This window comes from Grampus griseus (genome assembly GCF_964374135.1).
Source record: "Grampus griseus genome assembly, chromosome: 3".
Taxonomy (NCBI): Eukaryota; Metazoa; Chordata; class Mammalia; order Artiodactyla; family Delphinidae; genus Grampus; species Grampus griseus.
In genome coordinates, this window is record NC_139019.1 from 60,191,083 (window position 1) to 60,303,859 (window position 112,777).

A 112,777-nucleotide genomic window follows, 5' to 3' on the forward strand; every position below is an offset into this window, starting at 1 on the left:
GATTCTGTTTGCCAGTATTTTGTTGAGGATTTTTGCCTCTATGTTCATCAGTGATATTGGCCTGTAGTTTTCCTTTTTTGTGACAAATTTGTCTGGTTTTGGTATCAGGGTGATGGTGGCCTTGTTGAATGAGTTTGGGAATATTCCTCCCTCTGCAGTATTTTGGAGGAGTTTGAGAAGGATGGGTGTTAGCTCTTCTCTAAATTTTTGATAGAAATCACCTATGAAGCCATCTGGTCCTGGGCTTTTGTTTGCTGGAAGATTTTTAATCACAGTTTCAATTTCAGTGCTTGTGATTGGTCTGTTTATATTTTCTGTTTCTTCCTGGTTCGGTCTCAGAAGGTTGTGCTTTTCTAAGAATTTGTCCATTTCTTTCAGGTTGTCCATTTTATTGGCATATAGTTGCCTGTAGTAATCTCTGCTAATCCTTTGTATTTCTGCAGTGTCAGTTGTTACTTCTCCTTTTTCATTTCTAATTATGTTGATTTGAGTCTTCTCAAATCAGTGGTTTGAGAAGAGTCTTGATTTGAGTCTTCTCCCTTTTTTTCTTGATGAGTCTGGCTAATGGTTTATCAATTTTATCTTCTCAAAGAACCAGCTTTTAGTTTTTTTGATCTTGCTATTGTTTCCTTCATTTCTTTTTCACTTATTTCTTTCTTCTTTACAACTTAAAAATATTTATTGATTCATTTATAATAACAGTAATCAACCTATTACGTGTCAGCATAAATCACGTTTTTAACAGAAAATATCTATATTTTCCAAAACAAGAGAAAATATGTGAGAAGAGTGGCATTGTTTTATACTAAGTTCTTTTTAAATAAATTTACATCACATTTTTTTATTCAAACAGAAAGTCACAAAATTTATAATCATCCTCATCAGTTCACTCAGCCCCATGTAATTAATTTTTTTTTCATTTTGATCTTTTGTTAGCACTTTTATGAATTCATCAGTTTTCCATTAGAGTTCTGAAAATGCTTATTCATTCAGTTCAGCAGTATAGTCAGTTACCAGAAACCTGTACTTGTCAGAGTCTTTTCCATGAATTCCTTGAAGATGAAACCCTTTTATGGGAACATTTTTGCAAAAGCATCATAGTACACCCAGAACTGTCTGTAAATGACAAAAGGCATAAAAATGACCATGGTTAAAGATTTGATGAAAGTCCATAATAATGCAATTGATAAGGAAATTTAGTTATTTCTGAGATATACATTTTAAAGTAATAACTAGAATTATGACTTATAACATTATACCAGAACATATAAGATTTTTAGGAATTTCATGTAATGTCTGAAACATTCATATTAACATATTTCCATACAAATAACCCAAAGAAAGTTTAGTTTTATTTTTAATTTTTTAATTTTATTTTTTATACAGCAGATTCTTATTAGTCATCAACTTTATACACATCAGTGTATACATGTCAATCCCAATCACCCAATTCAACACACCACCATCCCCACCCCCTGCAGCTTTCCCCCCTTGGTGTCCATACGTTTGTTCTCTACATCTGTGTCTCAACTTCTGCCCTGCAAACCAGTTCATCTGTACCGTTTCTCTAGGTTCCACATACATGTGTTAATATACGATATTTGTTTTTCTCTTTCTGACTTACTTCACTCTGTATGACAGTCTCTAGATCCATCCACATCTCAAAAAATGACTCAGTTTCGTTCCTTTATATGGCTTAGTAATATTCCATTGTATACATGTACCACAACTTCTTTATCCATTCGTCTGTCAATGGGCATTTAGGTTGCTTCCATGACCTGACTATTGTAAATAATGCTGCAATGAACATTGGGGTGCATGTGTCTTCTGAGATATGGTTTTCTCTGGGTATATGCCCAGCAGTGGGATTGCTGGATCATATGGTAATTCTATTTTTAGTTTTTTAAGGAACGCCGATACTGTTCTCTATAGTGGCTGTATCAATTTACATTCCCACCAACAGTGCAAGAGGGTTCCCTTTTCCCCACACCCTCTCCAGCATTTGTTGTTTGTAGATTTTCTGATGAAGCCCATTCTAACTGGTGTGAGGTGATACCTCATTGTAGTTTTGATTTGTATTTCTCTCATAATTAGTGATGTTGAGCAGCTTTTCATGTGCTTCTTAGCCATCTGTATGTCTTCTTTGGAGAACTGTCTATTTAGGTCTTCTGCCCATTGTTGGATTAGGTTGTTTGTTTCTTTAATATTGAGCTGCATATATATTTTGGAGATTAATCCTTTGTCTGTTGATTCGTTTGCAAATATTTTCTCCCATTCTGAGGGTTGTCTTTTCGTCTTGTTTCTGGTTTTGTTTGCTGTGCCAAAGGTTTGAAGTTTCATTAGGTCCCATTTGTTTATTTTTGTTTTTATTTCCATTACTCTAGGAGGTGGATCAAAAAAGATCTTGCTGTGATTTATGTCAGAGAGTGTTCTTCCTATGTTTTCCTCTAAGAGTTTTATAGTGTCCGGTCTTACATTTAGGTCTCGAATCCATTTTGAGTTTCTTTTTGTGTATGGTGTTAGGGAGTGTTCTAATTTCATTCTTTTACATGTAGCTGTCCAGTTTTCCCAGCACCACTTATTGAATAGACTGTCTTTTCTCCATTGTATATCTTTGCCTCCTTTTTCATAGATTAGTTGACCATAGGTGCGTGGGTTTAGCTCTGGGCTTTCTATCTTGTTCCATTGACCTATGTTTCTGTTTCTGTGCCAGTACCATATTGTCTTGATTACTGTAGCTTTGTAGTATAGTCTGAAGTCAGGGAGTCTGATTCCTCCAGCTCCGTTTTTTCCCCTCAAGACTACTTTGGCTATTCGGGGTCTTTTGTGTCTCCATACAAATTTTAAGATTTTTTGTTCTAGTTCCGTAAACAATGCCATTGGTAATTTGATAGGGATTGCATTGAATCTGTAGATTGCTTTGGGTAGTAGAGTCATTTTCACAATATTGATTCTTCCAATCCAAGAACATGGTATATATCTCTCCATCTGTTGGTATCATCTTTAATTTCTTTCATCAGTGTCTTATAGTTTTCTGCATACAGGTCTTTTGTCTCCTAAGGTAGGTTTATTTCTAGGTATTTAATTCTTTTTGTTGCAATGGTAAATGGGAGTGTTTCCTTAATTTCTCGTTCAGATTTTTAATCATTAGTGTACAGGAATGCAAGAGATTTCTTTGCATTAATTTTGTATCCTGCAACTTTACCAAATTCATTGATTAGCTCTAGTAGTTTTTTGGTGGCATCGATAGGATTCTCTATGTATAGTATCATGTCATCAGCAAACAGTGACAGTTTTACTTCTTCTTTTCCAATTTGTATTCCTTTTATTTCTTTTTCTTCTCTGATTGCCGTGGCTGGGACTTCCAAAACTATGTTGAATAATAGTGGTGGGAATGGGCAACCTTGTGTTTTTCCTAATCTTAGAGGAAATGCTTTCAGTTTTTCACCATTAAAATGATGTTTGCTGTGGGTTTGTCATATATGGCCTTTATTAAGTTGAGGTAGGTTCCCTGTATGCCCACTTTCTGGATAGTTTTTATCATAAATGAGTGTTGAATTTTGTCAAAAGCTTTTTCTGCTTCTATTGAGATGATCATATGGTTTTTATTCTTCAATTTGTCAATATGGTGTATCACATTGATTGATTTGTGTACATTGAAGAATCCTTGCATCCCTGGGATAAATCCCACTCGCTCATGGTGTATGATCCTTTTAATGTGCTGTTGGATTCTGTTTGCCAGTATTTTGTTGAGGACTTTTGCATCTATATTCATCAGTGATATTGGTCTGCAATTTTCTTTTTTTGTAGTATCTTTGTCTGGTTTGGGTATCACGGTGATGGTGGCCTCATAGAATGAGTTTGGGAATGCTTCGTCCTCTGCAATTTTTTGGAAGAGTTTGAGAAGGATGGGTGTTACCTCTTCTCTACTTGCTTGATAGAATCCACCTGTGAAGCCATCTGGTCCTGGGCTTTTGTTTGTTGGAAGATTTTTAATCACAGTTTCAATTTCATTACGTGTGATTAGTCTGTTCATATTTTCTATTTCTTCCTGCTTCAGTCTTTGAAGGTTATACCTTTCTAAGAATTTGTCCATTTCTTCCAGGTTGTCCATTTTGTTGGCATAGAGTTGCTTGTAGTAGTCTCTTAGGATGCTTTGTATTTCTGTGGTGTCTGTTGTAACTTCTCCTTTTTCATTTCTAATTTTATTTGAGTCCTCTCCCTCTTTTTCTTGAAGAGTCTGGCTAATGGTCTATCAATTTTTTTTATCTTCTCAGAGAACCAGCTTTCAGTTTTATTCATCTTTGCTATTGTTTTCTTTGTTTCTATTTCATTTATTTCTGCTCTGATCTTTATGATTTCTTTCCTTCTGGTAACTTTGGGTTTTGTTTGTTCTTCTTTCTCTAGTTCCTTTAGGTGTAAGGTTAGATTCTTCATTTGAGATTTTTTTTTGTTTCTTGAGGTAGGCTGGTATCGCTATAAACTTCCCTCTTAGAACTGCTTTTGCTGCATCCCATAGGTTTTGGATCGTTGTGTTTTCATTGTCATTCGTCTCTAGGTAATTTTTGATTTCCTCTATGATTTCTTCAGTGATCTGTTGGTTATTTAGTAATGTATTGTTTAGGCTCCATGTGTTTCTGTTTTTTACGTATTTTCCCCTGTATCTAATTTCTAATCTCATAACGTTGTGGTCAGAAAAGATGCTTGATATGATTTCAAGTTACTTAAATTTACTGAGGCTTGATTTGAGACCCAAGATGTAATCTATCCTAGAGAATGTTCTGTGCGCACTTGAGAAGAAAGTGTAATCTGCTGTTTTTGGATGGAATGTCCTATAAATATCAATTAAATCTACCTGGTCTCTTGTGTCATTTAAAGGTTGTGTTTTCTTCTTTATTTTCATTTTGGATGATCTGTCCATTCGTGTAAGTGAGGTGTTAAATTCCCCCACTATTATCGTGTTGCTGTCGATTTCCTCCTTTATAGCTGTTAGCAGTTGCCTTATGTATTGAGGTGCTCCTCTGTTGGGTGCATATATATTTATATTTGTTATATCTGCTTCTTGCATTGATCCCTTGATCATTATGTAGTGTCCTTCCTTGTCTCTTGTAACATTCTTTATTTTAAAGTCTATTTTATCTGATATGAGTATAGCTACTCCAGCTTTCTTTTGATTTCCATTTGCATGAAATACCTTTTTCCATCCCCTCACTTTCTGTCTGTATGTGTCCTTAGGTCTGTAGTGGGTCTCTTGTAGACAGCATATAGGTGGGTCTTGTTTTTGTATCTATTCAGCAAGCCTGTGTTGTTTGGTTGGGGCATTTAATCCATTGATGTTTAAGGTAATTATCTATATGTATGTTCCTATGACCATTTTCCTATTTGTTTTGGGTTTGTTTTGTAGGTCCTTTTCTTCTCTAGTGTTTCCCACTTAGAGAATTTCCTTTAGCATTTGTTGTAGAGCTGGTTTGGTGGTGCTGAATTCTCTTAGCTTTTGCTTGTCTGGAAAGCTTTTGATTTCTCCATTGAATCTGAATGAGATCCTTTCTGGGTAGAGTAATCTTGATTGTAGGTTCTTCCCTTTCATCACTTTAAGTGCATCATGCCACTCACTTCTGGCTTGTAGAGTTTCTGCTGAGAAATCAGCTGTTAACCTTATGCGAGTTCCCTTGTATATTATTTGTCATTTTTCCCTTGATGCTTTCAATAATTTTTCTTTGTCTTTAATTTTTGCCAATTTGATTACTATGTGTCTTGGCGTGTTTCTCCTTGGGTTTATCCTGTATGGGACTTGCTGCACTTCCTGAACTTGGATGGCTATTTCCATTCCCATGTTAGGGAATTTTTCGACTATAATCTCTTCAAATATTTTCTTGGGTCCTTTCTCTCTCTCTTCCCCTTCTGGGACCAGTATAATGTGAATGTTGTTGCATTTAATGTTGTCCCAGAAGTCTCCTAGGTTGTCTTCATTTCTTTTCATCCTTTTTTCTTTATTCTGTTTTGCAGCAGTGAATTCCACCATCTGTCTTCCAAGTCACTTATCCGTTCTTCTGCCTCAGTTATTCTGCTATTGATTCCTTCTAGTGTATTTTTCATTTTAGTTATTGTATTGTTCATCTCTGTTTGTTCGTTCTTTAATTCTTCTAGGTTTTTGTTAAACATTTCTTGCATCTTCTCGATCTTTGCCTCCATTCTTTTTCCGAGGTCCTGGATCATCTTCACTACCATTATTCTGAATTCTTTTTCTGGAATGTTGCCTATCTCCGCTTCATTTTGTTGTTTTTCTGGGGTTTTATCTTGTTCCTTCATCTGGTACATAGCTCTCTGCCTTTTCATCTTGTCTATCTTTCTGTGAATGTGGTTTTTGTTCCACAGGCTGTAGGATTATAGTTCTTCTTGGTTGTGCCCTCTGCTGGATGAGGCTCTTTTAGAGGCTTGTGTAAGTTTCCTGACGGGAGGGACTGGTGGTGGGTAGAGCAGACTGTTGCTCTGGTGGGCAGAGCTCAGTAAAAGTTTAATCCATTGACTGTTGATGGGTGGGGCTGGGTTCGCTCCTTGTTGGTTGTTTGGCATGAGGCAACCCAACACTGGAGCCTACCCGGGCTCTTTGGTGGGGCTAATGACAGACTCTGGGAGGGCTCTCGCCAAGGAGTACTTCCCAGAACTTCTGCTGCCAGTGTCCTTGTCCCCACGGTGAGCCACAGCCACCCCCCACCTCTGCAGGAGACCCTCGATCACCAGCAGGTAGGTCTGGCTCAGTCTCCCCCCGGGGTCACTGCTCCTTCCCCTGGGTCCTAATGCACACACTACTTTGTGTGTGCCCTCCAAGAGTGGAGTCTCTTTTTCCCCCAGTCCTGTCGAAGTCCTGCAATCAAATCCCACTAGGGTTGAAAGTCTGATCCTCTATGAATTCCTCCTCCCGTTGCCAGACCCCCAGGTTGGGAAGCCTGACGTGGGGCTCAGAACCTTCACTCCAGTGGGTGGACTTCTGTGGTATAAGTGTTCTCCAGTTTGTTAGTCACCCACACAGCAGTTATGGGATTTGATTTTACTGTGATTGCACCCCTCCTACCATCTCATTGTCGCTTCTCCTTTGTCTTTGGATGTAGGGTATCTTTTTTGGTGAGTTCCAGTGTCTTCCTATCGATGACTATCCAGCAGGTAGTTGTGATTCTGGTGTTCTCACAAGATGGAGTGAGAGCACGTCCTTCTACTCTGCCATCTTCTTTTTCATTTATTTCTGATTTGATCTTTATGATTTCTTTCTTCTGCTAACTTTGGGTTTTTTTCTTCCTCTTTCTCCAATTGCTTTAGGTGTAAGCTTAGGTTGTTTATTTGAGATGTTTCTGGTTTCTTGAGGTAGTATTATATTGCTATAAACTTCCCTCCTAGCACTGCTCTTGCTACATCCCATAGGTTTTGGGTCATCGTATTTTCATTGTCATTTGTTTCTAGGTATTTTTTAATTTCCTCTTTGATCTCTTCAGTGATCTCTTGGTTATTTAATGTGTATCATTTAGCCTCCATATGTTTGTATTTTTTATAGTTTTTTTCCTGTAATTGATATCTAGTCTCATAGCACTGTTGTTGGAAAAGATACTTGATACAATTTCAATTTTCTTAAATTTACCAGGGCTTGATTTGTGACCCAAGATATGATCCATCCTGGGGAATGTTACATGAGCTCTTGAGAAGAAAGTGTATTGTTGTTTTTGGATGGAATGTCCTATAAATATCAATTAAGTCCATCTTGTCTAATGTGTGCTTTAAAGCTTGTGTTTCCTTATTTATTTTCATTTTGGATGATCTGTCCATTGGTGAAAGTGGGGTGTTAAAATCCCCTAGTATGATTGTGTTACTGTCGATTTCCCCTTTTATGGCTGTTAACATTGGCATTATGTATTGAGGTGCTCCTAAGTTGGGTACATAAATATTTACAATTGTTATATCTTCTTCTTAGATTGATCTCTTGATCATTATGTAGTGTCCTTCTTTATCTCTTGTAGTAGACTTTAAAGTCTATTTTGTCTGATATGAGAATTGCTACTCCAGCTTTATTTTGATTTCCATTTGCATGGAATATCTTTTTCCATCCCCTTACTTTCAGTCTGTATGTGTCCCTAGGTCTGAAGTGGGTCTCTTGTAGACAGCATATATATGGGTCTTGCTTTTGTATCCTTTCAGCCAGTCTGTGTCTTTTGGTTGGAGCATTTAATCCATTTACATTTAAGGTAATTATATGTGTGTTCCTATTACCATTTTCTCAATTGTTTTGGGTTTGTTTTTGTAAGTCTTTTCCTTCTGTTGTGTTTTCTGCCTAGAGAAGTTCCTTTAGCATTTGTTGTAAAGCTGGTTGGGTGGTACTGAATTCTCTTAACTTTTTCTTGTCTGTAAAGGTTTTAATTTCTCCATCAAATCTGAATTAGATCCTTGCTGGGTAGAGTAATCTTGTTTGTAGATTTTCCCCTTTCATCAGTTTAAATATGTCCTGCCACTCCCATCTGGCTTTCAGAGTTTCTTCTGAAAGGTCAGCTGTTAACCTTATTGGGATTCCCTTGTATGTTATTTGTTGCTTTTCCCTTGCTGCTTTTAATATTTTTTCTTTGTATTTAATTTTTGATAGTTTGATTAATATGTGTTTTGCCATGTTTCTCTTTGGGATTATCCTGTATGGGGCTCTCTGTGCTTCCTGGACTTATTTCCTTTCCCATGTTAGGGAAGTTTTGACTATAATCTCTTCAAATATTTTCTCAGATCCTTTCTTTTTGTCTTCTTCTTTTGGGACCCCTATAGTTCGATTGTTCGTGTGCCTAATGTCCCAGAGGTCTCTGAGACTGTCCTCAATTCTTTTCATTCTTTTTTCTTTATTATGCTCTGCAGTAGTTATTTCCACTATTTTATCTTCCAGGTCACTTATCCGTTCTACTGCCTCAGTTATTCTGCTATTGATTCCTTCTAGAGAATTTTTAATTTCATTTATTGTGTTGTTCATCATTGTTTGTTTCCTCTTTAGTTCTTCTAGGTCCTTGTTAAACGTTTCTTGTACTTCCTCCATTCTATTTCCAAGATTCTGGATCATCTTTACTATCATTATCTGAATTCTTTTTCAGGTAGACTGACTGTTTCCTCTTCATTTGTTTGTTCTGGTGGGTTTTTACCTTGCTACTTCATCTGCTGCATATTTCTCTGTCTTCTCATTTTGTTTAGCTTACTGTGTTTGGGGTCTCCTTTTCACAGGCTGTAGGTTTGTAGTTCCCATTGTTTTTGGTGTCTGCCCCAGTGGGTGAGGTTGGTACAGTGGCTTGTGTGGGCTTCCTGGTGGAGGGGACTGGTGCCTGTGTTCTGGTGGATGAGGCTGGATCTTTTCTTTCTGCTGGGCAGGACTGCATCCCGTGGTGTGTTTTGGGGTGTCTGTGAACTTAGTATGATATTAGGCAGCCTCTCTGCTAATGGGTGGGGTTGTGTTCCTGTCTTGCTAGTTGTTTGGCGTGGGGCATCCAGCACTGGAGCTCGCTGGCCTTTGGGTGGAGCTGGGTCTTAGCATTGAGACGGAGATCTCCAGGAGAGCTCTGGCCAATTGATATTACGTGGGGCCGGGAGGTCTCTGGTGGGCCATAGTCCTGAACTCGGCTCTCCCCTCTCAGAGGCTCAGGCCTGACACCAGGCCAGAGCACCAAGACCCTGTCATCCACCCAGCAGACATCTGCCCTGGAGGATGCCACACAAGCTGCTCACAGGAGGTATCTCACCACAGGCACCGCCCCCCCCCACCCCCCCCACCAACAAAACTGCCTTTAAAAGGGTGCTGGGGGAGCTGCTGGGTGCTACTGACTACTGTTTACTGCAGGAGCCAGGCACTGGAAAGGCTGCATGTGCTGCAGGAGGCTGCCTGTGTCTCCTGTACTAACTTTTTAGTGTGCTGCCATTTAACTCTCAAGCACTGCAGCGTAATTGGATTTATTTACATTTTTTCAGACCATATTGGGACCTAGAAAATTCTATGGATAAGAGGAATCACCATTTTTTCTAAAGATTATCTCTGTTGAAGGGAGGTTGATAGTGCATTGGCTGTGGGTCAGAATCACACACTCTGTCCCTTACTAACTGAATGACCTTAGAAAGGTTAGTTAACCTCTCCAAGTCTCTGTTTCCTCATGTATAAAATGGACGTAATAGTAGTATTGGCCTCACAGGACTTGTAACATTTTAATTGAAATAATTGTAGGTTCACAAAAAGTTGCAAGAATAGTACTGTGAGGTCTCTTGTATATATCACCTAGCTTACCCCAGTGTTGACATCTTATTTAAATAGTGCATTATCATAACCAGGAAATTGATTGGCACAATACAATTAACTAGCCATTCTTACTCAAGTTTCACAAGTTTTCGCATGCATTCTTTTTGTTGTTGTTGCTAGGGCTTTGTGTATAAATCTATGGTATTTTATCACATGTACAGATTTGTATAATTACCACTATAATCAATATACAAATGTGTGGATTAAATACAATTACACATTTTAAGTGCTTAGCACGAGACGTAGCATATAGAAGGAACTAATTAAATGTTATTATGATTATTAGAGGAAATCAGATGATCTTGCTGATCAATGCTTTCTCATTTGATGAGGTAATTGGGTGGTTGACATAAATGGTATTTTAGAAGCTAGAAGCAAGGCACTTTCCATTAATCATGCTTTAAATTTTTTTCTGTATTTTATAATGCTTTGACATCTTAGGGCCTTGAGGACCTAGGGATGTGGTGCTTTTCCCAGGATTAGCTAATTCCTAGAGATAGCAAACAACTTGCCTGTGAGGTTGTTTTTGAATAAAAGCCATCCACCCATCTGCCTCTTTTCACTGGACTTCTGATGTAATTTTCCATCCATTCCCCCCGCCCCCAACTCCAACACCTATTCCTTGGCTATAAATCCCTCCTTGTTCTTGTATTTGGAGTTGACTCCCATTTCTTGCCCCTACTGCAATAGTCTTGACAGCTACACCTATAGCAATAGTCCTGAGTAAAGTCTTTCTTACAAGTGTCAGAATAATTTTTTCTTTAACAACCCCCAGCCTCAGACTATTCTAGACAACACTAATGTGCACTTTCCAGAATTAAGGGACCCTCGTCAGGGTCTACTTCATTGCCTGGGGTAAACAATGAGGGGACCAAATTAAAGGGTATCCAATTTCTCCTAGTTTATCTTTGCTGTTCCTTAGATGAAGAAGAGAAAAAAACACATTCTTAGAGGCAGTAATATTGGTACATGGAAAAACTTCATCAAAGAGTTAAAATAATGACCATAATACCCCAGTAATCATTTTCACTTATGCAATAAAGTTAACTTAAATGAGGATTCTAAGATGGGGTCATACTTTTTAGATAGATGACCTGCCCCCAGAGCCCTGTGCTTTTCCAATGGTAGCACTGAGTCTGGGATCCTCCAGGGCAGGGACGGGGTGGTGAGGAGGAGCCCATAGAATCTGGATGATCAGAACCTAAATATTTTGGCTCCTTGGATATACAACACCTACCAGAAGTTAGTTCTTGCTCCTGGAACCTTTTGAAAGTATCAATGCTTGATTGCCACCTTCTGGTCAAAATGTGTCATATTATTTCTGCAAGTCATTAGGTTTCAGTAAAAAGGATTTGACAGAAGTTAAGTCCCTGTCAGACCAGCAATCCCACGGTGGCAACCGATATGGACAGAATATCATATAACTGTTGAGAAACTTTCCAAGGATGTGCATGCATATATATGTTTATTTATATCACACACACAAATGAATACTATTCTGAATCTGTAAGGATATAAAGGCAAATAATTATAACTTAAATTTCTACAAGTGTTTTTTTGTTTGTTTGTTTGTTTAAGTTTAAAGGTGCTTTTGCATTTGGTCATTCTATTAACTTGAGAAGCAAGTAGGAATGGAATGATTTTTAAAGCAATCCCATAAGAAGATAGGGAATTATCAATGCGTCCTTAAATTTCCTTGCAAATGTTTGTCTTACTAATCTTTTTAACTTTTCTAGAATGATTCCATGTATACTTTTTTAATGTAATTTTTAAAAAATTAATTAATTAATTTTTGTCTGTGTTGGGTCTTCGTTGCTGCGCATGAGCTTTCTCTAGTTGCGGCAAGCGGCGGGCTACTCTTTGTTGCGGTGCGCGGTCTTCTCACTGTGGTGGCTCCTCTTGTTGCGGAGCACAGGCTCTAGGCTTGTGAGCTTCAGTAGCTGTGGCACACAGGCTCAGTAGTTGTGGTTTGTGGGCTCAGAGTGCAGGCTCTGTACTTGTGGCACACTGGCTTAGTTGCTCCACGGCATGTGGGTCCTGGACCAGGGCTTGAACCTGTGTCCCCTGCATTGTCAGGTGGATTCTTAACCACTGATCCACCAGGGAAGTCCCTCCATGTGTACTTTTTCATTACCAAGCTCACTTTTGCACTTAAAATATAATTCTGTTTTTTAAAGTGACATGAATTTTATGAAAACATCTGTTGGATAGAAAAGAACTTTAATAATCAACTAACAAATGTATATATGTTAATGTCTTATGTGTCACCTTCAATTGACGATGATGCAAACATGTGGAGAACAGATGGCATACGGTTAAGAGCACTGCCTCTAAAAGCAGATGGTCTGAATTTGAATCCTGGCTCTGACTGTTACTGGCTGTTATCTTTAAACAAGTTACTTAATCTCTGGCCTTTGATTTCCTTATCTGTAAAATGGAGGTGATGTCATCCATAATAGTACCTATCCCACAGGATTGTGATGACAATTAAACTAGTTAGTATCTGCACAGTGCTTAAAATAGTGCCTAGTACATAAATGAATTGTTTGTGTAAAGCAATTAGAACAGTGTCTGGTACATAGCAAGCACTATGTAAGTATTAACTAAATAAAACAATAATAGAAAATGATTAATATTCACTCCAAACTTACCATGTGCCAGGTTCTAAATTTAGCACTTGGCACACATTATTGTTTTTCATCCTCCTACCATCCTATGTGAAGGATTCTATTATTTAGTTTCCGTTCTACATGGAAACTGAAACACAGAGTGCTTAAGAAACTTGCTGAAAGTCATCCAGCAAGTATGTAGCAGAGCTGAGATTTAGTTAACCTGTTTCCATCTAAACATTGTTATTTTACTACCCCACTTATGTCTCCATTGCATTTAAACCTTTTCACTAATTTATCAAGTTAATTCTGTACTATTTGTCCTCTGGAACCCAAATGAGCTCCTTAAGCACCCAATTTTGTCTTTCTCTTCTAGGTTTTTGGCATATATTCAAATGAGCCTTAATTAGTTCATAACTTTTATATCTAGATATAATTAATGCCAAACAGAATACCATGGCTATGTTTAATAAAATCTGATGATAGTAACAAGATTGTTAGGCTCACAAACATTCTGTCTTTTCTCTTCAGGAGACTGTTTCAACAAATTAATACAGTTACTTTGGTGATTAAATATTCATTCATTGTGGTCTCACATTAAATCCTCATGAACTAAAGCAAGGTGAGAAGTAGATCTATTTCAATAAAACGATAGGATCGTGGACAGGCCCTTCTTTGAAACAGCAAGAGGGCAAATATGTATTCCTGTCATTCTAATGTTTCCTTCGGTTAATTTTAATTTCCTTTTTTATACTCTTAAATAGTTTTAATTATTACAAGAGAATTGTCAATAACTATTACTCTATCTTGGGGAAAAAAAGGCAGGGAGAGAAGGTGAAGGCTCCTCCGGCATCAAGATGGATTCATTCAAACCCCCACCCCAAGAATAAGTGTAAGATGTTCCCCATACTCACTCCACTGGGGGTCTAGTCCAGACCCCATCAGTCCTCTTCTTCTTCTTTGTGTTCATGAGTTCAATGGTGTTTCGGAGGTGTGGTATGCATTGGGCAGCAAATAGGGGAGAAGGGGTTGTTTGCAAGTCTTCCTAGGCAATCAGTAGGGGAGGTTGCTGGAGGAATGAAGTCCTCATGGACCCCAAAGGAGGACAGTTGTCAGAGTCCCCTAGTGCAGGTAGTAGAGACATTCCCTTGAATGAAAGCAAGGCAAACCACAGGTGATGGCTCAGTTCCAAGCAGGTCCCAGGCTCTGAATCAACAGCCCTCACGGAGGACCTATCTCAGATGCATCGGCCCAGCTCTTCCAGGGTAATCCCCTCTCTTTCTCCTTGAGCAACTTCTCCTGGCTCCCAACCCAGCCCCCAGCCCCCTGGTTCCTCTTTCCTCCATCCTCTTGTTTCCTTCTGGTTTTAGGAAAAACCTGTCCTCTCGTTAGCTCCTTACCTTCTCTAAGGACACTTCTTTCTTTCCTTCCCCCAGCTCCAGTCTTGTGCTCCTTTATGATGGACTGATGTGCAGTAGACTCAGAACCCACTCCTTTCCCTTATCCTGGACTGATCTTCAGACTTTTCTAAGAATCTAGGGGAAAAATCATACTATATTATTATATCACTTATAATTGTGACAACATTTTAACATTAAAAATATTAAAACATAAATTAATAAAAATAAGCAAATATAAACTATTAATTTTATATATTGCTATATAATGATGAGGATATTAAAATGGTCTGAATATTCCTATCTTTTCACACTTTTTATTCAATTTAATTTTTTTTAATGAAGTATAGTTGATTTACAATGCTGTGCCAATCTCGAGCGAACTTGCCTGCTCCAGGGAGAATGCCTGAGCGTGGAAGAATTGGGAGAAAGGTTTTGAGTATGTTTTGGTTCCCTAACAAGGAAAGAGTGTTTATTCTGTCCCAGTTGTCTGTTTTGATTCTCTAGAAGAGAATCTCCTTTGCTATTTTCTTAAATCTAATTAGTGGAACCGAAGACCTTGTTGCAAGACTTCCCTTACTCTACTTTCTTTGACAATCTTTAGTGCTTCTTTTAAATATAACTTCCATTACATTTTAAGACTTGTAGTTCTACAAAGTAATTTGCATTCAGTGGACGATATGGTTCTATGCTGGCCATCTCATGTTATGAGAAACGTGTTAAACCATGCCTTCTGAAAGTTTTCAAGTCCATTCGCCTTAAGTACATTTAGTTAACCTAAACATCACATAGGAATTTAGAAATGCTAGAATTGCAAGTGATTTCTTGACTAATGCCTGTCTCCCCTACTAGACTGTAAATGACAATGAACTGAATCTATTTTCACTCACCATCGTATGCCCAGAGCCCACCACCGTGCCTCGCACATAGCTGGTGTTCCATACATATTGGTCGAACAAATAGACGTTACCCTATTTTGCCTTTAAAGCCTGTCTTGAAGATTTTATGCACATTTTAGAAATAAGGATGAAGAAGAATATTGGCAGAACCATATTAAAGACTGGAACAGTTGTGTTGAGGATTATGAAGGATAGGGAGAATAAGAAGAAAGTGAAGAGTTGGGGATTACGAGGTCAAGCTTGGGCTCAGTGGAAAGGGCCAAGTGCAAAGTGCTGCATCCTTGTATGCTGCATCAGCACACAGAGTGGCTGTATGCTGATCACATCTCACGCTGGGAGGCAGTGGCACCATGGAAAAAATCACGTATCGCCAATGTTTCACATAACTTTCTTCAGTTCGTAAACTCTGTAAGTTCCACAGTTCTGCACCACTCCAGCCATTGGTATATAAATTACTTGCGTTTTCTCATGCACTTAATGCTCTTACTGTTCAATTCAGCAAGCATATACTGAACACTTGCTATCTTGGGGGTGTACTGGTGGTGCTCAGTACACAGGTATTCTGCTTACTACTCACTTTTAATAGATTTTATTATTTTAGAGAGTTTTACGTTCACAGAAAAATCTGCTACTCATTTGTAAAAGCCTGAATCAAAGTTACCTACAAATGTAACAAATTCTAATTTCCAAATGAACCCAGGTAGCAAACAAATGCTACACACACACACACACACACACACACACACGCACACACAACCAGTCAGCCTCCTCTTTCTACCATGGATACAACTTCTATACACCACTTCTCGGTTAATATTTACCAAAGTGAAAGGAGAAAAGTCAGAAACTTCAAAACACACCAGGAACATTTTTCTGTCACACTGGTTGGAAAAGAATCCACAATTTCTTTGCCAAATTCCTAGTAAGTTTTAAGATATTAATTGCTGGATACTTGTCAATTAATTAATCCTTGACTTCTGGAGAAAAGGTTGGAGGGTATAAAACTTTCATCTCTGAGCCAATTGAACTGTTTTAACTGGAAATTTTCCCAGGCCAGTCACAGAGAGGAAAAACAAAATGTGGTCAAGAAAAAAACTACATATCCTCAAATCTTCCATTGCTAACCAAAACAGCACCAAGAATTAATTTCTTAGCTTTAGTGCCATTTTATTAGCAATCATTTCTTGAGTTGAAACTCTTACAAAGTATGTCTAGAAACTAGTGTAGTAAGTGTTTTACTCATTAAAAGTTAGGTTATTAAAACTTATTAAGACATCTAGCAAAGTAGACGAGCTACTCTACATAAAAATAACTGTCATTTAGAAATTACATTTGGCTCAATGAACTAGAAATCCAACCATGGTGACTTAATCAAAAGGGGTTTATTTTTCTCCCCAAAGAGGAAGTCCAGAGATAGGCAATTCACAGTGTCAGTCGTTAACATCCCAGGATCCTCCTATCCTTCTGGTTTGTTTTCCTTCGAATGTGGTGTTCATTTTCATGATTGCCTCATGGTTACAATATGGCTGCTCCACGTCCAGCATAATACCAACTTTCTGAGTAGGGAGAATAAGAATAAAGAGAAAGGCAAAGGCAAAAGCCTGAATTTGTCCTTGTCTATTGGAAAGCAAGGGCTTTCCCAGGAGACTTGCCTCTCCTCTAGACTTCTACTTACACTTCTTTGGCCATAACTGCGTCACATGGTCACCCAGCTATAAGGAAGGGTAAGAAATACAGACTTTTAGTTAGGTGTATTGATACGCTGAACAAAATTTGGGTTCCCTTGTAAGGAAGAAGGGAGAATGGCTGTTGGATTGACAACCAGCAGTGTCTGCCACAAAAACATTTTTAAAAATTGAAGGCAGAAAGGGTTTGAGTCCCAGGAACTTTGGAGGCAGTGAGAAAATGAATGTATTTAACATTGTGAATAAAAGTTTCTTAAAAACTCAAGCTCAGGACAAGGATATTACCTATGTTTCCACCAATGGGCAGTTAGACATAGTTCAGCATAAGCTGGCTTGAGTGATGTTTTTAAAGAACTATCTAGTCACCTTCCCACTTATGCTGTAGGATGCCTGAAAGGCACCAACTAGCAATGAACACCCTCAAAAGAATTTAGCAATGATGCATAATTGCAAATTTTTGTATTTGTATCCAATTTTAATGCCAACAACCTAATGATGGTCAGTTGCATTCAAAGTACAATTCAAATAGCCAAGTAATTTTTTACACATCCAAACTTTAACTTGTATCTCTGAAGCTATTGAAGGGTAATCATTTCCTACTACCCAGAAACATCTTGCATCCCTTAATCTCTCCTCTTCCTATTCACCCACACACTTTGTTATATTTTACAAAAGTATCAATCCACAATAGCTTGGAACTTCTTTTAATGGTCCATCACCACTGAGTTTGATAAAGTACTGCCCTAGTCTAAAGGGTTGATTTTTGCATATTAAAGGTCTAGAATGGGTCTAGTGGAGAGAGACTCTCCTTGGAGAGTCAGAATTGTCCACATTAGGCATGTGTGATGGGTGGGGGCAGCATGGGGAAACTTACAATATAGTAATCTTTTTACTCATTACACAATTGTACAATGAAGGTGCAAATTGTAAGTATTTCAGTTGGGGGTGGAGAAGATGGGCTGCCTAGTTTCCTTTGGCTTCCTTCCTTTAATATCACTCCAGGGTTTTAGTGTTACACCCACCCATTCTTTCCTTGGGTCTCCAGGGGGAGGAAACAGTTAATGGGCAATTGACCAGAAGTAATACAGAGCAATAAATCAGAACTACTGAAAAGCTATGGCTCCCTAGATATTCTTGTGTGATATCAAATAGCAGGATCAGACAGGAGAGTGTTAGCTACCAGATTCAACATAAATTATGACAGGTGAGTGTTCATTAAATGTAGAATTGATGATACGCTAAAAGAAATTGGATATAAATCAGGTTTTAGTTCATTGATAGTATTCTTCGGTTGTGGAATACAGGTTTCCCTCACTATCCGAAAGTAGAGCAAGCCTACGTAAACTTTCGTAAGCCAAGACTGCGCAAAGCAAAGAAGCAATTACCGTTAATTTAAATGGAAAAATGTGTGAGTGTTCCCAGACCCAAAAATAACCTACCAAATCATACCAAATATATATAATATATAAAATATAATAATATATAAAACCTAAAATATATTATATAATAATATATAAAACCTAAAATAACACGAACATAGGGTAAAAGCAGGAGTGATATGATAAATGCATAGGCTGGATAAAGTAGAAATAATGTATGGTACAGTGTAGTTTCGCTTATCAGAACCGGGAAGACAGTAAGCACACTGGAAGGCAGAGAGGTAGCGATGATGGTGTGTCAGGCTGAGGCATGGGAGGCTGGGGAGTTGGGAGTAGAGGACAGGTAGGAGGGAGAGGAAGACAGTCACCTATTAAGATCTCATCACCATCTAAATCCATCAGGGCAGACAAGTCACTAACATCTACACCTTCTGTGTCTGCCTGCCGTGATGTCTGCTCTGGCTGATGTGGAAGACCTGAAATATGACAATGTGCTTGACTGCTCAGCCTCGTGCAATATGCTGTCACAGAATTCTTTGTAGGTACTCAAAACATCCTGCAAAACTGCCCTAAACCTACGTGCCCTTTCAAAATTAAAGTCATGCTTTTCTGCAATCACTGCAGCTCTGCCAGTCAGGGTGAAAGCTCACACAAGTGCTTCATGGTCGGTTCCTGGATGACCCTCTTCACCTGTCAGCTGTGGGTCATGGAATGCCAAAACCTCTTCAACATCATCTTTGCCAACTTCCACAAACACAGTCACTTTTGCTGTATTTATTGTTGCTGGTTCAAAGTCTTAAAATACTTCACTGCTTCAGGATAGTGTCCTCCAAATGCCATTTCTCATCGAGACGGTTAGCCTATCAAGAGCATCTCCAAGGTTGTTGATTACCAGTTTTATATTGTAGCCTTTCCAAATCTCTCATAAAGATGCTTCAGAGTTGCCCTTTCTGTCAATGGCACTTACAATAAAACACATCACATTTTTTTCTTTTTTATTTGCAGTACGCGGGCCTCTTACTGTTGTGGCCTCTCCCATTGCGGAGCACAGGCTCCGGACGCGCAGGCTCAGCGGCCATGGCTCACGGGCCCAGATGCTCCGCGGCACGCGGGACCCTCCTGGTCCTGGGCACAAACCCATGTCCCCTGCATCGGCAGGCGGACTCTCAACCACTGCGCCACCAGGGAAGCTCAACATTTTGTATAGAGTAAGCCTTAATTGTGGCTATCAGGCCTGGGTCACACGGTTGCAGCAATGACGTTGTATTCAGTGGTAAGAACGCAACACAAATGTTACTGCCATACTCGGTAATGCCAGGTGGATAAGCAGCACAATTATTGACAATCAAAAGACACCTATTATCGTGGTTATTTTCTTTACAGTATTTTTCAACAAAAGGACTAACATATTCACTCATGTACTCAGAAAAAATCACTTGGGTATTCCAAACACTTGAATGTGAATGAAACACAACAGGAAGTATATTCTTATCAATGCCTTTAAGTGCCCTCGGGTTTTCTGAATGGTACCCTAGTAGAGGCCTAAGGACAGCATCACCAGTGGTGTTAATAATAGGCATTAGCATTAACCTGTCCTTCAATGCTTTGTGTCCCTTAGCCTGCTTTTCTTGTATTGAAATTAATGATTTGCTTGGCAACTTTTTCCAATAAACTGCTGTTTCCTTGCAGTTAAACACTTGCTTACACAAATAACCACCTTCTGTAATTATTTCCTTCAGTTCTTCTGGGACCTTTTTAGGCAGCTTCAGTATCAGCTGAAGCAGTCTCTCCAGTAAACTTTAAGCTATGAAACTCCCCTCGCCTCAAAAACTGATCAAATCACCCATGGCTACCTTTAAATTCCACTTTTGCAACATTTTCACCACCATCAACCAGTGCTTTCTGTTTCAGCTTATTGAAAAGACTGACTGATTACTCCTTAGGTGTAGGATAACTTAACTGAACGCTGCACTTTGTATACTTTGTACACTTTGCTCCTAGCAGAACCAATAGTGACTTCAGCAGCTTTGAAGAATCTCTCTTTCTGGGTGCAATTAGTACAAGTGGTGGACGCAGTCAAGTTCGATGCATGCACAGTGTCTATTTTCTTCACCACGATCAAAATAATTACATCCAGTTTTATGCTAAGCACAACATCCTACGAGCTCTCTTAGGCTTTTCTGATACCTTAGGACACATCTTTCTAATGGGTGCACAAAATAAATGGAGATAAAGAACAGACGTTCACAGACACGGTTCAAATCTGCGGAGGTTGATGCTGAGATGCTGAGGGTAGTTCTCAGGAAGGAGCTTGGTGGTGCCAAGCTCACTGCTCTGAGTGCTGCAAAACAAATGCTGAACACTATTTTCAGCTTTCGCCTTTTTAAATCAAAGTGGAAATCCTCTCCAGATTTCTTTTGTTAGCAAAAACAGGTATCCGTAGAAGCAAAGTGGTAAAACTCAAACTGTAGAAAAACGGGGGATACCTGTATCCTAATAACTCAGTGCTTGGGCTCCAGCCTGCTGAAACTCACAGGCTCCTGGAATGGCTTTAGATCAGGTTAATATCTGTTATTGCTGCATGCAAAATGTCCCCAGCTCAGTGGCTTCAAACAACCACCATTTATTATTCCTCACAAATCTGGGGTGGTGTGGGGCTGGCTGATCTCTGCTGGGATTGCAAAGGGTCTGCAGTTTTCCTGGGGCCTCTGTCGGGCTTAGCTAGAGTATCTTAGCTGGAACAGATCTGTTCTATGTGTTATTTATCCTCCTTCTGAGACCAGCATATATGCCTAGGTGTGTCCTTCTCATGGCAAGGCCAGGAATCCAAGAAAGCAAGCAGAAATACTAAGGCCTTCTGAGACATGGGCTGGGAACTGGTCCACTGTTCTGGCACATCCCCTCATTCAACCTGCCAAAGCAAATTACACAGCCAAACCCAGATTCAAAAATGGAAGGGAGGGCCTCTATAGTGAAGGAAACCACAAAGTCACATGGCAAAGGATGTGACTCCAGGATAGATAAAGAAGTGGGGCCATTAATGTGATTTCCACAGCATCTACTACAAGTGATAATCAAAGGGCTGAAGATTAAATTAGACGTAGGGTTTACTTGAATCACTGCATAGATAAGAACAGCTCTATTATTGACTAGTGATACATATATAGAGAGAGAGTTAAACTTTTTCAAACAGAATCATAAAATCAAGGGGAAAGAGAAAGGAAAAGAAAGACAAATTAGAAAACAATGAAAGGGGAAGGAGAGGAGCAAAGATGGCAGTGGCAGTGATGGTAAAAATAGGACTCCAGGGCAGCACCTGAAGCACACATGTACAGTGAAGAGGATGTAATCATGAAACCATAGAAATGATTTTTCTAATCTGAACCATTGTTTTTAAACAGATGTCCCATAAGAATCCAAATTTCTGGCTTTCCTTGAAAAGTCAGAAGCTCTGTAACACTGGGTTCACATTCCCACGTGGGTTCACAGTTCTCCAGAACTGAGTAGTTGCTGCCCTATGCCCTGTGCATTTATTTGCTTTATCTCCTTAGCCCTTGGAGCCATCTGTGTTTGCTTTACACACTACTTCTACAGCCATATCTGTTTCTTAAGCTTCAGACGGGCTTCTAGAATGCTCATTACTTACTGAGCATCTGTACTGGATGTCCTGAAGGAACCTAAGACTCCATATGGTCAACAAAATCAAAACTAAAGCAACCCTCCCCTGTGTAACATACTCTTCTCCAATGGTCCCTACCTTCTTTCTCCAAGCTAGAAAATTATCCATCACTTTGACTTTCCTTTCTCTAAAATACTAGAAAAAAAATTTTCATTCGCAATAAAACACCAGAGTGCCTAGGAAATACCTTAGAAAGAATGCCCAAGACCTTTTACAGGAAAATTATTAAAACTCTATTAAAGGACAAAAGAGAATGAATAATTTGAACAACAACAACAAAAAGAATGTATGTGGATGGGATATCTTAACAATGTAAAGTTTTATGCTATTTCTTCCTGAATAAATCTATATATTCAATGCAATCTTAATAAAAATTCCTTAGTATTTTTTGAGGATCTCAACAAACTCATTCTAAAATTTACATGGAAAAATAGAGGTTCATGAGTAGGTCAATTTTGAAAAATAAAAGCAGAGTGGGAACTTGCCCTAGCAGATATTAAGATATACTACAAAATCAAAGTGTTGAATGTAGAATAGTTCTGGCTAACAGACAAACAGAAGAGAATAGAGAGCTCAGAAATGGACTCAGATATATATGGGAACTTGATAGATGATAAATGTGTGTGGAAAAAATACACCTGAATCCCTCCAGTTAAAGTAGAGAACTATAAGTGAAGGTTAAAATTATAAACTTACAGAAGAAAATATGCCTCAGGGGTGGAGAAAGACTTCACGAATAAGATTCAAAAGCCCAAATCATAAAACATATGAAATAAAATGAAGTTGAATAAAGACTGATTTGACTCATAAAAGTTAAGGATTTCTGTCCAATAAAAGACACCATAGATGAATTTAACAGATATATGACAGACTGGGAAAAGATCTCTGCAATATCTAAAACTGTAAAGGATTAATATCTAGATTGTAGAAAGAACTGCAAAAGAACAGGAAAGAAATAGGCAAAAAAATTATGAATAGGCAGTTCACAGAGGGGAAAGTCCAAATAGCCATTTCAATAAATATACGAAATTCTCTGATAATCAGAGAATTGCAAATTAAAACAACAGTGAAATACCTCATTACACTCATAAAAATGGCAAAAAAATGTACAAGAGGGACTAATATTATGTATTGGAGAGAATGTGGAGGACAAAGAACTCCTTGTGCACTGTTGGTGCCATTCTGAGAAGCAACATAGCGGAACGTAATGAAATTAAATGTTTGCCCTATGAGCCAGAGATCATACGCCTTGCTATATATCCCAAAGAAATGAATGCACAGGTCAATAAAGTGGCATGAACAAGGATTTTCATTGTGGCATCAATTGTATTAATAGAGAATTGGAAATAACTTAGATGTTGACAACTAGGGTAATAGGTAAATAAAATGTGGTATATGTAAACCTTGGAATACTATGCAGCACTTAGATGTACGATAGCAATATATATGAATTTTAAAAACATCTTTAGTGTGGAAAATATAAGAAACAGCATAAGATTTAAAACCAAATACTACTTATGTAAAAGAAATACACAGGAAACATAAGGATAGGATAGATTTATATTTAAGGTCATATATCAAACATGCGAGGCTGGGCGCCCATATTGGCAGAAAGGAGGTAATGGGACTGGGGACTGGGGTTACAGAGAAATTTTAAAACAAAAACAAAAACCAAAATAACAAAAAGAAGCCCAAAAACAGAAAAAGAGAAGAGCCATCCATGGGCTAATGTTGATAATGTGTTGTAAACTAAGGGTATCATTACAGTCTGAGGTACCAAATATCAATAATAACTTAGGAAAAACACTATAAAAACAAAGTCAAACTGTGAAGGGTGCCGGCCGAGTAGTATGTTTCTCTAGGGCACTGGCCCTGTCCACTCTACTTAGTACCTTTTGATTTGAAAACTAGGTGTGGCAGACTGCTATTTACCTACTCAACAAGTATTTTCTCTTTCTTCCATATTTATAGAATGCTTTATTGTTAGAGGAAATAATGTGTCCAGCTCAGAAAGACACACGCACACACAATTCCCAGCCCCACTTGCAGCAAGGGGTGAGATATAAACAGAAATCACTGGGTGGGGCCTTGGGAAAGTCCTTTTGTCCCTTGCCATATTGTAAAATGAATTGACCTGGAGGCTGGGAATATGCTCTACGAATAGAAGAGCAGAAAGACAGACGGAGCCTGAGTCTCTAAAGAGCTGGTAGAGCCACCTTACCAGCTCTGGACAGTCCATCTCCAGACTTCTTTAATGTAATAGAGTAACCTCCTAATTTGTTTAATAAGCCACTATAAACTAAGTTCTTTTACTAGAACCTTAATGCAATTCCCATCTGATACACAAAGCTTTTATTTTTGCTCAAAAATATATTGTGACTCTTTTCTTCCAGACTGATGGTCAGAGGTAAGTTATAAACTAGTGGCATGATAGGTCAGAATTTAGGATTAAATGGATTACGTTTAAGACAAATCATTGCTTCAGGTAGCAGCTAATAAGCTTATTTATTCCTTCTACAATGAATGGTTAAAACTTGAAATTTCTCATCTATAAAATGATAAACTGGAAGTCCCTTTACCTTAAAGTTACCTTACAGGTGGTGTTTATGGAATTCCTTATTCTCCCCCCCCCCCCCCAGAGGTGAAGAAAGTGGGAAATATAGCTTTTATTTTAAAAGATTTGGGTAAATTCTTGATTAGAGTCATAATGCATTAAGGTAAGTCAGATTTCAGGGGGCAGTACATCTCTATTTTACATCGGGGAGTACATATTCTGCCTTCTCACTAAATATCCTTTGATGGCTAGAAGATCACTGTGGTGCCATTTTGGACTCTTAAAGCCTAAGGAATAATGTGTGCAGGACCTAGAGAGGGTAGGTCCCCGCTGGAGAACTCACCGCCTGTGACTTAACTAGTGGGCAGTGCACGGGACAAAAAGCACACAGAGCGGCCACTGAACTAGGACATCAAACAGGATTCTTATGTTCAGCAAATATTTAAGGATACCGCTCTGTGACAGGCACTGAGCTGGGCCCTGGGAGACGACAGACAAGACGTAGTCGCTGACCTCCATAGGTCTCAAGCCCGGCATTCCGAACTCAAGCTCTAATTCTAAATGACGTTGGTTAAGAAGGAAAAGTGTGTTCCAAGAAGCCCTCATCAGTTTAAAGGCTGCTGAACAAACGCCTGTTTCACATAGACGAAACACGAAATAGATGCACTGAAACAGAAAAAATTTCTCTCCCACTTCCGTAGAATCTTGCTGCTTACTTTCCCACTAGGGATGCTTCTCTCTGCAAGCCAGACCTATAGGAATTTGCTTTCTTTTCCTGGGGGGCCTAACCTCACGGAATCCGCAGAAGCACTAAGTGAGCAGAGCGTCAGAACACTACGTTCACAGTCCTGGTTTAGCATCAATTCTATGAACCCTGGCAAAACATTTCTTGGAGATTCACTGTTCTTATCTGTAAAACGAGGAACTAGGAAGTGCACTCTGTGCAAAAAGTTTGAAAACGTTTTGAAAGTGTGCAAGGGTAAAACCCCGCGACCAGAGGATGCGCGATCTTCTGTTTATCCCTTCCGGGCTACTGTAGCACCTTTTCCGCCAGCTCTCCACGCCCTCACGTCCCGCCCCGCCCCGCCCCGCCCAATCCCGTCCCACCCCGCCCCGCCCCGCCCCGCCCAGTCCCGTCCCGCCCAGTCCCGTCCCGCCCCGTCCCGTTCCTTGCACCCCGCAGCCGGCGGAAAGCGCGCCTGTGCGCTGTGAGGCCCTTCTCGCCTTCCGTCGCTTCCTTTTCCGTCTCGGCCCCGCCCACTGCCGGCGCCGTCGTTTCCGGTTCAGCCCAGAAACGGCCCAATCGCTTCTGGTCCCTGCTTCGCTGGCCAGCCCATTTCTCCAACGTTTCGGTGGCTTACTCGGACTCCGGGCAGGTGGTTACCAATAAAGTTTTACTGTTTCAAAGCCGGGAGGACTGGGCCCATTCTCGGTCCCCTTGCTCGCTGCCCACAGTTCGCCTCGGCTACGGGTAACCAGCTTTAGGGCCTCATGGCCGCGGGCCGCCGCGGCCGTGCGGGGATGAGGCCGCCTTTCGCTGTCCGCGTGCTCCCGTGGCTTCTGGGTCCGTCGGCGACCGTCTCAGCTTGAGCGCAGTCCCTCCACTCCCGCGGGCCGCTTCGCGCCGGACCCCATGGCCTCTGAGGCGCCGCCGCCTTCGTTGTCGCCATCGCCACCTCCCTCCCCCGAGCCTGAGCTGGCCCAGCTGAGGCGGAAGGTGGAAAAGTTGGAACGCGAGCTGCGGAGCTGCAAGCGGCAAGTGCGGGAGATCGAGAAGCTGCTGCATCACACAGAGCGGCTGTACCAGAGCGCCGAGAGCAACAACCAGGAGCTCCGCACCCAGGTGCGCGGTCCGCCTCCAGCCCCACGCCCCATCCAGCCCGAGATGAGGCCTTCGAAGTCTAAGATAGTCTCAGAAGGTCTCCCTGGTAGGGCCCAGGACTGCTTTATAGAGTACCTGAAAGAGTTAAAAGTTCAGTGCGATGATAATTCCAGGTACATTTGAAACAAACCTAAGCGTTGGGGTACTCGATTTAGATAAGTGCGTGAGCTGCAGTTGTGGCCGGCGTGGAGTGCACTTAAGTACTTCAGTCTTCGTTCTCACTTGTGAAGTCCCATTGGCAGTAGGCACATTTCTAATATTTTGTTCTAGATCACTTTTGAGTTTGTTAAAGTGCCGGATTTCAATCAGAATCCCATTTATCATACCCTAGATGTGTGAACTGATATTGAGCCTCAGTGGCCCATAAAATGAGAATGCTAGGACCACACTGGTGGAGGTTAAATCAAAGTAAATGTCAACAGACTGTTTTACAGTTTTGTAAATTGCTGAACGCTAGCTATGTGTGAGGTTGTTCTGGGCATTCATCTTGAGTAGTCTAGTGGAAGTAGGGAAGATAGAACTGTCTTCGTTAGAGACACTAAGCAGCTAACTTTGTTCTTATAACATGCAGTAAGGACAAATATTTAAACTCGCATTTTAAAAAAACTTTTAAACAGCATAATCTTTTCAGCTTGATTGTTTTGGGCAGTCGCGCTCTTTCCCAACAAGTTATTTCCGCGTAATTATTAATTTCAGTTAAACTGTTGTCTAGTCTTTTGGCATATACTGATACATTTCCTAAAACCACAAATGTAGGCTGAACGTTAAAGTATCATCAAACTTCGTTACGCTTTGCTATCAAATAATCTATGAAAATAACCGCTGAGTTGCAGTGACTTTCTGTGCCCATTGTATAGAGTTGTTAACGTTATGACATTACCGAAAATTTGTGTTTTGTTACTCAACAACTATTTATTGGACAACTACAATGCACAGCGACTGTGCTAGGAGACTACAGATATTGTTAAAATATTGTGGGGAAAGGGGAGTAAAATATGATGAGCTGTGAAAAAAACCCTTTTATAATTCTAAATTGTAAAAGTACCGCTTGCTATAGAGAACCTAAAAGAAAACGTTTTTGCTAATCTTTGAAGAGCCAGCGTTTTGGTTATTAGTGTTAATTTGCTGGCAGTCTAATATGAAAAATTGAAAAGCATAGAAAGCTGTAACTTTACTAGTGATAGTAATTATTCTTCTTTATTATCTTTCTAGTCAGCCTCCCCTGGTGGTGGGTGGAGTTTGTTAACTGTCATTCCTAATTACTAGATAGTGTTTTATCTGGAGCAGTGAAAATTTGGCTTGAGAATTGAGGGTGAACTAGCAGGAAAGTACAATATGTACAGGCTTTGGAGTCAAAGAAACCTTGTGCAAATTACTTTCTTTAGATTTCTCACATGTAAAATGGGGATTAGGACAACTAATTTGTAAGGTGGTTGTAAGAATGAATGAGATGTTACCCACAGTACCAAGTGCAGTGCCTAGCATGTAGCAGATTCCATATGAATGGTCTTGTTCATAGTAATAGTGGTAGTAGCCAGAGCCAGGATTAGAGCAAGGCAATCAGTAGCCTAGGGCGAAAAATTCAAGGGGGCACTCATTCTCAGGTATGACTCTATACTTGCATGAAGCTGAGAGTGAACGTCTCCTTAAATTTTGTGCCTTAGGTGCCTTGCTCGCTTCACTCTAGTTCCTGCCCTGGTGGTAGCAGCAGATCTGATAATCTGTGAAGTGCACAGATAATCAGTATATAATCAGTCTTATCACCTTTCTCTTTTTAAGCTTTATGTATCATTAAAGAAGCTTGTTTTTTGGTTTTGTGCTTATAATGGGTGTAATCTCACACTGAGTTCCTGTCTGACTGAGCTGTATTGATGAGGCTGCTCTTCATCTGCTTATGGGTATTTTTCACACTCAGTTGTTATGGCCTTGGTATTCAGTGAGACACAGGGAGGCAAGATGCATCTCTGAGGCAGTCACCTCTCTTTCCTTCTGCTCCAGTTACTTAATTATAAGATTACTATTTCAAGGAAAAAGTATGTTAAAGTATATGAGTGGCATTATTTAAGTGAATGGTTAATTCCAGGTGGAGAACACTGAATGATACTAGATAATTTAATTCAATGATTTAATTCTACTTAGGGAGAACTGCTGACTGATTAAAATAGTAGTATAAAAACGTTCTTATTTGTTAGAAATAAAGGATCCTGTTCACTAAGTCTTATTAATTTAGTCAGTCTGATTTTTGGAGGTAATAATTTGAGGTTAGATAGAGAATATAAGAATAAAAACATTTCCTTCTGCAGATGTAAAAGGTGAAAGCCAATTATATTGTAGTATTTTCAGTTTTTCTGAAAAGGAAACTAGCTGATATTGGTACTTCTCCAAACTTTTACCAGGAAAAATAATTATTGTAATTTCAGGAGAATAGTGTGTATATTATTAGATTGCTGTATGGTTTATTTTTCCTAAAGCCTTGCTTTCTTTTAGGTAGAAGAGCTCAGTAAAATACTCCGTTGTGGGAGAAACGAAGATAATAAAAAGTCTGATGTAGAAGTACAAACAGAGAACCACCCTCCTTGGTCAATCTCAGGTATTCTGCTTATAGTGAAGATATCCTAATACTACCACATTCAAATCATGCTAACATGGAGTTTTCTTTAAATTTAGAATCTGTATACATCTAGATAAATAGGAGAGCTGTTACAAAGTTGACTTTTCTCCATATGATTTGGTATTTTCAGATAATCTATTTGCTCTTTTGGTGGGAAAGTAGTAATTTATTGTTATTCCTGTAAATACGTAATATTGCTAATATGCTTTCAGTGGCACATTCACTGAGTAATATGTGCTATGCTCTAAGCCATCTCCTCTCATTTGACCTTACTTGTGACCAGGGGCATGTGTTTTCTTGTTGATGTGTTCCACCTAGCATCAATTCAGTGTCAGTCTCTAGGCCCTCCTGGGAATGGGGTGAGCCTACAACCCAGGCCTTGTTAGTGGCATTATGTTGTGAGGCAACATAACTGAGAAACCAAGTTTTAATAAATAGGGATAACAAGAAATGATCTTTCCCATTAAATTTTGCCTTGTTTTATTCAGATGCAACTTAGCAAATTGCTAAACACAGCAATGGTATGAACATTACATATCTGTATAATATTATGTTTTTTAAAAAGTAAGCACCATGAGCAAAATTTGACAGAAAAAGTCAGCCCTTGACATGTTGTCATTTGATATTGAAGTATACTGTGGTATGTAGTTAGACTTTAAGAGTTGCTAATTTTTTTTTTTTTTTTGACAGAACACAACCTATCTACCTGTTTTCTCTTTTAACTCTTGCTATGGAAAATCCAAATCTGCTTACCTTTTTTTCCTTTTTAGCTTGACAGCTAGGGAACTGAAGGTGACATTAGAATCAAAGATATATATCTCTGCAGATTTATTTGGACCATTACTTTTAATCTGTTAAAATGTGTATAATTATAAAAATATGGTTTGTTTGCAACGTGTGCTCTTTTGTGTTCAGTGCCAGTGTTTTGGAATTAAGTCCTTTTTATATACACTATTCTAATATGATATCACTTAATTTGTTTTTGCAATAGATTATTATTATCAGACATACTATAATGATGTTAATCTTCCAAATAAAGCATCTGAACTCCCAGTTCAGGAAGATCAGGATATCAAAGCTTCTACTTCTAATTCTAAAGACCAGTCACACATAGAAAATGATGCTTATGCTGGTACTGATATAACAGAAAATGTTAATTGTGGACAAGAGGACCATTTTGCCTCAAATTCACAGGTAATAAAACGCTTCACTTGAAACTGTTGATACTCAAGAACTTGTTCTTTGTTGTTATTGCGTAGAAAAATAGACTTCTTTGGTTTATTACAACATATACAAGGGTTGTAAATGTTCTGCATGTAATTATGCAGTGAATAATACAGTTTTTGAGAAACAAAAATTAGAACTTGTTCGTATGTGTAACTATTTTCCTACTCTGTTGTGTTGCAAAAATGTATGCTGTACATAAACTAAACAAAATTTGTCAGTACGTTTGACTCAACCAAAAAATTTTGAGCAACCACAATACCATGTTCACACCAAATTTTTTTTAATACTTCCTTTATGTCAAATATCTTGCCACTGTTCAAATATCCCAGAATGTTTTATAAATTTGTTTTTACCATTTGTTTGAATCAGGATCCCAGTAAGGTTCATACAGGGCAACTGCTTGATGTGTGATGTATAATTTATACCTTTCTTCTCTATCTCTTTTTTAAAATTATTTTTCCCCTTGAGCCTGTAATTATTGAAGAAGCCACATCATTTGTCTTAAAGAATATTTCAGTCTGGATTTTGTGGATTGCTTCCATATGGTATTAGGCATTTAGTTTTGAGTAATGGTCACTCACTTACTTCTAGTGTCTTCAAAACTGGGTCAGAGTTGAATTAACTGATACACTAGTTCATATTTTTTAAAGTGGGTCAAATTGTAATTGATAGCCATCCCTTTCCATTGCAGAAATTGAGGTCTTATTATTCAGAATAGTTTTTAGGTCTGTTTATTGTTTCAAGTTCTGCTAACTTTTATATTGATATGAGGATGTTTTTGTCCTGTTTGACATGATTGTATCATACATAGGAGCCAGCATCTGTGTTAGCAACAGAAGATACATCCTTAGAAGGTTCATCACTAGCTGAAAGTTTGAGAGCTGCAGCAGAAGCTGCTGTATCACAGACTGGATTTAGTTATGATGAGAATACTGGATTGTATTTTGATCACAGCACTGGATTCTATTACGATTCTGTAAGTATCTCAGACCTTTTAATACTGTATAGTTGTGTTCTTAGCTGCTTGAATACCAAATATTAAACCCTAGGTTGAATTAAGATAAGCAGGGAGCTGCATGTAAAAATTTATTTAAAGCTATTTGGCAAGAGTAAAGATTTATAAAGTAGCTTATGATACTATATTTCTATGTTTATTTAATTAAATAAGTTCATTGTGTTATTATAGATTAATATTTTAGAGAGATCTAATAACCTTTTATATGTAAAGTAACATACAAAAATGTTAGCATATTTATTAATAAAAGGAGACAACTACATTTTGTAAAACGTTTAAGAACTTAAACTAAAAGGAAGTAATGTTGTTAATTCTAGGCTTGGGGTAAGATTTTCTAAAAATTGTTTCAAATACTTATATCTTTATGAATCCATTTTAGACCACAGAGGAGTCTTTTTCTTAAATTCTTTATAGCATGTTTATTATGAGTCATTGTTTTATATTTTGTGACTTTTAAGCATTTCACTTAAAAAAAATCAATTTGTTAACAGTGAGAACTAGTTAACTAGTGAGAACTAGGGAATCAATTTGTTAACAGTGAGAACTAGTTAACTAGTTAACAGTGAGAACTAGGGAATTAGTATGGAATCAGAAATATAATGGACCACGGACTAGGACAAAACCAGAAAAGAAAGTTCTTGATTTATAATATAGTGTTATGACTGTTGAAGGTCTGGTATTTAATTGGATTTTTTCAGGTTTGGTGACAATGATCCTGGAAGTTATATACCCACATACCTCAACCTCAGTGGTCTACACATATGATCTGGTCCTCAGGAATTACAGAATGTAGTGCCCCAAAGTGGAGCAGATATTCACCATTCCAGTTATTGGAACTATTATTAACTACTCTAGGGAACGTAATGATAATAGTAAATATTTTAGTTAGATAAGGGATTTCATTAGCTTGTCAGTTTGTACTTGGTATAGTACTTTGTAAATACTTTGTAAAAGAGGGTTTTATTTCACAGGAGTATGCTAATTGACAGTGCTAATTAATACCTAGAAAATTAATGTTTAAACTCTTATTACCAAAGAAAATAGCTATTAATTACTTGGTTTCTAGAAAAATATGGAATTTCCAAGTATATGACGTTAGTCTTTGTCATTCTTCTACCTTCTTTTCTGTAACTTTCTTCCTGACATCTGTTCCGTAAATGCTTAATTACATTCTGCAGGTTGTGTCTCAGTGGAGTAGGGACTTCAGTGCTTTGCCATTTTTAATGTGCTAGTTTTCATTTTAATTAATTTTCTTACATATTTGAAAATGTCTATATTTTGGACTGAAAGACATAGCAGATTAAAAAGATTTGAGTTGTAGAAGTTCTGTTATCACTGGAAATAAAGATCAGAAAGCTTCCATTCAGTTTTTAGCTGAAGGAAAGATAGTGAGAATTCTAAATATTTTTGTAAGAGATCTACAGAATGAATTAAAGACAATAAATTGCAATAGTATCAACAGTTAGAAAAATAAATTATTCTTTTTCAGGAAGCTTTACTTGCTTAATCTCAGTATATATCTTTGCAAGATGTTTCCAAGTCTGATCTGCATGGATTTATGATGTAAATAAGATACAGATTGTTCAAGTAAATCTTGGTTATAGAGTACTGGCCAGTATCTAATAAATGCAGATGATTACATAATTTTATCTTTCTAGTTTTTATCCATAATTTATCAAAACTCTATATTGCATGGCTGCATTACTCTAAATCTTATGTAGTTACTTAGTGTAGAATTAATTGATTAGTGAAGACAATTGTTTATTGATTTCTTTGTACAGAATGTTATGTTGTAGTGTTCATGAGCTTAATTTTATTTTCAGGTTTTTCTCCAGGATTTTGAATCATGAACATTGAAAGGCAACTCTTTGTTTTACGTCATTGAGAGGAGGGTTTAGGGGTTTATACTACCAAACCATTATCATGTAATTATATGGAGAATGAGTCTGCAATTGCTTTTATATGGTTGGCTTTTTCTGATGCATACCTTAGTTTTCATGACTTCTAAAAGGTTTCTGTTGAACCATATGAAGTTGCTGTTTCTATAAGTAAAAAAATGGTCAAATATTGGCAATTTCATGAGCTTTAATATAATATGTATTCATTTTCCACATCAGGAAAATTAGAGCAGATATTCAATGGTAAAGTACTTTGGAAAATTACAAGCATTTTTCATTCTGTTACCTTTATTCATTTTTTCCAAAAAATACTATAGTTCTTAAAAGAAAATTTACTGTATTTGAATATATTTGTCATTTCTATTGTCTATTTTTCTATTTTATTTCATCTTACTTGAATAGAACTTATTGTTTTCTTAACTTTGAAAGGAAAATCAACTATATTATGATCCTTCCACTGGAATTTATTACTACTGTGATGTGGAAAGTGGTCGATATCAATTTCATTCTCGAGTAGATTTGCAGCCTTATCAGACTTCTGGCACAAAACAAAGTAAAGATAAAAAATTGAAGAAGAAAAGAAAGGATCTTGATTCTTCTACAACAAATGAGGAAAAGGTAATGTCATAATTTTTAAAATTTACATAATGGTGATATCATAGTTAAGCCAAAATTTTTGATGCAACTGAAAATCATTTAGTAACTGTATTTTAAACATACTCATTACAATAACAAGATATCACAATCTATCAACCAAGAAGCTTTCACATGGAGCAAACATGGACTTTTCACAAATTCTCAATCACTAGAAGTAGAAAAAATTTCTTAAAGTTTGAAGCAGGTAGATTTAGGGCAGATAAAATACTCTTGTGTTACATAATTTGGAAGAAGAACATTCATACCAGCTATTGATAATTTATGTCAGTGCACAATTCACAATAAAAGAAAAACACAGTTTGTAAATAGGTGTAGGTAAAAGTTCAACATTCTTAGTTTTGTTGAGCAATTTCTTCTTATATTAGCAAACATTAAAAAAATCCATTGCTAGCAAATTTAGGATACGTATATATTCATTAGTTTCAATTGGTATCTTTTGGGAAAATGGATTATTTGTATCAATAACCATAAAAACGTTCATATGCTTTAACTGGAAAAGTCTCATTTCTAGTTTGTAATTTAAAAAAAAATTCCAAAGAAAGAAACATTCCTTTGTATAGCTATACAGCAATATTTATAAGAACAAAAAAATAGATTTAAACGGCTGACAGTTATCGGTTAAGAAGATGATGGTACATTTAAACTTCCAGTTACAAAGTAAATGAGTCACAGGGATGAAATGTACAGTGTGGGGAATATAGTCAATAATAATGTAATATCTTTGTGTGGAAACATGGTAACTAGACTTGACATTGTGATCATTTTGTAATGTATAGAAATATTGAATTACTATATTGTGCACCAAGAACTGAGGTAGTGTTATAAGTCAGTTACATTTGAAAAACAAATAAATGTTCTCATAGAAGATGATACCAGATCTGTGGTTACCAGAAGCAGGGGGTGGGGAGAGGGGGATAGTTAGATGAAGGTAGTCAAAAGGTACAAACTTCCAGTTATAGGGTTAATAAGTACTAGGGCTGTAATGTACAACATGATAAATACAATTAACACTGCTGTAAGATATATGGAAGTTGTTAAGAGAGTAAATTCTGAGAGTTCTTATCATAAGGAAAAAAATTTTTTTATTTTGTATGAAAATGAGATGATGGATGTTCATTAAACTTAGCCATGGTAGTCATTTATGATGTGTGTAAGTCAGATTATTATGCTGTAAACCTTATACTTCTGCAGTGCTATATGCCAATTATATCTTAATAAAAATGGAAGAAAAAAGGAAGAAAATGGTAGTACATTTAATTGAAAAAACATTATTTAGTCATTCAGATGGTAGTTTATACAGGCTGAGGGGAATTTTTAAAATACTTATGATACAATGTTAAATTGAAAGAAGGGAAGTAAAAAAATGTTATCAGTGCTCTTATTTCTATTCCCTAAATAGAATTAGGTTGGTGGTTTACAGGCAGGAAAGGAGGCTTATTTGTTATATTGGTGTTTTGTAAATTGTGGCAACTATTCAATACTTTACTCTTGATTTCTTTTTTTTTTTTTTGAAATACAGTTGAAGTACAATATTATGTTAGGTTCAGGTGTACTAAATAGTGATTTGACATTTGCATACGTTATGAAGTGATCACAACCTTAAGTCTAGTAACCATCATCTTCCACATAAAAAGTTGTTATATTATTATTGACCATATTCCTTATGCTGTAAATTGTATTCCCGTGGCTTATTTATTTTATAACTGGAAAGTTATACCTCTTAATCCCCTTCACTTCGTTTGCCCCCACTCCCAACTCCCTCCCCTCTGGCAACCATCCAATTGTTCTCTGTATCTGTGAATCTGTTTTCCTTTTGTTTGTTTGTTTTGTTTTTTAGATTCCACATGTAAGTGAGATCATAAGATATTTGCCTTTCTCTGTCTGACTTATTTCACTTAGCATAATACCCTCTAGAGTCATTAATGTCTTTGCAAATGACAAGATTTCGTTTTTTAAATAGCTGAGTAATATTCCTGTGTGTGTGTGTGTGTGCGCGCGCGCGCATGTGCACGCCACATCTTTGTCTATTTATCTACCAATGGACACTTCGGTTGCTTTCATGTTGGCTGTTGTAAATAATCCTGTGATGAACATTGGGGTGCATGTATATTTTTGAGTTCATGTTTTTGTTTTCTGGTAAATACGGAGAAGTGAAATTTCTGGATCATATGGCAGTTCTCTTTTGAATTTTTTGAGGGACCTTCATACTATTTTCCATAGCGACTGCACCAATTTACAATACCACAAACAGTGCAAAAGGGTTCTCTTTTCTCCACATCCTTGGCAACACTTGTTATTTGTTGTCTTTTTGATAATAGCCTCTAGAACAGGTGTGAGGTGGTAATCTCATTGTGGTTTTGATTTGCATGTTCCTCATGATTAGCAGTGTTGAGCATCTTTTCGTGTGCCTGTTGGCCATCTGCATTTCCTCTTTGCAAAAATGTCTATTTGTTCTTCTGCGCATTTTTTAACCTGGTTTTTTTTTTGATGCAAAGTTGTGTAAGCTGTTTATATATTTTGGATATTAACCCATTATTGGTCATATCATTTGCGAATACCTTCTCCCTTTCACTAGGCAGCCTTTTTGTTTTGTTTATAGTTTCCTTTGCTGTGCAAAAGCTTTTTAGTTTGATGTAGTCCCATTTGTTTATCTTTGCTTTTGTTTTCCTTGACTGAGGAGACATATCCAAAAAAATATTCCTAAGACTAATGTCAAAGAGCATACTGCCTATGTTTTCTTCTAGGAGGTTTGTGGTTTCAGGTCATACATGCCTTTTTTTTTTTTTTTGCGGTACATGGGCCTCTCACTGTTGTGGCCTCTCCCGTTGCGGAACACAGGCTCCGGATGCGCAGGCTCAGCGGCCATGGCTCACGGGCTGAGCCGCTCCACGGCATGTGGGATCCTCCCAGACCAGGGCACAAACCCGGTGTCCCCTGCATCAGCAGGCGGACTCTCAACCACTGCGCCACCAGGGAAGCCCCATACATGTCTTTTTATACGTATATATTCATATTTTTTATTGAAGTATAGTTGATTTATAATGCGTTAGTTTCTGGTGTACAGCAAAGTGATTCAGTAATATGTATATATATTCTTTTTCATATTTTCCATTATGGTTTATTACAAGATACTGAATATAGTTTCCGGTGCTATACAGTAGGGCCTTGTTGATCATCTGTTTTATATATAGTAGTTTGTATCTGCTAATCCCAAGCTCCTAATTTATTCCCTCACCCCCACCTCTTTGGTAACCATAAGTTTGTTTTCTATGTCTGTGAGTCTGTTTCTGTTTTGTAAATAAGTTTGGGTCATGTTTTAGATTCCACATGTAAGTGATATATGATATTTGTCTTTCTCTTTCTGACTTACTTAGGATGACAATCTCTAGGTGCATCCATGTGCTGCAAATGGCATGATTTCATTCTTTTTTTTATAGCTGAGTAGTATTCCACTGTGTATATATACCACATCGTCTTTATCCATTCATCTGTCGATGGACATTTAGGTTGCTTCCATGTCTTGGCTGTTGTAAATATCGCTGCAAAGAACATTGGGGTGCATGTATCTTTTTGAATTATAGTTTTCTCCAGGTATGTGCCCAGGTGTGGGATTGATGGATCATATGGTAACTCTATTTTTAGCTTTTTAAGGAACTTCCATACTGTTTTCCATAGTGGCTGCACCAACTTATACTTCCATCAACACTGTAGGAGGGTTCCCTTTTCTCCACACCCTCTCCAGCATTTATTATTTGTAGACTTTTTAATGATGGCCATTCTGACCAGTGTGAGGGGTTACCTCATTGTAGTTTTGATTTGCATTTCTCTAATAATTAATGAAGTTGAGTATTCTTTCATGTGCTTCTTGGCCATCTGTATGTCTTCTTTGGAGAAATGTCTCTTTAGGTCTTCTGCCCATTTTTTGTTTTGGGTTGGTTGTTTTCTTGTTATTGAGTTGTATGACCTGTTTGTATATTTTGGAAATTAAGCCCTTGTCAGTTACATTGTATGCAAAGGTTTTCTCCCAGTCTGTGGGTTGTCTTTTTGTTTGTTTATAGTTTCCTTTGCTGTGCAGAAGCTTTTAAGTTTGATTAGATCTTGTTTATTAATATTTCTGTTGCCTTGGGAGACTGACCTAAGAAAACATTGCTACAATTTATGTCAGAGAATGTTTCTCCCATGTTCTTCTCCAGGAGTTTTATGGTGTCATGTCTTGTATTTAAGTCTTTAAACCGTTTTGAGTTTATTTTTGTGTAGGGTGTGAGAGAGTGTTCTGAATCCATTGATTTTATATGTGGCTGTCAGCTTCCCCAACACCACTTGCTGAAAAGACTGTTGTTTCTCCATTGTATATTCTTTCCTCCTTTGTTACATTTAAGTCTTTAATCTATTTTGAGTTTATTTTTTGTGTATGGTGTGAGAAAATGGTCCAGTTTCATTCTTTTGCACATAGCCATCCAATTTTCCCATCACCATTTAGAGGTGATGGGAAAAGGCAATCTTTTCTCATTGTGTATTCTTGCCTCCTTTGTCATAGATTAACTTCCCATATAAGTGTGGGTTTATTTCTGGGCTCTCTATTCTGTTCCATTGATCTATGTGTCTTTTTTTGTGCCGGTGCCATACTGTTTTGATTACTGTAGCTTTGTAGTATATTTTGAAATCAGGGAGCATGGTACCTCCAGCTTTGTTCTTCTTTCTTAAGATTGTTTTGTCTATTTGGGGTCTTTTGTGTTTCCTTACAAATTATAGAATTATTCTAGTTCTGCGAAAAGCACCATTTGTATTTTAATAGGGATTGCATTGAGTCTTTAGATTGTCTTGGATATAGTATGGCCATTTTAACAATGTTAATTCTCCCAATCCATGAGCACAGTATATCTTTCCATTTGTTCCTCTTCTTTCCTCAATATTTTATAGTTTTTAGAGTATGAGTCATTTTCCTCTTTGGTTAGATTTTTTTTTTTTTTAATTCATCAATCCCTGAGCCTTATTTATTTATTTATTTTATTTATTTATTTTTGGCTGTGTTGGGTCTTTGTTACTGAGCGTGGGCAGTTGCGGCAAGCAGGGGCTACTCTTCGTTGCGGTGCACGGGCTTCTCGTTGCGGTGACTTCTCTTGTTGCAGAGCACATGCTCTAGGCACACAGTCTCAGTAGTTGTAGCACATGGCCTCAGTAGTTGTGGCGTGTGGGCTGTAGAGCGCAGGCTCAGTAGTTGTGGCGCCCAGGCTTAGTTGCTCTGCAGCATGTGGGATATTCCCGGACCAGGGCTCGAACCTGTGTCCCCTGCATTGGCCACTGAACCACAAGGGGAGTCCCTCCTTGGTTAGATTTATTCCTAGGTATTTTATTCTTTTTGATGCAGTTGTAAATGGGATTGTTTTCTTTTTTTAAAAAAATATTTATTTGGTTGCACTGGGTCTTAGTTGTGACAGGCACGGTCCTTAGTTGCGGCTGGCAAGCTCCTTAGTTACGGCTCGCAGGCTTCTTCGTTACGGCTCGTGGGCTCCTTCGTTGTGGCACATGGGCTCCTTAGTTGTGGCAGGCGGGCTCCTTAGTTGCGGCTCAAGGGCTCCTTAGTTGTGGCATGCAGACTCTTAGCTGCGGCATGCATGTGGAATCTAGTTCCCTGACCAGGGATCGAACCTGGGCCCCCTGCATTGAAAGTGTGGAGTCTTAACGACTGTGCCACCAGGGAAGTCCCTGGGATTGTTCTCTTAATTTCTCATGTAGTTTGTTGTTAAATGTATAAAAATACAACAGGCTTCTGTATATTAATTTTGTATCCTGCAGCTTTACTGAATTCATTTGTTAGTTCTCACAGTTTTTTTGGTGGTGTCTTTAGGATTTTCTATATGTTGTATAATGTCACCAGCAAACAGTGACAGTTTTACTTCTTCCTTTCTAGTTTGGATTCTTTTCTTTTTCTTGTCTGGTTGCTGTGGTGAGGACTTCAATACTGAGTTGAATAAATGTGGCAAGAGTGAGCATCCTTGTCTTGTTCCTGATCTTAGAGGAAATGCTTTCAGCTTTTCACCATTGAGTATGATGTTGACTGTGGGTTTGAAATATATGGCCTTTATTATGTTGAAGTACATTTCCTTTGTACCCACTTTGTTTAGAGCTTATCATAAATGGATGTTGAATTTTGTCAAAAGCTTTTTCTGCATCTATTGAGATCATCATGGTTTTTACTCTTGAGTTTGTTAGTGTGGTGTATTGTATTGATTGATTTGTGGGTATTGAACCATCCTTGCATTCCTGGGATAAATCCCACTTGATCATGGTGTATGGTCCTTTTAATGTATTATTGAATTTGGTTTGCTAATATTTTCTTGAGGATTTTTGCATCTGTGTTCATCAGTGATATTGGCCTGAAATTTTCTTTTTTGTCGTGTCTTTGTCTGGTTTTGGTATCAGGCTGATGCTGACCTTGTAGAGAGTTTGGAAGTGTTCCTTCCTCTCCAACTTTTTGGAATAGTTTGAGAAAGATAGATGTTAACTTTTCTCTAAATGTTTGGTGGAAATAACCTGTGAGGCCATCTGATCCTGGACTTTTATTTCTTTTGAGTTTTTTTGATTACTGAATCAATTTCATTTGCAGTAAATGGTTTGTTCATATTTTCTATTTTTTCCTGATTCAGTATTGGGAGACTGTGTTTCTCAGGGTTTATCCATTTTTTTCTGGGTTGTCTGTTTTACTGGCATATAATTGTTCATAGTAATCTCTTATTTTTTGTATTTCTGCAATATCAATTGTAACTTCTCTTTCTGATTTTATTTATTTGGGCCCTCTCTTTTGGTGATAAGTCTTGCTAAAGGTTTAGCAATTTTGTTTATTTTTTCAAAGAACCAGTTCTTAGTTTCATTGATCTTTATTCTTTTTTTAGTCTCTACCATTTCTTTCTTTCTTTCTTTTTTTGCCACTCTGTGCAGCTTGCAGAATCTTAGTTTCCCGACCAGTGATCGAACCCATGCCCTCTGCAGTGGAAGTGCAGAGTCCTAACCACTGGACCACCAGGGAATTCCCTGTATCATTTATTTCTGTTCTGACCTTTATTATTTCTTCTCTTAACTTTGGTTTTTTCCCTTCTTTTTCTAGTTCCTTCAGCTGTAAGTTTAGATAGTTTATTTAAGATTTTTCTTGTTTTCTGAGGTAAGCTTGTATTTCTGTAAACTTCTTAGAACTGCTTTTGCTGCATCCTGTGGATTTGGGATCATTGTTTTTCCATTTTCATTTGTCTGCAGGTATTTTTCAGATTTCTTTTTTGAGTTCATTAGTGACCCATTGCTTGTATAGTAGCATATTGTTTAGACTCCATGTGTCTGTGGTTTTTGCAGTTTTTTTCTTGTAGTGGATTTCTAGTTTCATACTGTTGTGGTTGAAAATGCTGCTTAATATTTCAGTCTTTTTTAATTTTAATTGAAGTATAGTTGATTTACAGTGTTGTACTAATTTCTGCTTAGTTATACACATCTATACATTCTTTTTTTTTTCTTTTCCATTATGGTTTATCCCAGGAGACTGGATATAATTCCCTGTGCTATACAGTAGGACCTTGTTATTTATCCATTCTAATTGTAATAGGTTGCATCTACTAACCCCAGACTCCCAGTCCATCCCTCTCCCTCCCTTCCTCCCCCTTGGCAATCACAGGTTTTTCTCTATGTCTGTGAGTCTGTTTTGTAGATAGGTTCATTTGTGTCATTATTTAGATTATACATGTAAGTGATATTATATGGTGTTTGTTTTTCTGACTTACTTCATGTTGTATGATAATCTCTAGTTGCACCTCAGTCTTAAATTTCTTGAGACTTGTTTTGTGGCCTAGCATGTCATCATCATACAAAATGTTCCATGTTCACTTGAAACAAATGTGTATCCTGCTGCTTTTGGATGAAATGTTCTCTATGTATCTGTTAGGTTCATTTAGTCACGTGTCATTTAAGACCAGTGTTTCCTTACTGTTTTTCTGTCTAGATGATATCCATTGATGTAAGTGGAGTGTTAAATTCCCCTACTATTATTGTGTTACTGTCAATTTCTCCCTTTATGTTTGTTAGTATTTTCTTTATGTATTTAGGTGCTCCTGTGTTGGGTACATAGATATTTACAATTGTTACATCTTCTTATTGGCTTGATCCCTTTAGCATATAACGTTCTTGTTTGTCTCTTTTGACAGTCTTTGTTTTACAGTCTGTTTTGTCTGATATAAGTGTTGCTACCCCAGTTTTCTTTTTATTTCATTTGCATGGAATACCTTTTTCTGTCCATCACTTTCAGTCTGTGTGTGTCTTTAGATCTGAAGTGAGTCTCTTGTAGGCAGCATATTTTTTTTTCAATCCATTCAGCCACTTTGTGTCTTTTAATTGGAGCTTTTAATCCATTTACATTTGAAGTAATTACTGATAGGTATGTACTTACTGCCATTTTGTTCATTGTTTTTTTGGGGGGTTCTGTAGTACTTTTTTGTTCCTTTTTTCTTTTGCTCTCTTCCCTTGTGATTTGATGACTACCTTTAAGTGGTATGTTTGGATTCCTTTCTCTTTTCTGTGTATGTGTTGTTGGTTTTTGGTAACCATGAGGTTCATATTTGACAACCTATATATATGTGATTATTTTAAGACAGTTTCTTAAGTTCGAATGCATTCTAACTGCTTTACATTTTTACTTTTGTTTCCCCCCACATCTGATGTTTTTGAGGTCATATTTTACGTTTTCGTTTTGTTTATCCCTTAACTGCTTATGTAAATATACATGATTTTACTACTTTCATCTTTTAGCCTTTCTACTAGCTTTATCAGTGGTTGATTTGCTACCTTTACTGTATGTTTACCTCTACCAATGAGATTTTTCCTTTCATAAGTTCCATATTTCTAGTTGTGGCCCTTTCTTTTCTATTTAGAGATGTCCCTTTAACGTTTCTTGTAAAGCTGTTTTAATGGTGCTGAACTCTTTTAGCTTTTGCTTGTCTGTAAATCTCTTTATCTCTCCTTCCAATCTGAAGGATAACCTTTCTGGGTAGAGTGTTCTTGGTTGTAGGTTTTTTCCTTTCATCACCTTGAATATATGGTGCCACTCCCTTCTGGCCTGCAAAGTTCCGCTGAAAAGTCAGTGATAGCCTTATGGTAGCTCCCTTGTGGATAACTAGTTGCCTGTCCCTTGTTGCTTTTAGAATTCTCTGTTTTTCTTTAATTTTTGCCATTTTAATTGTAATTAACCTCTTTACATTCATCTTGTTTGGGACTCTGTGCTTCCTGGACCTGGATATCTGTTTCCTTCCCCAGGTTAGGGAAGTTTTCAGCTATGATTTCTTCAGATAAGCCTTCTGCCCCTTTCTCTTCTCCTCCTGGGACTCCTGTATTGTGACTGTTAATATGCTTGATAGTGTCCCAGAGGTCTCTTAAATTATACTCATTTTTTTAAATTCTGTTTTTTCTTCAGCTTGAGCGATTTCTGCTATTGTTTTCCAGGTTGCTGATGTATTCCTCCGTATCATCTAATTTGTTGTCCCTTCTATTTATATTTTTAATTTCAGTTATTGTATTCTTCAGCTCTGTTTGGTTCTTCATATTTTCTAACTACTGAAATTTTATGTTCATTGATTCTTCTCCTGAGTTTGGTGAGCATCTTTATGATCATTATCTTGAACTCTTTATCTGTAGATTGCTTATCTCCACTTTGTTTGTTCTTTTTCTGAGGTTATGTCTTGTACCTTCATTTGGAACATATTCCTCTGTCTCCTCACTTTACCCAATTCTTTGTGTTTATTTCCATGTGTTAGGTAGGTTGTTTTATGTTTCCCATCTTGGAGAAGTGGCCTTATTTAGGAGACCTCTTCTGGGGCCCCAGCAGCACACTCCTTTTTGGTCTCCAGAACCAGATGCTTTAGGGGTGTCCCCTATGTGGGCTGCATATACATCCTTCTGTTGTGGTGGGGCTGATTACTGTGGGAGCACTGGTAGGCAGGGCTGGCCCCTGGCCTGGTTGGCTGTGAGGCCATGCCTTGTATGGTGGCTGTAGGCCTACTAGAGGGTAGGGTAGTCTTCCTGTGAAGTTGGCTGCATGGTCTGGGGGCTCAATGGTTCACTGGAGGGTGAAGCTGGGTCCCCACATGGCTGTCTTTCTGGCAGGCCAGGGGTGGGGTTTGGGGCTTGTGCCAGCCTGCTGGTGGGCAGGGCTGGGGCGCCAGCACTAACAGACTAGAGGAAAATTCCAAAGTGGTGTGTTCCAGTACCAGTGTTATTGAGGTAGAACAGACTCCCAAAAATAGCTGACCCAGGCTCCTTTCAAACTACTGCCTCAGTGTTGGGACTTAGAGCATGTGACATTTTGCATGTGCCCTTGAGAGCAGAATCTTATTCCTGTATCCCTCGAGTTCTCCTGAACATAAACTCTGCTGGTTTTTCAAAGCCAGACATTCTGAGGGCTCATCTTTCCAGTGCAGGACCCCTGGGCTGGTGACCCCATTTGGGGCTCAGACTCCTTGCTCCTTGTAGAGGACCTCTGTGCTTGTGATATTCCTTCCATTTGTGGGTTGCCAGCATGGGGTGTGGGTCACCACCTGTCCTACCCATCTCATGTGGTTATTTTTGTTTCTTTTAATTTTTTAAAAAAGTTTTTATTGGTGTATAGTTCCTTTACAATTTTGTGTTAGTTTCCACTGTACAGCGAAATGAATCAGTAGTATGTATACATATATCCCCTCTTTTTTGGATTTCCTTCCCATTTAGGTCACCACAGAGCATTGAGTAGAGTTCCCCGTGCTATACAATAGGTTTTCATTAGTTATCTATTTTATACATAGTTTCAATAGTGTATGTATGTCAATCCCAATCTCCCAATTCATCCCACACCCCCCCGCTTTCTGCCTTGGTATCCATAGGTTTGTTTTCTACGTCTGTGTCTCTATTTCTGCTTTGTAAATAAGATCGCCTATACCAGTTTTTTCAGATTCCACATATATGCGATAATGAACGATATTTGTTTTTCTCTTTTTGACCTACTTCACTTTCTATGACAGTCTCTAGGTCCATCCATGTCTCTACAAATGACCCAATTTTCTTCCTTTTTATGGCTGAGTAATATTCCATTGTATATATGTATCGTGTGTTTACTTCTTTATGTCTTTAGTTGTGGAAAATCTTTTCTGCTAGTGTTCAGGTTATTCTCATAGATAGTTGCTCTGTAACTAGTTGTAATTTTGCTGTGTCTGTGGGAGGAGGTGAGTTCAGTGTCTTCCTACTTCACCACCTTGGCCATCTCCCCTACTCTTGAAATTTTATCTCAATTCTCTATTTGATTTGTCTTTATTTTTCTTTTATTTTCACTGGCAATACCTAGGAATTGAAGATTATGTAACTAAAATAGCAAAAATGATTTTTCTTTTTTTTTTAAGATCTATTTTTTAGTGACGTCTACCTATTACTAGTGGTTGAACTGTTTGAAAGGATGCATTATGAATACTTCTCCCTAGCAAAGCAAAGAACATGTAGGGGTCCTCAGATGACCTTTCCTGACAAACTAGAGAATGAAATTTGAAAGCATTCTGTGAGATTTTGGTCCAGCTTAGCTCCCATATCTGTTCATCTTTACCATCCTTCAAAAATATGTTAACTTCAGGACAGTGACTTAAGAAAAATCCTGATGAAATTCTGAGAATTCCCCAAGGATTCTAAAAGGTAATTGTGAAGCATGGGAGGAAAGCAGTTAGGACATCCTCATCTTTTTCTTGAGTTTTAAGATGTTCTTGAGCCTTACTTTTTGGAAGTGTAGAGTATACAGAAGGAAGGAAGTAGGGTGAAGAGATTGGAGTAATAACTTGAAATATGCATATATGCTTAATGCCCACATGTAGGCACCAGGCCTTTCTTATATTTTAATGAATATTTATCTAACATTCTAGACTGACAAATAGTTTTTAAAAAGCAGTACCTCTTGCAATTTCACTCATTTTTCCTCTGCATGTATTGTCCTATAAGCAGTAGTAATAATAAAATATGTAAGATTGGAAACTTTTTTTTTAAAGCATATATGGATAGGGAAATTTTTTGGCCATAATTCACAGTGGCCTTTAAAGTTCCTCATAGTTTTTTTTTTTTTTTCTGATTTTTTTTTTTTTTTTTTTTTTTGCGGTACGTGGGCCTCTCACTGTTGTGACCTCTCCCGCTGCGGAGCACAGGCTCCGGACACGCAGGCTCAGCGGCCATGGCTCACGGGACCAGCCGCTCTGCGGCATGTGGGATCCTCCCGGACCGGGGCACGAACCCGTGTCCCCTGCATCTGCAGGTGGACTCTCAACCACTGCACCACCAGGGAAGCCCCCTCATAGTTTTTCAGCTCCTTGCCCTTGTTCTTGTTCTTGGTGAGTTTATGTTGCCGGAAATATGTATAGTTTATCTATCACACTGTGAGTGTTTAGCCAGTCTTCAAACTGAATTTATGCTGCTATTAAAAATGCGTGTTTAGGGACTTCCCTGGTGGTGCAGTGGTTAAGAGTCTGCCTGCCAGTGCAGGGGACACAGGTTCCATCCCTGGTCTGGGAAGATCCCAAATGCCACAGAGCAGCTAAGCTTGTGCATGACAACTACTGAGCCTGCGATCTAGAGCCCGTGAGCCACAAATACTGAGCCTACGTGCCACAGCTACTGAAGCCCGCACGCCTAGAGCCCATGCTCCGCAACAAGAGAAGCCACTGCAATGAGAAGCCCGCACACCACAACGAAGAGTAGCCCCCACCCACTGCAACTAGAGAAAGCCCGTGCACAGCAACAAAGACCAACACAGCCAAAAATAAATAAATTAATTAATTTAAAAGACAAACAAAAGTGTGTTTAAGATGGTCTCATATTTTATAAAGTAACAGCGGACCATATGAATTCACTTCATCATGTTGCTCTAATATAGAAAGAAAATTCAGACTGTGTTACAAACCAAAGGAAAATAACTCTCTGTTTCTTCTAAAGTTAAAATAATAGATTTATTCGTTTGTCCTAGGGTATGCCCAGTATGCATGTGTAATAAATAATAAAAGGCTTATGCCAGGTAAGTTGGAATTTTGGAACAAAAGAGATGCAACTGATTCATCTGTACTTTTTTTGTATTATCAAACCAACTCTCCATTAAATTTTAGCAAAACTTCAGTTCTGCTACATTAGGTATATTTGGACCTTTAAATCCCTGCTGTAATTAAAGCTAATTCTTTATGTTATGTATGTTGACTTGATAATTGGCTCAATGTTCAGAAAGAAAATTTAGGTTTAGTTGTATTCTCTAGGCCTGCACAGTTCAGCCAGCTCCATCTGGCTACTGAATACTTGAAATGTAGCTAATCCTAATTAAGATGCTTTGTAAGTGTAAACTACACTCAGTTTTGAAGACTTAGTACAGAAAGTCCATGTAAAATATTTTGGTAATTTTTATAGTGATTAAATGTTAATTTTATATATAATTAGTAATATTTTGTAAGTACTGGGTTAGATAAAATGAATTTCACTGGTTTCTTTTTACCTTTTTAATGGCCCTACTAGGTAATTTTAAGGTATAAAATATAACTTGCATTTTATTTTTGACAGCATTGTTCTAGGCTGTCACATGTCCAAGCAATATGTGATGAGGGCCTGGACTGGGACAGTTAAGACACTGAAAATCGATAATGAGAGAAAATTGGGATAAATTTCAAACAGTCTATAGCACTTGGTAATTGATTTCAAGTGGTGGTTAAGGAGATGTCAAAGACTTATGATTTGGATAAGTGGATGGTCATATCATTAACCAGGAAAAGGAACATGAGAGGAAGAGGCACTAGAGATAATAGCTATTTCACTGTGTGTATATATCTTCACTAATTCATTGAAACATTTAGCATTAAATATAAGATGGTCATGTTTAAGAGTCTTCTCTCCTGTTTCCACCTCTTTCCAGAATTTGAATTCAGAAGATCAAAAAACATCAAGTATTGAACATATAAGCTGCAGTGAGGGAGAAGATTTTGCAAGTGTGAAAAAGAAGGCCAAAATAGACATTCATTACAAAAAGAGTCCCCCCAAATATACTGTTCCAGTTAGCGCAAAGACTGTAGAATCTCCTCTTGATGAAAACATTTATAATTCGGCTTCATTTAAAGATGAGAAAGTCATAGACACTGATAGTGAGCCTGAAGAAGGTGAAATTACAGACTCTCAGACCGAGGACAGTTATGATGAAGACATTACCAGTGAAGACAATGTAACTGCAGAAGATTCTGAAGATGAAGGTGAGTAAATGGCCATTACTTAATTTTATATAAATAACCAAGTATGGTCATTGTAAAAGTGCAAAATGGTTAAAAGTGTTATTAACCCATATAATATATCTGCCGAAAAGTGAGCTGATTGTTTTAAAGAGATTAATAACATTATTAAAAATTATAACTGCTTGGTTATTTTTCAACAGTAGGATGTGAATAAATGACTAGTACTTGGATCCTGAAGTTTCATTGCATTGAATGGCTTAGTCAGTAAAAACACAAAACCAAGTTACCTACTTTCTAATCCTAAAGTAGGTACAAAGTCTATTTTAGTGGATTAGATATTTGTCCTCTTTTGTAATTGAGGGAGGGAAAGCAGTTGCCTTTAAAAAGAGTAGTCCATGAATTCAGCTTACATAGGTATTATGGTAAATCTAGTATTTATTTTACTTGAGGATATAAAGATATACTTTTAAAACTCAGGAATTCATATTGGTGTATATGAGCTTATTTTGTTCTTAATGGAATTTCCTCTCATTTTTTCTTAAAAAGGGCAGACTCAGTTTTTCTCACTTAATGTAAAAATGCTTTTTTGGGATACTTTCAAATTCCAAGACCTTAAAAAAGAGAGAGTTGATTATTTTATAATTGTGATAGGTGCTGAATATCTTTAGGTTGATCTTTTTATAAATTTATTTATTTTTGGCCGCATTGCACGGCATGTGGGATCTTAGTTCCCTGACTGGGGATCAAGCCTGTGCCCCCTGCAGTGGAAGTGTGGAGTCTTAACCACTGGACCTCCAGGGAAGTCCCACAGGTTGACCATTTTAAATTGGTAACATTGTTAAACCTTACTTACTGTGTATGTGATATAGCAGAATTTAAGAATGTTGTTTTAAACAGAATGAAGATTTTTATCAATATATTTGTACTTTATGTATGCCTCCTACTCATCCCTATGCATTTCTGATTTTTTCCCATAGCATTTGAATTAATATTTACACATTTCTTTCTTTGGCAGATGAAGAAAAAATTTGGCCCCCATGTATTAGAGTAATTGTAATTAGATCACCTGTGTTGCAGACAGGATCACTTTTTATCATTACAGCTGTAAATCCTGCTACAATTGGAAGGTAAAAATGTTTAGTGTTATTATATTTGTGTATTTGTCTTATTCCAGTGGACTGTACTTTTCCTGAGCAGTTAATCATTAAATATGCATGGTACTGGTTGAATAGGAAAAAAGTGACATCCATGTCCCTCCCTTTTCCACTCAAAAAATATTCTGACACCTACCTTTTGTCACCTGCTTTTGGAAGACAATTGGAGATATAACCTCTTTATCCCTAAAGGGGACTGCCTATGTAAAGAGATAAAATCTTGGTGATATGATACCTTCCACAGAGGTTTTGTCATTTTCTTACCTTTTGTATTGCTTTTTTTAGGTTTAAATTACTTAAACCCACTGTTGACCTCCTCTGATTGTTTTCCTTTACCCCTTTATAATTCAGCCAGCTTGGTAGAGAGGTAGGTTTTAATCATGAGTAGGATAATTTCCTTTCTTCCCAACTGGAAAGGTAATGTATGGAACAGATTCCATACGATATCTTAATTTTAAATTCTTAGAAATATTATACTTTTTTTACATTTAGTAATAGAAGTGGAAACAGTCAACAGGTCTGGAAAAAGTGATTGACATGAGTACAAAGGACATTTTGTCTCACTGGATGTTTATTAGCCTGTGACACATGTACCAAAGAGTAAAAGTAATTCTGGAACCTTCTTTCAAAAAGGAAATTAGAGTAGCATTATAGAAACCAGATTTAGTGTGATAGACTTGCATTTTAACATTATCTTTTAAAACAAAAAAACTTATCTTTAAAAAAATTCTTTAAGTGCTACATTTATGTATGCTTCAAAAATAATTAAAGGCATTTTACTTAACTCTGCAGAGAAAAAGATATGGAGCATACTCTCCGAATCCCTGAAGTTGGTGTCAGTAAGGTAAGCTCTTTGATTTTTCGGTTACAACCCCCTAGATGTGATTTTGTAAATCATCCTTTTTTTTTAACATCTTTATTGGGGTATAATTGCTTTACAATGGTGTGTTAGTTTCTGCTTTATAACAAAGTGAATCAGTTATACATATGTTCCCATATCTCTTCCCTCTTGCGTCTCCCTCCCTCCCACCCTCCCTATCCCACCCCTCCAGGGGGTCACAAAGCACTGAGTCGATATCCCTGTGCCATGCGGCTGCTTCCCACTAGCTATCTACCTTACGTTTGTTAGTGTATATATGTCCATGCCTCTCTCTCGCTTTGTCACAGCTTACCCTTCCCCTTCCCCATATCCTCAAGTCCATTCTCTAGTAGGTCTGTGTCTTTATTCCTGTCTTACTGCTAGGTTCTTCATGACATTTTTTTTTCTTAAATTCCATATATATGTGTTAGCATACGGTATTTGTCTTTCTCTTTCTGATGTAATTCACTCTGTATGACAGATTCTAGGTCTATCCACCTCATTACAAATAGCTCAATTTTGTTTCTTTTTATGGCTGAGTAATATTCCATCGTATATATGTGCCACATCTTCTTTATCCATTCATCTGATGATGGACATTTAGGTTGTTTCCATCTCTGGGCTATTGTAAATAGAGCTGCAATGAACATTTTGGTACATGATTCTTTTTGAGTTATGGTTTTCTTAGGGTATATGCCTGGGAGTGGGATTGCTGGGTCATATGGTAGTTCTATTTGTAGTTTTTTAAGGAATCTCCATACTGTTCTCAATAGTGGCTGTACCAATTCACATTCCCACCAGCAGTGCAGAGTGTTCCCTTTTCTCCACACCCTCTCCAGCATTTATTGTTTCTAGATTTTTTGATGATGGCCATTCTGACTGGTGTGAGATGATATCTCATTGTAGTTTTGATTTGCATTTCTCTAATGATTAATAATGTTGAGCATTCTTTCATGTGTTTGTTGGCAGTCTGTATATCTTCTTTGGAGTAATGTGTATTTAGGTCTTCTGCCCATTTTTGGATTGGGTTGTTTGTTTTTTTGATATTGAGCTGCATGAGCTGCTTGTAAATTTTGGAGATTAATCCTTTGTCAGTTGCTTCATTTGCAAATATTTTCTCCCATTCTGAGGGTTGTCTTTTTGTCTTGTTTATGGTTTCCTTTGCTGTGCAAAAGCTTTGAAGTTTCATTAGGTCCCATTTGTTTATTTTTGTTTTTATTTCCATTTCTCTAGGAGGTGGGTCAGAAAGGATCTTGCTGTGATTTATGTCATAGAGTGTTCTGCCTATGTTTTCCTCTAAGAGTTTGATAGTTTCTGGCCTTATATTTAGGTCTTTAATCCATTTTGAGCTTATTTCTGTGTATGGTGTTAGGGAGTGATCTAATCTCGTACTTTTAAATGTAGCTGTCCAGTTTTCCCAGCATCACTTATTGAAGAGGCTGTCCTTTCTCCACTGTACATTCCTGCCTCCTTTATCAAAGATAAGGTGTCCATATGTGCGTGGGTATATCTCTGGGCTTTCTATCCTGTTCCATTGATCTATCTTTCTGTTTTTGTGCCAGTACCATACTGACTTGACTACTGTAGCTTTGTAGTATAGTCTGAAGTCAGGGAGCCTGGTTCCTCCAGTTCCGTTTTCCGTTCTCAAGATTGCTTTGGCTATTCGGGGTCTTTTGTGTTTCCATACAAATTGTGAAAGTTTTTGTTCTAGTTCTGTGAAAAATGCCAGTGGTAGTTTGATAGGGATTGCATTGAATCTATAGATTGCTTTGGGTAGTAGAGTCATTTTCACAATGTTGATTCTTCCAATCCATGAACACGGTATATCTCTCCATCTGTTTGTATCATCTTTAGTTTCTTTTATCGGTGTCTTATAATTTTCTTCATACAGGTCTTTTGTCTCCTTAGGTAGGTTTATTCCTAGATATTTTATTCTTTTTGTTGCAATGGTAAATGGGAGTGTTTTCTTGATTTCACTTTCAGATTTTTCATCATTAGTACATAGTAATGCCAGAGATTTCTGTGCCTTAATTTTGTATCCTGCTACTTTACCAAATTCATTGATTAGCTCTGGTAGTTTTCTGGTAGCATCTTTAGGATTCTCTATGTATAGTATCATGTCATCTGCAAACAGTGACAGCTTTACTTCTTCTTTTCTGATTTGGATTCCTTTTATTTCCTTTTCTTCTCTGATTGCTGTGGCTAAAACTTCCAAAACTATGTTGAATAAGAGTGGTGAGAGTGGGCAACCTTGTCTTGTTCCTGATATTTGTGGAAATGCTTTCAGTTTTTCACCATAGAGGATGATGTTGGTTGTGGGTTTGTTATATACGGCCTTTATTATGCTGAGGAAAGTTCCCTCTATGCCTACTTTCTGGAGGGTTTTTATCATAAATGGGTGTTGAATTTTGTTGAAAGCTTTTTCTGCATCTATTGAGATGATCATATGGTTTTTCTCCTTCAGTTTGTTAATATGGTGTATCACGTTCATTGATTTGCGTATATTGAAGAATCCTTGCATTCCTGGAATAAACCGCACTTGATCATGGTGTATGATCCGTTTAATGTGCTGTTAGATTCTTCTGCTAGTTTGAGGATTTTTGCATCTATGTTCATCAGTGATATTGGCCTGTAGTTTTCTTTCTTTGTGACATCCTTGTCTGGTTTTGGTATCAGGGTGATGATGGCCTCGTAGAATGAGTTTGGGAGTATTCCTCCCTCTGCTATATTTTGGAAGACTTTGAGAAGGATAGGTGTTAGCTCTTCCCTAAATGTTTGATAGAATTCGCCTGTGAACCCATCTGGTCCTGGGCTTTTGTTTGTTGGAAGATTTTTAATCACAGTTTCAATTTCAGTGCTTGTGATTGGTCTGTTTATATTTTCTATTTCTTCCTGATTCAGTCTTGGCAGGTTGTGCATTTCTAAGAATTTGTCCATTTCTTCCAGGTTGTCCATTTTATTGGCATAGAGTTGCTTGTAGTAATCTCTCATGATCTTTTGTATTTCTGCAGTGTCAGTTGTTACTTCTCCTTTTTCATTTCTAATTCTATTGATTTGAGTCTTCTCCTTTTTTCTTGATGAGTCTGGCTAATGGTTTATCTATTTTGTTTATCTTCTCAAAGAACCAGCTTTTAATTTTATTGATCTTTGCTATCGTTTCCTTCATTTATTTTTGATTTATTTCTGATCTGATTTTCATGATTTCTTTCCTTCTGCTAACTTTGGGGCTATTTGTTCTTCTTTCTCTAATTGCTCTAGGTGTAAGATTAGGTTGTTTATTCGAGATGTTTCCTGTTTCTTAAGGCAGGATTGTATTGCTGTAAACTTACCTCTTAGAACTGCTTTTGCTGCATCCCATAGATTTTCGGTCATCGAGTCTCCATTGTCATTTGTTTCTAGGTATTTTTTTATTTCCTCTTTGATTTTTTCAGTGATCACTTAGTTATTAAGTATTGTATTGTTTAGCCTCCATGTGTTTTTATTTTTTACAGATCTTTTCCTGTAATTGATATCGAGTCTCATGGCGTTGTGGTCGGAAAAGATACTTGATACAATTTCAAATTTCTTAAATTTACCAAGGCTTGATTTGTGACCCAAGATATGATCTATCCTGGGGAGTGTTCCATGAGCACTTGAAAAAAATGTGTATTCTGTTGTTTTTGGATGGAGTGTCCTATAAATATCGATTAAGTCCATCTTGTTTAATGTATCATTTAAAGCTTGTGTTTCCTTATTTATTTTCATTTTGGATGATCTGTCCATTGGTGAAAGTGGGGTGTTAAAGTCCCCTACTATGAATGTGTTACTGTCGATTTCCATTTTTATGGCTGTTAGTATTTGCCTTATGTATTGAGGTGCTTCTATGTTGGGTGCATAATTATTTACAATTGTTATATCTTCTTCTTGGATCGATCCCTTGATCATTATGTAGTGTCCTTCTGTGTCTCTTCTAATAGTCTTTATTTTAAAGTCTATTTTGTCTGATATGAGAATTGCTACTCCAGCTTTCTTTTAGTTTCCATTTGCATGGAATATCTTTTTCCATCCGCTTACTTTCAGTCTGTATGTCTCTAGGTCTGAAGTGGGTCTCTTGTAGACATCATATATATGGGTCTTGTTTTTGTGTCCATTCAGCCAATCTGTGTCTTTTGGTGGGAGCATTTAGTCCATTTACATTTAAGGTAATTATCGATATGTATGTTCCTATTCCCATTTTCTTAATTGTTTTGGGTTCGTTATTGTAGGTCTTTTCCTTCTCTTGTGTTTCTTGCCTAGAGAAGTTCCTTTAGCATTTGTTGTAAAGCTGGTTTGGTGGTGCTGAACTCTCTCAGCTTTTGCTTGTCTGTAAAGGTTTTAATTTCTCCATCAAATCTGAGTGAGATCCTTGCTGGGTAGAGTAATCTTGGTTGCAGGTTTTTCTCCTTCATCACTTTAAATATGTCCTGCCACTCCCTTCTGGCTTGCAGAGTTTCTGCTGAAAGATCAGCTGTTAACCTTATTGGGATTCCCTTGTGTGTTATTTGTTGTTTTTCCCTTGCTGCTTTTAATATGTTTTCTTTGTATTTAATATTTTACAGTTTGCTTAATATGTGTCTTGGTGTGTTTCTCCTTGGATTTATCCTGTATGGGACTCTCTGTGCTTCCTGGACTTGATTAACTATTTCCTTTTCTATATTAGGGAAGTTTTCAACTATCGTCTCTTCAAATATTTTCTCAGTCCCTTTCTTTTTCTCTTCTTCTTTGGGAACCCCTATAATTCGAATGTTGGTGCATTTAATGTTGTCCCAGAGGTCTCTGAGACTGTCCTCAGTTCTTTTCATTCTTTTTTCTTTATTCTGCTCTGCAGTAGTTATTTCCACTATTTTATCTTCCAGGTCACTTATCCGTTATTCTGCCTCAGTTATTCTGCTATTGATCCCATCTAGAGTATTTTTAATTTCTTTTATTGAATTGTTCATCGTTGCTTGTTTCATCTTTAGTTCTTCTAGGTCCTTGTTAAATGTTTTTTGCAGTTTGTGTATTTCCAAGATTTTGGATCAACTTTAGTATCATTATTCTGAATTCTTTTTCAGGTAGACTGCCTATTTCCTCTTCATTTGTTAGGTCTGGTGGGTTTTTATCTTGCTCCTTCATCTGCGGTGTGTTTTTCTGTCTTCTCATTTTGCTTATCTTACTGTGTTTGGGGTCTCCTTTTTGCAGGCTGTAGGTTCGTAGTTCCCATTGTTTTTGGTGTCTGTCCCCAGTGGCTAAGGTTGGTTCAGTGGGTTGTGTAGGCTTCCTAGTGGAGGGGACTAGGGCCTGTGTTCTGGTGGATGAGGCTGGATCTTGTCTCTCTGGTGGGCAGGTCCACGTATGTTGGTGTGTTTTGGGGTGTCTGTGGACTTATTATGATTTTAGGCAGCCTCTCTGCTAATAGGTGGGGTTGTGTTCCTGTCTTGCTAGTTGTTTGGCATAGGATGTCCAACACTGTAGCTTGCTGGTTGTTGAGTGAAGCTGGGTGCTGGTGTTGAGATTGAGATACCTGGGAGATTTTTTTTTTTTTTTTTTTTGCGTTACGCGGGCCTCTCACCGTTGTGGCCTCCCCCATTGCGGAGCACGGGCTCAGGACGCGCAGGCTCAGCGGCCATGGCTCACGGGCCCAGCTGCTCCGCGGCATGTGGGATCTTCCCGGACCGGGGCACGAACCCGTGTCCCCTGCATCGGCAGGCGGACTCTCAACCACTGCGCCACCAGGGAAGCCCTCCTGGGAGATTTTTACCATTTGATATTATGTGGAGCTGGGATGTCTCTTGTTGACCAGTGTCCTGAAGTTGGCTCTCTCACCTCAGAGGCACAGCACTGACGCCTGGCTGCAGCACCAAGAGCCTTTCATCCACACGGCTCAGAATAAAAGGGAGAAAAAGTAGAAAGAAAGAATTAGTAGAAGAAAGAAAGAAAGAAACAAAGAAAGAGAGAAAGAAAGAAAAACAAAGAAAGAAAGAACGAAAGGAGGGAGGGAGGGAGGAAAAACAGAAAGAAGATAAAGTAAAGTAAACTAAGAGAAAATATAATAAAGTTATTAAAATAAAAAATAATTATTAAGCGAAAAATAAAAGAAAACAAATTAAAAACAGACGGATAGAACCCTAGGACAAATGGTGGAAGCAAAGCTATACAGACAAAATCTCACACAGAAGCATACACATATACACTCACAAAAAGAGGAAAAGGGGAAGAAATCCTAAATCTTGCTCTCAAAGTCCATCTCCTTAATTTGGGATGATTTGTTGTCTATTCATGTATTCCACAGATGCAGGGTACATCCAGTTGATTGTGGAGCTTTAATCCACTGCTTCTGAGGCTGCTGTGAGAGATTTCCCTTTTTCTTCTTTGTTCTCACAGCTCCTAGGGGCTCAGCTTTGGATTTGGCCCCGCCTCTGCGTGTAGGTCGCTGGAGGGCGTCTGTTCGTCGCTCAGACAGGACAGGGGTTAAAGGAGCCGCTGATTATGGGGCTCTGGCTCACTCATGCCGGGGGGAGGGAGGGGCACGGAGTGCGGGGTGAGCCTGCGGCGGCAGAGGCCAGCGTGACGTTGCAGCAACCTGAGGCGCTCCGTGCGTTCTTCCCAGGGGAGTTGTCCCTGGATCCTGGGAACCTGGCAGTGGCGGGCTGCACAGGCTCCCTGGAAGGGGGGTGTGGATAGTGACCTGTGCTTGCACACGGGCTTCTTGGTGGCAGCAGCAGCAGCCTTAGCGTCTCATGCCTGTCTCTGTGGTCCGCGCTTGTAGCCACGTCTGGCGCCCGTCTCTGGAGCTCCTTTAAGCAGCGCTCTTAATTCCCTCTCCTCGCGCACCAGGAAACAGAGGGAAGGAAAAGTTTCTTGCCTCTTCGGCAGGTCCAGACTTTTCCCTGGACTCCCTCCTGGCTAGCCGTGGCGCACTAACCCCCTCCAGGCTGTGTTCACGCCGCCAACCCCAGCCCTCTCCTGGTGCTCCGACCGAAGCCCGAGCCTCAGCTCCCAGCCCTGCCCGCCCCGGCGGGTGTGCAGACAAGCCTCTTGGGCTGGTGAGTGCCAGTCGGCCCTGATTCTCTGTGCGGGAAATCTCTCCGCTTTGCTTTCCACACCCCTGTTGCTGTGCTCTCCTCCGCGGCTCCGAAGCTTCCCCCTCCGCCACCCACAGTCTCCGCCCACGAAGGGGCTTCCTAGTGTGTGGAAACCTTTCCTCCTTCACAGCTTCCTCCCACTGGTGCAGGTCCCATCCCTATTCTTTGTCTCTGTTTTCTCTTTTTTCTTTTGCCCTACCCAGGTACATGGGGAGTTTCTTGCCTTTTGGGAGGTCTGAGGTCTTCTGCCAGTGTTCAGTAGGTGTTCTGTAGGAGTTGTTCCCCGTGTAGATGTATTTCTGGTGTATCTGTGGGGAGGAAGGTGATCTCCGCGTCTCACGCTTCCACCATCTTCCCCCAATCTGTCATATGGTTTTTATCATTCAGTTTGTTAATATGGTGTATCAAACTGATTGATTTGCCTAAACTGAGGAATCCTTGCATTCCTGGAATAAACTCCACTTGATCATGGTCTATGATCCTTTTAATATGCTGTTGGATTCTGTTTGCTAGTATTTTGTTGAGTAATTTTTACACCTATGTTCTTCAGTGATATTGGCCTGTAGTTTTCTTTTTTTGTGACATCTTTGGTTTTGGTATCAGGGTGATGGTGGCCTTGTCGAATGAGTTTGGGATTGTCCCTCCCTCTGCTATATTTTGGAAGAGTTTGAGAAGGATAGGTGTTAGCTGTTCTCTAAATGTTTGATAGAATTCGCCTGAGAAGCCGTCTAGTCCTGGGCTTTTGTTTGTTTATCACAGTTTCAATATCAGTGCTTGTGATTGATCTGTTTATATTTTATGTTTCTTCCTGGTTCAGTCTCGGGAGGTTGTGCTTTTCTAAGAATTTGGCCATTTCTTCCTTGTTGTCCACTTAATTGGCATATAGTTGTTTGTAGTAATCTCTCATGATCCTTTGTATTTCTGCAGTGTCAGTTGTTACTTCTCCTTTTTCATTTCTAATTCTGTTGATTTGAGTCTTCTCCCTTTTTTTCTTGATGAGTGTGGCTAATGGTTTATCAATTTTGCCTATCTTCTCAAAGAACCAACTTTTAGTTTTTTTGATCTCTGCTATCATTTCCTTCATTTCTTTTTCATTTATTTCTGATCTGATCTTTATGATTTCTTTCCTTCTGCTAACTTTGGGGATATTTTGTTCTTCTTTCTTTAATTGCTTTAGGTGTAAGGTTAGGTTGTTTATTTGAGATGTTTCTTGTTTCTTGAAGTAGGATTGTATTGCTATAAACTTCCCTCTTAGAACTGCTTTTGCTGCATCCTATAGGTTTTGGATTGTCGTGTTTTCATTGTCATTTGTTTCTAGGTATTTTTCTATTTCCTCTTTGATTTCTTCAGTGATCTCTTGGTTATTTAGTAGCGTATTGTTTCGCCTCCATATGTCTGTATTTTTTACAGTATTTTTCCTGTTATTGATATCTAGTCTCATAGTGTTGTGGTCGGAACAGATACTTGATACGATTTCAATTTTCTTAAATTTACCAAGGGTTCATTTGTGACCCAAGATGTGGTCTGTCCTGGAGAATGTTCCATGAGCCCTTGAGAAGAAAGTGTATTCTGTTGTTTTTGGATGGAATGTCCTATAAATATCAATTAAGTCCATCTTGTCTAATGTGTCATTTAAAGCTTGTGTTTCATTATTTATTTTCATTTTGGATTATCTGTCCATTGGTGAAGGTGGGGTGTTAAAATCCCCTATTATTGTGTTACTCTCAATTTCCCCTTTTATGGCTGTTAGCATTTGTTTTATGTATTGAGGTGCTCTTGTGTTGGGGCATAAATATTTACAGTTGTTATATATTCTTGGATTGGTATTTTGATCATTATGTAGTGTCCTCTTTTGTGTCTTGTAATAGTCTTTATTTTAGAGTCTATTTTGTCTGATATGAGAATTGCTACTCCACCTTTCTTTTGATTTCCATTTGCATGGAATATCTTCTTCCATCCCCTCGCTTTCAGTCTGTATGTGTCCCTAGGTCTGAAGTGGGTCTCTTGTAGACTGCATATGTCCGAGTCTTGTTTTTGTATCCATTCAGCCAGTCTATGTCTTTTGGTTGAAGCATTTAATCCATTTACATTTAAGGTAATTATTGATATGTATGTTCCTATTACCATTTTCTTAATTGTTTTCAGTTTGTTTTTGTAGGTCTTTTCCTTCTCTTGTGTTTCCTTCCTAGAGAAGTTCCTTTAGCATTTGTTGTAAAGCTGGTTTGGTGGTGCTGAATACTGTTATCTTTTCCTTGTCTGTAAACATTTTAACTTCTGCATCAAATCTGAATGAGGTCCTTGCTGGGTAGAGTAATCTTGTTTGTAGATTTTTTCTTTTCATCACTTTAAATATGTCCTGCTACTCCCTTCAGGCTTGCAGAGTTTCTGCTGAAAGATCACCTGTTAACCTTATGGTGATTCTCTTGTATGTTATTTGTTGCTCTTCCCTTGCTGCTTTTAATACTTTTTCTTTGTATTTATTTTTTAATAGTTTGATTAATATGCGTCTCTATGTGTTTCTCTTTGGGTTTATCCTGTATGGGGCTCTCTGTGCTTTCTGGACTTGATTGACTATTTCCTTTCCCATGTTAGGGAAGTTTTCAACTATAATCTCTTCCAATATTTTTTCAGACCCTTTCTTTTTCTCTTCTTCTTCTGGGACCCCTGTAATTTGGATGTTGGTGCGTTTAATGTTGTACCAGATGTCTCTGAGACTGTCCTCAATTCTTTTTTTTCTTTTTTCTGCTCCCTGGCAGTTTTTTCCACCATTTTATCTTCCAGCTCACATATCTGTTATTTTGTTATTGATTCCTTCTAGTGTATTTATAATTTCAGTAATTGTGTTCATCATTGTTTGTTTGCTCTTTGGTTTTTCTAGATCCTTGTTAAGTGTTTCTTGTCTTTTCTCCATTCTGTTTTTGAGATTTTAGATCATCTTTACTGTCATTACTCTGAATTCTTTTTCAGGTAGGTTAGCTATTTCATCTTCATTTATTTGGTCTTGTAGGTTTTTACCTGCTTCTTCGTCTGTAACATATTTTTTTGTCGTTTCTTTCTTTTTTTGGGATGGGTGGTGCTGTATTCCTGTCTTACTGGTTGTTTGCCCTGAGATGTCCAGTACTGGAGTTTGCAGGCAGTTGGATAAAGCTGGGTCTTGGTGCTGAGATGAGGACCTCTGGGAGGCCTCACTCCAATTGATAGTCCCTGGGGTCTGAGCTTCTCTGTTAGTGCAGTGGTTTGGACTCGGAGCTCCTACCACAGGAGCTCGGACCTGATCTGCAGCCTAGGAATCAAGATCCTGCAAGCTTTGTGGCATGGTAAAAAAAAGAGAGAAAGAAAGAAGAAAAGGAGCAGTACAGTATCAAAGAATAAAAAACAAAATTGAATTAGAAAGATAAAAATTATATTAGGAAAAACAAAACTATAATTGAAACAACTGCAACAAGGTAAAATAACACAACAGAAAAAAGAAAAAAAGCGGGGGGAGGGCAGGGAACAAGCCAAAAAGAGAGAACAATAACAAAGTATAAAGAATAAAATAAAATTAGAAAAATAAGAGGTTTATCAGGAAAAATAAAAATATAATAGAACAACAATGAATCAACAAGGTAAAACAGAACCCCAATCCAAAAGAGGAAAAAAGAAAAAAATGCACCTTGGCTATGGGGGCAGAGTGTAAGCTGGGGTGAAACAGGTAGGGGTGCGAGTTAGGGTGGGGCGGGACCTAGGCAGGTGGGGGGTGACATTTGAGCATGGGGTGGAGCGTAGGTGGTGATGTTCAGGCATTGGGCGGGGCCTCTGCTTAGGACCTGCGTGGAAGGGGAGAGGTAGCATGTCCAAAGAAGGGCCTCTGGAGTGTGGAGTTCTGGAGTTTGGAGGTAGGGCCCTGAGTGAGGGTGTGGGGGTGGGGTTTAGGCCAAGTGTTGGAGGGTGTCTCTGAGTGCAGAGCTGGGGCCCTGGGTCGGGGTGGGGTGGGGACGGGGCTGGGTTTCTGCGAGGCAGGAGGGAGGCTCTGAGGGCAGAGGATTAAGCCTGGGAGCCCAACAAGCTCCCCGGTGCCTAAGTGGACAGGGAAAGCACTGGCCCCATTCCCTTCCATTCTTTTGTGCCTCTCCCCCACTGTCTCCCCCAGGGTCTCCCCCCGCCTGTGGACCCCTAACCGTGGGTGGGTCCCACTGGGTGTAGGAACTCCTCCTCTCCCTAGCCACCCCTCAGGGGTGCTGTCCCTTAGGTCCGGCCTTTACTTTTGCTCCCCCTTCCCTCTCTCCCACTTCCTCAGGACCTGTGTGGCTGGAGGGGGCCTCGGTAGGTAGAGGATCAGGCCTGGGATCTGAACAGGTTCCTGGGGGCCCAAGTGGGCGGGGAAACCTGGCCATGCTCCCTTTTGATCCTCTGCCCTCCCAGTGGTTCCCCAATTTCCCCCTTTGGACGTGGGATTCCTTCCCCTCCCCCACCTGCCCCTTAGGGGTGCCAGTTCCGTCCCACCTCCACTTCTCCCCCCCCTTCACTCCCCCCACATCCCACATCCTACCCAGTTGCTGGGGGTTCCTGCCATCCCCTTAGGTGTCCGTTGTCCCCCACCGGTGCCTGCTAGGTGCCCTAGTTGTGCGGAGACGCGAATTCCCTGTCCTCCTAGTACGCTATCTTGACCCCACCCCTGTAACTAGCTTTTTTGCTTATTTAGCATGTCTTCAAGATTCATCCATGTTGTAGCATATATCAGTACTTCATTTCTTTTTATTGCCAAATACTACTTCAATGTTCAGATACAGTGTTTTTTATCTGTTCATCAGCTGATGGACATTTGAATTGTTTCCACTTTTTGGTTATTAAGAATAATGCTGCTGTGAACATTTCACGTACAGGTTTTTGTTTGGAGGTATGTTTTCATTCCTCTTGATGCCTGCCTCAGAGTAGAATTGTTGAATCGTATGGTAACTCCCTGTTTAACATTTTGAGGAACTGTCAGACCCCCCACAAAGCAGCTGCACCATTTTACATTCCCACCAGCAATGTATTGTTTATGAAATTTAAAGTTAAATATTTCTGCAGCTCTATATCCAGTTAAATAGGCATGTATTGAGTACATGCCCAATATATGTGAGGTACTGTATTATGTACTAAGTGGTAAGAAAATTGTAAACTAAATGTAAGCAATAGGGACTTCCTTGGTGGTCCAGTGGTAGAGAATCCACCTCCCAATGCAGGGGATGTGGGTTCGATCCCTGGTCGGGGAACTAAGATCCCACATGCTGTGGGGCAACTAAGCCCGAGCGCCTCAACGAGAGAGTGTGTGTGCTGCAAACTACGGAGCCCACAGTGCTCTGGAGCCCGTGCACCACAACTAGAGAGAAAACCCACACACCACAACTAGAGAGAAGCCCAAGCCCACACGCCACAACGAAAGATCCGCGTGCCTCAAGGAAGATCCTGCATGCTGCAGCTAAGACCTGACACAGCCAAATAAATAAACAAATAAATGAATAAATAAGTAAATTAAATTAATTAAATAAAAATAAATGTAAGCGAAAATTGTAAGCAGTACAGTGACATTCACATATACGGAAACTTTGTATCATTTAATTGTTATATAAACAAAGTGCTGTGGAACAGAAGGGAGTGATTAGTTCTGAGTATTGAAAATTTGGAAAAAACTGAGAAGTCAGCCTTGAATGTTTCAAATCACCTTTTGTATTAAGAATTTTTAATAACACGAACAGACATATTAGGTGAAAAAATTATTTCAAATTATATATATAGTATAATCTCAACTATATTATAAAAGTAGAAAAGGTAGGACACATACTAAATTATTAATGGTAATTATAGGTGGAATTATAGGTGAGTTTTTTTCCTGTAGCCTTCTCATTTCTACCAGAAGCATTATTACACTTTTGTATTCTGAAAAAAATGTATTAAAAATAATAAAAGCTAAATTATTAAGAGACTAAAGTTCATTGCATCTTATCATAGAGAAATTATCTATGGTTTAAAAAAAGGTATAATACTTTATAATTACCTGGTTTCTTTTTTTTTAAGTTTCATGCAGAAATTTATTTTGATCACGACTTACAAAGTTACGTCCTTGTGGATCAAGGCAGTCAAAATGGTACAATTGTAAATGGAAAACAGATTCTTCAAGTGAGTATATACTTATTAATTAAATACTTGCACATTATTTTAAAAAACTGAAATGAAACTTTTTATCCCTCAGGGCCATAGTTATTATACATATCATTTAGTTCAGATTGGTATTCACCCAAATGTGTTAACATGGAAGGGAATTCTTAGAAAGGGCTAAAAAATGTATACAGTAAGTGGATACTTAACTGTTGAGTTTTGACTTCTAATTTTGTACCTGTGCCTTATTTTTGGAAATAAATGCATTTTAAAGCTATTCAGAGTAAATGTTCTTATAGCAACTTTAGGGGCCATCCTTTGTGTGTGTGTGTGTGTGTGTGTGTGTGTGTGTGTGTGTGTGTTTAAACTGTTAAAGGAAATGTTGTTAAACTGTAAACTCCTTGAAGGCAAGGGCTATGTCTATTTAGTTAACTCTTCTATCCCAACATGTAACAAAGTGCTTTAGCACATAATAAGATAATATATGGAAGGGAGGGAGGGAGGTCTTAGTCTATAAGAATCAAAAATGAGATAAAACTGAATTATCAAGAGAGGATGGAAAAAGGGAAATATGATGCACCTATCTCCTTAACACTTCATCTTTTTGATTGTGATTTTTCATTTTGGTAGTAGACTGTTTGAAGTTTGAGTTGGGTATTTCTGTGATAGGATTGGGCATGGAGATGGGGAGATCAGTGGATTTTGATAATATAAAAATTAGAGGGCTTCCCCGGTGGCGCAGTGGTTAAGAATCTGCCTGCCAATGCACGGCACATGGCTTCGAGCCCTGGTCCTGGAAGATCCCACATGCCGCGGAGCAACTAAACCTGCGAGCCACAACTACTGAGCCCATGTGCCACAACTAGTGAAGCCCATGTGCTTGGAGCTTGTGCTCTGCAATAAGAGAAGCCACTGCAGTGAGAAGCCCGCGCACCACAACGAAGAGTAGCCCCTGCTTGCTGCAACTAGAGAAAGCCCACGCCTGGCAACGAAGACCCAATGCAGCCAAAAATAAATAATAATAAGTAAAATAAATATTAAAAAAAAATTAGAAGTTGCTCGGTTCAGCTGTCATCTTCTCAACTAGTAGAATATTATGCATCACCTTCAAGTTTTGTGGAAATGTGTGTGCATATGTCTATCTCATTGAGAACAATCTCAATGTTTATTTTTATAATCAGACATTACAGTAGACATAAAATAAATAAAATAACCATATGTAACTCTCTTGGGTTTGGCTTTGTAATTTTTTTCTCCTTTAGCCCAAAACTAAATGTGACCCTTACATACTTGAGCATGGAGATGAAGTGAAAATTGGAGAGACTGTGTTGTCCTTTCACATTCACCCTGGCAGTGATACCTGTGATGGCTGTGAACCAGGGCAGGTTAGAGCTCACCTTCGTCTTGATAAGAAAGATGAACCTTTTGGTATGTGAAACATACTGTTTATGGGCATGGTAGCTTTTTAATTCACTGCGTGTTCTAAAAAAGTATCAGTACCAGCTTCATATCTAATTGATATAATACTCTATTGAGATACATTTGTATTTAAGTGAATATTATCAAATGAGCCTAAGAAATGACATGTATTTGAAATTTGAGACCTAGACTAGTAGATTATGATTGTAGTTGGTTTTTCTGTGTAGTAATTTGTACTATTACAGCATTAGGTTACTTTATGACCAGGAATGATAATCATTAGCTCTGTTTTTGCTAATCCAGTCTATAGGCTTTTGAAGCAGCACTGCAGTGGTAGCTAAATGTACTTCAAAGGAGTAATTGTGACATAAATAGAGATTGGTTTCCCTTTAACATCTGTTTACTGATATAAAAAGTCATCCGCAGTTAAACTCTGATGTAAAATAGTAACATAGAAAATAATAGGCCAAGGTATTAAGATTTATTTGTTGATATATTTGCTTTCCTACTTATAGTTTGTTTGATATATTATCTGTGTATATACCATTACTTTCTATAATAAATAATATTGTAAAATGTTACTATCTTGTTTAAAACCCACTCATCTAAGGCTTTAAAAATTGAAAGATCCTTTTAACTAGTAAGTAATTTTTTTCACATCGTTTGTTTCCTTTAAATACCAACTATACACGTTCATTATGTATTTTTTGTTTTCTCATACTACCTTATGAAAATGAGTATGGCACGTTACATAGTAACGTGAATCTTGGGTTCTGTTATTTTTCTTTTGCACAAGCTTATGTTCCTTTGGAAAACTCACAATATTTCTGCATTTGGATTTCTATTACAGTAACCATATTGAAAAATTAAGATGTGCAGTGTTTCTTTCAGTATCTAAAACATTCCTATAATCTTTCGAGTTTTGGTTTACTTTCCAAGTAGATTTAATTACCAAAATGCTGAAAGGACATCATCACAACCTAAGATCCTTTTATATTAATTTATTTGAACTTTTTATTAATCTGCAGATGGGATACTAGTACTATTAGTTTTTCATTATTAAATAAACAGTATTATATCATATTTAGTGTTTTTTTTTTTTCTTTAAACCAAACTCAATTTTTCCTTTTAGTTGGTCCAACTCTAAGTAAGGAGGAAAAAGAGCTGGAAAGGAGAAAAGAATTAAAGAAAATACGAGTAAAATATGGTTTGCAGGTAAGGGAGTTAAATATTGTTACATGTGTTAAACTGTGCGTCTGGTTTTGTATAAAACTGCCTGTAGATAAGCATAGTCCATTTTTATATATAAAAAGAGAGCTATTTAGAATGATTCTGAGATTTATGTAGTTCCTGTTAGTTTTTTACTGTTTACCTCAACAACTGTTGAGGTTGGAGTAGGAAAGTGATGATAATACCCTATATTGGAATAACCATTTCTGGTTTTTAAAAAACTTGCATTAAAATGATACCCTCGAAAAACACAGTTGGAGGACTAATACTGCCTGATTTCAAGACTTATTATAAACTACAGCAATAAAAACAGTATAGTACTGGCAAAAAGATAAATATGTTGATGGAACAGAATAATGAGTCCAGAAATAAACCCATATAGATACATAGATACATAGATAAATGTATATATGTGTGTGCGTGTGTGTGTGTGTATGATTTTCAACAAAGGCATGAAGGCAATTTGGTGGAAAGAGGATGGTCTTTTTTCAACAGTCAGTGCTGGAACAATTAGATAGCCATATACAACAACAATAACCTTGATCCCCACCTCATAACATATAAAAATGAACTCAAAATGGACTATAGATATAAATTTAAACTTACAGAAGCAAACCTTAAAAAAAAAGTCAAAGATTTTTTAAGGTATCTAACACTAAAAGCACTATCCATAAAAGCACAAATTGTACTTCCTCCAAAACTTCTGTTCTTCCAAAGACACGATTAAGAGAATGAAAAGGTAAGCCACAGACTGGGAAAAATATTCGCAAATCATATATCTGATAAAAGTCATGTATCTTACACCTAGAGTATATAAAGAACTCTGAAAACTCAATAAGGGAAAACAACTTAATTTAAAAATAAGCAAAAGATTTGAATAGACACTTCACCAAAGCAGGTGGCAAATACACACATGAAAAGATGTTCAGTATTATTAGTCATTGGGGAATTGCTATTTAAAACCAATTAAAAAGACTGACCATACTAAGTGTTGGTGGGCATGTGGAGGAACAGGAACTCTCATACACTGCTGGTGAAAATATAAATGGTGTGATTGCTTTGGAGAAGAGTTTAGTACTTTGTCAAAAAGTTAAATGTACACCTACTGTATTATTCACCATTCTACTTCAAAGTATTTCATTTCTATCCAAGAGAAATGAAAGCATATGTTCATACAAAAACTAGTGAGCAAATGGTCACAGCAGCTTTTTTTCTAAAAGCCAAAAACTGGAAAAAACTCATCTGTCCATCATTAATGGATAAACAAACTATGTTAAATCTATATGGTCAAACACTCTAGCAATAAAAAAGCATAAGCTATTGATACAGATTACAACATGGATGAATCTCAAAATGATTGTGCTGAGTGAAAGAACCAGACAAAAAGAGTACAGTTGACCGTTGAAAAACCCAGGGATTAAGTGTGCTGACTCTCACCTTGGTTGAAAAATCTGCATATAGCTGGTACTCAGCCCTCTATGTCCACAGTTCCTGTATACCTGGGGTTCTGCATCCACAGATTCAACCAATTGCAGATCGTGTAATATTGTAGTATTTAGCGCTGAAAAAAAATCTATGTATAAGTGGATCCACGAAGTTCAAACCCATGTTGTTCAAAGATCAACTCAACATGCTATATACTTCGATTCTATAAAATTCTAGGAAAGCAAACCTAATGTATCATGGCAGAAAGATCAGTGGTTGCCTGGCTACAGGAGAAGATGCACAGGGAGAGGGGCTGGAGGGATAGATTACAAAGAAGGACGAGGATACTTTTGTGGGAGATGAATATGTTTATTATCTTAATTGTGATGGTTTCATAAGTGTATACGAATCTCAAAAGTAACTGTACACTTTATGTGTAATTTATTGTATGTTAATTATACCTCAGTAAGGCAGTTTAAAAAAATTACCATTTAATCCTATAAGTAGACCAGAAAACTAATTAGTATTGCCATTTTACATTAGAGAAACTAGAGCTGGTCACCTACCTACTAAACGACAGAGCTAGATATAGGATCTAGGTCTTAAGTGTATTTGTCCAGTGTTTTTTACACTTTATGAACAAGTCAGAAAAGATGCTGCCAAAATAACATTTTTATGCAGAATTGTATTTTTTGTTACTGTTGTACTAAGGGAGAGAAATCATAATAGAAAAAAATGTTAAGAGGTTAATTTGGGAGGAAAATAGAAGATCTATAAGGAGAGATTAAAATGTTTTTTCAAAAATTTTAGCTTAATTTCTACATCATTTTCTGGGGGGAATACCCATTAGGGTTGGTGGTCTGTATTTTTCTGTTTTGAAAGCAAAATTAAGTAAAAACTTCTGTGGTACTTTCCTTGCATTGCTCTAGCAGTCTGTACCATCTTTTTGGATGAATGTTGTACTTTTTATGTAAAGATTAGCAAATAGTAACAAAGGGGAAGAGGAGCCTTTGAAACCCCAAGCTGAATTGCCTGTCTCTTTTGTGCCACTGCCATATCTTGTGTATACCTTAATTGTCGAACCAGTCATACTGTAACATGCTGAAGACTGTGTGTGTCTGCACTTTAGGATTATAAATTTCTTTGCATTCTGTCACCTAGCATAGGGCATAACTTACTCTTTACTTAGAAAATATTTGTGGAGTGACTGATTAATCATGTAATGAAGCTGTATTGAAGCAAAAAGCTATTATTATTGCCAGGGTAAAAGAGCATTTATTTCCTTTTATCTATTTTTTAAAGACTTTCTACATTTTTCCCTTCTAAGGAACAGTATCAAAATATTTTAGGTCCTTTGGAACTTTCAGTTCCTTAGAGAAAAGGAGAAGTAGATTTTTTTCCCCAGCCCCAGGGGTTCTCCATATTTTTTTGAATACTGGTAGTTCATATGAGAATATGAGTACACAGCATTGATTCAAAATATACTATATTTTCACTATATTAAGGGGATAGAATAGATATATTCAATAATGTAATTGTCTTAATTTGTATATCTTAATTTATATCATGGCTTATTTAATGGAGACCACATTGAACCATATTTGCTAAGCAAGGCAAATATACAGACATTATATTTTTATTTATTAGTTTTGTTTTCCTCAATGAATATTTCATGTTTATGAAGAATACAGACTACGAAGATGAAAAGGCTTTGAAGAATCCAAAATATAAAGATAGAGCTGGAAAACGTAGGGAGCAGATTGGAAGTGAAGGAACTTTCCAAAGAGATGATGCTCCTGCATCTGTTCATTCGTAAGTATTAAATTTTAATTGCTTGAAACAGTCTTTGTACCATAATCAGATTCATAGGGTGATGTGATTTATAGGACTATATAATCTGATAGGTAGCCTTTTAAAGGAATAATATAGATCAAGATGGAAACTCTACATCTGTTTACATTTTCCTCTAATATTGGTATTGCGTTATTCCCTAGAAAATTACTGATCATATATGTAAGTATACATACAGATTTATCACATACAAACTTAAACACACATATATATGCATAGCTAACATTGTAGCCACACAATTGAGTGACCATACTTTTATATATTAGATATTTAGGAGGCTGGGCTAGTAAGAAATTGGTATGGACTGATACTTTTAATAGTTATTTCAGAACTCAACTGCTTCTGTTCTTGACCCTGAAATACTATTTTTCTTACTGTTTTTTTTTTTGCGGGGGGGGGGGCTGCGTCACGTCTTAGCTGTGGCACGCGGGATCTTAGTTGTGACACGTGGGATCTTTCTTGCGGGGCGCGGGCTTCTTTCTAGTTGTGGCGCCTGGGCTTAGTTGCCCCGTAGCATGTGGGATCTTAGTTGCCCGACCAGGGATGGAACCCGCATCCCCTGCATTGGAAGGCGGATTCTTAACCACTGGACCACCAGGGGAGTCCCTTACTTTTTTTTTTTTACGGTACGTGGGCCTCTCATTGTTGTGGCCTCTCCCTTTGTGGAGCACAGGCTCTGGACACGCAGGCTCAGTGGCCATGGCTCATGGGCCCAGCCGCTCCGCAGCATGTGGGATCTTCCTGGACCGGGACACGAACCCATGTCCCCTGCATCGGCAGGTGGACTCTCAACCACTGCGCCACCAGGGAAGCCCCCTTACTTATTTTTGATTCAGTTCATTTCTCTTGGTAAACTAGCATTGATAAACATGAAAAATGTAATTTTGAAGCCTACAAAATGATTATATTTCTGCATTTAATCATATATTAGCTACATTTTGTTTCTCAGAATATAAATTCTAGGTTTAGTTAACATTTAAATCTTTCATGTAGAACTAACAATTAGTTACTAACTTTTGACTTATTATCATTTTATTGATTCTAAGATATACTACTTGGATAGAATTTTACAGTTACATGTGACAGCAGTTTTTTCTTAATGGTACATAGACTAACAGTGCATCTTAGAGTTTATGGAGTCACATTTTATGAGGTATAGCATTTTAAATTAGATATGCTAAGCAACATGACAAATATATTTTAAGGTTTAATATTTTTGAAATAATTGCTGGAGAATATGAAGATTGCATTACAGTTAAATTAGAAGACAGAAATGAAAAATGAAATCCATTGGTCTGACATTGCTTGGGTTATTGTTATTAAAGAGCTAATTTACATATTCTGTAGAACTGAAAAGACAATGTGATAGAACATAAAATTAAAATACCCTTAAATTAGCAGACCATAAAATCATAAAACAAAATGCAAATAGTTAATGAGAGGTTTAGTTTCGTTTTAACTTTTTTTATTGATGTTAAATTCACAAATGTAAGTATCAATATCAGTGATACATCATAAGATTAACACATTGCAGAATACATGTCCTGGTCAAGAAATAGAAAATTATCAGTAACCGCAGAAACCTACCCTCCTAGTGTCCCCTCTTAATCACTATTCCTCTCTCCTCCCCAAAGGTAACTATTCTACTGACTTCACCAGCATCAGATTAATTTCACGTATTTTTTAACTTTAAATAAATGGAATAATTTAGTATTTATTTTGTGTCTATATTCTTTTTGTTCAGCATTACTTTGTTATGTTCGGTACGTTTTATATTATATTGCCATATAATATTCTCTTGTATGAATATGCCACAGATTATCCACTTTACCACTGATGGACATCTGGATTGTTTCTGATTTGTGGTTATTGTTAGATTTGACTGCAAAACATTCCCTTTTCTGTTAAATAGTATATGTAGGAGTAGAATTTGTGTATCTTCAACTTTATTAGATAATGCCCAGTAGTTTCTAAAGGAGTCGTACCAGTTATTTTTAATTCATGAATTTATTATAAATGTGACTTAAGTGGTCTTTTAGAAGTCAACTCTCATCTTACTTTTCTCTAAAGTGAAATTACTGATAGCAATAAAGGTCGGAAGATGTTGGAAAAGATGGGTTGGAAAAAAGGAGAGGGCCTAGGGAAGGACGGTGGAGGAATGAAAACTCCGGTAAGACTTGAGATTTCTTTCATTCTTTATTCTTGTAATGGATATATTTACTGTACTTACTATATGCCAGGTGTTGCCTTAAGTGCTAGGAGTATTGTAGCAAGCAAAAAGAGACATAATTACTACCTTTGTGGCAATCACAGTTACCAAATATATGTGTTTATGATGTGTTTTGTTTTGTTTTTAAAGTTCTTAGGAAGGCTCTTAGAGTTTTTTCCTTCATCAGACTAGGATAGTGAATGTTATTTCCTGAGCCAGAAGTTCTTCTGTGTCTTTTAGTTATTTTTAATGACTTCTTCACTGTGCCTTGTCCTAACATGCAAGAGCAATCACAGTGTTACTTTACGAACAGGCAGACTCTGTACTAGCTGGAGAATCTGTTTTAGGTTCAAGATTCAGAGCATGTAACAAGCAATAGAGAGAATCATGTCTGGAAAACAATACAGTGGTTTAATTCTATAGTCCCATGGTTCATCAGAGGTTCAGATTCTCTTTCACAAAAACCTTACAAAGTAGTAATATGATCAAAGAACTTTCTTGATAATTAGTTGGTACCTGAAGAAATAATGGGTGCATCAGTGTGAGTTTAATGTAAATTTTCTCATTTCATTGAGGTACAGTGGGATGAACATGGGTTTAGTAGTTAGGTTAGAATATGCGTTCTATTACTAGCTGTGTGACTTAGGGCAAGTTTGGATTTCAGTTTTCATATGTAAAAATGGGGATAATGAGAACTCTTTCAGGGATGTCTGAACATAAAGCCCCTAGGATGGTGCCTGAAATATATTAGGCACTCAGTAAGTGGTGGCTTGTAATGGTTCTCAAAATAATGCGAAGTCCTCCCCTCCTTTTATGAAAATAAACAAGTTCTCTTTTTATGACTCTTAATGTTTAACTTACCTGTTCATTTACTTAGGTGAGGCTTGGACTGTAGGTTTAAATACATCCATTGCTTTTACTTCTCGTTAGCGTAGATGACAGGTTGATTCTGCAGCATCTCAGTGAAATTTGGTGATTGCTGTTTAAGGAGCATTCTGTTTTCTGTAGAGTCATCTGTACTTATTGACAAGCAAGACAATGTATAATCATGTATTTATTCCTGTATGTATTTGATGCATTTGACAGTTTTTTTTATGCATCAATCTTTTCTAATTCAAAGAATTATAGTTAAAGTACCAAATTGGATATAGCAGATTTCAGTGTGTTTAGATACTACAGTAAGTTCTCTTCTTAACTTTTGGTAACAGATCCAGCTTCAACTTCGGCGAACACATGCAGGCTTGGGGACAGGCAAGCCATCTTCAATTGAAGATGTTCACCTTCTCCAAAACAAGAGCAAAAAGAACTGGGAGAAAGCACGAGAGAGGTTTGCTGAAAACTTCCCGGAAACTAAATCTCAGAAAGATGCACCAGGGACTGTGCCTTGGGTCAAAGGGACTGTAGAGTGAAGGTCAGTCATAGAACACAAAAGCTTTTTTATAGAATTTGGAAACTCTTGTTTAATTGCAGAAATTTTCTCTCCAAAAGAGTCAGTGGCATGAGGGAACCGTGTCACAATTTACCCGCTCTTGATTCAGAAATGTGTAATAAAGTGTGGTTTGCAGCTTTGGTTTTTTTTTTTTTTTTTCGGTATGTGGGCCTCTCACTGTTGTGGCCTCTTCCGTTGCGGAGCACAGGCTCTGGATGTGCAGGCTCAGCGGCCATGGCTCACGGGCCCAGCCGCTCCGCCGCATGTGGGACCCTCCCAGACCGGGGCACGAACCCGTGTCCCCTGCATTGGCAGGCAGACTCTCAACCACTGCGCCACCAGGGAAGCCCTGGTTTGCAGTTTTTAAAAAACATTTTTAAAAACTAATAAATAGTGACTGAATCAAGTTATGCTATGAGTGGACTAAAGTTCACAGGGCACAGATGAGCTTATCAAGCTTTGTTACTTTATTTTGTCATTTGCAAGACCCATATAAGCAACTAGCCATATAAGCAAAATTCATGTAACCACTAACTTAAATGTACATTTGTCCTTGTCTCCTTATATTCTCCATTATTGTACGATGCATAACAAAAGAAACATCGAAAGTTTATAAAAACAATTCTGACTATATACATCCTTGTTTATGCCCTTTAGGACCTAGGTAGAAAATGTTGAGAAAACATGGGTAGTGGTGTATAAATGTTATTATATTTGAAATAACCCAAGTAATATTATTGAAGAACTAATGAACTGCTGACATGTTGTAGAAAATCAGTCTCATTGTTTTCTTCTGTGAAGAATCTGTTGATTTGTACTATATATTAAGCATTTACCTTTGGTTTGTTTCATAGCTGAAATATTTAGATATGAACAGTTGAGTACAGTATTGAAATATTCAGTGTGCTGGCATTTGTAGTTTTGATAAATCCCATTGCTGGCAATGGAGTTGTGCCAGAAAAATCTGATTTCTACTGCAGAAGGGTTACCTAGCCAAGGCCTCAAACTCAAGATACTTTTTGAAAACGTCTTCAAATGCAATAAAAAACATTATAACATCAAAAAGAATGATTCATTGAACCAATAATTTAAACATACTGGTCTGCTTTGAACTCATGACCAGCCAGAATTTTCCTCTGTAAATTGGCAGCACAGTAATGAAAGGATGCTCTCAGATTTTCGGAGACTGCAGTGCAGCTTTCTGAGTGCAGGTATCACCGCTCTGCCCGTTAACACTGTTCTTTTCCTTTCTGTTCAACTTTTCTCTCAGGTTTTTGCTGGGAAATCAATGCTGGAACTGATCTTTTCTCATAATGAATATAAGCTATATAGCTCCTTCATCTACTATAAAGAAATGTCTTCAAGATATAGAAATAAGAAAGGAAAATTCTGGGAAAAAGTATGCAGTGGGGAAGATAATTCAGAAAGAAAGCTACCTGTTGGAGTTTCTAGTCTTAATGTACAGGGTACTTAGGAAGAAAGGGCGGTGTGGAAAGAAAAATAAATATATTACTAAAGATGAGACATATGACCAAACAATTGTCAAGTTATTAAAGGCCTAAGATAGGAAAAACAGAGGTCCTATAATTCTAAAAATCTAGATTAAGTATTTTTCTGTATCCTTTTTGGCCACTTACATACCCTAACACATACACATATATGTACATTAGACTTGGAGGCACTAGGAGTGTCCTGCATTATTTTCTCTAAAGTAGAAAAATTACTCATCTAAATGTGGTTCTGGTGCCGGTGCCCTACATATAGGTAACAATATAGGACCCTCAGAGTAAACTTGCTTCTGGTAGATCTCAACTCATTGGGTTAGTATACAACTGTCTATGTAATATTTCCCATTTTTATTACTAGATTGTGGAAAACTTTTTCATTGTTTTCTTTTGTTAAGAAAATGGAAACTTGAAAATGGTGATAAAAATTGAAATATATGTGATATTTGCTTTATTAAAACCCTTTGCAGATCTAAAGTCTCAGGGCTATACTATACTGGTTAAAGCACTGAATAATGAAAATGTCTGGTTCTATTTCTACCTGTGAAATGAGAATATTTAACTCACATGTTTGTCTTGAATAGAAAATGGGAAAATGTATGTAAAAGCACTTTGTAAATTGTAAAAGTAGTACAGATGTGAGCTTCTGTTTGTTTAGAAGCATAAATATGGATTATGTACAATTTGAATTACACATAAAGTTGTTTTGCGTCTAATATTTAAAACTATAGTTTATTCATGCAGTATAAATTTATTAACTTAATAGCCTTTAAGTGTTTAAGTGGAGCTACAAGTTGCTGAATTTTGAGAAATCTAACATATTTTGCCAGAACATGAGAAGCTGGCACAATTGAGAACGGAAGAAACCATCACCATTACAGTAAAATAACAGAAATTGTTTTCTAGAATTAAATAGCCAGGAAGCACTTTTTCTCAGAAAGGGGGGGATTTTTTTCTGTCTGTTTTTAAAAGTTTTTACTTCTGATGTTTCACTTACTCTAGTTGTGAACTTATGAAAAGTTATGGTTCACCCAATTCAAACACCTTCCAACTTTTCATGTAAAAGATTATTTCTTAATTTGGCACATTTTAAAGGGGCAGGCAAAAGAAATAGAAATTTCCAACAAGGAGAAATTGTATACAAAGGCCTTCCTTAACGAGTTGCAGGAAAGAGGGGTATGCTTGGCAGGGAGCCAGAAAGGCGTTTCTAGACCTAGCATCTAAAGGTGTTCTCAAGAACAGCTGAAAGTATTTCCCCATTGTGTTGTTCTAAGTGTGCTTCTTATTTTTGTAGGGCATCACTTATATCTCTGCCTTGAAGCTTTGATCTAAAACATTTCCTTTTACTTTTTCAGGCTTTAAAGTGGAAATACATTTGGATTCTTTAAAATGAGTCACTGTTTACGTGTGTGTCTGTGTATCAGGGCCCAGGCTTTCTCTTTGCCTTTCTGCTTTACTCTTCTTAGTGCTGGTTTATGGCATTGTGTTGCAAAATGACTTTTGGAACCCCAGTCATCATAGTCATGTCCAAAACAGAAGAAAGGGGAAAGAACAGTCAGTATTCCTGTTAGTTCTCTTTTATCAGGAAAGCAAAAGCTTACTCAGAAACTCTCACAACAGACTTCTACTTAGGGTTATTAGCCAGAGCCTGATAACATTACTGCCCATAGCTGCAAGGGAAGTTGAAAAGGTAGGCCAACAGGATGGTCTCACTTGCCTTAAGCCAATCATGAACTATCACCTAGGGCAGAACATGTTGCTTGTTGGAACAAAATCAGGTTCAGTGAGCAAGGCAGAGGGGGACAATGGCTACTGAATGGGCAGGTAACTGTCTGCCAGATAACCCAGCTATCCATTAGTGGTGACTTGGGGTGTTGGTTAAATTGTGATGCAGGCCTACTATGTAATACTTTGTGGCCATTCAGACGAGTAAGATAGAACTGTCTATACCATGATAGAGAAGAATATTCTTATTACATTGCTGATTTAAAAAAGCAGATTGGGGCTTCCCTGGTAGTGCAGTGGTTAAGAATCTGCCTGCCAATGCAGGGGTCACGGGTTCAAGCCCTGGTCTGGGAAGATCCCACATGCTGCGGAGCAACTAAGCCCGTGCGCCACAACTACTGAGCCTGCGTGCCACATCTACTGAAGCCTGCATGCCTAGAGCCCGTGCTCCACAACAAGAGAAGCCACCGCAGTGAGAAGCCCAAGGAGTGAGCAGATTTTTGCTTTTTATCATTTCTATATTTGAACTTTAAAGCAGTAAAAGTGTGTAGTTAACTATGTGTATTCATAGACATTTAAAATAAGTAGAAATACAACACCAGGAAGAGTGGAGAGGCATTCAGGGCTCAAGCCCAGGTATCTTCCTCACACTCATATGCCCAATTTCATTTACCAGCTATACTTCCATGGCTTCCAGGTTGTCTTAGCAGGACACATATCCAACTCAAAGTCACCTTAAATGTAGCTTATCTAAGACTGAACCCAGAGTCTTCTCCAAACCCTGTCTCTTCCAGTTTACTCTCAGCTAGCAGCACCATCTGCCCAGTTATGCAAGCCGAAACCTAGGAGTCGGTCTCTACTTCACTACCACACCCTCTCTCCTCTTTCCCCTGACTTCCAATATAGTGAATCAGTTCACTGTCACTACTCGCCTGGATTATTCTGCTGGCTTCCTAACTGGTCTTCCTGCAGCCACTCCTTCCCTCTAGTCCGTCCTCCACACTGCAGACACAGCGTCTTCAAAACTCCTATTTCATCATCTCCTGTTTAAATTGTCCTCATGGCTTTCCATTACTCTGGTGACTCCAGTTCTCATGCCATTAACAGAATAGGTCTACATTGATCTGGTTTACAATTCAAGATTCCAAATAGATTTCAAATGGAGAAAGAGTTTCACTGATTAAAGAAGAGGAGGTTGGGGTAGGGAGGAGAACTGAGCCACTTATGTACAGTTGCTCTCACATAATGTGTTAAGAAATTTGGTTCTTATCTCTTTGCAAATGAGGAATTTCTGAAGAATTTTAAGCCCGGAAGGGTCCTCATTAGATTGCTTTATAGCAAAATAACTGGCTGATTGAAGAGGGGCAGAGTGGAGGCTAGCAGACCTCCTTGAGGGCTTGTTCTATCAAATATTTATTATTGAGCATGCAGCAGGGGCTGGGTAGACCTGTGAAGGCAGAGAACTTGTTTGTCTCAGTCACTGCTGGGTCTTCAGTACCTGCCACAGGATTGGATGCTCAGGAGGTGTTCATTAAGCATTTGTTAATAGGGTGGATGGAACACACATTTGTGGTATGTTAGGTACTGTTCTAAGTAAGCACTTAACATATATTATCTTCTTTGTTTCTGCCAGTATTTTATGAATTAGAAAGCTGAGACTTAAGTGTTTATTTTGCTCAAGGCCAAAAAGTCTGTGTGACAGAGTGGTAGAGCTGGGGTTTAAGTTTTTATTCTTTTCATCCCAGTGGGATGGTTAAGAGCACTGGCTGAAGAGTCTGACTGACCTGGGTTCAAATCACAGCTCCACCACTCCTCAGCCGAGTGACATTTAAAAATTTATTTAAACCTCTAGCTTAATGTCTTCATGGGGTTGTTGGGAAGTTTAAATGAGAGAAGGCCTGTGTGGCACTGAGCACCGTGCCCGGTGCATAATAAGCCCTCAGATATTAGTGACTGTTAGTGTTATTATGCTGTGCGATCAATACCAAGGGTGCGGGACTTCCCTGGTGGCGCAGTGGTTAAGAATCCGCCTGCCAGTGTAGAGGACACAGGTTCGAGCCCTGGTCCGGGGAGATTCCACATGCCACGGAGCAACTAAGCCTGTGTGCCACAACTACTGAGCCTGAGCTCTAGAGCCCACGAGCCACAACTACTGAGCCCACGCGCCACCGCTACTGAAGCCTGTGTGCCTAGAGCCTGTGCTCCGCAACAAGAGAAGCCACCACAATGAAGAGTAGCCCTCGCTCACCGCAACTAGAGAAAGCCTGTGCACAGCAACGAAGACCCAACGCAGCCAAAGATAAATAAATTTATTAAAAAGAAAAAAAAAAATACCAAGGGCACGGTTGGGAATAGACTCCTGGAGCAGAGATGGTGGTTATTAGTAGAAGTCAGGGAGGATGACGGTTGAGGCGCGTAAGTGGATGGGTCGACTTCATTCCCTGAGGTGATGATACGTGGACAAGACTGCATCAGGAGCTGGGTTTCTTAATGAATATTGGAGAATGAACAGGAGACCGGTAGATGATAGACGGTGAGAAAGGGTAGAAGGTATCATGGGTGACCCTTTGAGGTCATCCTCAAAGAAGGGGTGGATTTTGCATGACTTAGGAAATGAAGCCATTGGAGAAAATGATAGGGAGGTCTTGCAGGTCACCCTGGCTCTCAGTACCCTGTGGGAGCAGGGAAGCTACAGGGAGAACTCGAACAACTAGATTTCAGATACTTTTATATAAGAATAAAAGTTCAGCAGCAATGCATTCCTTCAGCAGGTGGCCTTAATATAGGCCAGGCACTATTCTCGGCACTTGGGATACAGCAGTAAACAAATTGGGCAAGACTTGCTGCAGTGTTGGAGCTTACATTTATTTTTAGATACTATTTGGTAGAATGCAAAGGCCAAGTAGTCACATGAGGGTCTTGATAGTTTCAAAAAAAGTATTAATCCAAAATGGTTTCTGTTCACTTCAAAGTTTTTTCAAAAGCCGAAGTTCTTGGGGTGGAGGGGAAGGGGCAATTTGTTGTTGTTTTTAATGCCTTCAGATCTGTCTCTAAATCAGACCTTTTTAGGGAAATCTTATAAACTCTGCCTTCAAAATATTTTAGTCATGTTTTTAAGGGTTTTGGATACGTAGACAGCAGTAGAACCTTACTGAGGCTGCAGCCCCTCATTTGATTATGTATCTCCTCTAATTACCTGAAATAATAGTAACTCTGCCTGCTCAGACCCTGGGGTTTTGTGGTTCTAAGTCTGAACAATAGAGCACTGAAGTACCAAGAAAAAAAAGCAACATTTATCAGGTTGTTAGAAATTGGAGTTGATGGAAAACATTTAAATCAAAAAGTCCCTGGAGGATGAAGAGCAGACACACTTGGGGAAGCTAATGTGATGGAGGCAAACAATGTTCTGTGTCTGCTGAGTAAGAATGACTTTCAGAAATTTTTCCAGCTGAAAGCTAGCTTTCCTCATCTCTGTTAAAATGCCCAGAAATTTCCTCATCTACGTTTCATTGCCCAGAAAGCAAGACAGGGAAAAGTTGGTGGACTATTATTAAATATATTTAAACACGTGACAGTGTGTTACTTAGCTTCCAATTACTAACAGACTTCTGCCAGCTCATTCATCTGCTCATTACTTACCTTGACCAAAGGCCCAGGAGAATATATACTGAAATAATGAAGCTTTCATTAGCATTTATTGCTTTTCCTTAAAGCCTTCATTTTAATACTATGAAATCAGATTTTAGAGAATGTCATAATTAAGATTTTCATAAAGAGAAACATCTAGTACTATTTAAATATGTAATGACTCCCAGGGCTATCTGAATTCATTCACATCATAAACCCACTCAAATGGGCTTTAATTTCTACTGCAACTGTGCTCCCTTTACTTAACCTTAATGTACAACACCTTCAAGGCCAGTTTATGAACCACACACACAGAATTATCAATGCTTTATTATAATCACACCTTATTAACAAGAAATGTTAATCTGGTTATATTCACCAGACTGGGCTCTGAGTAACTGGCAGCTCTTTTCAAAAATCAACTTTTCCTGGTAAGATGAATATTTGCCAACCTTAGGGTGTTTTAAAGAATGTGCCAGAAATTCCAAGAGCTACTCTAAAAGAGGAGTTCCAGAAGTGTTTTAAGCATGGAAGCATTTTTGGAAGAACTGTATAGTCTTCAAAGGTGACAACTTTGAAGGCAGAAGTGCTTAAATGGGTAGGTTTTGATATATTTACTTGTACGATTGGTCAGATTCCTTTGTAGTCACCAGTCACATTGAGTTTGACTGGATTAGCTTATTTGGCAAATCAGGTATGAAATTTATGTTTTGATAGAAAAATAGTTCCATCATGAGGGAAAATGACTTGGCAAACCTCTGTGGCTTATGTGCCTCTGCTCTCGGGAATCGTCCCAGGGTGCTCTTTCTGAAGTCCTTTGGATTGGTTTTGAGCTCCCATTCAGATAAGTAAGAGGAAAAAAAGAAGTCATGGTTATTGAGTTTAAACTATGTCAGAATTTGCCTAAATAGTAATCACTATAACAACTCTGTAAGGTATGTCTTCTCTCTATATTTTAGTGATGAAGAAACTGGATTTCAGAGAGATTGAGCTGGTTGCCAAGGTGACAGCTAACGTAGGTGGTTGGGAGCTTAGATGTTATTTTCCTTTTATTTTTTTATGTTTCAGCATTTTCACTAATCATAACATTTGAGTGCGCTTTTTTTTTTTTTGAAAGCTTAGAGTTTAATTCACATCTGACTCCAAAGGCTCTATCAACTCCTCGCGCACACACCCCCAGCCTTCCTAGTCAGCCAGATCCTACTCAGTGCCACAAATTTGTAAATGTTCTCAGAACTCTGGAGGCCTCTGATTTCCCCCCAGAGGGCATTCTTCATCGTCACCTTCTAGATATCTTTCTCAGAAAAGTCTATGAGGACTCCCTGCACTGGGCAGAGAGGCTGAGTAAAATATTAATACAAGAGGGAAAGATTAGGACCCCCAGTAAAGTGTTGATTCCTGAGGAATAGGGGGTCCCCATCAGGCATGTGCCTTTCTAAACCCCCACCCCCACCCCCCAGACCTGGGTCAGGCAGTATAATGCTGTGGTGGGTAGATAATGCCTGTCACCTCCCCGCCTTCCCCAAATGTCTATACCCTAATCCCTGGAAATGCAGTGTTACCTGGCAGGGGAGAATTAAGGTTGCAGATGATATTAGGCTGCTGACCAACTGAACTTAAAGAGAGGGTCCTTTAAATGTGGACAAGGGAGGCAGAGTGATGCCCCGTGAGAAAGACCGGTCCTTGCTGGCCTTGAAGAGGAAGGGGCCACAAGCCAAGGAATGTGGGCAGCCTCTAGAAGCTGGAAAAGGCAAAAAACCAGATTCTCTCCTAGAGCCTCTAGAAAAGAACACAGCCCTGCAAACACTTTGAGATGCATTTCAAGGCTTCTGACCTGCAGAACTATAAGATAATAAAATCTGTGTTGTCTTTAGCCACTAAGTTTGTGGTAATTTGTTACAGCAGCAATAGGAAACTAATAAAGGCCAACCTTGCTTCCTCTGGGAAAGCTGCCTTGCTTACCCTCAGCACCAGAGCTCGTGGGTGGGAAGTAGCCAACGTTGACCCAAGTGTCAGCAAACACTTAAGCCATGATACAGAGGTCCTGGCACTGGTAAAGAGGTGAGCCAGAAGAGAGTTGTGGAAGGAGGTCCAACTCTTTGGTCCCAAGTCTGACTGGGAACCACGGATTGAGGTCCAGCCTCCAGTCTGCTACTTATTAAGCTGTGTGGCCTTTACAGGCCATTTCACCTTGTTGAAACGTGGAGCCTCACAGTAAAGCATGGATGATTATACCTGTCCTGCCAGCAGGCTGTTGTGAAGACAAAAAGTATGGTATAGGAGAGCACGCTTATTACCACTGCACACATTTTCAGTTCTAGGTGTGAATCCCGTAGAGTTAGTACCTCAGTTCTGTAGAAGTGTGATATACTATTATCATTTTTAATAAACACACATGTGACTTTCAACATTTTCTTCTAAATCTGCAATTAACAAGAAAATCTAAACAGAACAACTGATTCACTCAAAGATTGATGTTTCACAGTATTTTATGTAATCAGCATGTTAGAGCTAAAGGGGACCTTAAGGATCACCTCATCCATCTTCCAGACAAAGGAGCAGATTCAAGTTGTAGAAAGGTAAGAAGATCAAACCTTTAGAAATAGAATTCCCTAATGAGTCCATGGCAGCAAAACAAAACAGCAGCTCAGTTTTTATGAATCCCCTCTAAGACATTAAGACATGGACAGCCACTTAAAGTAGAAATTCAGCCCAGACCAAGCCAAGCCCTTCCCTTGTCCAGCCTCCAAGGATGAAAACTTAGGTGCATAAAGGACCCTAGCTCTTTCAGCCTTGGTTGTCATTACCCTGCTCTGCCCACACCCCCTCCTCCCTGACAAATTTCAACCTAAAGAAGTGATTGATCACTTTACATCATGGCAGGAGTTCAGGAGTCAGGTTTAGGGCATTCTGCATCCCAATTCCAGCCATCCACCTCACCACTGCGTGCATTGCCCTCAAAGGCAGTGCTGGCTGGTGCTATTAGCAAGCCTAGTCACATAAATCAGGGAAGCTCTGCCAATATATGCAAGGCATGTCACCATCACCCACTAGCAATGACAACTCTAATTGTGAGCAGACTGTGCCACAGCCAGAGAGGCTGATGCAATCCCCGGAACCCACCTCTGCACTTTCAGATCCCAGCTCTTAGCTGACAGGATGCCAGCTTAGCCAGTTGGTCCTGATAGCCCTTGTGCTTTGCCAGGTGAGCCAGCAGAAGCCCTCAAGGCCAAAGAGGCAGAATATCTGATGAGGCTGGAGTCAGGTGAGCCATCATAGCCACTAAGAGTGGACGAGCCACTCAGGCTCATTTTTCTCCTCTGTCAAATGATGGAGTTGGACTGGACAAGGGCTGCATTTCCTTCTAGGCTTCTCTGGAATTGAAGATTATCTCGGTTCTTGTGTTGGAAGTTTTGTTTATCTTAAATAAGGAAGCTGAATGCTGGTAGTAAGGATTTTCCATTTGCAAGAGGTAAGTAACTTTATTTTTAATTATAAAGGTAATTTATGCTTGATATAGAAAAGTTATAGCAATGCAGAAGTGTAAAAAGTGTATAACTCCCACAACCAGTGGTAAGTCATCAGTCAGGCTAATTGCTTTCCCCATCCCCTGAACAGGCTACTGGTGCTCCCATTAGCCATCTATTTTGAAGGAGAGGTTAAGATTCTGAAAGTCAATCTTTGCTTATTTTAGTGGTTCTAACAATTGGTGAAACTGAAGAGTGACATTTGTAGAAGTTTTTTTTTTTCTTCCAAAAAGTCCAGATTCAAATCTTATAACCCAACTTATAAATCCACATGAAGAAGTTAAATTTCAATACTTAAAAGAAAAATCATACTATTATTAGAGTAATACAAAAATTGCAAGAGACAAAAGAATAAAATACATTAAAATGTTAATAGCAGTCTAAGGTGACAGGACTTCGGGGGATTTTTTTCAGCTTTTCTTCGTAGAGTGGGGCATTGCATTTTTATTAATTGTGTAGTAAAGAAAATAATTTTAAGAAAAGTGTTCCTGATAATGACATACTAGGTGATTGGATTCAAACCAAACAGCCCAATAACTGACACTTATTAAATCTTTATTGACTAAACAGCTTTTTAAAATTTACTGCTGCTTCCTTTTAGGCTATTTTTTGGTTAGGAATTCTACTTAGAGGATTAAAGATAAATGAATAATTATATTAATAATTTGAGAAGACTTGTGAAAATCTTAAAGACATTGACTTCAATGCCTCAAATACTTATTGAGCAGCTGTTACAGGCAAGTCACTGTGGGAGCAGAAGGATGAGTGAACTCCATCCTTACTCCCAAGGGCTCAGGCAAGGGAGGTAAGACAGGAACCCACAGAGCCACACGCTAGATGGCCTTTCTAAGGGTTTTGAGATACAAAATGCTGAGAGTCCAGAGAAGTAAAGAATCATCTCTGAATGATGAGGAATCCAGGAAAGCTTCATGTAGGCAGTCGAATTTGAGCTAGGTCTTAGAATGGGCAGGATTTTTCATACTTAGAAATTGAAGGGGCTTTTTTAAGTGGAGGAAAGGCAAACAGGCACAGAGGTGCCAAGCACCAGGGCATGTCAGAAGAACGAGGAGTCCAGTTTGGCCAAAGCACACAGCATGTGTAAGGGAAGGGACAGATAAGACTGGTACAGGGGTCGAGGAGACTTGAACGTCAAGCCACAAAGCTAGAGCTTGTAGATGATGGGTGATCTTGGGGGTCCTTTGAGCAGGCAATGTGATACAATCAATGTCAGCTTAGGACAGTTCCTTTGGCCAAGTAGGGGACAGTGTGGGAAGACAAGGATGGGAAGATGAATCCCAGATGAATGATAAATGGGGCCTGAGCTGAGCAGGTGGCATCAGAAGGAAGACAGCTGTGATACTTTGTAGATATAGACTCAATAGATCAGGGGCCTAGGATTCAGTGAGACTGGTGCTCAAATCCCACTCTGCCGCTTCATTACTTAGTTACCCTGAGCCTGTCTCTTCTCCTCTACAAAATGGGTGTAAGAGTAATTATATCATGGGGTTGCTGCATAGTAGGCAGAGGCAGTTATTCTTGTGAAGCATTTTAGCACAGCTCTGGCATGGTGAGTGCTCAGTACATGTTAATGTCACTGATGGTACTACCTGGAGTTGGAGTTAGGAAGGAAACAGGTGTCAGCTCCAGTGACTGAGTAACAAGGCCGACAGTACAGCAGCTGGGAGCATGGCATCTGCAGGTAGAGACTGTATTTGGAACCCGACTCAACTACTTACCAGCTTTAATCTCATACAAGCCACTTAACCCCTCTCTGTTTCCTTAGCTGTAAAATGGGCATAGTATTAATACCCGCCCCCCAAGGAGCTGCTGTGGAAATAAAGTGAGATAATACATGTAAATGTACCTGATACATTTTAAGAGCCCAGTAGTTATTAGTTATTGGGTCAGGGGTGGAGATGCAGAGTTGAATAGAATTACCCCTACCATCTCCTGTGGCAAGATATGCAAGTAGAGGTGGAGACATGCTGCAGGGGACTGGCCATGAAGGACAGACCCGGAAGAACACTAAAGGCTGGAGGTAGTCAGGAGTCGCTGGCACAGAGGTGATTATTGTACCTCTACGGGTACACGAACCAAGATTGGGTACATAAATTGGCCTAAGGAAACAATCAGATAAATCCAGAATACAGGACGTCTATAAGACATATATAAGATGGCTGGGACTTTTTAAAAAGTAAATGTCATGGAAAAAAAATAGTAAGGGGGCTGTTCTAGACTAAAAGAGACTAGGGTTATAATCAAAAGTAATGTGTGAATCTTAACTGGGCCCTGTTTTTTAGAAAAGAGAAAAAGACACTCTTGGGACAGTTACGGAATTTCAATTAAGGAATCTGTCTTAGAGGCTATTGGGATAAACATGCTGAAATACCTTAGGGATGAAATGCCATGCATGTTTGGGGTGGAGGGAAGAAAAATAAATATGGCAAAAATGTTAACAACTGTTTATGTGGAGGGTATATGTGGGTATTCATTGTACTAGCTTTTCAACTTTTTCTGGATGCTTGAACATTTTCAAATTCTCAGAAAAATGAGGAAAAAAGAGACCTGAAGAAAAACTGTTTGGAGATCAGTCTACATCAGGAAAAGGAATTCTCTGGAGGAAAAGCAAGTTCCATCTACCAAAGGAAAAATTTCAAGAAGGGAGAGATTAAGCAAAATGAAGGCTGAAAATAAATCATCATATTCAGCCATTGTGAGACTGTAGCGGCTTCTTAAGAGTCCAGTGTAGCCTGAAAAGCTGACCACGAGTGAAGGAGTAAGGAGTGGGGAGGAAATATAAGCAGCAAGGACTGCTCGACAGTCCTTGCTTAGGGGGTGCTCAGTTGGGAGCATCCAGGCTGGGGGAGTCTTTCTTTTCAGTCCAGGGAAGACTGGGGCATTGCTAAAGAGGAAGACTCTGAAGAAAGGGAGGGAATGAGACAGAGGAAAAGAGGTAACGTTGTGGAGGAAGGGCCCAGGAAAGGTGGAAGAGGAATGGATGAAAACATGAGAGGAGGAGGTGGCCTCAGATGGGAGGGTGCCTTCCCTTTGGCCCAGGAGTGAGGACTGTGAAGATGTGGGGGCAGAAGCTCCCTTCCTAATAACGAGGGATGAGGTCATGTCTTGCTACTAGGCGGCAGGTGTGAGGCAGTTAAGTGGGGAAACAGCACAGCTGCCACTGGCTCTGAAACGGGAAAAATGAGGGCGGAGGTAAGATAGGGTGATTGGTACTGCCGGGCAAGATGGGGAGGGGAGCAAAAAGAGGGCTTCTCCAGGACTGCCTTCCTAAGGCACTAGAAATGACAGGGTAATGAGCAGTCTTGGAAACTCTCCCGTTCAGAAATTGGCGCTGGGCAAAGACTACTCATCAATGATTTACTCATTAGGAAATGAGGAAAACTTTTTTTGGGTAAAAATGCTTTATCATTTCCATGCACCCTCTACCCTGGGTTGCCCTGGCTGGTGTACAGCCACCTGGTGTGATAGTCTTTGGTGTGTAAGGAAGCTCCTGTCCTTTCAAAGTCACCAGGCACAATATGGCCATGGCTCCAGGTGATCTAGGTTCACAGGGCTGTTGGAGCTCTCATTCCAAAGGCAGTCAGAGGAAAACCACCCCCTGCGCGGATGCCACTAAACGCCACCAGCATTGGAGGCCGCTGGAGCTTGCGCTCCCAGGCACCCCGGAGGACCACGGATTGATTTTTGGTTCTGCCTGGCCTCCGAAGTGCTTCTCAAGACCCCACATTTGGCGATTTCGATTCGGCAGAGCGGCAACGGACCTGAGATCTCGCTCCCAGGTGAGGCTGAAGACGCCGGTCCGCGGGCCACACTTTTTGAGTAGGGCTGGCCGGGGGTGGGTGGGTGGGAGCGGCTAAAACCTACAGGAAGACCTTCGTGATGACGTAGCCGTCCCTGGGGTCCCCCTCGGGTTCCTCTTTGAGCGGAGCGTGCAGCAGGGCCGAGCCCAAGGCCAAGGCGCCCTCCCGGCGGCTCACTTCCCGCAGCCGCGCCTGCAGCGCCTCCCTCTCGGCCTGCAGCTCCCGGCGCGCCTGGGCCGCCGCGCGCTCCTCCTCCTGCAGCGCCCGCCGCCTGCGCTCCAGGGCGCGCTCGCCCTGCTCCACGGCCGCCTCGCGCCGCGCCAGCTCGCGCTCCCGCAGGCTGCCGCGCACTGCCAGCGCGCCCATCTGCTCCAGCAGGCGCGCCCAGTCGCCCTCGGCGGCCGCGGCGGGGCCGGGGGCAGCGGGCGGCGAGCGGCGGGCGGTGCTCTCCGCCAGCTCCCGCCGGTGCGCGCTCCTCAAGTGCTTCCACAGCGCAGCGGTGCCCGCGTGCCAGCCCGGGCCGCGGCCCACCTGCTCCCCGCACAGCCGGCAGGTGGCCCAGGGGCCCGACGCATGGCCGGGGCGCGCCGGCGCCAGGTGGAAGTACCCCCAGGCCTCGGAGTACGGCGCCCCCAGGCGGCCTGCAGCCGCGTCCGGCCCGCCCGTCTCTTCCATGGTCACGGCCGGCTCGTCGCTCCTCATTCTCTAGGCAGCGCCTGCACCGAGGGACACAGGGTAAGACGACCACAAAATTACATGTGCACACGGACACACGCTCCAACACACAACTTCTAGGACGAGAGTTAGCCTGTCAAGAAACCATGCCTCCCTCTCACTACTGATAAAAATCCTGCGGTTAGTTTGGGTAGATGCTTGCGTTTCTTTTTCAGTAGGTATTAACCGTTGATTCTTCGTGGGGGGGAAAGGTAGAAAATGCCTAGCCCTTCTTTCCTTAACCAGGAATTTTCTTCGAAATTTATTGGATTCCCTGGCTCACAAGTACTAAGACTAAAATTGGGAAGCCAAGCTTCTCATAAGAATAAGCTAAATAAGTGCTGTATGTATATGTTAGTTTTAACTAGTCTCCTTTACGCTCTTTAAAAAAAAACGAGCAAGGCTCCCTTTTGAATTCTTCTCGCAGTGTTGCACAAGAAAGGAGTGGGGGAAAAAAGTTTCAGGAATGAAAATTTTGTTTCTTGGACTTTAAGGGTGACAGTGCTAGGACTGAGCAGCTTTTCAAAAAGCTTTCAAGGAGACAACTTTTTTCAAGGTAAAAATATCTTTGTTTTTGTGATTTTAAAAACGATGTGCTTATGAGAAACAAGAACTGCTAAGAATCATTAAAATGTTTAAAAAATACGCACATTTAGAAAACAGCAATATACAAAGCAGTTTTCTAAACTTTTACCTTCAAATCAGGCGGTGGGCTGTCTCTATCATTGCCTCAGGGTTTCTAGCCAGCCCAGGTTCTCAGGTGGAAACACTGCAGTGTGGCTTCTGAGTTCTCAAGAACCATCAGCAGTGCTAGGAGTAAATTCAGAGGACAGGCGGTGGAGTAAAAGAAATTCAATTAAACAGCCCTGAAAGTAGATACTAGAAATCCTGGATGGTGCCATGTCCCTCTGGTGTTCATTCTGCCGACCCTCTCATAGGTGCTCCAGTCATAAAAAAAATAAAATTAGTTTTCTATATTGCTTATCCCAACTAAATGGCCCGCAGTCTATATTTGCAAGACAAAAAGCTTGGTGGATTCTCTTAATTAAGGAAGAAAAATAGAAGTAATAGCTGTTTGCTTTGTCCAACAAATACCTGTAGTTAAAGGGATCCAAATACAACACAGTGCCTATCACTGCCAGGTCTTTTCTATTAAGAAAACATTTCCCACTGTTATAACCTATCAAATGAGGGGGGAGATAGAAAAGGTGAATTTTCTTCTTTAAAAAATAACTTCACTGGGCTTCCCTGGTGGCGCAGTGGTTGAGAGTCCGCCTGCCAATGCAGGGGACACGGGTTCATGCCCTGGTCCGGGAAGATCCCACATGCCGCGGAGCGGCTGGGCCCGTGAGCCATGGCCGCTGAGCCTGCGCGTCCGGAGCCTGTGCTCTGCAACGGGAGAGGCCACAACAGTGTGAGGCCCGCGTACCGCAAAAAAAACAAAACAAAACAAAACTTCACAAAGGGTCAAATGTGTGATTCTAGACAAATTTGCTTTGAAAGTTTAAAAATAATAATAGAATATATGACAGACTTGGAGCTCTCCTGAGAACTTATTTCATCGGGAAAGTTCAGGCCGAGGTGGGAGAATAATGGACAATGAGATAGCCAGTGCCTGCTCCTACTGTCAGGTTTTGAACCAGCAGCAGTGGAGATGATGAAGTTCCAGAATCTCTTTTATTAAAGGCAACTAGGGATGACTGAAGACAAAGATGAAAACAGGAAAAATATGTTGCTTTAATAATAGTATTTAGTGAACCTTTTAATTCAGTTGCTAATAGTCTTGTTACAGATGCGTTACACTTTTCTAAACCTCATTTGTTTTTTTCCCACCAAGCAAGTCCACTGAGATCAGGCAGGACATTTAACATATCTCTTGAATTAAAAAAAAAAAAAGAATGGATTTACCAGAATCATCCAAAAAAATAATAAGTACCAGGCCTCTTCTAACAAAAGAAATAGCTATTTACGTATCTTCTGATATGAGGCATTGGTTTGAATATGGTTACCCATGATAATTAGTATAAAAGGTCATTAGAAATTAAAGGCTAGATTTCCCCCAAGAGATTTACTAAATCAATAAAGTCCCCAAAGCCGGAGTGGTGGGATGAGGAGGGGAGTTACAGACCCCCTTCAAGGATAACTTTTTTGCGGTTAGTAAACATTGTGTTTAGTAAACAGAACCAGATTTTAGTCTTAGAGATGTTTTTTGTTACCCAGCTTTACTTAAAATTTTTTTCTACATTTCTTTTTTCTTTTTTTTAGAATTCCATTCCTTCTAAATTAGAATCTTACCTTTCCAGAGTGTGCCCTTTCTTTAAATTACTAGACATACACAAAAGTGGAGAGAATAGTAGTATTATGAGTGCCTATATTTACTTTATAAATTGAAAGAGATTTAATTTCTTCAAAATCTGGGATGCCCAGAGGAGTGCCACATACAGGAGTGGCATCTGTTCTAAGACTTAAGGTGGAAAACAGGGATGAGAAGCACTGATCACTGATTTTGATGTCTTAATCCTTTAGACTTAGTGGAGCCCTCATCTGAGCCAGGGACAAGCAGCACCACAAGTGTTGGCCAGCAGAGTGCTGCCCCTCTGAGGGCGGCAGAGGGACCTCCTATGCCCTGGCAAGCCTTCACTCTCGGAGGTCTTAACCGGTGGAAGACAGCATGGTTCAGAACTGCCTCACCTTCTCAGCCCTCCGACCACAGCTACATTCTGGCTCAGAAGAGTCTTCTGTTCAGACTCAGTCTCTAAAGAGTGACCAGCAGTAACTGTGGCCACAAGTCGTTCCTAGCAGAACCTTCCTAGGTCTGCTAAGCAATCCCTGAGCTCATTTCAACCATCCCTACAGTGCAGAGGGAGAGAAGCTTGGCTTGGAAGTCAGCTTGGCTTGGGAGAGAAGTCTTAGAATCTTCAGCCACGACCCTAATATACAAAGAGCTCTTACAAACTGAGAAGAAAAAGACAAACAAGCCAATTGAAAAATGGGCAAGAAATATGAGTAGGCAAATGACCCAAGAGCAAAATCAGATGGCCAGGAAATTTGTGAAAAGATGCACACCACTTATATTCAGGGAAGTGCTATTAAAGTAACAATAAGGTCTCATGTTAGATCCATCACACTAACAAAAATGAAGAGGTTTGTCAGCCAAAGTTGGAAGGGGGGGCAGAGAAAAGGGTATGCTCATGCATTCCTAGTGGAGATGTGAAGGCTTTTAGGAAAAGCAATCTGCAATTTCTATTAATTAAAAATAGATATAATTGGGGATCCAACTCCTGGGAATCTGTTCTGTAGAAGTAAAAGTACCAATATGTAAAGTAACATGTATTAGGATGTTTATCATAGTATTATTTAGAATGGCAAAAAACTGGAATCAAGAGAATGGCTACCAGCAGGAAAATGGCTGGGTAAATAATGTGTAGTCACCTCAGGGAATATTATGCTGCCATTAAAAAGGATGGATTGGAGCTCTGTCAGGGGGATGTCTGGAGGAACTGTTTAGGGAGAAAAGCAAGATGCATAAAGGTGTGTATAATATGATCTCACTCTTATTAAATAATTAGATCTGTATAGGATATACAGATTAATGATTTTTTATAAATATGAAGAAAAATGAGATACACTATGGGTTGAGGGGGTTGCAGCTGATGTGAAAGGAGAAGGGGCAGAGGTAAAGACAAAAGGAAAAGAAAAAGTGCTGAGAAAGCATGTACGTGATCATGTGTATACATTTAGGTAGAGTATATATATGGCAGGGTCTATACATAAATAAAAAGTAATTTTATAAAGCAATCCTCAAGCATGTGAGCTCAGGCAGGCCTAGGCAGCCTTAACTCTGGAGACTGGAGGGAACAGTCCCATGGGGCATAGTGCACTGCCATCTGGCCCTGGAGGGATCCCAGTGTGTGAGCTTGCTCAGTGTGGGTGGTTCCTGCCTGAGCACGTCCCTGCCTGAGCAGAAGGAGATTCTATATCGACGTAAGATGGAGGGTGCCATGGGAGGGCAGCACACCTCACTCATCTCCCCGGCATAGGGCCTGCATAGGGCAGGCACTCAGGGGACACTGCATTAAATGAAATGAGCCCAACTTTACCTTTCTTAGCCCCAGCTCACCGGAGTCTCTATCTCCCCATCTGTCAGGAGAAATGATAAGATTAGCTGCCCCTAATAGGTGGCTGAAATCAGATAACGCACGAGATGTCACTGTTGGACTCGCCAGTGCTATATCAATTCAAAGCATGAACAAAAGGAAGCTCCCAGTAGTTACTATTCAAACATGCCTACACGAAGTTCTTAGTGGCTAAAAGGGAGTGCTGTTTTTCTCTTTAACATATTCTGTTATTCAATAGAGGAAGTAGTTTAAGTTGGAAGAATTCTCTTGGGGATTTTTAAATACAAAAAGCAAATTAAAAAGAATCATAGCTCCACTTCCCCACCCCCAACCAAATTTATTTTCACTTCCTCAGTTGATCTTCCTGCACAATAGGTGGCTCATCACTCAGGTAGAAGATGATAGGGAGGCCTAGTTAGCTGGGGCTAACTAGAGATGTGGGGTCCTGTGATATGCATTTCTTCCTTACCAAGTACTGCCCCAAAACCGAACACCTATTGACTTGTATGGTTAGCTAACAAGAAGAAAACGAAAAGTAAAAGCTCTCTTAATTTTCCTTAAACAATTGAAAAACTACCAGAAAGTTGCCAATGAATGATTATGTCGTTTACGTCCCTTCACTTCATCCACTCTTTCATTCAAACTCTCCTTGTGTACCTGATCAGGGCCAGGCACGTGCTTGCTGCCCAGGATGCCAAGAGGAGCACCACATAGTCCCTGCCCTCTGGAAGCCTACCATCTGGTGGGGAGAGATGCTTCAAGATGCTGACACCCATGGTAAAGATCAGAGCAGTGTTCACTCATGAAGAGTGGGGAAGCGTGGGCTTGGGGACCCTAACACAAAGGTTCATGCAGATACACGTGCTTAAGCATTCTTTCCCTTCCCCACCTTGCTCAGGGTACAACATTCACTAAAACGCGTCACCATTAGTGCTGACTCTAATAAATAAAGTACCAGTTCTTTAGTTGTATAATTAGGCTTCCAAGCTTATATTTTAAATAAAATTTTTTGAGGCTAAATAAATGCACTGCTAGCATGAAATTAATTTAACAGTGGAAATTTTTGAGTCCAATTTCAGGGGGAAAAAAGCTGAAAAAAAAAGTAGATTTTAGTTATTTCTTGGAAAGGGAGAGAGTAGTATTAATGGTATGATGCCTCTGAATTCTATGATGAGTTTCATTCCAGTATCCATTATCTGGAAGGGATGATACGAAGTCTAAGCTGCTGGAAGATAAGACATTCATATTAATTACCTCTGCACTTGATGTTCTCTGAAGAAGTTTTATTCTTCTAATAACTTATCAGATTAAAACCCATATTCCTCAATGTGATCTCCCTGAATACCAATATAGAGAATAAAGGAAGAGATCAGAACCTGGATGAATACTTTGTGTAAATATGGGTGTATACATACAATGTATGATTATAACATTGAGAATCATCCTATAAACCACCCACAGAAGTTAGTTTTATTATTTTACACTTGTGCTTGTACACATACAAAATATCAGGCAGGCTAAATGTCAAAGAACCAGGCAGTGTTCTCAGAAAATCACAGAAAGCTCTATTTGTCCTTCCATGGTCAAGTCTAATCGCTTTAGTTGGATTAATCTAGCAGAGTTACAAACAAATATGTGTAGATTGAGCCTGGCTGGATCTTAGGTGAGAAATTCACCCTAATGTCAAATCCACACAGACTTATGTGAAAACACTAAAAACATTTTTATCCACCAGTAACTTTAATCAAAGCAGAATATAATAATTAAAACAAATAATTAGCCTTGACAACTGAGGTATCAAGGAAACTACAGTTCATCTGTTACCTGTCCATCTCTGTTGAAATATTAATTTACTGCCATATATTAATCTATTTATAAACAAATCTAGACAGTTAGAAAAATTAGTCTATAGTCACCAGGCTGAAGGCTTAGTTGAAGTAAAAATGCTTCCAAACTGTAAAGGATGGATACCTCAGGGAATAAAGGGTTAAGTGTGAAAAAACTTGGAAAAATGTTACACATGGGCTGTAAAAAATGTACTGGACCCACAGCTAATGAACTGGTAAATCAGAGATGTTCTCTAAATGTCATAAGCCAAAATTTTAGATACTTCTTCCATTAGCTAAAAGGCTGAGAAACGCTCTCTATTAATGTATTTTTTTTAATGAAAATTGTGACGCTTCCTCCCTAAGTGGACCTTTATTTCAGGCCTACATTATTTTATTTAATACATGTGTTCCTAAAAAGAAAGGTGTTGATCCATTTTCATCGTGTAAGATGCATTATTTAATGTGAATTAGTGGGATTTAAAGCTGCCCTACTTTGAAGAGCTCTGTAACAAAGATTTTTTAATTAAGAATTACGCGGTATTGACTCTTGGTCTTTGCATACATTGTTGTATACTTTTCATTGTCAGCTGCCTCAAGCTATTTTTGGCTTAAAAATGTGTATAAATAATTACATTAATGAAAAGTACAGAAAATGATTACCCTAATTATGTCAATTTATTAAGCTATTTCGACAACAGTTTCTCGTAAACACCGCATCTTTGTAGTCTTAGCTAATTAGAAGTTTGGATGGTAGCAGGTACTTTTTTTTTTTTTTTCCTTTCAAGGAGGGAAAACTAACTTTTCTTGGTAAACTTCGGGCATTAAGTTAGTGTAAGTGATTATAGCAAACTGCTCCTGTATGTTCCTGAAGGATCAGAAAATTCCTTTGTTTGAGCACGGTGGGGATCGGGGTCTTTGTTTGAGCATCTGGCTTGCATTCGGTTTCTCCCCAAAGTGGGAAACATTCAGAAAGTCTCAATTAGAGAAAGGGCCGCCAACCACTTGCCCTGTTAAAGGACTGACTGCAATAAGGCAACTTTAATAAAGGGAGAGCACATGACTTTCGATATTCCTGAATAACTTTTTTGAAGGGAGACTGTAGAGCAGGAGCAAAAATGAGGTGCATAAAGAAACTGAACCGTGCGTTACGCAGAATCCCGGGTCCAAACGCATCTTTTACAATAACGGTAATCCCACCACCGCGGAGGGCAAGCCCGGCACCCCATGCACTAGCAAGCCTGCGCGTCTGCGTCTGCGGGGAGCTGGCGCTCTGCGATCCCCCGCCAGGCCCCCGGCTGGTCCCAGCTCACTCCGCCGCCCCCAGGCAGCTTCCCGCGATCCCTCACCTGTCCCTCGGGACTCCCCAGTCTCCCGTGGGCACGCGCCGCCGTGAGTCTCGCAGCCCACACTCACCCCATCACCCCCGAAGCGGGAGGTGGGCTGGGTGTCTGGGATCGCCGATCCCCTCCAGGATCCTCGCAGACATTTTGTCCTGTGCGGAAATCTCAGCGCCGCGTCCCCCTTAAAGACACAGCGCTCCATTCATGCGCCTGGAGTGGAAAGGGGGGATGGAAACGTGTGACCCGGTGTTGAAAGGGCTGGAGAGTCACTCCCGAACCGTCCAGGTCCATGAGCAACAGACTTGTGTTTGCCCAGGTTTAAAAAAAAAAAATGATGCAGTAGTTTAGTGATTTTTAAAAATGGAATTACTGTTTTATATCTTTATAGTAACCTTCCAAGACCTGGATTCCTGGGCTTGAGTCTCTGAGTGTAATTTTCATCCTTTCAGGTTCAAGGTGTGCGATGGCACAAGTCGTTAGAAGAAATCCCCTGAACCAAGGTCTGGACAGATAAAGGTAGGGCTCATTGGTGTTCACTAAAACTTAATAATACTAGCATGGTGTATCAGTCAGCTTTTGGTGGATTATGCTTAGGTAACAAACAACCCCTACAACTCAGTAATTTACAAAAACAAAGATTCATTTCTCAAGCAAATTACATCTGCTGCAGGCAGCTTTGGCTCTACTCCACTGGTTTCCTGGCTTGCAGGCTCCAGGTTGAAAGACCAACTTTTTGGGGACACGCTCACTGTGTGCTGGACCCAAACTTGAGGGAGGAGAAATACTGATTTGTAGTGCTTGCTATTTCCATGATGTAAATACTCCCACCATGGCAGGTTTCAGGCTACAAACAGTTTAACAAGGGGCTTGCCAAGTTTCTGGAAATGTAATAATCAGCTCTTATAAACCACTGGCACATGCTGCTTTTAAAACTGAAAACAGCTCACATTCTGTATCCTTCAGTTCTGCTCACCTCAGTTTTGCTCACATTCTATTGACCAAAGCAAGTAACATGACAGGGCCTATCAGTGGGGCCAGAAAGTATATTCCTCTTATAAGGAAGCCTTGCCAGTCACATGACAATGGGTAGAGATTGTATAATCCTTTTAAATGAAATTGAGTAAATAACTGGTTAGAATAATACAATCCACCTTACATACTTTGGTTTAAGTAATTTCTTTTTGAAAACCTCATTCTTTCTATAAACCAGAGTTTCACAGTCTATTAATGGGGTTTCTCCTTACCATTCCAAGAATGGTTTCAGAAGAAGAAACTGGTTGGATGTCTTCAAAGGGATAGTTTTGTAATGTGAAGGTTAACTATTAGGTTACTACTTTTCTCCCAAAAGATGTCTATACTTATAGCTGAGGACATCTGATTAAAAGTACGTAGTATAAATGGATCATATTAAAGCCATCTCTTATGGTTTAATTCAAAAACAAAATTTTAAAGTTTATTGTACCTGACAGTCCTTTTAACAAGAGGCTTTAACACTTTGAGTGCCTTAAAAATCCATTTAGCCTTAAACTGACCATGTAATGAGACACATGGTATTTTTTAATTCTAGTTAGTGCTATTTGTACCCAAAGCACTATCCTATACCTGAGTAAGAGTCTTAATTCAAGACACCATTCCTGCCCTCAAGAAGATTACACTCCAGTGAAACAGTAAGACAAATGCAACTCCAGGAAGAAAGTGAACAATGTAAGAGGAAACCTTCATGTGCCACACTAAATGGAGAAGAGCTACATCTTCTTGAAAGTGGCAGCATTTAACTAAGACCTAAAAAAGGGTAGACTTTGGACTCCTGGAATTATGTTTATTATGCTCGCAAGATGTGTTTTGGATTTATTTTTAAAGTCCAGAGAAAAGGAGCCTGTCTTTTCTGTGTTTAAGTCAATGCTTAAACTTTCCTATAGTCTGAAATCTTTCTTGTAGTTTTAAATTAAATTTTAAATCAAATTATAAAATATATCTAAAATATCTAATAACTCTTCTCCTTTGCCCCACACTCTTTGTTCAAATTTCAGCAAGAAAAACACTCTTTAATTCTTATTTTGGTGGTAGCAGTTCCCTTAACTTTCATCATGCTGTTAACAATAAATAAATAAGAGGATCTCATTTCTGTCTTCTGCCCTGGAAGTTGGCAAAGCATAACGACTTACATTTCATTGATAATGCAGAATATTTACTCTCCAGATTCTTGCCAGAGATTATAGCCTTGAAATCTGCTCTCTAATCCTTATCAAAAACCCAGTTTGAGAAAATTACTTATGGAGCTTGCCTCAAAGACATGACATTATAGAGCTGTGTATGTGGACCACACTCTTTTGGTACAATACATCCTTCCTATATGTGCTTTTGGTCTGTAGTTTTTTCTTGGATGTTTTTGTCTGGTTTTGGTGTCAGAGTAATACAGTGTTATAAAATGAGAAATATTCCTTCGTCTTTTATTTTTTGGAAGATTTTGTGACTAATTTATATTAATTCTTCTTTAAATGTTTGTTGGGATTCAACAGAGAAGCCATCTAACCTGAGTTTTTCTTTATGGGTAGTGTTTTAGATTACTAATTTGATTTCTTCATTGGTTCTAGGTCTTTTAGATTTCAGTTCCTACTTGAGGCAGTTTTGGTAGTTTGCATCTTTCTAGGAATTTGTCCATTTCATCCAAGTTATCTAATATGTTGGTGTACAGTTGTGCATAGTATTCCTTTTTAATTTCTGTAAGGTTGGTAGTAATGTCTCCTCTTTCACTTCTGGTTCCTATATGTGCTTTTAATGAACTTTCCATTGGGGTCATGCCATCTGCCTTCAGTGAGGTAGTTTGTAGGACATAGCTACATAAAATTCATTATCATGATCAGTATCATAATGTCATTGACTACAGTTGTCCACTGTATCCCGCAGTGTTTCTTCTGTAGGACCCAGAGAGAAGACCATTCTCTGATCTCTCATGTCATGGAAAGCTCTGCATCCCATGAACAAATGGAACCTTTGAATCCTGTGGGCACTGTGGTTCATTTATTGGACTGTTTGCTTATTTCAGCTGCTAGGAGGCTGAGTCAAATATGGGATCCCTACGCTATTAGTTTCCTAGGGCTGCTGTAACAGGGTACCACAAACTAAGTGGCTTAAAACAAGAGAAATTTATTCTCTTACAGTTCTGGAGGTTAGAAGTCTGAAATCATGGTGCCAGCTGGGCCATCTTCCTCTGAAACCTGTAGGGGAGATTCCTTCCTTGCCTTTCCCTACCTTCTAGTGGTGGCCAGTAATCCCTGGTTTACAGTTTCATCACTCCAATCTCTGCCTTTGTTGTGGCATTCTCCTTGTGTGTGTGTGTCCAATCTTCCCTCTTACAAGGACACCAGGATGGAGCTTGGATTAAGCTCTATCCTAATGACCTCAACTTAACTTGATTATATCTGCCAAAACCCTATTTCCAAATAAGGTCACATTCAGAGGCACCCTGGGTTAGGACTTTAACATATTTTTTTTTTTGCAGGGGGGACACAATTCAACTCATAACACTCACCTACCAGTTCCATATGGTAAACTTTTCTATGTGCTAACCTTTTATTTTCCTACCTTTATTTTCCTTTTGTCCCAATTCCCTGAATTACTTAGTTTTTCCTTAATTATATGCATCTTTGGCAGTGTCTGAAGGAAAGAAGGCAGAAGGGAAGTGGGAAAGGTGGGAAGAAAAGGGAAAAGAGAGAAAGGGAAGGAGGAAGAAAAGTTTGCCCCCCAAAATCAGACAGAGTTGCAGGAATGGGGAGTGAGGGTGGGGAAGACTGGCCGGAAAAGTGTTTTTGCTGTATGGGCTTTGTCAGAGCCTCAGAATTATTCTTTTGGTGAGGAGGAGAGTCGTGATTAGCAGCTGCCTGCAGCTTAGCTCACTTAGAGAAAAGTTAGAAGGTAGTTTGAGGAGCTGAGGATTAGGAGAAGAAGGGTATGATGTAGCTACTTTTAATGCTGACATTAGTAGACACAATATGGGTCCAGGTTTTGTGGTGCTTGAAAGCTTATACAGTGTTTTGTTGTTGTTGTTTTTTGTTTTTTTTGGTTGTGCCGGGTCTTTGTTGTGGCTCGCCAGCTCCTTATTTGTGGCATGTGAACTCTTCGTTGCAGCATGTGGGATCTAGTTCCCTGACCAGGGATTGAACCCGGGCCCCCTGCATTGCGAGTGCAGAATCTTAATCACTGCACCACCAGGGAAGTCCCCAGAAAGCTTATATGGTGTTGAGGACCCATGTATTCTAGCTACCGGGGACATAGACCCATTAAATCATTTATTTAATGTATACAATTTACCCTGGACGACAGCATCCCATCCCTATAAGATACAAATGGCACCTTAGCTGAAACTTTAATAGGCTATTCTAGTGGTCTGTCAGACTAGCTGCTTCTGGATGTGTATGTTTTACAGGGTCAGCCAAAGCTACTGAATAAACCATTTTCCCTTTCATCTGTTTGTCATCTTAATCCATCACAGGTGAGAATCCTAATCCTAACACCACAGCACACCAAGGGTTCTCATCGCTCCACCTACCACTAGAAATGAGATCCTTGTTACCATCTGATGGGTAAATAATCCAGTTCCAGAATCCCATCTTGAGGTTTGAAGGTTCACAGGTTTTAAGCTTCTGCTTTCTAGCACCACTCTGGTTTTTAGCTTGTGTTCCCTTCAATGCAATAACTAAGACAAAAACTATGACACAAGTAGCTTGAGAGGTAATCACAGGAGGTGGGATAGGGGAGCAGGGAGAGTAATGCACACCAAAATAAAGAGGCTTTATTTTTTTTTAACTGTAAATAATTGTGTGCCTTTCAGACAATGTCTTCATTTTATATTTATAGTCATGATTGTAACAAAAGTTATCCCCACGTGATGAACTGTTTTCAACCCTCACCTTTAGGCTTTTTCAGACCCAACTTCTTCATTTTTGTAACTTTAGCGTTTTCTGTCATTTCATGTGTTACTATAGACTTTGTTTATTTTGTTGGTTGGCTTTTGGCTTGGAGACTTAGGAAGTTTTTTAAACTTACCTTTGAAACTTGACATTTTCACTACAATTATATATAAGTGCAAGTCTCTTTTTGTTTGAAACATAGTGAGCTAAGCTTGGGGTTTATCCTGGAGGTAGTTTTAAGCAAGAGAGTTACACAGTAAGATTTCTATTTTAAGTATACCACTTCGGGGAAGGCTATGGGGTGTGCAGGAAAAAAAACAGACTAGAGACAGGTAGACCAATATTGCAATATTGTGGGCCAAAACCAAGATATTTTTAAGATTCAACCAATTCAATATGTAGCAGAAAATAATAAGCAAGAGAATGGGTGGATGACGGAATTGGTACATGTAACTGCAGTGTGGTTTGTCGTTCCATGTCTCCCTGCTGTCTTTTCCTGGCCTTGGTGTGCTTGAGGTGCCTGGGTTGCTGGTCAGAGGGCAGCATCCCTGTGATACCCACCTCTAGAGAGTAGTGCTCCCCCGGTGACCTCTTCCAGGTCACTGGGATGAGAGGGAGACACTGGTAGCAGAAAAAAATGGCTCTATTCCTATGGAAATTCTCAGATGGGCCTTAGAAATTGATTTCGATTTCTCAGAACTATTAGGAAGAAATAATAGAAGGACTTATTTCAGAATTTCCACCCCTTTTCAGAATCCATTAATCCACCATCCTGTATTTTGTTGTGGTTTGTGTACATCCATTCACCATAAACTACTGCATGCCTCCGACTGTGGGTGGCTTGTAGGACCTGGGTAGGACCCACTGGCTGCCATTTCACATTTTCCTTCTCCCAGGGCTGTAAAATGCCTTGTAAAGACCCACAGTGCACTTTTCTGGCTGCTTCACTTAGCCCCACATTTGCAATTTCTGTTAACATACAGTTGAATGGACACTCGGAATCAAACCTACATGCTGTGGGACACGCTAAGGAATGTTAATGTCTTAAAGTAGGGAATACTGTTTTTTTTAGCTGCCACATCTTAAAGGGAAGAAGGGCAGGGGGACAGAAAAGGCAAAGCAGTATGAGTGACAGAAGTGAAGGCCTTCTTGTTCTTACCCACCAGGGTCCCTAGCGGGGGCTTGTGCTTGGAAAGCAGACCCGGCAGGAGGAGCCATGGTGGGTGGGCGGCACCCCTGCACAGACAGCCTTGTCTGGGTGCGGCTGCGTTGGACACTTGCTCAAAGTGCTGGCGGGGCTGGAGCGTCAGGGGTGGTGTCCATACTGCTTGTTTGAAGGCCTGGTGTGACTGTTAGGGTGAGCATCTGGAGGCTTATCTCCCCAGGGGTCCGTGTCCCCTGCCGTGGTCAAGGTTGATGTGACCTGACCCTGGTGGTCAGACATTCCGCACAAGTTTCAGAAGTTCTTACTAGCTTCTCCTGCCAAAGGAAAAAAGACACACTTGCACAAAAGAGCTGGCTTGGCTATTCTCTGAGATAATTAAAAAGAATAACAACAACAGCAAAACGGTTTTGATTTTCTTTTGTGTCTTATTCTGCAATAGGAGAAAAGGAAACCATTGTATGTGTGGTTTGCGGATACAAACAGCAGTCTGATTCACAGATCTAGGGTTCTGCATCTTGTCCTCAGAGAAGCCAGGTCATTATGCTGTGGCCCTTCGGCTTTTCCTGGGTTGGCTTGGGATGGTCCAGGCTACCTGGATTTGTGAGTGATTTAATTAATTCAAAACCTCCCTCTCTTCCCAACCACACGTCATTCTCATTTCTCAAGTCACCACTTTTATGAAGACTTCTTAGACTATACCATGTGGAAGTGCATGATACAAACTTGGAGGACAGGGGACATTTAGATGAGAGAGATTCTAGAAGCTAGCCTTGCCTTCACAGGTCACCTGTGATGATCTCAGCGGCAGAAATCAGATCTCATATTTTATACATTCCCCCCATACAGCTCAGCACAGTGCTGGGCAAATAGTAGGTCTCAGTATATACGCGGAGGGATTGAAAATGCACAACATGTACTATGTCACTTATATGAGGTATTTAGAGTAGTCAGATTCATAAAGACAGAAAGTAGAAGGGTGGGTGCCGGGGTGGGGGGGGAAGGAGGGGAATGGGGAGTTAGTGTTTCATGGGTACAGAGTTCCGGTTTGGGAAGATGAAACGTTCTGGAGCTGGATGATGGTGGCTGCACAGCAGTGTGAGTGTACTTACCGCCAGTGACCTGTCCACTTTAAAAGGGTTAAAACAGTAAATTTTATGTATATTTTACCACAATAGAAAGCATATTTTTTTAAAAGGCACATACCGTAGAAATCGGAGGTTCTTCCCTCATTCTACCTTCAGCTGCCCCCCCTAGTGCGGGTGTGCAGAATCAACATCTGGGTGTGAATGAAACCTCCAGTTTGATGGGCATGCTGGGCGGGCTTCAGATACTGGGCTCAGCTTCCCACTTGCTAGCCCCATTGTTTTAAAAAACAGGGTTGTTTGCATCAGGCTTTTAGTCTAGATTTGTCTTTGTAGTTTATGCCTTCACGAGAATGGTTAGGCAGGGGTCCAGATGCAGACCAATGTTACCAGTGTTAGTTTTGCCCTCAGAGGAATGGGAAAAGGCAAGTGACGGTTTGACTGTGGGCATGTTACCTAAGATCTAAAAAACTTGAACCTGTAAAATGGGGATAATAGTCTTATTTTTTCCACTGGGTTGTTATGAGGATTAAATGAGATGAGTTACATGAGATACCCAGGACCTGTCTATAATTGGCATCAGGGAATTCTTTGATTTTGTGACTTCAGCGTGGCTTTGAGCAGAATCCAGGTGGACTACAGGTCCCCCGTAGACCAACAGTGCCTCGTCTAGGACGTGCGATCCCTCTTGTAACAAATCCCTGGAAGGTACCTGCTTGCTGCCTGGAGGAGCAACCGGACCAGAGAGTTAGAGGCCTAAAGGCTCTTTCTTGCAGACTGACTTCCCCGCTCAGCCAGACACTGTGCTAGCAGCTCCTGGGCTCATGTGTCCCCAGTCGTGCTCTCTTTCTTTCGTTTAAATTAAAAAGATCTGGGGCTTCCCTGGTGGCGCAGTGGTTAAGAATACGCCTGCCAATGCCAGGGACACGGGTTCGATCCCTGGTCCAGGAAGATCCCACGTGTCGTGGAGCAACTAAGCCCATGTGCCACAACTACTGAGCCTGCGCTCTAGAGCCCGCAAGCCACAACTACTGAAGCCCATGCACCTAGAGCCCATGCTCTGCAACGAGAAGCCACCACAATGAGAAGCCCATGCACCACAATGAAGAGTAGCCCCCGGTCACCGCAACTAGAGGAAGCCCGTGCACAGCAACGAAGACCCAACGCAACCAAAAATAAATAAAATAACTAAATTTTAAAAAATAAATTAATTAATTAAAAAGATCTTGGGGGGGCTTCCCTGGTGGCACAGTGGTTGAGAATCCGCCTGCCAATGCAGGGGACACGGGTTCGAGCCCTGGTCTGGGAAGATCTCATATGCCGTGGAGCAACTGGGCCCGTGAGCCACAACTGCTGAGCCTGCGCGTCTGGAGCCTGTGCTCTGCAAAAGGAGAGGCCGCGACAGTGAGAGGCCCATGCACCACGATGAAGAGTGGCCCCCGCTTGCCGCAACTAGAGAAAGCTCTCACATAGAAACGAAGACCCAACACAGCCAAAAATAAATGAATAAATAAATAAATTTAAAAAAAAAAAAAAAGATCTTGGGAAAGGACTCAACGAGACCCAGCTTTGGCTGGCTGTCTCACCTGCTTGGTCAGGTGAGACCAGGTTTGGCCACTCTCACTTGACCAGAGGTTGGAGTAGGGAGGCAGTTTTCAGTGAAGAGAATTCCTTCCTCCTGGAAAAAAGGAATGTTGGGCAAAGAGAAACGAGGAGCGCACTGCACACAGTATTTCCTGCTCTGGACTAGCTGAAGAAAATCAGCCATGGGCCCCACCCTCAGGGGTCCTGTTCTATAGTAACTAATGACCTATATGTCATGGTGGCCTGTTTTCAAAGAACAGTTGCCTTCGGTTTCTTCCTAGGGAGTTGAGCACATTGATCTTAAGGTTTTTCAAGGTGGCATCTGAACTTGTTTGACCTTGGTTTAGTACGGGGGGAACTTCAGGTTGCAAAGATGAAATTGAAAAAATAAAAAATGCTTAATGAAAATACTTGAAATAAACTCAAGGCCACATTAACATTCAATCTGCGCTTCCAAACAGAAGCTATTTTTACATTCCTGTTTACTAGTATGATAGACTGTGGTTATTTTTCCCCATGACTCAATAGGATGGGATAATATCCCCCTTTCTTCAAATAGTTCTCAGTTTGAATGTGACACAGAGTTCCCATTTTCCCCATAAATCGCATATTTATAGCACATGGGAATAGCCAGAATGCTATGCATCTCTTAAAAGTACTTCTGTACTTGAATTACAGAGAAAATGACTGAACAGGATTCTGAACTTTGGGCACTCGATGGAGCTGGAGCAGAGAGGCGAATAGCACTGTGTGTTCTGGGCCGTGGTCCTGTTTGTTCTGAACACCATCCTTGAGCCTGCCGCTGACGGTGTGTGCTTCGGGCAGGGTGCTGGGGGGAGGCTGGCAGAGGGGTCAGGAACAGAGCTAGTTCACGAGCGGAGGCTGTGGACGTGAACACAGGCTTGACTTCGTGGCCTTGGCTTCAACTGTGTCCCGTACTAGCTCTGACAGCTCAGGGCAGTTTCTTAGCTTCTCTGCCGCTTTTGCTTTTTCCTCTCTGAACTGGCTTAACAGAAGGAGTGACACCTGGGGTTCTGGTAAGAAGTTGAATAACACATGTAAAACTCTTCCCATAGTGGTTGGCATGGAGTGAGCCATCAGTACATGATGGGTATTGTTCCTGAGGGAGGTCCAAAGCAGGGCAAAGGTGTCTCTGTCCCTTGCACTCTTCCTTCCCTTCCAGTGTACTCCTTTGGAAGCCTGGTGGCCCCTCCTGAGACTAGATGAGCTCCCTACTTGGGTAGGGGTGCCTTTCATTCCCCTCAGAAAGCCAAGTGGGATCCGAGAGGGGGACGGGACACAGCATAGGCCCTTCCAAGCCCACCTCCGGTCCAGGCATCCCATTGGCCTTTGGGGCTGGTCCTCTCCATCACGTGAGAGACCACATCATGGCCTGGAGCCAAGTACATATTTGTCTGGAGGGTCCTCAGTGTAGCAGATGCCTTTATAACCCTGCACTCTAGCTGACAATGGGCAGCTAGTTGAGCATTTAGGAACTTGTTTCTTATTGGGTTTTTGTGGTTTGTTTGTTTTTGGGGTTTTTTTTTTTGGCTGTATGCACGGCACATGAGATCTTAGTTCCCTGACCAGGGATTGAACCTGTGCCCCCTGCAGTGGAAGCGCCGAGTGTTAACCACTGGACTGCCAGGGAAGTCCCTACTGTTGTTTTTTAAAATGAGTTTTATTTATTTATTTATTTTGAAATTTATTTATTTTTGGCTGCGTTGGGTCTTCGTTGCTGTGCGAGGGCTTTCTCTAGTTGCCGCGAGCGGGGACTACTCTTCGTTGCGGTGCGCGGGCTTCTCATTGCAGTCGTTTCTCTTGTTGTAGAGCATGAGCTCTAGGTGCACGGGCTTCAGTAGTTGTGGCACGCAGGCTCAGTAGCTGTGGCTCGCGGGCTCTAGAGCACAGGCTCAGTAGTTGTGGTGCACAGACTTAGTTGCTTCACTGCATGTGGGATCTTCCTGGACCAGGGCTCGAACCCGTGTCCCCTGCATTGGCAGGTGGATTCTTAACCACTGTGCCACCAGGGAAGCCATAAAATGAGTTTTATAGTAGAATTTATGTACAACAAAATGCTTCCATTTTAAGTGTAAAGTTTGGTGGATTTTGAAAAATGCACACAGCCATGTAAGCACCACCTCAATCCACATACAGCATATTTCCATACCCGCCCCCATGTTCCCTTATATCCTGTTCAATTAGTCTCGCCTTCTTCTCACCCCCAGGCAACTGCTGATCTGCTTTCTGTCACTGTAGAAAATTTGTATTTTCTAGAATTTCATATAAATGTGTTAGGCATCTTTCATTCATCACAGTGCTTTGGAGATTGATCCATGTTGTTGCAGTGTATCCTTGGATTCTTCCTTTTTATTGATGAGTTTTATTCCATTATGTAGATATACCACAATTTGTTCATCCATTCCCCCTGGTGATGGACATTTGGTTGTTTCTGGTTTAGGGGTATTTTATATATTTTTGAAAGCTGCTCTGAGCATTTGTGTACAAGTCTTTGTGTGGATATGTGTCTTAATTTCTTTTGGATAAATACCAGGAGAGGAATTACTGGGCAATATGGTAAGCATATGTTTAAATTTATGAGAAAGTGCTGAAATGTTCTCCAACATAGCAGTGGTGTTTTACACTCCTATCAGCAATGTCACTGACACTTGGTATTGTCTGTCTCTTTTACTTTAGTCATTCTAGTGGCTGTGAAGTGATATCTTATTTTGGTTTTAATCTGCATTTTCCTAATGGTTAATGATGTTGAGGTCTTTCCCTGTGCTCATTTTCATTCATATATCTTCTTTTGTGGTGTCTTTTCAAATATTTTGCCTATATTTAGTTTGTTTCTGTCTACACAGTTGAATTATATTCATTCTTTATATATTCTGCATATAATTCCTTTGTGAGGTATATATATTGCAAATATTTCCTCCTATTCTGTGGCTTGATTTTCGTTTTCCTAATAGTGTTTTTCGATGAGCAAAAGTATTAATTTTGAGAAAGCCCCATTTTCCAATTATGTCTCTAATTGTTTGTGGTTTTTATGCCCTAAGAAATATTGGTCTATACCAAAGTTACAAAGATTTTCTTTTAGGTTTTCTTCTAGGAGTTTATAGTTTTCAATTTCATATGTTGTCTGTTATACATTTTGAGTTAATTATTGAGTATCCTGTGAGGTAAGGGTCAATACTTGTAATTTTTGCAGCATTCCTTTCCCCATTGGAATGCCGTGGCACCTTTGCTGAAAATCACTTGACTATACATTTGTGGGTCTCTTTCTGGACTCTCTGTTCCATCGGTCTATATGTTTCACTATCGTACTGTCTTGATTACTATATTTTATAGAAAGTCTTGAAATTGCTTAGGTTATTCTAGGTCGTTTTCATTTCCATAAAAAGTTTAGAATCAGCTCATCAAGTTCTAAAAAAAAAGTCTTCTGGAATTTTGATTGAGATTGTGTTCAATCCATGAATTAATTTGGGAGAGAATTGCCATCTTTTTTTAAAAAAAATAAATTTATTTATTTTTGTCTGCATTGGGTTTTCATTGCTGATTGCGGGCTTTCTTTAGCTGCGGGGCGCGGGCTTCTCACTGCAGTGGCTTCTCTTGTTGTGCAGCACGGGCTCTGGGCACGCAGGCTTCAGTAGTTGTGGCGCATGGGCTCAGTAGTCGTGGCTTGCGGGCTCTAGGGCACAGGCTCAGTAGTTGTGGTGCACAGGCTTAGTTGCTCCACAGCCTGTGGGATCTTCCCGGACCAGGGCTCGAACCCTTGTTCCCTGCATTGGCAGGCGGATTCTTAACCACTGTGCCACCAGGGAAGCCGGAGAATTTCCATCTTTTTTCTTTTTTAAAATTTATTTATTTTATTTATTTATTTTTGGCTGTGTTGGGTCTTTTTGCTGCACACAGGCTTTCTCTAGTTGTGGTGAGTGGGGGCTACTTTTCATTGCGGTGCGTGGGCTTCTCATTGCGGTGGCTTCTCTTGTTGTGGAGCAGGGACGCTAGGCTCACGGGCTCAGTAGTTACGGCACACGGGCTTAGTTGCTTCACGGGCTGTGGGATCTTCCCCGACCAGGGCTCGAACATGTGTCGCCTGCATTGGCGGGTGGATTCTTAACCACTGTGCCACCTGGGAAGCCCCCAGGAATTTCCATCTGAATAGTACTGAATCTTCAGATCCATGAACATGATATATGTGTCTGTTAATTTAGGTCTTACTTAATTTTTTTAGCAATGTTTTATAATTTCAGTGTATAGGTTTTATACATATTTTGTTAAATTCATTCCAAAGTATATCATGGTTTTTCTTTCTTTTTTTTTTTTTTTTGTGGTACGCGGGCCTCTTACTGTTGTAAGAGTTCAGGCTCTCCCGTTGCGGAGCACAGGCTCCGGACGCGCAGGCTCAGCGGCCACGGCTCACGGGCCCAGCCGCTCCGCGGCATGTGGGATCTTCTCGGACCGGGGCACGAACACGCGTCCGCTGCATTGGCAGGCGGACTCTCAACCACTGCGCCACCAGGGAAGCCCTATCATTTTTTTTGATAGTGTTATAAATGTAAGTGTATTTTAAATTTCATTTTCCGAATGTTCATTGCTGGTATATAGAAATATAATCAAGTTTGTATATTGACCTTGTATCCTATGACCTTGGTAAGTTCAATTTACTAGTTTTAGTAGCTGTGTGTGTGTGTGTGTGTGTGTGTGTGTGTGTGTGTAGATTCCTTAGGATTTTCTAACACAATAATGTTATCTGTGAAAAAAGATAGTTTTATTTTTTTCCTGTCCAATATTTATGCCTTTTCTTTCTCTTCTGAGCCTTTTTTTTTTTTGGCAATTGTTAGAACTTGCAGTTCAGTGTTGCATAGAAGTGATGAAAGAGGGTATCCTTGCGTGTTCACTATCTTAGAGAGAAGTATTCCGTCTGTCACCAGGAAGCCATGATGTTAGCTGTAGTTTCTTTGTAGATGCCCTAAAATTTAGTCTGCTTTTAATTATTACCATGTTCTGGCAATTCTAAACATGTCAATGAAAAAACAGTGTCCCCAAAATATTATTTGTTAAAGTTCCAAACAATTGCTGAGTTACTGTTGGGTTTCATTAATATATATGTATCTTAGAATTCACACATTTATATTGATTATCCATTAGTAGTTGCATTTTATGTGGAAGTGAAGAGAATCCCTAGTCATAAGTTGCCCTCCTGTTCTCCCTGCACACACTGTGACTCGACTGAATACATTGTTTGGAGAATACATTTGTAACAGATTGAAATCATTCCAGCTTGCCTCAGGTACAGTTTGTGCCTCCAGCCCCTGGGATGAACATATTCCTGCGTTTACACAGTAGAGTCCAAATAAACAGTTACAGCACAATGAATGCAAAGATGAAGAAACAGAACTTTACGTACCTCAATTCTGGGGTCTGTGTGACTACTAGAGTTTTTACTTATGCTTAAAATTTAAAACCATGAGGTGTAATATTGATATTTTTGTTTGGTTAGGGGCAAATTTTAATTCATACATGAACTTTTTCTGATTTGAGTAATATCCTTAAAAATTAAAGTTTATTCGTCTTAATTGCTCTTGTTGTTTAACTGTAATATTTGTTTTTGTGACGGACCACTATGTAGGTCTAAGTTTTTTTCCTTTTAAAAAATACATGAATGGAGTGGGGGAAAAAGAAGTCAGTCATCACGTTTGCATGTCTGTACTGTGTTATCTTACTTTTTATTTTTTACTTTTTGTTTTGCTGGCAACATTACATGCACCAAGTTCAATAAAAGAGAACTTGTATTGTCAGCAATTTTTTTCTGGTCGTCACTATTGTTCATTTCGGTTCGGTTCGTGATTATTCAGGACAGGAAGTGTAGTACTGCAGAGGAGCGTGCTGGGTGGAGCCCGGGCAGGGCCAGCCCCAGGCAGTTGTCACCTCACACACTGCCCCACCAAGCAGACAGTGTGCTTCGGTTGCTCCGTTGCTTGTGATTTGTCCTCTGGGGAGTTTTGAGTTTTGCTCTGAGGCAGGGGCACAGATAAGACAGATAGATTAATGATTAAAAGACATGAGGTAATTTTGTAAAGTTCTAGCGGAAAACCCTGGCCTAAGAGTCAGGCCTCTCTGCCCTGTAACCGCGTCATCTGCTTTTCACCTCTCTGGGGTTGAATGAGGCAATCTCAGTGATTTCTTCTGGTTCTGAAATTCAGTGACTCTCTTGTCTCGTTATAAAATATAAGGGGTTATTATTACTGTTGTTGTTTGTATCAGTGGACAAAGAAGAGGCCCTGGAGACTTTGACCAATGGGGAGGGAAGGACAACAAGGCAGTTAAGTATTTAAACATTTTCTAAAGGCAAACTGAAGAGTCTTGTCCTCAGCCATTTCAGTGATGCTCACTCCTATCATGATGGTGACCTTGCACCTCATTCCCAGGGCTGTGGGGCCTTTATTAAGTTACATTGCAGAGGGTAGACAGGTAGTGGCTAACTCATGATACGTCTGCCCTTGGGGCTTCTCTTGGATGCTTAGCTGAAACCCACTTCTGCCTGGAAATTTTCTGTGGACTCAGACAAAAGAGGCAGAGACTGTTCCGTCCCTGACAGAGGCAGATCCAATACCAGAGGTCAGAGCCTCTCCAAAGGTGCTCATGGGTCACTGACATCCACATCACTTGGACTGCTTCCAGTCTTGCAGAATCAGGATCTAAGATCAGGGTCCAGGAATCTGCTCATAAACTGTTTGCCAGAACATATAAGGCATTCTGAGGATTGAGCATTGTTTGTATAGAAGCGTGGCCAAGAGAGTGAAGATTTGAAAATGGTTTTCAAAGTTGATACAATAGAAATAAATTACTAAACATATTTTACTGCCTTTGTTGTTTCACAGTATCTTTTAATTATTAAATAACCAGTGTTTTGTCCTTCAAGCTCGTCATTCTGAAAAATCAAGAGAGGTCATTTTAAGTAGTATCAAGTACTGTAAGATAAAATGATATGACTGATAACGACAAATTGTAAGGTGACATTCATTACATGGAATCCTTAGCCTGAATGAAAGGTTAGGGAAACTATAGGTGTCTAATGAGAAAGTCAAGTTTAATTAATTGTATTCTGATGAATAGATTTGCATTGGGATTTGCCACCTGAGCTCAATAGCTAATTACAAGGACTGCCAATGAATAGTAGGTGATCTGCACGCCCAGTTTCATGTTGGAGATGTCACAGTTGCTGTTTGTTGAAGGACGGCAAGCCAAGGGAATGGATACCAACTGAAACTTTCTAGGGGTGTCCTGAGATGGTGCTCCTAGAGAATGATCCCAGTTGTTACCCACAGACTAAGATAGAATCAGTAGTTTCAAAGGCCGTACTGTGTACCTGGTTGCCTTTGAATCGTGGAGGCAGCAGGAACTGCAAGATGGCCTCTAGTTGACCCCCTTCTACTAGCCATCACACATCCAGTTATTTCAGACAATACCATCTCCCCCTGCCCTTCCAATTCTATCTCCCATTCAGGCAGGGTTCCTGTAATTTACCACATCAAGAGCATTTGACAGGATTCAACACCCATTCATCTTAGAAGTTCTTAGCCATCTTGGAACAGAAGAGAACCCCCTTAACCTAAAAAAAGGGATCAACAACAAGAAAAAACTCAGCTAACATCGCACTGAATGGTGTAAGACTGAACGCTTTTCCCTTAATATTGAGAAAATCACTTTGGCTGCAGAGTAAAGAATGGATTGTAGAGAGATGGACAAAAGTCAAGGATTTAATGGCATCTAGGAGGTTATTGCAGTAGTTCGGGCAAAGATAAAAGTTAGACTTGGGTGGCAGCAAGAGAAATGAAAGATGTTTGAGAGGTAAAATGGGGCTTATTCGCAGATTTGTCCAGTAAGGGAGTGTTCTAAGGGTAACTCAGCTGGGTGGATGGCGCTGCTACTCATTGAGCAGGCAAATCAGGAAGATGGGAAATGTCCATTTTCTTCTGCAGAGACCCCCACCCTCTATACCCCAAAGTCAATTAGAAGGGTCTGATATCTATAGAAGAGATATGTATGCAGAAGGGAAGCATTTGAAAATATATTAAAATACACAGGCCTCCCTGACTACACATAGGCATTGAAGGAGAAACACAAGTCTTATGAAATAAACTGTTGAGAAGATGCGCTAATACAGAAATACTGGAGAAGAAGTGAGAATGATATATTTCCAGGTGCTTTATAACAAAGCTCTTTAACATACTATCTAATTTAGGTATCACTAGAGTGAGATAGAATTTTTCTGATACCTGTTTTTGGATGAGAAATTAGAGTCTCAGATTTATTAAGTGATTTGTCCAACACTAATCAATAGTGAAAGGGTTTTTTTAAATCTAAATCTTCAGATTCCAGTGTCCCTGATCTTTTTAATGCTGCGATGAGGTTAATTTCAGCTCTGAAGAGAGCCATCAGAAAGAATTCAGGTCTATACAGTCTGGAGCCTCTCTTATTGGCTGTTTCCCTTTTCTTCCACCAGCTCAATCCTACTTACCCTTCAAGGCTCAGTTCAGATTGTTCAGCTCCCATAAATCTTTCATGCCCATTCCTGCCCACTGATTTCTTCCATATTAAAACATTTAATTATATTTTATTTCATACAATATATCAAAAGTAGTATTTCAACAGGCAATCAATATAAAAATTGAGGTGTTTTACATTCTTTTTTTCTGTACTAAGTCTTTGAAGTCCAGTGGGCAGCTCATCTCTACTTGGACATGTCCATGTCTTTACCTGCTGGCTTCTTGCCTCCATTTCTTTCTCCCTCCTCCACCTGCTCCACTTCCATCACCTCCCCTTCCACTGCTACTGGGAAAATGGTACATTTTCCAGTTGTCACTTCCTCAGCCTGCACCGCTGCCACCACCTGCCACCCCGACCCGTGTGCGCCACAGGTCTCTAGAGCCTTCTGCACAGCAGGGCCTCGTGGCTCTCCACCCTGAGAGCTGTTTTCCAAGATGCTGTCAGTTGCCACCCAGGCAGAGGCTACTTCCAGG

At 39.6% G+C, this 112,777-nt stretch overlaps 2 protein-coding genes across 6 annotated transcripts; one reads left to right on the top strand and one right to left on the bottom strand.

Annotated features, from left to right (window-relative positions):
- The first annotated feature begins 25,855 nt into the window (after positions 1 to 25,855).
- Positions 25,856 to 75,618, top strand: AGGF1 (angiogenic factor with G-patch and FHA domains 1). Of its 2 annotated transcripts, none has more exons than XM_082651009.1 (14): positions 25,856 to 26,342; positions 28,869 to 28,971; positions 29,984 to 30,186; positions 31,031 to 31,195; positions 33,562 to 33,750; positions 47,717 to 48,047; positions 49,042 to 49,153; positions 49,973 to 50,024; positions 63,161 to 63,262; positions 64,504 to 64,669; positions 65,793 to 65,875; positions 69,000 to 69,127; positions 71,237 to 71,336; positions 72,584 to 75,618. In XM_082651009.1, exons 1-14 carry the CDS (start codon positions 26,133 to 26,135, stop codon positions 72,782 to 72,784), a joined length of 2,145 nt encoding a protein of 714 aa, XP_082507135.1. In that variant the 5' UTR covers positions 25,856 to 26,132; the 3' UTR covers positions 72,785 to 75,618. The 2 variants fall into 2 exon arrangements, with proteins under 2 accessions (XP_082507135.1, XP_082507136.1); XM_082651010.1 differs by having other exon boundaries at positions 30,032 to 30,186.
- An 8,559-nt stretch (positions 75,619 to 84,177) lies between these two features.
- ZBED3 (zinc finger BED-type containing 3) lies at positions 84,178 to 95,158 on the bottom strand. Of its 4 annotated transcripts, none has more exons than XM_082651424.1 (4): positions 95,081 to 95,154; positions 91,821 to 91,860; positions 88,415 to 88,530; positions 84,178 to 87,722 (listed from the first exon to the last, which is right to left on the bottom strand). In XM_082651424.1, the coding sequence occupies exon 4, from the start codon at positions 87,706 to 87,708 to the stop codon at positions 87,067 to 87,069; it is 642 nt and encodes a 213-aa protein (XP_082507550.1). In that variant the 5' UTR covers positions 87,709 to 87,722; positions 88,415 to 88,530; positions 91,821 to 91,860; positions 95,081 to 95,154; the 3' UTR covers positions 84,178 to 87,066. The 4 variants fall into 4 exon arrangements, with proteins under 4 accessions (XP_082507550.1, XP_082507549.1, XP_082507548.1 ...); XM_082651423.1 differs by having other exon boundaries at positions 95,014 to 95,151; XM_082651422.1 differs by lacking the exon at positions 91,821 to 91,860 and having other exon boundaries at positions 95,081 to 95,158.
- Between the last annotated feature and the right edge of the window lie 17,619 nt (positions 95,159 to 112,777).

Excerpts from the sequence above, each read along its gene's own strand:
- AGGF1 (XM_082651009.1), top strand. The coding sequence starts at position 26,133 with ATGGCCTCTGAGGCGCCGCCGCCTTCGTTGTCGCCATCGCCACCTCCC. Across the intron at positions 28,972-29,983 it reads CCCTCCTTGGTCAATCTCAG|ATTATTATTATCAGACATAC; the intron begins GTATTCTGCTTA and ends TTTTTGCAATAG. Across the intron at positions 33,751-47,716 it reads CTACAACAAATGAGGAAAAG|AATTTGAATTCAGAAGATCA; the intron begins GTAATGTCATAA and ends ACCTCTTTCCAG.
- ZBED3 (XM_082651422.1), bottom strand. The coding sequence starts at position 87,708 with ATGAGGAGCGACGAGCCGGCCGTGACCATGGAAGAGACGGGCGGGCCG.